General features: G+C 40.7%; 3 protein-coding genes across 4 annotated transcripts in view; 1 reads left to right on the plus strand and 2 right to left on the minus strand.

Annotated features, from left to right (window-relative positions):
- Positions 1-7559: 7559 nt before the first annotated feature.
- Mcm5 (Minichromosome maintenance 5) lies at positions 7560-88323 on the minus strand. Its single transcript, XM_053772716.2, has 13 exons — positions 88087-88323; positions 82143-82269; positions 81799-81927; positions 71991-72163; positions 71705-71860; positions 54676-54757; positions 45374-45811; positions 44930-45247; positions 44666-44781; positions 44029-44157; positions 28546-28688; positions 11648-11775; positions 7560-7845 (listed from the first exon to the last, which is right to left on the minus strand). The coding sequence occupies exons 1-13, from the start codon at positions 88239-88241 to the stop codon at positions 7744-7746; spliced, it is 2196 nt and encodes a 731-aa protein (XP_053628691.2). The 5' UTR covers positions 88242-88323; the 3' UTR covers positions 7560-7743.
- On the plus strand, positions 46307-47101 carry LOC128686069 (ribosome biogenesis protein BOP1 homolog). The gene is made up of 2 exons (XM_053772717.2): positions 46307-46376; positions 46642-47101. Exons 1-2 carry the CDS (start codon positions 46371-46373, stop codon positions 46951-46953), a joined length of 318 nt encoding a protein of 105 aa, XP_053628692.1. The 5' UTR covers positions 46307-46370; the 3' UTR covers positions 46954-47101.
- A 43243-nt stretch (positions 88324-131566) lies between the features above and the next one.
- Positions 131567-144179, minus strand: part of Nsun5 (Nop2/Sun-like domain containing protein 5) — a 140156-nt gene continuing 127543 nt past the window's right edge. For both annotated transcript variants that reach the window (XM_070083406.1, XM_070083405.1), the window contains one exon: positions 131567-138945. In XM_070083406.1, the coding sequence (XP_069939507.1) occupies positions 138446-138945 (500 nt within the window). In that variant the 3' untranslated portion in view covers positions 131567-138445. The remainder of the gene's footprint in view (positions 138946-144179) is intronic.

Consider the following 144179-nt stretch of genomic DNA (forward strand, 5'->3'; position numbering starts at 1 on the left):
TAATAGACCACATATGGACCAATATACTAGCCCCCCTTAAATCAGGGATAATCACAGATAGCACTACAGACCACTACCCTACCTTCCTCCTGACAAACATTAGTAAACCACCACTTGAATACAACAAAGTCTCATTTAGACTCCATGACAAGGCCTCAGTAAGGAAGTTCACAGCTGACCTAGAGACTGTTGATTGGCCTACAGAATTCTCCAAGGCCAATGGTATTGATGACTGGACAGACATTTTTCTTAACAAATTACTTAGACTATACAACAAACATTGTCCTATAAAAACAAAACAGATCACAAACAAACGGCTTGGTTGCCCATGGCTAACCAGCACCATTCTGAAATCCATTGACAAGAAACACCAATATGAAAAGCAATATAGACAGGGCTTAATACACAAAGATACTCTTAAACACTATTCATCAGCTCTCACCAAAGTAATAAAGAAAGCCAAACAACTATACTACTCCAGTAGATTCACAGACACTAGAGGAGATATAAAAAAGACCTGGAAAACACTCTCTCAGATTCTAGGGACCCACAAACTGAGAAAAACCAAGAATATTGTCCTAACTAAACCTAATGAAACACCACTACATCCCACTGACACAGCTAACAAGATAAACGACTTCTTCTCAAACATAGGATCTAATCTCGCCAGTAAAATCCCACATACCAATGCCCATGCCGGGGACTACCTAGATGGGAATTTCCCTAATTCCTTCTATCATTGCACCAACTGAGCCCACGGAAGTCATTGAGATTATAAAGTCACTTAAAAATAACTCGGGGAATCTGTCTCATGTCCCACCATTACTGTACAAGCGAGCGGCCCATGTCCTTTCGCGTGCAATTTCATTACTTTTTAACAAGTCACTAGAGACTAGCACCTTCCCGAAACTACTCAAGATGGCAAGGGTTACACCAATACATAAAGGTGGTGACCCTACAGACTTAAACAACTATAGGCCAATATCTAACTTACCATTGCTATCCAAAATCTTTGAGAAACTCGTGCACAGGAGACTGTATTCATTTATAACAGCTCAAAACATACTCAACCCCTGCCAATTTGGATTCAGGAAAAATAAAAGCACTAATGATGCAATCATAAAAATGCTAGATCTGCTTTACACAGCATTGGAAAATAAGGAATATCCACTAGGTATTTTTATTGACCTAAGAAAAGCTTTTGACACAGTAGACCACGACATCCTACTCCACAAACTTGATCATTACGGTATAAGAGGCCATGCGCTTGCTTATTTCAAATCTTACATTACTAATAGGTATCAGTACGTCACCAGCATCAGCAACACGGCCACTTGATACTGGAGTTCCGCAGGGAAGAGTCCTTGGTCCCCTGCTCTTCCTCATATACATCAATGACCTTCCAAACGTATCCCAACACCTGAAACCCATTCTCTTTGCTGATGACACGACTTATGTCATCTCTCACCCTAATCTTGCCACCCTCAACAACATTGTGAATGAGGAGCTGATTAAAATATCGACTTGGATGACAGCCAATAAATTTACGCTTAACACTGACAAAACCTACTATATTATGTTTGGTAGCAGAGCAGGAGATGCACAAATTAACATTAAGATTGACAACACTCTAATTACCAGAAATAATGGGGGAAAATTTCTAGGCTTATACCTTGACAACAACCTGAATTTCAGCACCCATATCCAGCATATAACCAAAAAAGTATCCAAAACGGTTGGGATCCTCTCCAAGATACGATACTACGTGCCGCAAAATGCCCATCTCACACTATACCACTCACTTATTTATCCATACCTCACCTATGCAATTTGTGCTTGGGGATCAACTGCAGCAACACACCTAAAGCCAATAATAACCCAACAAAAAGCTGCAGTAAGAATAATCACTAAATCCCATCCCTGGCAACACATCCCCCCACTCTTCATAGACCTAAACTTACTCCCAGTTCAGTACATCCACACTTACTACTGTGCAATCTACATCTACAGGGCCTTAAACTCTAATAACAACCTTGACCTAAAATGCTTTCTTGATAGTTGTGACAGAACTCACAGGCATAACACCAGACACAAACATCTCTACGACATTCCCCGTGTCCGACTAAACCTTTACAAAAATTCAATGTATGTCAAAGGCCCTAAAATCTGGAATACCCTACCTGATAACTCTAGAACTGCATACACATTCATCACCTTCAAAACTACCATTAGAAAACATCTTATCTCCCTGATAAACCCCATCAACTAACTACACGAATACCACCTGGTGGTTCACACTTACACTCACTCACTCATTCATTTGACCATAAACAGAAATATTAATCTCAATCTTAAAATAATGAATCCTGTGATACTCCAATACTGAAACTATGTACTTTGCCAAAACAAAAGCATTCACATTGCTAAACTCACAAACTAGTATTTAGTCACTTAGCCATAATACCAACTTACCTCATAATTTGTAATATTTTACAATTAAGAATAAAACTAAGTATGCCCGAAATGCCTAGCCATGCTAAGCGTTCTAGTGGTACACTCTGTAATCATAATTTTACTACATGTAACCCACACAATAACCAAATTTCTGTAAACTCAGCATTGTAATCCTTATAGAGAATAAACTTTGAATTTGAATTTGAATTTGAATCACTCGTTTCCTTCGTGTCGAGAATTCTCTAAACCATTGCAGTGCCTTTATGGCTGTTATTCCTGCCAGCTCCTCTAGCTTTTGCACTAATCTCTTGCCCAGAAATGTGTCGAAAGCCTTACAGTCCAATAAAATGCAGTCTACTTATCCCTCTCTCGTCTTACTTTGCCACCTTGTCGTTAAATTCCAGTAGGTTTGTGACATGATTTTCCTTCCCTGAAACCATGCTGGTTATCATGTATAATCTCATTCCTTTCTAGGTACTCCACCAATCTTCTCGTGTGTGTGTGTGTGTGTGTGTGTGTGTGTGTGTGTGTGTATTCACCTAATTGCACTCACCTAATTGTGGTTGCAGGGGTCGATTCATAGCTCTTGGCCCTGCCTCTTAACTGGTCACTACTAGGTCTCTATTTCCCCCTGCTCCATGAGTTTTATAATATGTCTTCTTAAAGTTATGTATGGCCCCCTGCCAAACTAGCGGTTAAATAGTTAACCTGCCGGCCGGCAGTACCACTGGGTACGTCATCAAACCCAATGTGGGGACTGCTGAGCCGGCCTTAGAGCATTATGTACCTGAACACCTCACGGTACGCATCTAAGCAGTATGTACCTGAACACCTAATGGTACACATCTACTGGCTTTAGAAGCATTAAGTACCTGAACACCTCACGGTACGCATCTAAGCAGTAGGTACCTGAACACCTAATGGTACACATCTACTGGCTTTAGAAGCAGTAAGTACCTGAACACCTCATGGTACGCATCTACGCAGTAGTTACCTGAACACCTAATGGTACACATCTACTGGCAGTAGAGTATTCTATTGGCTTCTACTGATTTTAGAAGAAGCGCTCACCGCAGCTCACTGAGTCTGTTGGCCTCAGTTATTTGACGGCCGCATTCAGTGAGCTTGCAACATAGTGTGTGCTGCATCGGAACCTTGCGGTGTGTCAACTAGTCTTGAAGGTGGTAGACAGTACTCGCCAGACCATCTTACGGTGTACTTCTACCGGCCTTGGAGAGTATTTACAGGACTACCGGTGATGTCTGCGGACTCGCCGCCTACGCTGGTCAACTGTGGGCCGGAGTCATCTGATGCTGTTTTAGTGGGACATTACATGAAGAAAAGGTTGGAGTGTTACACTGAACTGGGCTAGGACCGTAGTGTGACACTTAAGCAAGTATGGAATGGAACACTGAGATATGCTACAGGACCGTAGTGGAACACTGAGAAGAAAAGGGTGTCATGTGACACTGACGATGGTCAGGTTGTAGTGTACATTGAACAGTATCATGTGACTGGCCTCGAGAAAGACGCTGTGGGTGATAGTGTGCGACGCAGAGACAAGGGTGTCAAGAGTGACACAGTAGAGATATTGTGTATGAGGCAGAGAAAAGGGTGTCGTGTGACACAGAAAAGGGTGTCTAGTGGACACGGTTGAGCAGGAGCATCATTACACAGAAGAATGGGTGTCAAGTGACACAGTTGAGAGGGAGCGTCACAACACACCACGGATAAGTGTTGTGAGAGACACGGAGCGTCATAAGGAGTTGATTGTAATTTATTATCGTAAATGTTACTTAATTTATTATTTTAGCATAGCTATATATATATATATATATATATGACACAGTAGTGTCAAAGAAGTTGTACCCTGTGTAGGGTCACAAATAATTATTTATTTTAGTAAAATGCTAATTATAATTTATTATTGTAACATGTATATACATATATTTTAAATACCTATAGACCAAAGATTGATTTTTATATTATATTAAAGATTAATTGATTTTAATGTTGTATTATGTATCCCGAACTCTTTATTACAAAAGGAGTAAAACTACCATCTTTAAAAATAACTTTTTTTGTAATACACACACATGCTTCCTATACGGCCAGAGATGACTTGCGGCCATGTTCATCAGAATACTGGTAAATAACATTCAAGGACAGTATCCGCCATTCAGTATTCATTTTGAGGAAATATCACTCGCTAAGTCAACTATCATTGTGAAGCTACAAAAATGGTCCCTGGCAAGAAAGAGGCAACCAAAATCCAGCTTTACTTCCTGAAGAATATCCTTTCCATCTTCAAGGAGATTCCAACAACTACAAAGGAGAACATCCACAATACATGTTTATGACATGATGTGTCAGAGCCTGATAAAGGTGATGCCCAGATATTTGAAGTGTAATGCAATAGCTGTGAAACATGACTGAAACTTCTCTTCAGTATTTATTGTGAGCATCAACCTTTAACTTTCAGTCAGATATTTAGTCTTAGGGGATACAGTAACAGGAACTCATCTATCTGAACCCTGACAACCAGGTCTGGTGCACTTGCCATTTGTGCTTGTTTCAGATCCACACTGACACCTGCAATCCAAGTTATCACTGGCAAAAAGTGCTCAAAAATCTAAGGTATTAGAATTTTAAAGGCTACTTTAAATACAATAGCCTAACAGCCTCAATCAGGCATCTAGTTCAGAAGCTCCAGCCACAAATTGATTTCTTTTATATTTTTGAGTAGCAAGTTCTAAGAGACAGATGCTGCAGTCTCTAAGCTTAAAAAAGATCAAATGATAGAAGATTACTGGAATGCCACTTCCTCCTCCAAGTCTGTGACTGATACCTACAGGTACCTATCATGCCCAAGCATTGCCAAGACTGAATTCATCTCAACATAGATAAATGAAGAATAAAAAATCTGTACATCAATGCCCAGCCTGTCACTAAAGAGATATGCTCCTGGTGACCGCAATATTACTGAACTACGTCTTGTAAAAGATGCTCTTCAAATACTATATCCTGTCAACCCCCAGCCAGAGAGTACAGTATTGTCTGAACATGGGATATGAAGGCATTTGAACTGCCCATGTTACTTATTTAAAAAAAATACAAGAAAAAGAGCAAAGAGAAAAGAAAGAAGAGGAAGCTAAGTGAAAGCAAGAGAAATCAGAGAAAGCAAGGAAAGAAAAAAATAGATGGCAGTATTAAAAAACAGGTCTTTATCCAAAGCCAAGGAAGATCCGTTACAAGAAGAATAAGGACATTAGAGCACTCCAGGAAGATTTGAGTAGACTGATGCAGTGGTCGGAGAGGTGGCAGATGCAGTTTAATATAGACAAATGCAAAGTTCTAAATGTTGGACAGGACAATAACCATGCCACATATAAACTAAATAATGTAGATCTTAATATTACGGATTGCGAAAAAGATTTAGGAGTTCTGGTTAGCAGTAATCTGAAACCAAGACAACAGTGCATAAGTGTTCACAAAGCTAATAGAATCCTTGGCTTTATATCAAGAAGCATAAATAATAGGAGTCCTCAGGTTGTTCTTCAACTCTATACATCCTTGGTTAGGCCTCATTTAGATTATGCTGCACAGTTCTGGTCACCGTATTACAGGATGGATATAAATGCTCTGGAAAATGTACAAAGGAGGATGACAAAGTTGATCCCATGTATCAGAAACCTTCCCTATAAGGATAGACTAAGGGCCCTGAATCTGCACTCTCTAGAAAGACGTAGAATTAGGGGGGATATGATTGAGGTGTATAAATGGAAGACAGGAATAAAGGGGATGTAAATAGTGTGCTGAAAATATCTAGCCAAGACAGGACTCGCGGCAATGGTTTTAAGTTAGAAAAATTCAGATTCAGGAAGGATATAGGAAAGTACTGGTTTGGTAATAGAGTTGTGGATGAGTGGAACAAACTCCCAAGTACCTGACCTGACCTGACTAGGTTGGGTGCATTGGCTTAAGCCGGTAGGAGACTTGGACGTGCCTCGCATGGGCCAGTAGGCCTGCTGCAGTGTTCCTTCATTCTTATGTTCTTATGTTCTTAATGCAAGTGCCGAAAGTGTTCAGTTCTTTTCAGACAGTGCCGAAAGTGTCCAGCTCTTTTCAGACAGTGCCGAAAGTGACCAGTTCTTTTCAGACAGTGCCGAAAGTGTCCAGCTCTTTTCAGACAGTGCCGAAAGTGTCCAGTTCTTTTCAGACAGTGCCGAAAGTGTCCAGCTCTTTTCAGACAGTGCTGAAAGTGTCCAGTTCATTTCAGACAGTGCCGAAAGTGTCCAGTTCTTTTCAGACAGTGCCGAAAGTGTCCAGCTCTTTTCAGACAGTGCTGAAAGAGTCCAGTTCTTTTCAGACAGTGCTGAAAGTGTCCAGTTCTTTTCAGACAGTGCCGAAAGTGTCCAGTTCTTTTCAGAGTGCCGAAAGTGTCCAGCTCTTTTCAGACAGTGCTGAAAGTGTCCAGTTCTTTTCAGACAGTGCTGAAAGTGTCCAGTTCTTTTCAGACAGTGCTGAAAGTGTCCAGCTCTTTTCAGACAGTGCTGAAAGTGTCCAGCTCTTTTCAGACAGTGCTGAAAGTGTCCAGCTCTTTTCAGACAGTGCTGAAACTGTCCAGTTCTTTTCAGACAGTGCTGAAAGTGTCCAGCTCTTTTCAGACAGTGCTGAAAGTGTCCAGTTCTTTTCAGACAGTGCTGTTTAGGAATATTTAACAGTCAATACATTTTACATCATTACTAAGCAAAGCTTACCTGACGTGTATGAATTACATTCAAGTAGCAGCAGCAGTGATACACTCACATCTTGAACATTAATATTAATTACAAGTTTTAGGTTTAAACTGGCAACCTTACTCTTTATGAAGGTTGGTAGCAGCTTTCATTGTCTTGTGTAGCAGTAATTACATTTTTACCAAACTGTAGATTTCTTATATTTAAATTTTTTCATCAATTTTTATTCTTATGTATCACAATAACTTTGCAATCTAAAATTCACATTTTGGTTTTGTTTATACATGTGCATTTGTGCTGCATGAACTATAAATATCAATACAATTTACAGTAAAAAAAAAAATCATCAACCAGAAAAAAGCAAGATACTGGTACAGCATATATTTTTTATATCAAGTATCACAAACTATATCAACTGAAACATCAGCAGCTTCCAATTTTGCACTAAACTTTACACAAGTCTGATATCTCAAACATAATATTTAACATAAAAATAGTTAATTTTTCATTTAAAAATTACAGAATAAAGAAATTTCATCACAACATTAATTTACTTTATCCGGTACAACATCTTGCGCTGTAGGCGGTGCTGCAGCTCTCCTCGACGAATCATGAAGTGCAACACTTTGTATACAGCACGCTCGGGGTATTTCTGTAGAAGAACGTAACTTTTTTAGTGGTTACAGTACATACAGTGGACCCCCGCATAGCGAACGCCTTGCATAGCGAACAATCCGCATAGCGAACGCTTTGTTCGCTAAAATTTTGCCCCGCATAGTGGACAAAAACCCGCTCAGCGACCTTCGTCCGAGACGCGTCCAATGTGCGGCCTCAGCCAGCCTCACATGTGCCGCCCGTCCCATTGTTTACCAGCCAGCCTCCGCGGTAACATTCAAGCATACACTCGGAATATTTCGTATTATTACAGTGTTTTCGGTGCTGTTTCTGGAAAATAAGTGACCATGGGCCCCAAGAAAGCTTCTAGTGCCAACCCTGTGGTAAAAAGGGTGAGAATTAGTATGGAAATTAAGAAAGATTTTGAAGGGTTTGGGGCTAACCCTGAGAAGCCTATGCCAGTTGTGGAATCCATTGTGCCTACTTCAAAAATTAAGGAAATGTGTGCACAGTGGGTTGAACTGCAAACCTTTATGGATGAAAATCACCCTGACACAGCTGTTGCAAGCCGTGCTGGTGACTATTTCAATGACAATGTTATGGCCCATTTTAGACAAATCGTAAAGGAACGGGAGGTACAGAGCTCTATGGACAGATTTGTTGTGCGACAGAGGTCCAGTGACTCTGAAGCTGGTCCTAGTGGCATTAAAAGAAGAAGGGAAGTAACCCCGGAAAAGGACTTGCTACCTCAAGTCCTAATGGAAGGGGATTCCCCTTCTAAACACTAACACTCTCTCTCCCCTCCTCCCATCCCATCAATCATCACCAGATCTTCAATAAAAGTAAGTGTCATGTAATTGTGCATGCCTTTTTCAGTTTGTGTGTACTAAAATTAACATTTTTTTGTGGTAAAAAAAATTTTTTTTCATACTTTTGGGTGTCTTGCACGGATTAATTTTATTTCCATTATTTCTTATGGGGAAAATTAATTCGCATAGCGAACATTTCGCATAACGACCAGCCCTCTTGCACGGATTAAGTTCGCTATGCGGGGGTCCACTGTATTTATAACCTTAGAATTGCTTTCTTTTATTTACAGATACAGTAAATACTGACTTTTGTCTAGATTAAATATTAATATACTTCAGAAAAATATTTATCAAGGTAATATAATTAAAGATATACAAAATAGCTGTCATAATAAACACTGGAGAAATGGAAAAAAGTTATATAAGAACATAAGAACATAAGAAAGGAGGAACACTGCAGCAGGCCTGTTGACTCATACTAGGCAGGTCCATTACAATTCATGCCCAACTCAATTTTCAATGCTACCCAAGAAATAAGCTCTGGTGTGCAAGTCTCACTCAAATCCAACCCCTCTCGCTCGTGTATTTATCCAACCTAAATTTGAAACTACCCAAAGTCCTAGCCTCAATAACCCAACTAGGTAGACTGTTCCACTCATCAACTACCCTATTTCCAAACCAATACTAAGGGTTTTTATTTATGCCTAAATATTTCATTACGTGTAAACTACATTACCTATACAGTGGACCCCCGCATACCGTTGGCATCACATAACATTAAATCCGCATACCGCTACATTTTATCGCCACATGTTCCGCCGGTGGCATTGTTTACCAGCCAGCCTCCGCGGTAACATCCAAGCATACAATCGGAACATTTCGTATTATTACAGTGTTTCTGGTGATTTTATCTGCAAAATAAGTGACCATGGGCCCCATGAAAGCTTCTAGTGCCAACCCTACAGCAATAAGGGTGAGAATTACTATAGAGATGAAGAAAGAGATCATTGATAAGTATGAAAGTGGAGTGCGTGTCTCCGAGCTGGCCAGGTTGTATAGTAAACCCCAATCAACCATTATTACTATTGTGGGCAACAAAAAGGCAATCAAGGAAGCTGTTCTTGCCAAAGGTTTAACTGTGTTTTCGAAACAGAGATCGCAAGTGATGGAAGATGTTGAGAGACTCTTATTGGTGTGGATAAATGAGAAACAGATAGCAGGAGACAGCATCTCTCAAGTGATCATAAGTGAAAAGGCTAGGAAGTTGCATCAGGATTTAATTAAAAAAATGCCTGCAACTAGTGATGATGTGAGTGAATTTAAGGCCAGCAAAGGTTGGTTTGAGAGGTTTAAGAGGCGTAGTGGCATACATAGTGTGATAAGGCATGGTGAGGCTGCCAGTTCGGACCACAAAGCAGCTGAAAAATATGTGCAGGAATTCAAGGAGTACATAGAAACTGAAGGACTGAAACCTGAACAAGTATTTAATTGTGATGAAACAGGCCTGTTTTGGAAGAAAATGCCAAGCAGGACCTACATTACTCTGGAGGAAAAGGCACTCCCAGGACATAAGCCTAAGAAAGACAGGCTTACTCTGTTGATGTGTTCCAATGCTACTGGTGATTGCAAAGTGAAGCCTTTATTAGTGTATCACTCTGAAACTCCCAGACCATTCAGGCAAAAGAATGTCCTCAAGGAAAATTTGTGTGTGCTGTGGAGGGCAAACAGTAAGGCATGGGTCACTAGGGACTTTTTCTATGACTGGTTACACCATACATTTGCCCCCAATGTGAAAGATTACCAAGCTGAAAAGAAATTAGAACTTAAGTGCCTCCTGGTGTTAGACAATGCCCCTGGTCATCCTACAGACGTGGCAGAGCGACTTTATGGGGACATGAAATTCATTAAGGTTAAGTTTTTGCCTCCTAATACCACTCCTCTCCTGCAGCCCATGGACCAGCAGGTTATTGCAAACTTCAAAACACTGTACACAAAAGCTCTGTTTGAAAGGTGCTTTGTAGTGACTTCAGAAACTCAACTGACTCTAAGAGACTTTTGGAGAGATCACTTTAATATCCTCAATTGTATAAACCTTATAGGTAAGGCTTGGGAGGGAGTGACTAAGAGGACCTTGAACTCTGCTTGGAAGAAACTGTGGCCAGAATGTGTAGACCAAAGAGATTTTGAAGGGTTTCAGGCTAACCCTGAGAATCCTATGCCAGTTGAGGAATCCATTATGGCATTGGGAAAGTCCTTGGGGTTGGAGGTTAGTGGGGATGATGTGGAAGAGTTGGTGGAGGAGGACAATGAAGAACTAACCACTGATGAGCTGATAGATCAACTTCAACAGCAAGAGGCCAGACCTGAGGAAACTGGTTCGAAGGAGGGGAGAGAGAAATTGAAGAAATTGCCTACTACAAAGATTAAGGAAATCTGTGCAAAGTGGCTTGAAGTGCAAACCTTCATGGATGAAAATCACCCTCACACAGCTATTGCAAGCCGTGCTGGTGACTATTACACTGACAATGTTGTGAAACACTTTAGGGAAGTCATAAAGGAACAAGAGGTACAGGCCACTATGGACAGATATGTTGTGCGACAGAACTCCAGTGACTCTGAAGCTGGTCCTAGTGGCATTAAAAGAAGAAGGGAAGAAACCCCAGAAAAGAACTTGACACCTCAAGTCTTAATGGAAGGGGATTCCCCTTCTAAACACTAACACTCTCTCCTCCTCCCATCCCATCAATCATCACCAGATCTTCAATAAAAGTAAGTGTCATGTAATTGTGCATGCCTTTTTCAGGTTGTGTGTATTAAAATTAATATTTCATGTGGTAAAAAAAGTTTTTTTTCATACTTTGGGGTGTCTTGCACGGATTAATTTGATTTCCATTATTTCTTATGGGGAAAATTCATTCGCATAACGATAATTTCGCATAACAATGAGCTCTCTTGCACGGATTAATATCGCTATGAGGGGGTCCACTGTTTATCACAACAAGAAATTTGTACTTATAAAATATACTTTACCTGCTTCAAGAAATCTTGGACAATTGCATGTTCTGATACTTGGGATCCAATTGCAAATCTCCTCTTTAGCTGCTTTTCAATACGAGATAGCATCTCCTGGTCCTCCTCAGTTGTGAAGCCTTCAGCGCCTATATAAAAAAAAAAAAGATTAAATTCAAGACAAACCTGACTGTGTAGTAGTTTATTTCTATTAGATAATTCACTCACACACCACATTACCATAAACCAAACTTTTAATATGTATCAAGATTCAAAGGTTATTCAAGATCATGTTTCATGAGAAAGTAACAGCACGATAGTGCCATATCAAAAAAGATGGCTCGACCATAAACTCTTCTATTTAGGGATTCCTACTGCCTGGGAAAAGCTGGCTGCTGACTCAGCCACGAGAAAGAATCTGGCTCAATACAGCACAAGATTTGATGGTCCTAAAATCCTCCCCGTCCCCCCCCCCCACACACACATACACTATTTCATAACAATAATGTTAGTTATAGCTGATACTGCCAGTCACATGCTTGTACAGGTATTTTACAGCGCCACATCAACTATCTCTAACCTAAGAACAGAAGGCCTACTGGCCCAACTAATCACTCATATATATGTCCAACTCATTTTAATCCTTTCACTGTCAGTCACAGATCTGCATTACTGACGTCAGGGTCCGTCACACAGACCTACATCATGAGCTCACCTCACTCAGGTAAGCTTTGAGTGGTAAATTCTGGCCTAGATATGAGAGAATGGATCTATGTGGTAGGTGTACACAGTGAGGAAAAAAAAAAAAATTTAGCCTTACATTGAGCAAGATGGGATAAGCAAAACTCTGACCTTGTGTTTGGTTTAGCCCTTCAATTGTCCAAACATAGATCTACGTTTGCATTGCTAGCACTCCGAACGTAGATCTACGTTTTATTTTACATGCTTTCAAATGCAAAAAAAAAAAAAAAAAGTAGCTCTACATTCGGAGTGCAAGCGGTGCAAACGTAGATCTACGTTATACAGTTTAAGAGTTAGAATAGCAAATAAGGTTTTCTAGAATAGTTTTTAAAGTTTTGTTAGTTGTTCCTTGGTATCATTTGATAGAATGAGAGCCATACTTATGAAATAAAGATGATTTTGGTTGGTTCCAGGATCAGAAGTAACTTGAAATTGGCCTCGAATTAGTGGAAATACAGTGGTACCTTGAGTTACGAACTTAATTTGTTCCAGAAGGCTGTTCGAGTGCTGATACCGAATGAATTTGTTCCCATAAGGAATAATGTAAATTAGATTAGTCCGTTTCAGACCCCCAAAATACACTTACATAACTGTTCGAGCTGGGAGCTGTTTGAAACTCAAGGTACCACTGTATTTGCTTTTTGCCAATTTTCCTGAAGACAGGTAAGGCTTCCCTACAACTCGAGTATGGAACACATTCCTACAGCATAATGATGTCAACGAGATAAAGTCAGTTGATCAAATGAAAATGCTGGCCCACAGATGGCTCCAACTTCATCCTGTTCCCTACTTGTATGTCTCATAACAATAAAAATGCTTTCAAATGAGCTGATGTAGGTAACAGCTCTTAGCTTGCCAATAAAGTCAGGAATCCTTAACCTGTAAATAGCTGTCAATAAAGCTAGGGATCCTTAACCTTGTCAAACCCTGTGTAAAAAAAAAAAAAAAAAAAAAAAAAAAAAGAAAAAAAAAAAAACCTGCCCATTCCCCCATCCCAGTCGATTTTATGAACTTTTACTAGATCTAATTCAATTACTGAGGTGCTGTAAACCAGACCAATCACTCCTGGTTATATTTTATTATCCAAGAAATAGGGTACATCAATATTTGTGTAATTATGAATTCAAAATGGTAGGTAAGGTAAAATGAGAGAGGTCTGGGGATGTGATTAATTAACAGAGGAATTGTTTCAGTGCCTGCAATGTCTACGGTGTTTATTTTGGACTATTTTTAAATTGATATATTTTTAATCTTGTGTAAAATTTTCCACATTACCGACTACTGTGCACTTTATAGTCAAATGGGCAATGTCTTGTGTGTAATTGATAGACTGGAAAACATACTAGTGAAACAGCTACAAATGTGGTTGACTGGAGCAATGGAATTGGCTTAACCCTATCATTGTCCATACTGTAGTACTATGGGTTTGACGTCTCTGTCCATGCCGTAGTATTATGGCATGAGCTCAGCTCACTCAGACAAGCTGTAAGTGGTAAATTTTGGCCTAGATATGTGAGTGGGTCTATACAGTCAGCATGCACTATATAAAAAAAATCCTGCCCCATGAAATGCATGATCTGAAAAACAAAACTGTGACCATGTATATGGTTTAACTCTTTCAGAGTTGAGATCCCTGATCTCAAACTTGCTCTCAGGGTAAACAAAAAAAAAGAAAAAAAAACTAGGAGCCAAAAAAAAAATCATGAAATGACAATCTTTTTCTGAAGGTAATGAAACAAAGAATATGAAATTTGATGGAAAACTTTAGGAATTATGCTCTTGCAAAGTTAGCGGTCTCAGCGATATTTACTCATTAGTGATTTTGCCCACTTTGTGCTCTATTTTTGGCCAATTCCAGTGTTCCAGTCAACCAAACTTTACTAGTGTGCCTTCTAGTCTATTGATTAAGTACAAGAAACCAACCATTTACCAATTTCAACTACCCAATAAAGTGATCAAAAATCAGTAATCTTGCCAATTTCACACAAAATACAAAAACTGCCAGTTTAAAAATGAGGTCCACAATAAACAATGTAGACATTCCTGGCACTGAAAAACATTTCCTCCGTTCCTTAGTTATGTCTCCAGGCCCCTCTTACATTACACTTACTTACCATTTTGAATTTTTATTCATGCAAAAATAATAAATTTACTATTATGCAGGCTACTGCATTGTTGTAATAATTGTATAAATAATGTCAGTGCATATTAGACTGGCCAGTTGGACATGTATTGGGCAAGTGAAATCATTTGTGCACTCTAGAACATCGGCAAAAATTTAACATTTCCACTACTTTGAGCTCAATTTCAACCTACTGTCAGTCTTGCAACCAATATAATCAATCACTGTTTCTGTAATACAGTGGTCCCTCGTTGTTCGTAATTAATCCGTTCCTGGAGCCGTTACTATAAAATAAATTTATGATTTACGAATCAATTTTCCCCGTAAGAAATAATGTAAATACAATTAATCCGTTCCTGACACCCAGAAGTATTAAAACAAAAAAATTTTTAACATGAAATATACATGTCATACATAAACAATATAATGGGAAATGATGAATGAAACATTAACAGCATAACACTTACCTTTATTGGAGATTCTTCTTAGTGTATGGGAGACTGGAGGAGGAGAGTGGATTGTTTATAGTTTGGAAGGTGAATCCCCTTCCATCAACACCTCAGGTACCATTTGCTTTTCTGGGGTTGCTTCTCTTTTCTGTTTCTTAATGCCACTAGGACCACCTTGAGAGTCACTGGAGTCCTGTCTCACAAAATAACTGTGGAGAGAGCTCTGTTTCTGGCATCTCTTTAACACTTCCCTACAATGGCCCAAGACTTTGTCACTGTACATGTTGCCAACCTGGCTTGCAACAACCTTGTTAGGGTGATGTTTCTCAAATAAAGCTTTCCATCTTACCCCACATAGTAAAAATCTCTTTAATTTCTGAAGAAGGCACCTTCTTCCATCTCTCTTCCTCCTCCTCTGCAGCAAGATTCTGAGCTGCGATGTGTTGCTCTTCACAAATAAACGAAGTCATAAGAGTATCTCCTGCTAATTGTTTCATTTATCCACACCAATAATAACTTCTCAACCTTTTCCAGTACTGGTGATCTCATTTTTGTCACAATAGTTACTCCCTTTGCAACAACAGCATCCTTTATTTAATTTTTCTTGGCCACTATGGAACATAAGGTTGTGCAGGGTTTCTTATACATCCTGGACAGTTCGGCCACACTTGTACCACTTTCATATTGTTCAATGATGGTTTTCTTAAATTCAATCGTATTTCTCACCTTCTTTACCACAGGCTTGGCACTAGGAGCTTTCTTTGGAGCCATGGTAGGTTATTTAGTACTTGCAAGCACTAAAATAAATGGAATATTATGAAAAATTTCGCTGGAGCATGCGAGGGGACCTTCGCTCACTGGTAAACAATGCCAGACTGGCTGCCGCCCTGGCCCACGCCGTGCGTACACGTCCCGGACGAACTACGACTCGCGAGTCAACCTATGAAAAGCGAGTCCATGTTTATACGAAAATACCCCTATGATTTTACGATTACCAGGAACTACGAAAAGCGGGGGACCACAGTATATGTTCCATTCTATCAAACGAGATTATTGCGACCCCTGAATGGGTCACAATGTATATAATGTATATTACCTGTTCATATTTTTTATATTGCTTATATTTTCAATAATAGCTAAATCGTAAATATATTGCTTTATATTATTATTTGACTTAGTTATATTATTAGGTAGAATGTAACATTTATATATTATTAAGTGCTCATAGTTCGAGTGTTAAGTAGCTGATAACATTGTCTAACTACTGTGTTTTCTCTCCGCTCGTTACGCTGCCGGCAGCAGCAGCCCACGGATAGTCACGTGATCGGGGGGGGTTATCACACCTCGCCGGGAGAGAGTCTAGCTGGCCTGCACTTATTATTGTCGGTTGGACGTGCTTCTAGCAAGAGGTCCCTCTACTACTCTCCCTCGTGGGCCCTTGTTGGAAGGTAGTCTCTGTCGCTTTCTTGTTGTTGGTTCTGTGTAACTGTTCACAGAACATAGCCTAGACTTAGTGATTTTCGACATTGTACTGAGGTTGTGTCGCATAGACACTCTGAGAAACTGAGGTCCTGAGCTGTAGCTTCTGACCTAATTTGTACTGGTATCTGTGCACTGTCACAGTCGAGGATTTTATAATGCTGAACTTAGATTCAGTATTAACCCGTAAACGGTCCAAACGTATATATACGTTTTTACCGCTAGTGCCCCAAACGTATATATACGTTTTATGTGTCCTACATTTAACATTGCCACAATAAGCCTGAGTCACCTAGACATGCGAGAATGGGTGTGAGTACTCACTGTGCACCATATTAAAATAATTGGGGATACCTGGGTACCATATGCTCCTTTTTCCTATTAAAAAAAAACAATGTTTTTTTTTTCTCAAAAAAGTTGGGGCAGTACGGTAGTGAACGTATATATACGTTTGGACCATTTACGGGTTAACCCTTTGACCGTTTTTGACGTATAAATACGTCTTACGAGCCAATGTTTCTGACGTATATATACTCAATAATTCTAGCGGCTTCAAATCAAGCGGGAGAAAGCTGGTAGGCCCACATGTGAGAGAATGGGTCTGTGTGGTCAGTGTGCACCACATAAAAAAAATCCTGCAGCACACATTGCGTAATGAGAAAAAAAAAACTGATCGTTTTTTTGGAATAAAACGCAGACTTTGAGGTGTATTTTCGTATAGTATTTATCGTTGTATTCGCGTTTTCATGGTCTTAGGTGATAAAATGGAAAACATATTACAGAAATAGAGATGATTTTCATTACTTTGACGATGAAAACGACCTTGAAACTGAGCTCAAAGTAGCGGAAATATTCGATTTTTACCAATGTTCAGGAGTAAATAAATCACACCACACGTCGAATACACGTCAACTGGGGAGTCTAATATTCTTTCACTAGTGCACTGATATTATTTATACCATTTTTACAATAATGCAGTAGTCTGCATAACAGTAAATTTTGTATTTTTTTGTATGAATAAAAAATCAAAATAGAAAGCAATAATAATATAAGAGGAGCCTAGAGATGTGACTAATGAACAGAGCATATGTTATTTTAGTGCCACGAATGTCTACCTTGTTTATTCTGGACCCTATTTTGAAATTGGCATCTTTTTTAGTTTGCGTGAAATTGGCCAAATTGCCAATTTCTGACCACCATATTGGGTAGTCCAAATTAGTAAATGGGAGGTTTCTTGTACTCAGCTGATAGATAAAATGGAGTTCTAAAGAAATAGCTATGAGTTTGGACAACTGGAACAATGGAATTGACTGAAAATAGGGCTCAAAGTCGGCGAAATAGCCGATACACTTATGTAAACGAGACCGCTGAATTCGCGGGAGAATAATTCCATGAGTTTTCGATCAAATTTCGAACTTTTGGTGTCATTACCATCGGGAAAAGATTCTCTATCATTTCATAAGAAAAAACAATTTTTTTTTTTCAAAAATTGAGCGACATAGAATGACAGTTTCAGAGAGGGGCCTGAAACAGTCAAAGGGTTAAGGGAGTTTTGTGACTTTTGTGGAGGATCTGCAGATGGTCCCTACTTAGTGTCGTTATATTATCTCCTTGTTCCTGATACTGTGTCGCTGTTGCTTGTTATATTGCTGTTCGTCTTATCAGTCGTTTTATTGTTCAAGCAAGCTGTTCTGATTGCCAGGTTGGTCAAGAAGTTAAGTTTATGTGAGGACTTTTAGTCAGTCACTGATTAAGTCTAGTCGAGTCTTGAGACAGCGAACTGCTTAGAGCACTTGCACACAAACACAAACTTACTTGTATATATTTGTATTATGTTATTAAATGCTATCAATGTACCAGACAGTACTTACCATAACGATGTGATATGTGCCTTCAGCACAATACTACTGTACATGAGGGAAGTGATTATTTTGATTATATTGATTAATTTATTTTGATATACACCTAGACAACTTAATTGTTAATAAACTTATTAAATTTTAATTTCTTTAGTTAGTAGCCTACCAGTTGTAATCCTGAAGCACTATTGAATCTTACTAAATTCTAATGGATAATTGGACCAGGATACTGACTACTTGTTACGAAAACCCAGTAACAGGCTGGATGCTAGAAGGGCAGTCTTTTCTAATATTCACTGGAGATCTCTATGCTTATTAAAAGTCGCGTTTTTTGTAACAGATAAAAAAATGAGAATACAGTGGACCCCCGCTTAACGATCACCTCCAAATGCGACCAATTATGTAAGTGTATTTATGTAAGTGCGTTTGTACGTGTATGTTTGGGGGTCTGAAATGGACTAATCTACTTCACAATATTCCTTATGGGAAAAAATTCGGTCAGTACTGGCACCTGAACATACTACTGGAATGAAAAAAGTTCGTTAACCGGGGGTCCACTGTACAACCATAAAAACCATATGATAATACACCGCAAAATCGCCGTTTTAAACCAAAAACACGGTCACAGTTTTTTCATTATGTACTGTGTGCTGCAGGTTTTTTTTTTATATTGTGCTCAAGCTGAGCTCATGGCATAGTACAACAGGAATGACCCTAGCTGCAAAGATTAGTACAACAGGACTGACACTGAAAGGGTTGAAATATTAGCCAGTTTGCAGTGTATTTTTTGGATGCTTTTTATACTTTTATTCTCAGTTTCTTGGTATCATTTGGTAGAATAGAGGATATATTACAGAAATAGATATGATTGGTTTCCAGACTAGAAATAGCTTGAATTGAGCTCAAAGTAGCAAAGATATTCTATTTTTGTGAACATTCCACAGGACACTAATCCCATCACTCATCTAATACATGTCCAACTGGACCATCTAATACATGTTCACGAATGTGCTGAAATTATTAATATAATTACAATAATTCAATAGCCTGAATAATGGTAAATCTTCTACATATTGTGTGAATAAAAATTTAAAATGGAAAGCAAGCATAATACAGGAGAGGCCTGGGGACATAACTAATGAACAGAAGAAATGTTTTAGTGCCAGGAATGCCTACATTGTTTTTTCTGAGCCCTATTTTTAAATTGGAATTTTTTAAATTTTTTGTGAAATTGTCCAAATTACCAATTTCTGTTCACATTACTGGGTAGTTCAAATAGTTAAATGGGCAGTTTCTCATGCTCAATCAATAGAATGGAAGGCACAATAGCAAAATATTTAAGTCTGGTCAACTGGAATAATGAAATTGGCCAAAAATAGGACTCAAAGTGAGTGAAATTACTGGTTTGTATATATTTCCAAGACTGCTAACTTTGTGAAAGCATAATTCCTTAAGTTTTCCATTAACCCTTTCAGGGTTTCGGCCGTACTAGTATGGCTTATGCGCCAGGGTTTTTGATGTACGCCTAAATTCTAGCACCCTCAAATCTAGCACGAGAAAGCTGGTAGGCCTACATATGAAAGAATGGGTCTATGTGGTCAGTGTGCGCAGTATAAAAAAAATCCTGCAGCACACAGTGCGTAATGAGAAAAAAAAAAAACTGACCGTGTTTTTGGTTTAAAACAGCGACTTTGCACTGTACATATTTTCGTATGGTATTTATGGTTGTATTCTAGTTTTCCTGGTCTCATTGCATAGAATGGAAATTATATTACAGAAATTGAGATGATTCTGACTGGTTTTACAATGAAAAGTACATTGAAATTGAGCTCAAAGTAGCAGAAATGTTCAATTTTTACCAAAGTTCAGAAGTAAACAAATCATGCCAAGCATCCAATACATGTTAACTGGCGAGTCTAATATTCTTTCACTGGTGCGCCGATATTATTTATACCATTTATATAATAATGCAGTAGTCTGCATAACAGTAAATCTTATTATTTTTGTGAGAATAAAAAATCAAAGTGGAAAGCAAAATAAATGTAAGAGGGGCCTGGGGATGTGACTAATGAACAGAGGAAATGTTATTTTAGTGCCAGGAATGTCTTTCTTGTTTATTCTGAACCCTATTTGGAAATTGGCATCTTTTGAAATTTGTGTGAAATTGGCAAAATTGCTAAATTCTGACCACTTTATTGGATAGTTGAAACCGGTAAATGGGTGGTTTCTTGTACTCATTCGATAGAAAAAACGGAGTTCTGGCGAAACAGTTATGATTTTTGTCAACTAGTACACTGGAATTGGCCGAAAATAGGGCTCAAAGTGGGCAAAACCTCCGATGCGTAAACATCGTTGAAACCGCTAACTTCGCGAGAGCATAATTCCTTAAGTTTTCCAGAAAATTTCACACTTTTGGTGTCATTATCATCGGGAAAAGATTCTCTATCTTTTCAAAAGAAAAATTTTTTTTTTTTTTTTGAAATTTTGGCGACCGAGAACAAGTCTCTGAGATGGCCTGGTAACCCTCAAAGGGTTAAATTTCATACTTATGGTGTCATTACCTTCAGAAGAGATTCTACAATTTCATATAAAAAAAATTTAATTTTTGGACCCCGAAAGCAAGTTTCAGGCTGGGGGTCTGGAACCTGAAAGGGTTAAAACAAGACTCAAAGTCGGCAAAATGGCTTATGCATAATTTATGCTGAGAACGCTAACTTTGCACCTACATAATCCCTTAAGTTTTCCATCAAATTTCATACTTTTGGTGTTGCTAGTTCAGAAAAAGATTGCCTACCATTTCAAAAGAATTTTTTTTTTTTTTTTAATATGTGGACACTAAGAGGAATACTAATTTCAGGAATCTGGACAGTGAAAGGATTAATGTAATGTATGGAAAAATTATTCTTGAAAAAACAGAAAAAGTAAAAGAAACTGGAGGTATCAAGAACATAACCTTTAATTTTCCCATGAGATTTCCAGTCTACGCACAAATTTACATGTAAAGCCAATTTTCAAGAACATAATTGAGCATGTTAGATAAACATGAGTGGGGACATATGGTTTTTGCTATCTGACGTACTTTTGGAGTGTGTGCAAGGTAATATTTTGTGAAGAGATTAAGGGAAACTAGTTAGCCAGACTTGAGTCCAGGAGGTGGGAAGTACAATGCCTGCACTCTAAAGGAGGGGTGTTAATGTTGCAGTTTTATAACTGTAGTGTAAGCACACCTCTGGCAAGACAATGATGGAGTAAATAATAGTGAGAAGTTTTCTTTTTCAGGCCACCCTACCTTGGTGGGAAACAGCCTGTGTATTAATAAAAAAAAATTAGTGGTATATGGAAGACTAAAATTGTAATGTTCATAAAAAGCACTGAAATAGAATACAGGTACTCCTCACTTAACCCTTAAACGGTCCGAACGTATATATACGTTTTTACAAGATTTGAAAGTATATAAAAAAATGTACATCTTTTTTTTTTTTTTTTTACATTTGAAAATGTGTAAAAAAACTTTTACCTACATTGTTTTTTTGTTCTATTTGAAAATATGTAAAAAAAAAACAGATCTACTTTTGGAGCACTTCGGATTTGAATGTCGATCTATTTGGACCGTTTAAGGGTTAATGACTGAGCTAGGTTCCCATGGGTAGGCTGGTAAACTAATTGGTCATTAACCCTTAAACAGTCCAAACATATATATACATTAACTCGCGTAGCGCCCCAAACGTATATATACATTTCCTTTGTCATTCATTCAACATTGGCATAATAGGCCTGAGTCGCCTAGACATGAGAGAATGTGTGTGCACACTCAGTGTGTGCCATATGAAAAAAATTGGGGATGCCTGGGTACCACATGCTCTTTTTTCCTATAAATTTTTTTTTTTCTCAAAATATTCAGGGCGCTACGTGAGAGAGCGTATACATACATTTGGACCATTTAAGGGTTAAACGAGGAGCAGCCCCTCACTGATATAACATGCATACTGTACTAGTAGTGGGTTTGTGTCACCAATCTTTAGAAATTGTTTTAATGTCACCATTGCACCACCATTTGCTGTGGTCTGATGCTGTTCCAGATGAAGCTCTTGCAGCTCTTCAGTGGTTAGCTCATCCCTGTGGTCCTGCACCAACTCTTCCACATCCTCACCACTCACCTCCAACCCAATGGATTTGCCCAATGCCACAATACCTTCCACAACAGGAAGAGGGTCGGCAGGGTCAGGGTCAGCCTCAAACCCTTCAAAATCCTTCTGCTGGACAGTCTGGCCACAATGGTCTCCAAGCAGAGTTCAGTCCTGGAAGTCACTCCCTCCCAAGCCTTACCTATAAGGCTCATGCAGTTGTAGATACTGAAGTGATTCCTCCAGAACTCTCTTAGGGTTAACTGAGTGTCTGAGGTCACTTCAAAGCACTTTCCAAACACTGCTTTTGTGAATTTTTTTTTTTAAGTTAGAAATGACCTGCTGGTCCATGGGCTGGAGGAGAGGAGTGGTGTTAGGAGGCAAGAACAACACTGTGATGAAATTTAAGTCCCTAGACAGTAGGTCTACCAAGTTTGGAGGATGTGCAGGAGCACTGTCCAATATCAGGAGGCACTTGAGTGGCAATTTTTTTTCTAGGAGGCATTTTTTCACACTGGGGCAAAACTCTTCATGGACCCACTCTTAGAAAATCTGCCTTTTGACCCATGCCCTATTATTAGCTTTCCACAACACACACAATCTATTCTTGACGACATTGTTTTTCTTGAATACTATGGGATTTTCCGAGTGATACACCAGTAAAGGCTTCACTTCAAAATTCCCACTAGCGTTAGCACAAAACAAGAGTGTTAGCCTGTTTTTCATATTCCTGTGTCCTGGCAGTGCCTTTTCCTTCTGCATTATGTAGGTCTTCTTTTAGCATTTTCTTCCAAAAAAGGCCTGTTTCGTCACAATTGAACACTTGTTTGGATTCAAATTTTTCAGTCTTTACGTACTCCTGAAATTCAGTTATAAATTTTTCAGCTCCACGTTTGTCTGAACTGGCAGCCTCCTCATGCTTTACCACACTGTGTATGCCACTATGAGTCTTAAAACCATCAAACCAGCCTCTGCTGGCCTTAAAGTCACTAAGAGCAGCACTCATTGCAGACCTTTTCTTTATGAGATCATCATGCAATTGCCTTGCCTTTTCACAAATCATCGTCTCCAAAACACCATCACCCGCAATCTCTTTATCCTTGATCCACACAATCAACTTCTCAACCTCTTCAGCTATATGTGGTCTATTTTTGGTTAGGATATCAACACCTTTCGCAACAGAAATATAAACACATATGCAGTATAATGTGATCCTTTATTGACAACGTTTCACCCACACAGTGTGCTTTTTCAAGTCACAAACAGATCAACCTGGGGTGGAAGGTACGCAAGTATTTATAGTCAGGTTCAGAATGCTGAGGTCAGGTGGAGAAAGCTGCATCTGATGATGTACAGAGTGGGGTTATAGAGTCTAAAATCTTGGGTAGCTTGGAAGGGAGATTGGATAAGTTTGTGAGCAGACCTTCTGCAGTGTTTTTCCATTCCTATGCTCTTATGTGGGATAGCGATGAAGAAGTTTCTTCGCAAGTGGTTCAGCTATGTTATAACATAGCTGTCTATAACATAGCTGAACCACTTGCAAAGAAACTTCATTGCTATCCCACATAAGAGCATAGGAATGGAAGAACACTGCAGAAGGTCTGCTCACAAACTTATCCAATCTCCCTTCCAAGCTACCCAAGATTTTAGACTCTATAACCCCACTCGGTACATCATCAGATGCAGCATTCTCCACCTGACCTCAGCATTCTGAACCTGACTATAAATACTCGCGTACCTTCCACCCCAGGTAGATCTGTTCGTGACTTAAGAAAGCCCACTGTGTGGGCGAAACATTGTCAATAAAGGATCACATTATACTGCATGTGTGTTCATATTTCCATTATGTCGGTATTTTATACCATTTATTTCCACCTTTCGCAACATCAGCTTCCTTGATTTCTTTTCTTTTTGCCAGGATAGAAGCAATTGTTGATTTGGTTTTGCCATATATCCTGGCAAGCTCCACAAGTTGGACACCACTCTCATATTTTTGTACTATTTCCTTCTTCACCTCTATGGTGTTTCTCAGTTTCTTTACCACAGGGATGTCACTAGCAAGTTTCTTTGGTAAAAGGACACAAGTGCAACTAATGTGACATTTTATTGTGGCAACGTTTTGCTCTCCAGGAGCTTTATCAAGCGTAATGGCTTGATAAAGCTCCTGGAGAGCGAAACGTTGCCACAATAAAATGTCACATTAGTTGCACTTGTGTCCTTTTACTTTACATATTGTCGGTAATTCTACCAACTTTATTACAAGTTTCTTTGGGCCCGTGGTAGTTTATTTCATAGTCGCACAAGCATCAAACACAATGAATTAATAGTGAAATGTTTGAATGAGCACGCAGGTTAGTTAGTGTTCACTCGAGCATAAACAAAGCTAGACGCCTGTGTGGGGGACGCAGGCAGGCAGACAGGTCTGGTACGCTGTTTGAAACACATGGCGCGTTCAATACTCGGGACAAAATTGGTGCTAAAAAAGCGGTTGAAACTTAAAGCGTTTGATAATCGATGCATTCAAAACTTGGGGTTCCACTGTAATCACTCTGGAGCACTTTAAATGTCATCTACCAAATCTATATGAAATATGTATATGACATTCAAAGTGCTCCAGAGCTATTATTATTAACCCCTTCAGGGTCTAAGGCCCAAATCTGAAGTGGTGCCCCCGTGTCCAAGATTTTTCCAAAAAAAAATTTGTTATTTTTTCTTATGAAATGGTAGAGAATCTTTTTGCGAAGGTAATAAAACAAAAAGTACGAAATTTGATGGAAAATTGACAAAATTATGCTCTCGCGAATTTTGATGTGTCAGCGATACAGTGGACCCCCGCTTAACGATCCCCTCCAAATGCAACTAATTATGTAAGTGTATTTATGTAAGTGCTTTTGTACATGTATGTTTGGGGGTCTGAAATGGACTAATCTACTTCACAATATTCCTTATGGGAAAAAATTCGGTCAGTACTGGCACCTGAACATACTACTGGAATGAAAAAAGTTCGTTAACCGGGGGTCCACTGTATTTACGAATTGGCGATTTTGCCGACTTTGACTTCCATTTTAGGCCAATTACATCATTCCAGTCGACCAAATTCTTAGCTATTTTACTAGTATTACTTCTATTCTATCGATTGAGCACAAGAAATCGCCAAGTCAACTGTTTCAACTACAAAATAAAGTGATCGGAAATTGGTAATTTGGCCAATTTAACACAAAGTTCAAAATATTCCAATTTCAAAATAGCATCCAGAATAAACAATGTAGGCATTCCTGGCACTAAACTAACATTTCCTTGGTTCATTAGTTAAGTTTTGAGGCTTTACAAATAAATCCCATTTTTATTTTTTATTTACATAATGAATTTTTATTCACACCAAAAAATAGAAGATTTACTGTTATGCAATATTGTAATAATTGTATAAATATCATCACCACATTTGTGAATGTGTATTAGATCCACCAGCTGGCGTGTATTAGACGTGTGAGGTCGTTTGTTTACTCTTGAACATCGACAAAAATTTAACATTTCCGCTACTTTGAGCTCAGTTTCAAGCCATTTCCGGTGCTAAAACCAATCAAAATCATATCTATTTCTGTAATGTCTTCCATTCTATCAAATGAGACCAAGAAATTGCAAATACAACTATAAAAAACATACGAAAAAACACTGCAAAGTTGCTGTTTTAATCGAAAATCTTTGTTTCAGTTTTTTTTCTCTCATTATACACAGTGTGCTGCAGGATTTGTTTTATGTGGTGCACACATACCACATAGATGTATTCTCTCATATCTAGGCCCAAGTGTACCACTCACAGTTTATCAGAGTGAGCTGAGCTCATGACGTAGATCTACGGTTTGGACACTGAACGCAAAGCCATAGATCTACGGGACGGACCCTGAAAGGGTTAATTACAGGTCTCCCTCAACATTCACGTTTTCAACTTTCACGGGCTTCACACATTCGCGAATTCCCAACCGCCAAATTCCCAGCCACCAAATTCCCAGCCGCCAAATCATATTTAAGTTTCCCGCCACCTGCGAGTCCCTACTACCCTCCCTCCGACCCCCGCAACTGGCAGCCAGCCCTCCCACCACTCAGTGTGGTGAGTGTTTTGTTTGTTCATTATTTTCCATTAAACTACAGTATAAATAATGTAAACCCATTCATGACTGCATATTGGAATGGCTATTCGGACAGGTATTGGACGGTGACATCATGTGTTTACTCTTGAACACTGCAAAGAATTAAACATTTCTGCTACAGCTAATAATAACAATAGTAGTAATAATAATAATAATAATAATAATAATAATAATAATAATAATAATAATAATAATAATAATAATAATAATAATAATAATAATAATAATAAATATGATATAATTGAAGAAGGAAATTGTACAAAAATACGAGGGAGTGGTTTACACATCGTCATTGTGACTTTGTTTATGCTGGAGTGAACATTAGTCTCCCTGCTCTTCCAAACATTTCACAATAATTCATTGTGTTTGGTGCTTGTAGATTGAGTGTGACTGGAGTGGTAGAGGCAGTGATTGAGGCAATGGTATTTAATAACATACATGTTAATAATAATGCATGTTATTAATAATATGTACTATTATTATTTATAACATATATGTTATTAAACACATACGTTAATAATAATACATGTTATTAATAATAACATGTACTATTATTATTTATAACATATATGTTATTAAATACCACTGCCTCAACTGTTGAATTATTGTGAAATGTTTGGAAGAGCACGGAGACTAATGTTCACTCCAGCATAAACAAAGTCACACTGACGATGTGTCAACCACTCCCTCGTATTTTCGTACAATTTCCTTCTTCAATTATATCGTATTTATTATTATTATTATTATTATTATTATTATTATTATTATTATTATTATTATTATTATTATTACTATTGTTATTATTAGCAATAGCAGATAAGTTTGATTCTTTGCTGTGTTCAAGAGTAATAAACACATGATGTCACCATCTAATACCTTTCCTAATAGCCATTCCAATATGCAGTCATGAATGGGTTTACATTATTTATTCTGTAGTTTAATAGCAAATAATGAACAAACAAAACACTCACCACACTGAGTGGTGGGAAGGCTGGCTGCCAGTTGCGGGGGTCGGAGGGAGGGTAGTAGGGACTCGCAGTGGTGGAGGCAGTGGTAGAGTCTGTGGTATTTAATAACATACATGTTATTAAATAACATACATTATTAAAGTATAACATGTATATATTTAGTACAATTTACGACGTTTTCATGTATTTTATGATTATTCATGGTTCAACAAGTTAAGGAAGCAGTATTGTAATATATTTCCCTACAATATATTGGGGCACCAAACATTCACGGTTTTTTCAACATTCACGAGGCTCTTGATCCCCTAACCCTCGCGAATGTTGAGGGAGACCTGTATTATTATTATTACCATCGACATAACTTGTTCATTGAGTTTAATCATTTGTAACACCTACCTTTAGATGCCGTGAGATACGCCGAGAATATAAACACACAGACGAACACATCAACTAACCCCTTTACAGTGAACTTCTTTTGTACTTCTACCATTTTCCTCTTCCAAAGGCTGCTGCACTTCTATCTTGTACCATGGGGTGAACAAATGTGTACTAATATGTAGTCTTGGAGACTGAGAAAGCAAGTGTACTGAGTGGCTGTGGGAATGAGCCTGAGATGCTTGACACTGAGATGCCGCACTGCCCATTTCCATGACTCAAGTTCTCATAAGGCATACAATTCTGAATAGTTGGCGAGTCAGTCGTAACACCAAGTGGAGTGTAAACAAGTATGTCGCTCAGTGAGGGGTACCTGTATACCTCCATTACAAAGATTAAACTGATCTTGAAAGACTGAATGATTGTTAAGCATTGTATCATGGGAAACAACCTATAAAAATTTACCTCCTTAAAAAACATCTTAAATCGTCCAGATTTACACACACGCTTAAGTGACGAGTTTTTTTTTTTTAACCACACTGGCAGTCTCCTACCAAGGCAGGGTGACTCAAAGAAGGAAACTCACCTACCATCATTCATTCAACAGCAACCTTGCTAGAACAAAGTTCCAATATTATCATCAAATCAATTTACCAGTAAGAGATCCTGACATAGCAGCATCAAGAGTGGAGACTTGGAAAAGTCTTAGAGCTTCATCAACATCCCGCTCGGTGGCAAATGGCTCTAAACGCATCTTGGCCATGGACTCTGCTATGCGGACAATGGCTTCCAGTTGCCTGGCAAGAAAAAAGATAATTTAGCTGCTATAATTCACTTTTTTCACAAAACTTCTGACAGCAAGATATATTCAGCATGACTGTTCTTTACAGAAATGGAATAAATGAAAAATTACATTAATATGGCCAAGGTGGAAAAGCAGGAACAAACTAGGTTGAAAGAAAAGGATTAATGTGTCACTTGAGGTAACTCAGGTGGAGTACCTGTACACTGAGGTACAGTGGACCCTCCATTTTCATCCACCTTCGTTATCGCCAATTTCGGTTTTGGCCGACTTTTTTCGTCAATTTTTTGGTTCCGTTTTCATCGATTACCTCCGTTTTCGTTGATCGTATGGAACCTGTCCAGTGCCCAGCGTACAGACAAAGGTGCCTCCCACACAAATTCTCAGCCAGTATAGCGTTGTTTCTCAGTGAATGAACATATCCTGCCAGGTCATATGAAACATTTCATGATAATCCATTGTTTTTCTCACTTGTTCATTGTGTGTGACTGCTAAATAGGCAACCATGGCTCCAAAGAAATCTCCTAGTGTCAGTGTTTTAGTAAAGAAAGTGAGGAACACCGTAGAACTGAAAAAAGAAATCCTAAGAAAATATGATAGTGGCATACGCATTGCTGAACTCAGCAGGATGTACAGGAAGTCGCCATCAACAATCAGCTGCATTGTGGCAAAGAGAAAAGAAATGAAAGCTGATGTTCCAAAAGGGGTGAATGTGATAACTAAACAGATCCCAAACAACTGAAGAAGTGCAGTCTATAATTTGTGAAAAGGCAAGGTGGTTGCATGACAATCTCAAACTGCCTGAAACAAGTGCTTATGTAGGTGAATTTAAGGCCAGCAAAGGCTGGTTCGAAAAATTCAAGAAGCAAAGTGGCATACACAGTGTTATAAGGCACGGTGAGGGTGCCAGTTCAGACAAATAAGCGGCTAAAAAATCTGTGCGAGAATTCAAATGTTATGTAGAGGCTGAAAAATTCCAACCTCAACAAGTGTTCAATTGTGACAAAACAGGCCTGTTTTGGAAGAAAATGCTAAAGAGGACCTACATTACGCAGTAGGAAAAGGAACTCCCAGGACACAAGCCTATGTAAGACAGGCTAACACTCTTGTTGTGTGGTAATGCTAGTGAGGATTTCAAAGTGAAGCCTTCACTGGTGTATCTGAAAATCCCAGTGTATTCAAGAAAAACAGTGTTGTCAAGAGTAAACTGTGTGTGATGTGGAAGGTTAACAGTAGGGCATAGGTCACCAAGGAAATTTTCATGGAATGGTTCATTGAAGTGTTTGGCCCATGTGTGAAGTAATACCTCTTGGATAATAAACTGCCACTCCAGTGCCTCCTGTTAATGGACAATGCTCCTGCTCATCCTCCAGGCTTGGAAAACCAATTGTCTAAGAAATTCTGTTTTGTAACAGTGGAGCTCTTGTCTCCTAACACCACCACTCTTATCCAGCTCATGGACCAGCAGATCACTGCAAACTTCAAAAAACTGTACATCAAAGCAATGTTTCAAAGGTGCTTTGACATAACCTCAGACTCTGAATTGACTAAGAGAGATCTGGAAGAATCACTTCAATATCTTCCACTGCACAAGCCTTATAGATAATGGCTTGGCAGGGAGTGACTTCCAGGACTATGAACTCTGCTTAGGGAAAACTGTGACCAGATTGTGTCCAAAAGGAGGATTTTGAAGGGTCTGAGACTGACCCTGTCAGCCCTACACCTGTTGTGCAATCAATTGTGGCACTGGGGAATTACATGGGGTTGGATGTGAGTGGCGACGATATGGAAGAGTTGGTGGAGGAACACAATGAAGAGCTAACCACAGATTAGATGCAAGAGCTTCATCTGCAACAGCAACAGACCACAACTGAGGAATTTGCTTCAGAGGAGGAGGAAAAGAGATGGAAGAAGGTGCCTTCTTCAAAGATTATGGAGATTTGTGTAATGTGGACTAAAGTGCATTCATTTGTGGAGGAACATTACCCTGAGAAACATGTTGCAATCCGTGCTGGATACTTTTACAAGGACAATGCCATATCCCATTTTAGGCAAATTTTAACGACATGCCAGAAGCAGAGCACTCTGGACAAATATTTTGAGTGACAGGGACCCAGTGACTCAAGCTGGTCCTAGTGGCATTAAAAAACAAAAGAGGGAAGTAACTCCAGATAAGGACTTGGTACCTAGAGTTCTTATGGAGGGGGATTACCCTTCCAAAGAATAAACTCTCCCGTCCTCCATGTCTTCTTCCAGCAGCAACAACCCTCAATAAAGGTGAGTGTCATGTGTAATTTTCATTCTTTTGTGCATGTAAATCTATCTTTAACCCTTTCAGGGTCCGTCCCGTAGATCTACGGCTTTATGGTGAGTGTCCAAACCGTAGATCTACGCCATGAGCTCAGCTCACTCTGATAAACTGTGAGTGGTACATTTGGGCCTAGATATGAGAGAATACATCTATGTGGTATGTGTGCACCACATAAAACAGATCCTGCAGCACACTGTGTATAATGAGAGAAAAAAAATGAAATCATGATTTTTCGATTAAAACAGCAACTTTGCAGTGTTTTTTCGTATGTTTTTTATAGTTGTATTTGCGATTTCTTGGTCTCATTTGATAGAATGGAAGACATATTACAGAAATAGAGATGATTTTGATTGGTTTTAGCACTGGAAATGGCTTGAAACTGAGCTCAAAGTAGCGGAAATGTTAAATTTTTGCCGATATTCAAGAGTAAACAAACGACCTCACACATCTAATACACGTCAGCTGGTGGGTCTAATATACATTCACAAATATGGTGATGATATTTATACAATTATTACAGTATTGAATAACAGTAAATCTTCTATTTTTTGGTGTGAATAAAAATTCATTATGTGAATAAAAAATCAAAATGGAATTTATTTGTAAAGCCTCAAAACATAAGTAATGAACAGAGGAAATGTTAGTTTAGTGCCAGGAATGCCTACATTGTTTATTCTGGACCCTATTTTGAAATTGGAATACTTTGAACTTTGTGTTAAATTGGCCAAATTAACAATTTCCGATCACTTTATTTTGTAGTTGAAACAGTTGACTTGGCGATTTCTTGTGCTCAATCGATAGAATAGAAGTAATACTAGTGAAATAGCTAAGAATTTGGTTGATTGGAATAAGGTAATTGGCCTAAAATGGGAGTCAAAGTCGGCAAAATCGCTGATTCGTAAATATCGCTGACACATCAAAATTCGCGAGAGCATAATTTCGTCAATTTTCCACCAAATTTCGTACTTTTTGTTTTATTACCTTCACAAAAAGATTCTCTACAATTTCATAAGAAAAAATAACAAATTTTTTTTTTGAAAATTCTTGGACACTGGTGCGTGACTCCAGATTTGGGCCTTGGACCCTGAAAGGGTTAAGGTAAAAAAAAAAATTTTTTGATACTTCTGGGTGTCTGGAATGGATTAAGTCCATTTATATTATTTCTTATGTGGAAATGGTTTCGGTTTTGGCCGATTTCAGTTTTGGCCGATGGCTCTGAAATGGATTGAACAAAAAAAACCGAGGGTCCATTGTAGATCGCACTACTGAAGTACAATGTGCTAGAATATGGCATGAACAACATGCTAGAATATGGCATGAACAATGTGCTAGAATATAGCATGAACAACGTGCTAGAACATGGCATGAATGTGCTAGAATACGGCATAACAATATGCTAGAATATGGCATGAACAATATGCTAGAATATACTTTTGATGTACCTCTGAAAGTAATCTGCAAACGATCATACAAAACTGGGGCAAATTTTTATCTATATTCCCCATGAGGGTAAACAGTAAAGGTGCCAGGACTGTGCCTTGACATGCTGAATGTTTTACTTTGCTAATGCTGGATTTTACTCTGTTAAATATTACTCCGTTCTGTTTGTCGAAAATGAATAATATGCTGGAATAGATTATGAACAAAGTGCTAGAATAGGGTATGAACAATATGCTAGGTGTTTCTTCTTCAGGTCAACCTGCCTCGGTGGGAAACAGCCGATGTGTTAATAAAAAACAAAAATATGCTAGAATAAGGTATGAACAGTATGCTAGAATATGGAATGAACAATATGATAGACCCTGGTATAGTATAAACTATGGTATGGTGCAACTAGTTTTTAGTAATGCTACAATGTATGTTTAACTATGAAACAACATTTGCAAAGTTTCTAATCCATTTTATTGCTTTTTTTTATTCCCAGGCAAGTGGGCTGGCATGCACCGATGTTAATTAGGGATGTGTCAAAGTATTGAAGAGTACCGGCTAATCATAATGAATTGGTTGGTATCAACATCTACAGGATGGTCCCACTTAAATGATAGGTTAGGTTCCAGGCTATGGTCATAAAGTGAAAATCAATGAATAGAATCACCCTTTACTTTGCTTATAAATGCATATAAATGCCTGATAATATACAAAAGTGTAAACATGTTAGGTTAGCAATAAAAAATTTTTTTTTATTATCACACTGGCAGATTCCCACCAAGGCAGGGTGGCCCGAAAAAGAAAAACTTTCACCATCATTTACTCCATCACTGTCTTGCCGGAAGGGTGCTTTACACCACAGTTTTTAAACTGCAACATTAACACCCCTCCTTCAGAGTGCAGGCACTGTACTTCCCATCTCCAGGACTCATGTCCGGCCTGCCGGTTTCCCTGAACCCCTTCATAAATGTTACTTTGCTCACACTCCAACAGCACGTCAAGTATTAAAAACAATTTGTCTCCATTCACTCCTATCAAACACACTCACGCATGCCTGCTGGAAGTCCAAGCCCCTCGCACACAAAACCTCTTTTACCTCCTCCCTCCAACCTTTCCTAGGCCAACCCCTACCCCACCTTCCTTCCACTACAGACTGATACACTCTTGAAGTCACTCTGTTTCGCTCCATTCTCTCTACATGTCTGAACCACCTCAACAACCCTTCCTCAGCCCTCTGGACAACAGTTTTGGTAATGCCGCACCTCCTCCTAACTTCCAAACTACGAATTCTCTGCATTATATTCACACCACACATTGCCCTCAGACATGACATCTCCACTGCCTCCAGCCTTCTCCTCGCTGCAACATTCATCACCCATGCTTCACACCCATATAAGAGCGTTGGTAAAACTATACTCTCATACATTCCCCTCTTTGCTTCCAAGGACAAAGTTCTTTGTCTCCACAGACTCCTAAGTGCACCACTCACCCTTTTCCCCTCATCAATTCTGATTCACCTCAACTTTCATAGACCCATCCGCTGACACGTCCACTCCCAAATATCTGAATACATTCACCTCCTCCATACTCTCTCCCTCCAATCTGATATCCAGTCTTTCATCACCTAATCTTTTTGTTATCCTCACAACCTCACTCTTTCCTGTACTCACTTTTAATTTTCTTCTTTTGCACACCCTACCAAATTCATCCACCAATCTCTGCAACTTCTCTTCAGAATCTCCCAAGAGCAGTGTCATCAGCAAAGAGCAACTGTGACAACTCCCACTTTATGTGTGATTCTTTAACTTTTAACTCCACGCCTCTTGCCAAGACCCCTCGCATTTACTTCTCTTACAACCCCATCTATAAATATATTAAACAACCATGGTGACATCACACATCCTTGTCTAAGGCCTACTTTTACTGGGAAATAATTTCCCTCTTTCCTACATACTCTAACTTGAGCCTCGCTATCCTCGTAAAAACTCTTCACTGCTTTCAGTAACCTATCCCCTACACCATACACCTGCAACATCTGCCACATTGCCCCCCTCCCAACCCTGTCATACACCTTTTCCAAATCCATAAATGCCACAAAGATCTCTTTAGCCTTATCTAAATACTGTTCACTTATATGTTTCACTGTAAACACCTGGTCCACACACCCCCTACCTTTCCTAAAGCCTCCTTGTTCATCTGCTATCCTATTCTCCGTCTTACTCTTAATTCTTTCAATAATAACTCTACCATACACTTTACCACATATACTCAACAGACTTATTCCCCTATAATTTTTGCACTCTCTTTTATCCCCTTTGCCTTTATACAAAGGAACTATGCACGCTCTCTGCCAATCCCTAGGTACCTTACCCTCTTCCATACATTTACAGTATTAAATAATTGCACCAACCACTCCAAAACTATATCCCCACCTGCTTTTAACATTTCTATCTTTATTCCATCAATCCCGGCTGCCTTACCCCCTTTCATTCTACCTACTGCCTCACAAACTTCCCCCACATTCACAACTGGCTCTTCCTCACTCCTACAGGATGTTATTCCTCCTTGCCCTATACACGAAATCACAGCTCCCCTATCTTCATCAACATTTAACAATTCCTCAAAATATTCCCTCCATTTTCCCAATACCTCTAACTCTCCATTTAACCCTTTGAGGGTCCGTCCCGTAGATCTACGGCTTTACGTTCAGGGTCCAAACCGTAGATCTACGTCATGAGCTCAGCTCACTCTGATAAACTGTGAGTGGTATATTTGGGCCTAGATATGAGAGAATACGTCTATGTGGTATGTGTGCACAACATAAAACATCCTGCAGCACGCTGTGTATAATGAGAGAAAAAAACTGAAATCATGATTTTTCGATTAAAACAGCAACTTTGCAGTGTTTTTTCGTATGATTTTTATAGTTCTATTTGCGATTTATTGGTCTCATTTGATAGAATGGAAGACATATTACAGAAATAGAGATGATTTTGATTGGTTGTAGCATTGGAAATGGCTTGAAACTGAGCTCAAAGTAGCAGAAATGTTAAATTTTTGCCGATATTCAAGAGTAAACAAACGTCCTCACACGTCTAATACACGCCAGCTGGTGGGTCTAATATGCATTCACAAATATGGTGATGATAGTTATACAATTATTACAGTATTGCATAACAGTAAATCTTCTATTTTTTGGTGTGAATAAAAATTCATTATGTGAATAAAAAATCAAAATGGAATTTATTTGTAAAGCCTAAAAACGTAACTAATGAACAGAGGAAATGTTAGTTTAGCTCCAGGAATACCTACATTGTTTATTCTGGACCCTATTTTGACATTGGAATATTTTGAACTTTGTGTTAAATTGGCTAAATTAACAATTTCCGATCACTTTAATTTGTAGTTGAAACAGTTGACTTGGTGATTTCTTGTGCTCAATCGATAGAATAGAAGTAATACTAGTGAAATAGCTAAGAATTTGGTTGACTGGAATAATATAATTGGCCTAAAATGGGAGTCAAATTCGGCAAAATCGCCGATTCGTAAATATCGCTGACACATCAAAATTCGCGAGAGCATAATTTCGTCAATTTTCCATCAAATTTCGTACTTTTTGTTTTTTTACCTTCACAAAAAGATTCTCTACCATTTCATAAGAAAAAATAAATTTTTTTTTTGAAAATTCTTGGACACTGGGGCACCACTTCAGATTTGGGCCTTGGACCCTGAAGGGGTTAATAACTCTCCTCTCCTATTTTTAACTGAAATCCATTTGCCTAGGAAAGGTTGGAGGGAGGGGGTAAAGGAGGTTTTGTGTGCGAGGGGCTTGGACTTCCAGCAGGCATGCGTGAGCGTGTTTGATAGGAGTGAATGGAGACAAATGGTTTTTAATACTTGACGTGCTGTTGGAGTGTGAGCAAAGTAACATTTATGAAGGGGTTCAGGGAAACCGGCAGGCCAGACTTGAGTCCTGGAGATGGGAAGTACAGTGCCTGCACTCTGAAGGAGGGGTGTTAATGTTGCAGTTTAAAAACTGTAGTGTAAAGCAACCTTCTGGCAAGACAGTGATGGAGTGAATGATGGTGAAAGTTTTTCTTTTTTGGGCCACCCTGCCTTGGTGGGAATCGGCCAGTGTGATAATATAATATATATAATATAAATCCATTTGTTCTCTAGGCTTCCTTAACTTGTTAATCTCACTCCAAAACTTTTTCTTATTTTCAACAAAATTTGTTGATAACATCTCACCCACTCTCTCATTTGCTCTCTTTTTACATTGCTTCACCACTCTCTTAACCTCTCTTTTTCTCCATATACTCTTCCCTCCTTGCATCACTTCTACTTTGTAAAAACTTCACATATGCTAACTTTTTCTCCCTTACTACTATCTCTACATCATCATTCCACCAATCGCTCCTCTTCCCTCCCGCACCCACTTTCCTGTAACCACAAACTTCTGCTGAACACTAACACTACATTTTTAAACCTACCCCATACCTCTTTGACCCCATTGCCTATGCTCTCATTAGCCCATCTATCCTCCAATAGCTGTTTATATCTTACCCTAACTGCCTCCTCTTTTAGTTTATAAACCTTCACCTCTCTCTTCCCTGATGCTTCTATTCTCCTTTTATCCCATCTACCTTTTACTCTCAGTGTAGCTACAACTAGAAAGTGATCTGATATATCTGTGGCCCCTCTATAAACATGTACATCCTGAAGTCTACTCAACAGTCTTTTATCTACCAATACATAATCCAACAAACTACTGTCATTTTGCCCCATATCATACCTTGTATACTTATTTATCCTCTTTTTCTTAAAATATGTATTACCTATAACTAAACCCCTTTCTATACAAAGTTCAAATCAAAGAGCTCCCATTATCATTTACACCTGGCACCCCAAACTTACCTACCACACCCTCTCTAAAAGTTTCTCCTACTTTAGCATTCAGATCCCCTACCACAATTACTCTCACTTGGTTCAAAGGCTCCTATACATTCACTTAACATCTCCCAAAATCTCTCTCTCTCTCCTCTACATTCCTCTCTTCTCCAGGTGCATACATGCTTATTATGACCCACCTTTACTTTAATCCACACAATTCTTGAATTTACACATTCATATTCTCTTTTCTCCTTCCATAACTGATCCTTCAACATTACTGCTACCCCTTCCTTTGCTCTAACTCTCTCAGATACTCCAGATTTAATCCCATTTATTTCCCCCCACCGAAACTCCCCTACCCCCTTCAGCTTTGTTTCGCTTAGGGCCAGGACATCCAACTTCTTTTCATTCATAACATCAGCAATCATCTGTTTCTTGTCATCCGCACTACATCCACGCACATTCAAGCATCCCAGTTTTATAAAGTCTTTCTTCTTCTCTTTTTTAGTAAATGTCTACAGGAGAAGGGGTTACTAGCCCATTGCTCCTGGCATTTTAGTCGCCTCATACTACACGCATGGCTTACAAAGGAAAGATTCTTTTCCACTCCCCCATGGACAATAGAAGAAATAAAGAAGAACAAGAGCTATTTTGAAAAAGGAGAAAACCCTAATTTTTTTTTTTTCAACAAGTCGCCAATCTCCCACCAAGGCAGGGTGACCCAAAAAAGAAAGAAAATCCCCAAAAAGAAAATACTTTCATCATCATTCAACACTTTCACCACACTCACACATTATCACTGTTTTTGCAGAGGTGCTCAGAATACAACAGTTTAGAAGCATACACATATAAAGATACACAACATATCCCTCCAAACTGCCAATATCCCAAACCCCTCCTTTAAAGTGCAGGCATTGTACTTCCCATTTCCAGGACTCAAGTCAGACTTTATGAAAATAACCAGTTTCCCTGAATCCCTTCACTAAATATTACCCTGCTCACACTCCAACAGATCGTCAGGTCCCAAGTATCATTCGTCTCCATTCACTCCTATCTAACACGCTCACGCATGCTTGCTGGAAGTCCAAGCCCCTTGCCCACAAAACCTCCTTTACCCCCTCTCTCCAACCCTTTCAAGGACGACCCCTACCCCTCCTTCCTTCCCCTATAGATTTACATGCTTTCCATGTCATTCTACTTTGATCCATTCTCTCTAAATGACCAAACCACCTCAACAACCCCTCTTCTGCCCTCTGACTAATACTTTTATTACTCCACACCTTTTCCTAATTTCCACACTCCGAATTTTCTGCATAATATTTACACCACACATTGCCCTTAAACACAACATCTCCACTGCCTCCAACCGTCTCCTCGCTGCTGCATTTACCACCCAAGCTTCACACCCATACAAGAGTGTTGGTACTACTATACTTTACATTCCCTTCTTTGCCTCCATAGATAACGTGCTTTGACTCCACATATACCTCAACGCACCACTCACCTTTTTTCCCTCATCAATTCTATGATTAACCTCATCCTTCATAAATCCATCCGCCGACACGTCAACTCTCAAGTATCTGAAAACATTCACTTCTTCCATACTCCTCCTCCCCAATTTGATATCCAATTTTTCTTTATCTAAATCATTTGACACCCTCATTACCTTACTCTTTTCTATGTTCACTTTCAACTTTCTACCTTTACACACATTCCCAAACTCATCCACTAACCTTCGCAATTTTTCTTTAGAATCTCCCATAAGCACAGTATCAGCGAAAAGTAACTGTGTCAATTCCCATTTTGAATTTGATTCCCCCAAATTTAATCCCACCCCTCTCCCGAACACCCTAGCATTTACTTCCTTTACAACCCCATCTATAAATATATTAAACAACCATGGTGACATTACACATCCCTGTCTAAGACCTACTTTTACCGGGAAGTATTCTCCCTCTCTTCTACACACCCTAACCTGAGCCTATCCTCATAAAAACTCTTTACAGCATTTAATAACTTACCACCTATTCCACATACTTGCAACATTTGCCACATTGCTCCTCTACCCACTCTATCATATGCCTTTTCTAAATCCATAAATGCAATAAAAACTTCATACCTTTCTCTAAATACTGTTCACATATATGCTTCAATGTAAACACATGATCTACACATCCCCTACCCACTCTGAAACCACCTTGCTCATCCGCAATCCTACATTGTCTTACCTCTAATTCTTTCAATTATAACCCTACCGTACACTTTTCCTGGTATACTCAGTAAACTTATTCCTCTATAATTTTTACAGTCTCTTTTGTCCCCTTTCCCTTTATATAAAGGGACTATACATGCTCTCCGCCAATCCCTAGGTACCTTCCCCTCTTTCATACATTTATTTAACAAAAGTACCAACCACTCCAACACTATATCCCCCCCTGCTTTTAACATTTCGGTCATGATCCCATCAGTTCCAGCTGCTTTACCCCCTTTCATTCTACGTAATACCTCACGTACCTCCCCCACAGTTACATTCTGCTCTTCTTCACTCCTAAAAGATGGTATACCTCCCTGACCAGTGCATGAAATTACTGCCTCTCTTTCTTCCTTAACATTTAAAAGTTCCTCAAAATATTCTCGCCATCTACCTAATACCTCCATCTCCCCATCTACTAACTCCCCTACTCTGTTTTTAACTGACAAATCCATACTTTCCCTAGGCTTTCTTAACTTGTTTAACTCACTCCAAAATTTTTTCTTATTTTCATTAAAATTTCTTGACAGTGCCTCTCCCACTCTTTCATCTGATCTCCTTTTGCACTCTCTCACCACTCTCTTTACCTTTCTTTTACTCTCCATATACTCTGCTCTTCTTATAACACTTCTGCTTTGTAAAAACCTCTCACAAGCTACCTTTTTCTCTTTTATCACACCCTTTACTTCATCATTCCACCAATCACTCCTCTTTCCTCCTGCCCCCACCCTCCTATAACCACAAACTTCTGCCCCACATTCTAATACTGCATTTTTAAAACTATTCCAACCCTCAACCCCTCCACTACTCATCTTTGCACTAGCCCACCTTTCTGCCAATAGTCACTTATATCTCACCCGAACTTCCTCCTCCCTTAGTTTATACACTTTCACCTCCCTCTTACTTGTTGTTGCCACCTTCCTCTTTTCCCATCTACCTCTTACTCTAACTGTAGCTACAACTAAATAATGATCCAATATATCAGTTGCCCCTCTATAAACATGTACATCCTGGAGCCTACCCATCAACCTTTTATCCACCAATACATAATCTAATAAACTACTTTCATTACGTGCTACATCATACCTTGTATATTTATTTATCCTCTTTTTCATAAAATATGTATTACTTATTACCATATCTCTTTCTACACATAGCTCAATTAAAGGCTCCCCATTTACATTTACCCCTGGCACCCCAAATTTACCTAGATGTATGTATACATATATGCATGTGCGTGTCTGTGAAGTGTGACCAAAGTGTAAGTAGGAGTAGCAAGATATCCCTGTTATCTAGCGTGTTTATGAGACAGAAAAAGAAACCAGCAATCCTACTATCATGCAAAACAGTTACAGGTTTCTGTTTCACAGTCATCTGGCAGGACGGTAGTAGACATAAAAAAAAAAATAAAGAAGTAAAATGAACATACAGTACACTTATTAATCATTTTAAAATACTTGTGCTCTTAATGTAGGGTGAGAGGCAAGTAGTATTTATTGTACTAGGTCAAATGTGGTAGCCCGCCTGGCTGCCACACCTCATGATTGCTTGGTAGATTTTAGATATAGCAATTAATAAGTACGTAAACAAACACAGCAAGCAACTGGTACAGGTTTGTCCAACACACGTATGAACCGAACTGAAGGCTGGGAGGGTGGTGGGGGTGGCTGATGCTGGTTGGGGATGGCTTTAGCCCATCCTGCCCGGTGGGCGACCGTGTGCTCAAAATTTTTTCCCCTCTCGCAACCGTGTTAAACTAATTTTATGAAGTGTTAAACAAAAATATGCCGCAATTCTTCAATCGTGCTATAACCAAAACATACAAGACAAAACCGTGTTAAACAACTGTCTACTGTACTTACTGCCATCGACATACCTTTCTCAGAGTTTAAAGACACATTAATGAAAATGTCTATCATAATTTACAACATTTAAAGCCTCCCAGAGCAATTATCATCATTATTATTATTGCCATGGACATACCTTGTTCACAGAGTTTATTATTTTTTCTTATGAAAAGATAGAGAATCTTTTCCCGATCATAATGACACCAAAAGTATGAAATTTTATGGAAAACTTACGGAATTATGCTCTCATGAAGTTAGCGGTCTCAACGATGTTTACGCATCGGCAATTTTGCCCACTTTGAGCCCTATTTTCGGCCAATTCCAGTGTACTAGTAGACAAAAATCATAACTATTTCGCTAGAACTCCGTTTTTTCTATCGAATGAGTACAAGAAACCACCCATTTACCAATTGCAACTATCCAATGAAGTGATCAGAATTTAGCAATTTTACCAATTTCACACAAATTTCAAAAGATGCCAATTTCCAAATAGAGTCCAGAATAAACAAGAAAGACATTCCTCGAACTAAAATAACAAGCTCTCTGCTCGTTAGTCACATCCCCAGGCCCCTCTTATATTTCTTTGGCTTTCCACTTTGAATTTTTATTCTTACAAAAAAAAATAAGATTTACTGTTATGCAGACTACTGCATTAGTGTAGAAATGGTATAAATAATATCAGAGCACTTTTTTTTTTTTTTTTCAACAAGTTGGCCGTCTCCCACCGAGGCAGGGTGACCCAAAAAAGAAAGAAAATCCCCAAAAAGAAAATGCTTTCATCATCATTCAACACTTTCACCACACTCACACATAATCACTGTTTTTGCAGAGGTGCTCAGAATACAACAGTTTAGAAGCATATACGTATAAAGATACACAACATATCCCACATAACTCACCAGTTGATGTGTACTGGACGCTTGGCATGATTTGTTTACTTTTGAACTTTGGTAAAAATCGAACATTTCTGCTACTTTGAGCTCAATTTCAAGGTACTTTTCACTGTAAAACCAGTCAAAATCATCTCAATTTCTGTAATATGTCTTCCATTCTATAAAATGAGACCAAGAAAACTAGAATACAGCAATAAATACCATACAAAAATACAGTGCAAAATCGCTGTTTTAATCCAAAAACACGGTCTAAGTTTTTTTTTTCTCATTACGCAATGTGTGCTGCAGGATTTTTTTTATACTGCGCACACTGGCCCCACAGACCCATTCTTTCATATGTAGGCCTACCAGCTTTCACTAGATTTGAGGGCACTAGAATTTAGGCGTACTATTATGTCAAAAACCCTGGGTCGTAAGCCGTACTAGTATGTCCGAAACCCCCAAAGGGTTAAAGTAAGAGACTTACAACTCCTTGTTTTATCACTATAACATAGTGAACGGGTGGTGGGAAGTCAGACGAATGCAGTTCATACGTGTGCGGTTCGCATAATGTATGCGTTTGTATTGTGGGCAAAACCTCCACAAACACTTTACATTATATACAAGTTGTCTTCAGGCTGGTGCAGTAAGATAAATAACACTTCCATTCTCATGTAACACACCAATTTCAGAGGGAATGCTACTATGAATGAAGGCATACGAAAGGAAACTTTTTCTACAGTTACCTCCCACAGCTTCTCTGGTGTTGGACTAGAGAAAACTAAATTCTTGCTGTCAGTCCTACAAGCCGCCCGGCTACCACATCTCATATTTGTGTCAATTTGTTCTACTATGGTTGTATGTATTACGTTTTTATGATATGTAGCATGTTTCTTATGTAAATTTGCAAAAAATATAGATGGATTATTACAAATGTTAATAATAACATATGATATTTAAAGTTCCCCAAAGTAATTATTATTGCATCTTCAACACTGGTGACAGTGATTTTAATGTGTACGTGCATGCCAGCACAGTGTGCAAGTTCATTCAGGTACAGGTACATGTAAGTACAATTATCAGAGTATACATAAAATATGCAATAAATTTAAAACACTTGAAATTCTGGAAAGTTTTCAGACATAATCAACAGACATTGAGCTCACGGAGGATGTAAAGAGTGGTGCTCGGACGCCATAATAGTGAATCAGGGTGCTGTATACACAATTTTTTTTGTTGTAATTTTATATGTCCATTGTAGCGAATCACCATAAAGCAAAACACCATAAAGCGAGGCCCTCCTGTACCTCTAATTTAATATTGGCATCAGCAAAAATGTTATCCTGCTACTACTGGCAATTAAATTTCCTAAGTTTTCTTAAAAATTAATTTAAAACATGCCAGTGATAATATTGGTATACTAAAACTGCCTAAAATCAAGTTCAGAAAACACCGCACGACGTAGAAATGAAACCTAAAGGTTACTGATCACGGATAATAATCAGTGTCCAGTGTTGATGCTGTTAATTCATAACCAATATTTTGTGTTCACATTATTGGTTAACAAAACAATTTAATACTGGATCACTAAATTAAACATTAACACAGAAAAATTTAGATATTTGGGACACTCTGTTAATTCAGAACATCATACCAGGCACATTTCAGTCAAATCATCATTCTTCACATAAAGCAACTATGTACTACTGTTAAACACCAATTTGCTCTCTTACCTAACAGTAATAGGAATGGCTAGTCTTTTATCTGACTGGTTCTCAGCCTCGCGGGTTCCACTTCGCATCAGAATATAGCGATTCTTCAACTTCTCACCAGCCTGTTCAGAAAGTCTAGGACCACACCGACTTGAAAAAATAAAAATCCCCAAAATTAGCTGGAGCGTTTTTTTTTTTTTTCTTTTGCCTTATTAAGACATTCTACCTTGAGCATTCAGATCAAGGAAAAAACTGCATTATATTTTAATTCATGATCAAATGAGATATTTTAAGAAAAACAATTTGTATTTATTTCCCATTTGGAATTTTTGTCCACTAACAATTCTCACCATCAAAATGTACTTCAAACCATTTCAAAGTCTCTACATTGCACTGCAGTCTATAATTCAATCCAATACAGATTAGAAGGAACTGTTCCGGATAGCTAAATGGTAGTGCCTTAAATTCACAATCGATGGAACCAGGTTCAATCCTACAGCAGATAATGATATTTCTCCATGAACATTATTCCTATTCACCTACCAGTAAACAGACTATCAGCTGCTAGCCTTTAAATTCAATGGTATAAAACAAAAATCACACTACAGTAATGAAGTAATTATTGCAATCTGATCAACCACACACATTATGTCCTCACCTTCTACAGTAGCTGATATATTTTTTCAAGAACTTGAGAGAGAGTTCACCTTCTGGAGTTTCTTCAGCTGTCTTCAGAGCATTCAGGTGAACATTCATGACATGCTTGGCCAAAGTCTACAATGAGAGAGCAGACTGTTTAAAAACTTTATACTATTTAAAAGAATTTTTTTTTTATACACATCCAGTACAACACACAAAAATAACATTACAATAAATCATTCACAAAAATACTGACTACATTCTGACAGGTAAACATACGTACTGTATCTCTGGTTTCATCATGCTCATCTTTAACTATGTATATCATGTCAAATCGAGAGAGGATTGTGGGCATAAAATCTATATTTTCCTCTCCCTTAGTGTCATCCCATCGCCCAAATACAGAGTTTGCAGCAGCCATTACTGAACACCGTGAGTTTAAGGTAGTGGTAATTCCAGCCTTGGCAATGGAGATTGTCTGCTGTTCCATCGCTTCATGAATTGCCACACGATCATCTTCACGCATCTTGTCAAACTCGTCAATGCACACAACACCACCATCAGCAAGCACCATGGCACCACCCTCCATCACAAAGTTACGCTGTTGGAATATTAAAAATTAGGACACTTGAGTTTCACCCTTCAATTAAAAATACCATGAATAAATTTAAGAAAGTAATCACCCCCATGCTAAATACATACTTGGAGTTTTCAGTTATGAACTTACCGACACTGGATCCCTTGTAACTGAGGCTGTTAAACCAGCAGCAGAGGATCCTTTTCCCGATGTATAAACTGCAATAGGGGCCACTCGTTCCACAAACTTTAACAACTGAGATTTAGCCGTACCAGGATCACCGAGCAGCAAAACGTTAATGTCTCCTCTTCGTGTCAAACCATCAGGAAGACGCTTCCGAGAACCACCAAACAGCAGGCATGCTACTGATTTCTTTATGTCTTCAGATCCATAGATACTGGGGGCGATGCTTCGAGAAATCCTTTCATAGACATTGTTTGACTGTGAAAGCAGGCGGAATTCTTCCTCCTCTGCAGAAGATATAGTGATACCAGATGTGTATCCTCGTCCTTCCTGGTCAGCCTGAATACCCACTACCCTCAAGTATGGGGCACGGATACCTACTGCAACCTTGTCACGCGTCCCTTTCTGCTTGAAGAACAATTATATTACTACAAATCAAGTATATATATATATAGGTAGTAGGTTGGTAGACAGCAACCACCCAGGGAGGTACTACTGTCCTGCCAAGGGGGTGTAAAACGAGAGCCTGTAATTGTTTTACACGATGGTAGGATTGCTGATGTCTTGTCCATCTCATAAATATGCAAGATTACAGGTACATCTTGCTACTTCTACTTACACTTAGGTCACACTACACATACATGTACATGTCTATTTATACACACTCATCTGAGTTTTCTTTGATTTTATCTTAACCCTTTGTCGAGCGAGGCCGAAAAAATTCGGTATTAATTACGTGTTTTTGGCTCGTGTCATACTTCGCGCCCCGCGCGGCCAGCTTCCCGTTCTTTAGTTCCAACCAATCACAAGCCTTCCCTGAGTCTCTTCAGCTAAGTACAGTTCGCTTCTGCCGCCTTCCCATTGGTTGAGAGATCAAAATATAAACACTGGTGGCTTGGCTTCGCCCACACACGCATTTCTCCCTCCACCCTTACTAATCTACTCTTGGATTATACATTCTACAATGTCGGTAAGTACTGATTGTTGTGTTTAGTGCTTACATGAATAGTTTAGGCATATTTTGATATATACCTAAAGTCCGTGTGAAGCATAATATGAGTGTAGCATGCAGTTGAAAAAAGTGCAAGCATTTTAGTCCGAATTCTTTCGGTATTGCGCGAGTTTCCGGGAATGTCCAATTATAGTCAAATAAATATTTATAAAAAAATTTCAATTGCATATATGAACTCTGTAGTGGTCTGGATTTATACAGGAGGTTTCTATTGTCCTTCCAGTTCCATGAGAGGCTGTTTTATGGGGAGCAGTCGACCAGCAGGTCGAGGTATGTCTGCGTTTCTGAAGACAGTGACTCGGAACCAGAGGTAGACGAACCAGAATTGCTGGATAGTGGTGATGAATACTTGCCACCGGATGCACAGGATGCAGAGATGTCAAGTGATGATGAGGAGGAAGAAAGGAAAGAAAGGCCAGCCAAAAAGCAGAAAGTAATGAGGAAAAAGAAAACTTTTAGGATTGAGGAATACTCGGATGAGGAAGAGATCCATGAGAATATTGCTCTTCAAAGTAAATCTGTGCATAAAGACTGATAGAAATTGTTTCTCAGACTTCCATCTTTCCATTTAGCAATATAGAATCATTGGTCTTCCAAATGAATCTCAGGAATATAGGGATTGAAACTTGCATCACTTTGCAATTTGGCATTGTTGATATTTGCTTCCTTTTTATATTTTTGTAACAATTAAAAAATGTTTTGATACAAGTTCCATTTATGTTTTTTATATTGTCTGTTTGTATATTAAATATAAAAAATTGTTTTGGTGTGTTTTATTAACAATTGCAAGTTTGCAACATAAATTTTTTTAATCCCTTTGTCGGGCGCAGCCAAATATTTTCGGTATTCGGAGATTAGCAATTGCTCGAAAACTAACCATCAGAAATCAATTTATATGGGATCAGTGACCTTGTATTGAGTTACTCTATCCACCATAGGGAGTTCAGTTCGAATTTCAAATTTTCGGACCCCTTGCGCGATGAAGGGTTATTAGTTCTTGTTCTTATTACTTTTCCTTTTATATCCATGGGGGAGTGAAATAAGAATCTTTCCTCCATGAGCCATGCGTGTTGTAAAAGTCAACTAAAATGCCGGGAACAATGGGCTAGTATCCCCTTTTCAGAAAAAAAAAAGAAAAAAGAAAAAAAAAGAAAAAAGAAAAAAAAAGAAAAAAAAAAAGAAGAAAAAAAAAAGAAAAAAGAAAAAAAAAGAAAAAAAAAAGAAAAAGAAGAAAAAAAAAAGAAAAAAAAAGAAGAAAAAAAAAAAAAAAAAGAAAAAAAGAAGAAAAAAAAAGAAGAAAAAAAAAAGAAGAAAAAAAAAAGAAGAAAAAAAAAAAGAAAAAAAAAGAAGAAAAAAAAATAAAAAAAAAGAAAAAAAAAAAGAAAAAAAAAAAGAAAAAAAAAGAAAAAAAAAAGAAAAAAAGAAGAAAAAAAAAGAAAAAAAAAGAAGAAGAAGAAGAAAATGATAAGAAAGAGATGATTGTGGATGTTATGAATGAGAAGCTGGATGTCCTGGCTTTCAGTGAAACAAAGCTGAAGGGGGTGGGAGAGTTTCAGAGAGAAGTAAATAGGATTAGGTCAGGGGTTTCAAATAGAGTTAGAGCTAAAGAAGGAGTAGCAATAATGTTGAAGGATAAGTTATGGCAGGAAAAAAGAGGGAGCATAAATGTATTAATTCAAGGATTACGTGGAGTGAAGTAAAAGTTGGATGTGAAAAGTAGATTATAGTAAGCGTATATGCACCTGGAGAAGAGTGTGTAGAGGAGAGAGAGTTTACTTGGAGACAGTTCTGGGGGTCAGCGCACTCGCGGCCCAGTTTTGGGAATTGTTGAGTGTGTGTGGGGGGATTTTTGAACCAAGTGTGAGAGTACTTGTGGTTGGGGATTTCAATGCCAAAGTGGGTAAAAATGTTGTGGAGGGAGTAGTAGGTAAATTTGGGGTGCCAGGGGTAAATGAAAATGGGGAGCCTTTAGTTGAGCTGTGTAGAAAGAGGTTCGGTAATAAGTAATACATATTTTATGAAAAAGATGATAAATAAATATACAAGGTATGATATAACACGTAATGAAAGTGGTTTGTTAGATTATATATTGGTGGATAAAAGGTTGATGGGTAGGCTTCAACATGTATATGTTTACAGAGGGGCAACTGATATACCGAATCATTATTTAGTTGTAGCTACAGTTAGAGTAAGAGGTAGATGGGACGAAAGGAAAATGGCAACAAGTAAGAGAGAGGTGAAAGTGTATAAACTAAAAGAGGAAAAAGTGCAGGTGAGATATAAGCAACTATTGGCAGAAAGGTAGGCTGGTGCAAGTATGAGAAGTGGGGGGGGTTGAAGAGGGTTGGAATAGTTTCAGAAATGCAGTATTAGAATGTGGGGCAGAGGTATGTGGCTATAGGAGGGTGGGGGCAGGAGGAAAAAGGAGTGATTGGTGCAATAATGAAGTAAAGGGTATGATAAAGGAGAAAAAAGGTAGCTTATGAGAGATTTTTAAAAAGCAGAAGTGTTATAAGAAGAGCAGAGTATATGGAGAGGAAAAGAAAGGTGAAGAAAGTGGTGAGTGTAAAAGGAGAGCAGATGATAGAGTGGGAGAGGCACTGTCAAGAAATTTTGATGAAAATAAGAAAAAATTTTGGTGAGAAACGAGCTAAGAAAGCCTAGAGAACGAATGGATTTGTCAGTTAAAAATAAAGTAGGGGAGTTAGTAGATGGGGAGATAGAGGTATTGGGTAGATGGCAGGAATATTTTGAGGAACTTTTAAATGTCGACGAAGAAAGGAAGGCGGTAATTTCATGCACTGGCCAGGAAGGTATAACATCTTTTAGGAATGAAGAGCAGCAGTATGTGAGTGTGGGGGAGGTGCGTGAGGCATTACGTAGAATGAAATGGGGTAAAGCAGCTGGAACTGACGGGATCATGACAGAAATGTTGAAAGCAGGGGGGGATATAGTGTTGGAGTGGTTGGTGTTTTTGTTGAATAAATGTATGAAAGAGGGGATGGTACCTTAGGATTGGCAGAGAGCATGTATAAAAGGAAAGGGGACAAAAGAGATTGTAAAAATTATAGAGGAATAAGTTTACTGAGTATATCAGGAAAAAATGTATGGTAGGGTTATTACTGAAAGAATTAGAGGCAAGACAGAATGAAGGATTGCAGATGAGCAAGGAGGTTTTAGAGTGGGTAGGTGGATGTGTAGATCAAGTGTTTACATTGAAGCATATATGTGAACAGTATTTAGATAAAGGTAGGGAATTTTCATTGCATTTATGGAGTTAGAAAAGGCATATGATAGAGTGGATAGGGGAGCAATGTGGCAGATGTTGCAAGTATATGGAATAGGTAGTAAGTTACTAAATGCTGTAGAGTTTTTTTGAGGATAGTGAGGCTCAGGTTAGGGTGTGTAGAAGAGAGGGAGACTACTTCCCGGTAAAGATGAGTCTTAGACAGGGATGTGTGATGCCACCATGGTTGTTTAATATATTTATAGATGGGGTTGTAAAAGAAGTAAATGCTAGTGTTGGGGAGAGGGGTGGGATTAAATTATGGGGAATCAAGTACAGAATGGGAATTGACACAGTTACTTTTTGTTGATGATGACTGTGCTTAAGGGAGATTCTAAAGAAAAGTTGCAAAGGTTAGTGGATGAGTTCGGGAGTGTGTGTAAATGTAGAAAGTTGAAAGTGAACATAGAAGAGGGTAAGGTGATGAGGGTATCAAATGATTTAGATAAAGAAAAATTGGATATGAAATTGGAGAGGAGTATGGAAGAAGTGAATGTTTTCAGATATTTGGGAGTTGACGTGTCAGTGGATGAATGTACGAAAGATGAGGTTAACCACACAATTGATGAAGGACAAAAGGCGAGTGGTGCACTGAGGTATATGTGGAGACAAAAAACATTATCTATGGAGGCAAAGAAAGGAATGAATGAAAGTATAGTGGTACCAACACTCTAATATGGGTGTGAAGCTTGGGTTGTAAATGTTGCAGCGAGGAGGCGGTGGAGATGTCCTGTCTAAGGGCAATGTGTGGTGTAAATATTATGCAGAGAATTTGAAGTGTGGAAATTAGGAGAAGGTGTGGAGTTAATAAAAGTATTAGTCAGAGGGATGAAGAGGGGTTGTTGAGGTGGTTTGGTCACTTAGAGACAACGGATCAAAGTAGAATGACATGGAGAGCGTATAAATCTGTAGGGGAAGGAAGATGAGGTAGGGGTTGTCCTTGAAAAGGTTGGAGGGAGGGGGTAAAGGTGGTTTTGTGGGCAAGGGGCTTTGACTTCCAGCAAGCATGCATGAGCATGTTAGATAGGAGTGAATGGAGACAAATGGTATTTGGGACCTGACGAGCTGTTGGAATGTGAGCAGGATAATATTTAGTGAAGGGATTCAGGGAAACCAGTTTTTTTTGTATAGCCAGACTTGAATAATGGAAATGGGAAGTACAATGCCTGCACTTTAAAGGAGGGGGTTCGGGATACTGGCAGTTTGGAAGGATATGCTGTGTACTTTTATACGTACATGCTTCTATTGGCAGTTTACAGGGATATGTTGTGTATCTTTATACGTATATGCTTCTAAGCTGCTGTGTTCTGAGCACCTCTGCAAAAACAGTGATTATGTGTGAGTGAGGTGAAAGAGTTGAATGATGATGAAAGTATTTTCTTTTTGGGGATTTTCTTTCTTTTCAGGTCACCCTGCCTCGGTGTGAGACGGCCAACTTGTTAAAAAGAAAAACAAAAATAATAATATATATATATATTTTGTAGGTAGTACGTTGGTAGACAGCAATCGCCCAGGGAGGTACTACCATCCTGCCAAGTGAGTGTAAAACGAAAGCCTGTACCCTCTGGACCCTATTTGGAAATTGGCACCTTTTGAAATTTGTGTGAAATTGGCAAAATTGCTAAATTCTGACCACTGTATTGGATAGTTCAAATTGGTAAATGGGTGGTTTATTGTACTCATTCAATAGAAAAAATGGAGTTCTAGCGAAATAGTTATGATTTTTGTCAACTAGTACACTGGAATTAGCCGAAAATAGGTCTCAAAGTGGGCAAAATCGCCTATGCGTAAACATCATCGAGACCACTAACTTCGCAAGAGCATAATTCCATAAGTTTTCCATCAAATTTCATACTTTTGGTGTCATTTTTTTTTTTTTTTAATTAAATTTAGGCGACCCTGAGAACAAGTCTGGGAGAAGGCCTGGGGACCCTGAAAGGGTTAACAGGAAAACAAATTTTAGACTCTTTAAAAGATGGAAATCTCTGTGCAATAAATTAGCACTGGCTTGCACTTTAAATCTGCTGCAACTACACAGAGAAGCAAAGTGAAGTGATCCTTAGCTGCCTTGAAACTGGCTGTACTTTTTCTTGCTTGCTGATTTATGTTCTTGATAGCATACACTACCAAGATAACCCAGTTAAGTCAGAATTAAACACTTGAAGAGAACGGCATCCATTCCCAGAAATAATTTTCATGAAGTCAGCATGGAAATTTCCCAAACCCAGTGTGGCACAGGGGTACCATGAGTACAATACAAGAACACTATTGACATTCGAGAGCCACAACTATTTAACAGATACAAGAAATACTGCTGGAACAGGTTTAAAAGTCTTCAAGAGGAACCTATCCCTATCTCCTACTGCCAGATTAATGTGGCTGTCATGAATGTGGGCCAGGAGGTCACCAACAGGAGCAGCATGGCTGACCAGACAGAGCAAAAACGCCTGGGCCTGGCTGCAAAAGTAGAAAGACGAGAAATCAATCTCGTGTGCCACAAGTATAGCAACATGATCAGCTGATGCACTCGCCACTAGACCTTATGCTATGATGCTAATTGCACTTTTAAACCACTGAGCATTAACGCTGTTGTGAAGGCTCTTTGTACGATGAGTTTTGTGCCTTATCAACATTAAGTAGATCACCCTTTATTTTCCTACCAATTCACACAGTAACATTTGCCTTATTTAGTTGCACTGAGCACATTAACATTCTTTTCATTACATCACAATATGCACACGCACTTATTTTCGTGTCACTGTCTCTAACTGTAAGGATGGTGGATTCTCTCCAACCAAAAATGTGGGGAGTCTGTACAACACACATGCCACTTCACACCATATCTTCCATTTCTACTTTCTTGGGTATCAAGGCTTCATGCCTTTTTTTTTTTTTTAACATTCAGCATCCCAGTTTTATTATTAGTTGTCATGGTTAATATCCAAAGATGAGTTGGGCTGATTAAATACATACCTTAGACCCAACTTGGGTGAGTGGTAGCAAAATCCTTAGCACAGACAACCAAGGTTTTGTAAACAACAAAAAAGACAATACTGTGACTGGTTTTGTAACGGTTTCCAGGTTTGCTGAGCATATTATCAAGGCTTTCTCGTTTTGTAAGAGGGATTACTGTGCTAAATACTAAAATTTACGTAATTATCATTTTGCTACAGCAAAATACCCCTCTACATAACTTTTCAACAGATGTGCAAAGTACAGTAGACTGTTGGATAATATGTGATCTGTTAACTTGTTTTAACTCCAACATGGTTACAAGATTGCATCACATTTTCAGTGAATGCAGCAAAAAATCAGTTTACACAATGAAGTACATATAGATGAAAATGTGGCACTGCTATGTTTTTCCTTGTCTTACAGTGAGCCTCAAAGCCAGTGCATTGTTTTATTGGCTAGTGGGTGGGAGCATGTGAGATAGTAAGGACAGGGTACTGGATGAAGAAGTTACAGTGAGTGAAGATCTGAGCCAAAGGGTGAGAGTAGCCTGCTGGTGCATGATGCCACTCCCATCCCATGTTCCTATCACCCGATGTATGTCCCATCGTATGTCCCATGTAGCACTACAGCATTTCATCTGATAGGCACTGGTGTAAGGATGGGTACTAGCAGGTGGGTGAGGATATATGGGCAAGGATATGAAGGTGAGGCCAAGTGTTTGGGATGGGGGTTGGAGGTGGGTGCTAGCATAGGGAAGGGAGTATGGGTGAAGGTCAACTGTGAAAGATGGGCGATGGGGAGGGGGGGCGGCTGATGATGGACAAATGTTTTGGTCCACAGCTGTCCCACCCTCCAACTATGGGGGAAGAGGATGAAGGCATGCAGGTGAAGGATGAGTGAAGATGGATGAGGGCTAGAATGTATGGGAAGAGGGAAGTAAAAAAAAATAAGCAGGGGTGTAAAAAAAATATGGGCAAAGGGGTGTAAATAAAATGTGCCCACATACCCTTACTGCACGCTCAGCAACCTCACCCATTCTGCCAACAACCCTGACCCATACCACCTACCCCTACAATTCTCCCACAACCACTTTCACACACACCATTAAAACCTACAACCTACCCCACACCACTCCCCACAGCCCCACTCGGAACACATACTAACATGTCATCTACACACCTAATCACAACCACCCACCACCCTCATTACTGCCCACACCACCAACCGTACACTCACCCCACCCCCACATAGGGCCACCAACAGTGCCACCCATACAGTAACCATGTAACCATCACACTGTCTAGTTGCTTCCAGCCTCCAGCTCCTGCCCCTCCTTCCCCATTCAGTCTCCACCTCCAGCAATAGCAGTTCCCCAATCCCCATTCATCAGTCCCCACTCCAACTGCTCTAACCCCTCCAGTGTATACCAAAACCACTAACCCCTTCTTTATAACCCCCATACAGTTGATGAATGAGACTTGTGCAACATTTGGATTGCACTAGTGTACCATTCATCATTTTACTGGTTTTCTAAACCACTTATAACCCCTAAATAGCTGCAATGAGTAGCACATCCAAACAAAAAGGTACCTCTGGCTGCAGGATTGTTGACTGATACACATCACTACATCAACCTACAATTAATTACATTATCATTTTTTATGCAATTTACAGACGAATAAAAATTAGGCTAACTGTTTTGTTTTGCAGGGGTCTAATGAATGTAACCCTATTTTCCCGCATGTTCTACAGTTATGTTTACTCTTTTTTTCATACACGCCATTTTTGGCAATGTAACTACCGTGTTATCCAATGGTCAACTGTATCTCTTACAAGAGCCAATTCTGGCGGAACTCTTCAGTGAATGATTTGAGACCTAATTCAAAAACGACTTAAAACATGTGAAGGCTACTAGAGTAGGTTTAATACACATCCAATATTTTAGGAATGCTTATTTGCAAAAGGAATGAAAGTTAGTTACAAGACAGACAGAATGTAACATTTATTCCAACTTACACTTTGTTTGCCAACTTTCTTGATAGAATAAATACCAAGGACAGTCACACGATTACCAGGCACCACACGTTCACAAAGTGATCTGAAAATAAAATTTACATTAAAAAAAAAATCACCATTTTCTAAGTACATTTTGTCGAAGAAAAAGATCATCTACAAATCAAATACAGTATATTAGTGTAATCAAAAACTAGTGAAATACTGTACACTTACAATATTTATAACACTACAGGAGCACTGCAATAGGCCTACTGGCCCATACTAGGTAGATTATTTCATTCGTCCAAAAATACTACTTTCCTATTTTATTAACACATTGGAAGTTTCCCACCAAGGCAGTGCAGCCCGAAAAAGAAAAACTTTCATCATCACTCACTCCATCACTGTCTTGCCAGAGGCATGCCTACACCAGTTATAAAACTACAACGTAATTACCCCTCCTTCAGAGTGCAGACACTGCACTTCATCTCCAGGAATCAAGTCTGGCCTGCCGGTTTACCTGAATCCCTTCATAAATGTTAGCTTGCTTACATTCCAACAGCACATCAAGCCCAAAAAAACATTTGTCTCCATTTGCTCCTGTCTAACACGCTCATGCAAGCTTGCTGGAAGTCCAAACCACTCGCACACGAAACATCCTTTACCCCCTCCCTCCAACCTTTCCTAGGCAGACCCTTACCCTGCCTTCCCTCCACTACAGATCTGTATACTCTCCAAGTCATTCTATTTTGTTCCATCCTCTATACAGGTCCAAACCATCTCAATAACCCTTACTCAGCCCTCTGGATTATAGCACCGAATATCATTCAGTAACACCTGCCTAACTCTAAGGCCTCATTCAATGTTTGAATCCGCATTCATTACGAAGTCACAAGCATCTTCTACTTTCGCAATTAATGTTGATTAGTTCATCCAATTCAAAGATAGTAGGTTGGTAGACAGCAACCGCCCAGGGAGGTACTGCCGTCCTGCCAAGTGAGTGTAAGACAAAAGCCTGTAATTGTTTTACACGATGGTAGGATTGCTGGCGTCTCTTCTTGTCTCAAACGTGCAAGATTTCAGGTACGTCTTGCTACTTCTATTTACACTTAGGCACACTACACATGCATGTACAAGCGTATATATTACATATCCCTCTGGGTTTCCTTCTATTATCTTACTAGTTCTTTTTCTTGCTTATTTCCTATTATCTCCGAAGGGAAGTGGAACAGAATTCTTCCTCCTCCGTAAGCTGTGTATGTCGTAAGAGGCGACTAATATGCCAGGAGCAAGGAGCTAGTCACCCCTTCTCTATATATTACTTAAGTTAAAAAGAGAAACCATATTGGTAGACAGCAACCACCCAGGGAAGTACTACCGTCCTGCCAGATGACTGTGAAACAGAAACCTTTAACTGTTTTACATGATGGTAGGATTGCTGGTGTCTTTTTCTGTCTCATAAACACGCTAGATAACAGGGATATCTTGCTACTCCTACTTACACTTTGGTCACACTTCAGACATGAACATGTATATATATATATATATATATATATATAGATGTATGTGTAAATGCAGTGTAAATGTATGTGTAAATGTATGGTAAATGCAGCAGCGAGGAGACGGTTGGAGGCAGTGGAGATGTCCTGTCTAAGGGCAATGTGTGGTGTAAATATTATGCAGAAAATTCGGAGTGTGGAAATTAGGAGAAGGTGTGGAGTTAATAAAAGCATTAGTCAGAGGGCAGAAGAGGGGTTGTTGAGGTGGTTTGGTCATTTAGAGAGAATGGATCAAAGTAGAATGACATGGAAAGCATATAAATCTATAGTGGAAGGAAAGAGGGGTAGGGGTCGTCCTCGAAAGGGTTGGAAAGAGGGGGTAAAGGAGGTTTTGTGGGCGAGGGGCTTGGACTTCCAGCAAGCGTGCATGAGCGTGTTAGATAGGAGTGAATGGAGACGAATGATACTTGGGACCTGACGATCTGTTGGAGCGTGAGCAGGGAAATATTTAGTGAAGGGATTCAGGGAAACCGGTTATTTTCTTATAGTCGGACTTGAGTCCTGGAAATGGGAAGTACAATGCCTGCACTTTAAAGGAGGGGTTTGGGATATTGGCAGTTTGGAGGGATATGTTGTGTATCTTTATACGTATATGCTTCTAAACTGTTGTATTCTGAGCACCTCTGCAAAAGCAGTGATAATGTGTGAGTGTGGTGAAAGTGTTGAATGATGATGAAAGTATTTTCTTTTTGGGGATTTTTTCTTTTTTGGGTCACCCTGCCTCGGTGGGAGACGACCAACTTGTTGAAAAAAAAAAAAAAAATATATATATATATATACAGTGGACCCCCGCATAACGATGGCATCACATAGCGATTATTTCGCATACCGCTTACTTTAATTGCAAAAATTTTGCCTCACATACCGCTTAAAAACCCGCTTACCGATTTTCGTCCGAGACGCGTCCAATGTGCGGCCTGAGCCACGCTCACATGTTCCGCCGGTGGCATTGTTTACCAGCCAGCCTCCGCAGTAACATCCAAGCATACAATCGGAATATTTCGTATTATTACAGTGTTTTCGGTGCTTTTTCTGGAAAATAAGTGACCATGGGCCCCAAGAAAGCTTCTAGTGCCAACCCTACAGCAATAAGGGTGAGAATTACAATAGAGATGAAGAAAAAGATCATTGATAAGTATGAAAGTGGAGTGCATGTCTCCGAGCTGGCCAGGTTGTATAATAAACCCCAATCAACCATCGCTACTATTGGTGGTACAGCTGCTGCTGCTGCTGCACTGTCAGCTGCTGCTGCTGCTGCTGCACTGTCAGCTGCTGCTGCTGCTGTAGCACCGTTGTTGGTGTGGCTTATTGAGAATACCAAGAAACAATTAACCCCAGAGGACTTGCCACCCAGGATAACCCAAAAAAGTCAGTGTCATCGAAGACTGTCTAACTTATTTCCATTGGGGTCCTTAATCTTGTCTCCCAGGATGCAACCCACACCAGTCGACTAACACCCAGGTGAACAGGGAAAAATGCCTGGAACTAGTGCTCATATTGGTGAATTTAAAGCCAGCAAAGGTTGGTTTGAGAGATTTAAGAATCGTAGTGGCATACACAGTGTGATAAGGCCTGTTCTGGAAGAAAATGCCAAACAGGACCTACAGTACTCAGGAGGAAAAGGCACTCCCAGGACACAGTGTCTCATCAGTCATTGCTGCATCTTCAATAAAGGTAAGTGTCATTTATTCTTCATTTAGTAGACTAGTACATGCACAATATATACTGTGCATGTACTAATCTACTATTGTGCATGTATCCTTCTCTTTGTGTGTGGGAAAATGTATATTTCATGTGGTAAAATTTTTTTTTTCATACTTTTGGGTGTCTTGCACGGATTAATTTTATTTCCATTATTTCTTATGGGGAAAATTCATTCACATAACGATTATTTCGCATAACAATTACCCCTCTTGCACGGATTAAAATCGTTAACCGGGGGTCCACTGTATATATATATATATATATATATTTATGTATATTATATATTATATTTTTTTTTTTTTTTTTTTTTTCAACAAGTCGGCCGTCTCCCACCGAGGCAGGGTGACCCAAAAAAGAAAGAAAATCCCCAAAAAGAAAATACTTTCATCATCATTCAACACTTTCACCACACTTGCACATTATCACTGTTTTTGCAGAGGTGCTCAGAATACAACAGTCTAGAAGCATACACATATAAAGATACACAACATATCCCTCCAAACTGCCAATATCCCAAACCCCTCCTTTAAAGTGCAGGCATTGTACTTCCCATTTCCAGGACTCAAGTCCGACTATATGAAAATAACCGGTTTCCCTGAATCCCTTCACTAAATATTACCCTGCTCACACTCCAACAGATCGTCAGGTCCCAAGTACCATTCGTCTCCATTCACTCCTATCTAACACGCTCACGCACGCTTGCTGGAAGTCCAAGCCCCTTACCCACAAAACCTCCTTTACCCCCTCTCTCCAACCCTTTCGAGGACGACCCCTACCCCGCCTTCCTTCCCCTATAGATTTATATGCTTTCCATGTCATTCTACTTTGATCCATTCTCTCTAAATGACCAAACCACCTCAACAACCCTTCTTCTGCCCTCTGACTAATACTTTTATTAACTCCACACCTTCTCCTAATTTCCACACTCCGAATTTTCTGCATAATATTTACACCACACATTGCCCTTAAACAGGACATCTCCACTGCCTCCAACCGTCTCCTCGCTGCTGCATTTACCACCCAAGCTTCACACCCATATAAGAGTGTTGGTACTACTATACTTTCATACATTCCCTTCTTTGCCTCCATAGATAACGTTTTTTGACTCCACATATACCTCAACGCACCACTCACCTTTTTTCCCTCATCAATTCTATGATTAACCTCATCCTTCATAAATCCATCCGCCGACACGTCAACTCCCAAGTATCTGAAAACATTCACTTCTTCCATACCCCTCCTCCCCAATTTGATATCCAATTTTTCTTTATCTAAATCATTTGACACCCTCATCACCTTACTCTTTTCTATGTTCACTTTCAACTTTCTACCTTTACACACATTCCCAAACTCATCCACTAACCTTTGCAATTTTTCTTTAGAATCTCCCATAAGCACAGTATCATCAGCAAAAAGTAACTGTGTCAATTCCCATTTTGAATTTGATTCCCCATAATTTAATCCCACCCCTCTCCCAAACACCCTAGCATTTACTTCCTTAACAACCCCATCTATAAATATATTAAACAACCATGGTGACATTACACATCCCTGTCTAAGACCTACTTTCACCGGGAAATAGTCTCCCTCTCTTCTACACACCCTAACCTGAGCCTCACTATCTTCATAAAAACTCTTTACAGCATTTAATAACTTACCACCTATTCCATATACTTGCAACATCTGCCACATTGCTCCTCTATCCACTATCATATGCCTTTTCTAAATCCATAAATGCAATAAAAACTTCCCTACCTTTATCTAAATACTGTTCACATATATGCTTCAATGTAAACACTTGATCTACACATCCCCTACCCACTCTGAAACCTCCTTGCTCATCCGCAATCCTACATTCTGTCTTACCTCTAATTCTTTCAATTATAACCCTACCGTACACTTTTCCTGGTATACTCAGTAAGCTTATTCCTCTATAATTTTTACAGTCTCTTTTGTCCCCTTTCCCTTTATATAAAGGGACTATACATGCTCTCTGCCAATCCCTAGGTACCTTCCCCTCTTTCATACATTTATTGAACAAAAGTACCAACCACTCCAACACTATATCCCCCCCTGCTTTTAACATTTCTGTCATGATCCCATCAGTACCAGCTGCTTTACCCCCTTTCATTTTACGTAATGCCTCACGTACCTCCCCCACACTTACATTCTGCTCTTCTTCACTCCTAAAAGATGGTATACCTCCCTGACCAGTGCATGAAATTACTGCCTCTGTTTCTTCCTTAACATTTAAAAGTTCCTCAAAATATTCTCGCCATCTACCTAATACCTCCATCTCCCCATCTACTAACTCCCCTACTCTGTTTTTAACTGACAAATCCATATTTTCCCTTGGCTTTCTTAACTTGTTTAACTCACTCCAAAATTTTTTCTTATTTTCATTAAAATTTCTTGACAGTGCCTCTCCCACTCTATCATCTGCTCTCCTTTTGCACTCTCTCACCACTCTCTTTACCTTTCTTTTACTCTCCATATATTCTGCTCTTCTTATAACACTTCTGCTTTGTAAAAACCTCTCATAAGCTACCTTTTTCTCTTTTATCACACCCTTTACTTCATCATTCCACCAATCACTCCTCTTTCCTCCTGCACCCACCCTCCTATAACCACAAACTTCTGCCCCACATTCTAATACTGCATTTTTAAAACTATTCCAACCCTCTTCAACCCCCCCATTACTCATCTTTGCACTATCCCACCTTTCTGCCAATAGTCGCTTATATCTCGCCCGAACTTCCTCCTCCCTTAGTTTATACACTTTCACCTCCCTCTTACTTGTTGTTGCCACCTTCCTCTTTTCCCATCTACCTCTTACTCTAACTGTAGCTACAACTAAATAATGATCCGATATATCAGTTGCCCCTCTATAAACATGTACATCCTGGAGCCTACCCATCAACCTTTTATCCACCAATACATAATCTAATAAACTACTTTCATTACGTGCTACATCATACCTTGTATATTTATTTATCCTCTTTTTCATAAAATATGTATTACTTATTACCAAATTTCTTTCTACACAGCTCAATTAAAGGCTCCCCATTTACATTTACCCCTGGCACCCCAAATTTACCTACTACTCCCTCCATAACATTTTTACCCACTTTAGCATTGAAATCTCCAACCACCATTACTCTCACACTTGATTCAAAACTCCCCACGCATTCACTCAACATTTCCCAAAATCTCTCTCTCTCCTCTACACTTCTCTCTTCTCCAGGTGCATACACGCTTATTATAACCCACTTTTCACATCCAATCTTTATTTTACTCCACATAATCCTTGAATTAATACATTTATAGTCCCTCTTTTCCTGCCATAGCTTATCCTTCAACATTATTGCTACTCCTTCTTTAGCTCTAACTCTATTTGAAACCCCTGACCTAATCCCATTTATTCCTCTCCACTGAAACTCTCCCACCCCCTTCAGCTTTGTTTCACTTAAAGCCAGGACATCCAGCTTCTTCTCATTCATAACATCCACAATCATCTCTTTCTTATCATCTGCACAACATCCACGCACATTCAGACTTCCCACTTTGACAATTTTCTTCTTCTTATTCTTTTTAGTAATCTTTACAGGAAAAGGGGTTACTAGCCCATTGTTCCCGGCATTTTAGTTGACTTTTACAACACGCATGGCTTACGGAGGAAAGATTCTTATTCCACTTCCCCATGGATATAAAAGGAAAATTAATAAGACCAAGAACTATTAAGATAAAATCAAAGAAAACTCAGATGAGTGTGTATGAATAAATGTGTATATGTATGTGTAGTGTGACCTAAGTGTAAGTAGAAGTAGCAAGACGTACCTGTAATCTTGCATATTTATGAGACAGACAAAAGACATCAGCAATCCTACCATCATGTAAAACAATTACAGGCTTTCGTTTTACACTCACTTGGCAGGACGGTAGTACCTCCCTGGGTGGTTGCTGTCTACCAACCTACTATATATATATATATATATATATTTTTATTTATTATCACACCGGCCGATTCCCACCAAGGCAGGGTGGCCCGAAAAAGAAAAACTTTCACCATCATTCACTCCATCACTGTCTTGCCAGAAGGGTGCTTTACACTACAGTTTTTAAACTGCAACATTAACACCCCTCCTTCAGAGTGCAGGCACTGTACTTCCCATCTCCAGGACTCAAGTCCGGCCTGCCGGTTTCCCTGAATCCCTTCATAAATGTTACTTTGCTCACACTCCAACAGCACGTCAAGTATTAAAAACCATTTGTCTCCATTCACTCCTATCAAACACGCTCACGCATGCCTGCTGGAAGTCCAAGCCCCTCGCACACAAAACCTCCTTTACCCCCTCCCTCCAACCCTTCCTAGGCCGACCCCTACCCCGCCTTCCTTCCACTACAGACTGATACACTCTTGAAGTCATTCTGTTTCGCTCCATTCTCTCTACATGTCCGAACCACCTCAACAACCCTTCCTCAGCCCTCTGGACAACAGTTTTGGTAATCCCACACCTCCTCCTAACTTCCAAACTACGAATTCTCTGCATTATATTCACACCACACATTGCCCTCAGACATGACATCTCCACTGCCTCCAGCCTTCTCCTCGCTGCAACATTCATCACCCATGCTTCACACCCATATAAGAGCGTTGGTAAAACTATACTCTCATACATTCCCCTCTTTGCCTCCAAGGACAAAGTTCTTTGTCTCCACAGACTCCTAAGTGCACCACTCACTCTTTTTCCCTCATCAATTCTATGATTCACCTCATCTTTCATAGACCCATCCGCTGACACGTCCACTCCCAAATATCTGAATACGTTCACCTCCTCCATACTCTCTCCCTCCAATCTGATATTCAATCTTTCATCACCTAATCTTTTTGTTATCCTCATAACCTTACTCTTTCCTGTATTCACCTTTAATTTTCTTCTTTTGCACACCCTACCAAATTCATCCACCAATCTCTGCAACTTCTCTTCAGAATCTCCCAAGAGCACAGTGTCATCAGCAAAGAGCAGCTGTGACAACTCCCACTTTGTGTGTGATTCTTTATCTTTTAACTCCACGCCTCTTGCCAAGACCCTCGCATTTACTTCTCTTACAACCCCATCTATAAATATATTAAACAACCACGGTGACATCACACATCCTTGTCTAAGGCCTACTTTTACTGGGAAAAAATTTCCTTCTTTCCTACATACTCTAACTTGAGCCTCACTATCCTCGTAAAAACTCTTCACTGCTTTCAGTAACCTACCTCCTACACCATACACTTGCAACATCTGCCACATTGCCCCCCTATCCACCCTGTCATACGCCTTTTCCAAATCCATAAATGCCACAAAGACCTCTTTAGCCTTATCTAAATACTGTTCACTTATATGTTTCACTGTAAACACCTGGTCCACACACCCCCTACCTTTCCTAAAGCCTCCTTGTTCATCTGCTATCCTATTCTCCGTCTTACTCTTAATTCTTTCAATTATAACTCTACCATACACTTTACCAGGTACACTCAACAGACTTATCCCCCTATAATTTTTGCACTCTCTTTTATCCCCTTTGCCTTTATACAAAGGAACTATGCATGCTCTCTGCCAATCCCTAGGTACCTTACCCTCTTCCATACATTTATTAAATAATTGCACCAACCACTCCAAAACTATATCCCCACCTGCTTTTAACATTTCTATCTTTATCCCATCAATCCCGGCTGCCTTACCCCCTTTCATTTTACCTACTGCCTCACGAACTTCCCCCACACTCACAACTGGCTCTTCCTCACTCATACAAGATGTTATTCCTCCTTGCCCTATACACGAAATCACAGCTTCCCTATCTTCATCAACATTTAACAATTCCTCAAAATATTCCTTCCATCTTCCCAATACCTCTAACTCTCCATTTAATAACTCTCCTCTCCTATTTTTAACTGACAAATCCATTTGTTCTCTAGGCTTTCTTAACTTGTTAATCTCACTCCAAAACTTTTTCTTATTTTCAACGAAATTTGTTGATAACATCTCACCCACTCTCTCATTTGCTCTCTTTTTACATTGCTTCACCACTCTCTTAACTTCTCTCTTTTTCTCCATATACTCTTCCCTCCTTGCATCACTTCTACTTTGTAAAAACTTCTCATATGCTAACTTTTTCTCCCTTACTACTCTCTTTACATCATCATTCCACCAATCGCTCCTCTTCCCTCCTGCACCCACTTTCCTGTAACCACAAACTTCTGCTGAACACTCTAACACTACATTTTTAAACCTACCCCATACCTCTTCGACCCCATTGCCTATGCTCTCATTAGCCCATCTATCCTCCAATAGCTGTTTATATCTTACCCTAACTGCCTCCTCTTTTAGTTTATAAACCTTCACCTCTCTCTTCCCTGATGCTTCTATTCTCCTTGTATCCCATCTACCTTTTACTCTCAGTGTAGCTACAACTAGAAAGTGATCTGATATATCTGTGGCCCCTCTATAAACATGTACATCCTGAAGTCTACTCAACAGTCTTTTATCTATCAATACATAATCCAACAAACTACAGTCATTTCGCCCTACATCATATCGTGTATACTTATTTATCCTCTTTTTCTTAAAATATGTATTACCTATAACTAAACCCCTTTCTATACAAAGTTCAATCAAAGGGCTCCCATTATCATTTACACCTGGCACCCCAAACTTACCTACCACACCCTCTCTAAAAGTTTCTCCTACTTTAGCATTCAAGTCCCCTACCACAATTACTCTCTCACTTGGTTCAAAGGCTCCTATACATTCACTTAACATCTCCCAAAATCTCTCTCTCTCCTCTGCATTCCTCTCTTCTCCAGGTGCATACACGCTTATTATGACCCACTTCTCGCATCCAACCTTTACTTTAATCCACATAATTCTTGAATTTACACATTCATATTCTCTTTTCTCCTTCCATAACTGATCATTTAACATTACTGCTACCCCTTCCTTTGCTCTAACTCTCTCAGATACTCCAGATTTAATCCCATTTATTTCCCCCCACTGAAACTCTCCTACCCCCTTCAGCTTTGTTTCGCTTAGGGCCAGGACATCCAACTTCTTTTCATTCATAACATCAGCAATCATCTGTTTCTTGTCATCCGCACTACATCCACGCACATTTAAGCAACCCAGTTTTATAAAGTTTTTCTTCTTCTCTTTTTTAGTAATTGTATACAGGAGAAGGGGTTACTAGCCCATTGCTCCCGGCATTTTAGTCGCCTCATACGACACGCATGGCTTACGGAGGAAAGATTCTTTTCCACTTCCCCATGGACAATAGAAGAAATAAAAAAGAACAAGAGCTATTTAGAAAAAGGAGAAAAACCTAGATGTATGTATATATATATATGCATGTGCGTGTCTGTGAAGTGTGACCAAAGTGTAAGTAGGAGTAGCAAGATATCCCTGTTATCTTAGCGTGTTTATGAGACAGAAAAAGAAACCAGCAATCCTACCATCATGCAAAACAGTTACAGGTTTTTGTTTCACAGTCATCTGGCAGGACGGTAGTACTTCCCTGGGTGGTTGCTGTCTACCAACCTACTACCTATATATCTATATACCTATATATCTATATATATATATATATATATATATACATACATATATACATATATATATACATAATATATATATATATATATATATATATAGTAATACATATTTTATGAAAAAGAGGATAAATAAATATACAAGGTATGACGTAGCACGTAATGAAAGTAGTTTGTTAGATTATGTATTGGTGGACAAAAGGTTGATGGGTAGGCTCCAGGATGTACATGTTTATAGAGGGGCAACTGATAAATCGGATCATTATTTAGTTGTAGCTACAGTTAGAGTAAGAGGTAGATGGGAAAAGAGGAAGGTGGCAACAACAAGTAAGAGGGAGGTGAAAGTGTATAAACTAAGGGAGGAGGAAGTTCGGGCGAGATATAAGCGACTATTGGCAGAAAGGTGGGCTAGTGCAAAGATGAGTAGTGGGGGGGTTGAAGAGGGTTGGAATAGTTTTAAAAATGCAGTATTAGAATGTGGGGCAGAAGTTTGTGGTTATAGGAGGGTGGGGGCAGGAGGAAAGAGGAGTGATTGGTGGAATGATGAAGTAAAGGGTGTGATAAAAGAAAAAAAGGAAGCTTACGAGAGGTTTTTACAAAGCAGAAGTGTTATAAGAAGAGCAGAGTATATGGAGAGTAAAAGAAAGGTGAAGAGAGTGGTGAGAGAGTGCAAAAGGAGAGCAGATGAAAGAGTGGGAGAGGCACTGTCAAGAAATTTTAATGAAAATAAGAAAAAATTTTGGAGTGAGTTAAACAAGTTAAGAAAGCCTAGGGAAAGTATGGATTTGTCAGTTAAAAACAGAGTAGGGGAGTTAGTAGATGGGGAGAGGGAGGTATTAGGTAGATGGCGAGAATATTTTGAGGAACTTTTAAATGTTGAGGAAGAAAGGGAGGCGGTAATTTCATGCACTGGCCAGGGAGGTATACCATCTTTTAGGAGTGAAGAAGAGCAGAATGTAAGTGTGGTGGAGGTACGTGAGGCATTACGTAGAATGAAAGGGGGTAAAGCAGCTGGAACTGATGGGATCATGACAAATGTTAAAAGCAGGGGGGGATATAGTGTTGGAGTGGTTGGTACTTTTGTTTAATAAATGTATGAAAGAGGAGAAGGTACCTAGGGATTGGCGGAGAGCATGTATAGTCCCTTTATATAAAGGGAAAGGGGACAAAAGAGATTGTAAAAATTATAGAGGAATAAGTTTACAGAGTAAACCAGGAAAAGTATACGGTAGGGTTATAATTGAAAGAATTAGAGGTAAGACAGAATGTAGAATTGCGGATGAGCAAGGAGGCTTCAGAGTGGGTAGGGGATGTGTAGATCAAGTGTTTACATTGAAGCATATATGTGAACAGTATTTACATAAAGGTAGGGAAGTTTTTATTGCATTTATGGATTTAGAAAAGGCATATGATAGAGTGGATAGAGGAGCAATGTGGCAGATGTTGCAAGTACAGTGGACCCCCGGTTAACGAAATTTTTTCACTCCAGAAGTATGTTCAGGTGCCAGTACTGACCGAATTTGTTCCCATAAGAAATATTGTGAAGTAGATTAGTCCATTTCAGACCCCCAAACATACACGAACAAACGCACTTACATAAATACACTTACATAATTGGTCGCATTCAGAGGTAATCGTTATGCGGGGGTCCACTGTATATGGAATAGGTGGTAAGTTACTAAATGCTGTAAAGAGCTTTTATGAGGATAGCGAGGCTAAGGTTAGGGTGTGTAGAAGAGAGGGAGAATACTTCCCAGTAAAAGTAGGTCTTAGACAGGGATGTGTAATGTCACCATGGTTGTTTAATATATTTATAGATGGGGTTGTAAAAGAAGTAAATGCTAGGGTGCTCGGGAGAGGGGTGGGATTAAATTATGGGGAATCAAATTCAAAATGGGAATTGACATAGTTACTTTTTGCTGATGATACTGTGCTTATGGGAGATTCTAAAGAAAAATTGCAAAGGTTAGTGGATGAGTTTCAGAATGTGTGTAAAGGTAGAAAGTTGAAAGTGAACACAGAAAAGAGTAAGGTGATGAGGGTGTCAAATGATTTAGATAAAGAAAAATTGGATATCAAATTGGGGAGGAGGAGTATGGAAGAAGTGAATGTTTTCAGATACTTGGGAGTTGACGTGTCGGAGGATGGATTTATGAAGGATGAGGTTAATCATAGAATTGACGAGGGAAAAAAGGTGAGTGGTGCGTTGAAGTATATGTGGAGTCAAAAAACGTTATCTATGGAGGCAAAGAAGGGAATGTATGAAAGTATAGTAGTACCAACACTCTTATATGGATGTGAAGCTTGGGTGGTAAATGCAGCAGTGAGGAGATGGTTGGAGGCAGTGGAGATGTCCTGTCTAAGGGCAATGTGTGGTGTAAATATTATGCAGAAAATTCGAAGTGTGGAAATTAGGAGAAGGTGTGGAGTTAATAAAAGTATTAGTCAAGAGGGCAGAAGAGGGGATGTTAAGGTGGTTTGGTCATTTAGAGAGAATGGATCAAAGTAGAATGACATGGAAAGCATATAAATCTATAGGGGAAGGAAGGAGGGGTAGGGGTCGTCCTCGAAAAGGTTGGAAAGAGGGGGTAAAGGCGGTTTTGTGGGCGAGGGGCTTGGACTTCCAGCAAGCATGCATGAGCGTGTTAGATAGGAGTGAATGGAGACGAATGATACTTGGGACCTGACGATCTGTTGGAGCGTGAGCAGGGTAATATTTAGTGAAGGGATTCAGGGAAACCGGTTATTTTCATATAATCGGACTTGAGTCCTGGAAATGGGAAGTACAATGCCTGCACTTTAACCCTTCATCGCGCAAGGGGTCCGAAAATTTGAAATTCGAACTGAACTCCCTATGGTGGATAGAGTAACTCAATACAAGGTCACTGATCCCATATAAATTGATTTCTGATGGTTAGTTTTCGAGCAATTGCCAATCTCCGAAGACCGAAAATATTAGGCCGCCCCCGACAAAGTGATTAAAAAATTCTATGTTGCAAACTTGCAATTGTTAATAAAACACACCAAAACAATTTTTTAAATTTAATATACAAACAGACAATATAAAAAACATAAATGGAACTTTTATCAAAACATTTTTTAATTGTTACAAAAATATGAAAAGGAAGCAAATATCAACAATGCCAAATGGCAAAGTGATGCAAGTTTCAATCCCTATATTCCTGAGATTCATTTGGAAGACCAATGATTCTATATTGCTAATTGGCAAGATGGAAGTCTGTGAAACAATTTCTATCAGTCTTTATGCACAGATTTACTTTGCATACACTACAGACGAATGACGATGTTACCGTTTTTTTCGAGGTGCTGCAATACTTGCAAGTAAACGGCCTTTGCCCTGCCATTGGGAAGTGCATTAGACTAAGGTCTTTCCTAACACTGTCATCAGGCATTTCTGTACGTGTTCCCCTCCCAGGTTTCACTATGCCAACACCATTGGAAGTACATGGTGAATTAGTTGGTGAAGGTCTTGGAGTTGTTCTTAGGCTGCTCCCTCTAAGGTTTTGTCCTTTAGACCTTGCAATTTCAGAGATAGAATTCCTGAAATACTTCAGTTGCATACACTTTTGCTTTATTGCTCGAGAATCACGGCAATAAAGCACCCATGCATTCACAACAGCAAGATCAATAATATAGGCAAATAGCCGCATGTACCAACGTTTTGATTTCATTGGTGTTTTGTAGAGATGCACCAACATGTTGCTTTTGTCAATACCTCCCATGTTTGCATTATAGTTCTTGATGACTGCAGGGCACGATATTTTCTCTTTCCTCTTTGTACCCTTGTTATATCTCTCAACAAGACTCATGGGCTCGACCCCAATATCAGTTGTCACTAAAGTCACAACTTTGGTGTCCTTCCATCGTACAACAAGGACACCATCATTGTTGTTGAAGCAAAAATTGCCCCTGACCACACTGTTTTCTTCCATTTGTTTGATAGGCACCAGATGTGGCTTACCACATCTATTGTCACGTACTGTTCCAGTGTATCTGCAGTTATACTTATCTCTTAGTAGCTTGACCAAAGGCATACTTGAAAAGAAATTGTCAGCATAGATTGCTGATGTGTTTGTCTTGTTCATAGTTTGTGCAAGTACCAGAACAATCTTTGTACTTATTGGAAGTTTAGATTCTTCCTGTGGCAGCTGTATGGGATGTGTGTCAAAAGTTGTTGTGCCTTGATACATGAGTATATCATGTATGAGTCCATCTTGACTTGCACGACAAAAAAGTTTGAAACCCCACTTATCTGGTTTTGTTTTGATGTACTGCCTTAGGTTTCCAGCAGTTTTACCCTTGAAACCAACCATGACTTCATCAATAGATTGCTTGGGTGTAGCTGGAATTTTCAAGCAAGCATTAGTTAGTTCAGTGTAAAGAGGCCTTACTTTGTAGAATCTGTCATTATCCTTTTTTGTGTTGTCATTGAAATGAATATGACTTCTAAGGTACCTAAACCTCTTAGACGCCATGCTATCTGCAACCTGTTGGCTCCTAAAACCAGCTTTCCAATAATCTTCGAGGGATGGTAGTGAATTAATACCCATGAACAACAAAATACCTATGAACCTCATGATCTCTTCAGAATCTGTTGAAAAAGTACTATTTACGTCTTGTTGCCTTGTATACAAATTTGTTTGATATGCTATGTTATCTATCATGGCTGGAGTAACGAACATACGAAAATACTCATATGGAGACCTAATTGCAAGAGGCTTTTCATGTTCATATGCCGGCAAAGGATCATTTTCAATGTCATCTACGATCCACTCAGATGAAACTTGAAGAGCAATATTCTCATGGATCTCTTCCTCATCCGGGTATTCCTCAATCCTAAAAGTTTTCTTTTTCCTCATTACTTTCTGCTTTTTGGCTGGCCTTTCTTCCCTTTCTTCCTCATCATCAGTTGACATCTCTGCATCCTGTGCATCCGGTGGCAAGTATTCATCACCACTATCCAGCAATTCTGGTTCGTCTACCTCTGGTTCTGAGTCACTGTCTTCAGAAACGCAGATATACCTCGACCTGCTGGTCGACTGCTCCCCATAAAACAGCCTCTCATGGAACTGGAAGGACAATAGAAACCTCCTGTATAAATCCAGACCACTACAGAGTTCATATATGCAATTGAAAATTTTTTATAAATATTTATTTGACTAAAATTGGACATTCCCGGAAACTCGCGCAATACCGAAATAATTCGGACTAAAATGCTTGCACTTTTTTCAACTGCATGCTACACTCATATTATGCTTCACACGGACTTTAGGTATATATCAAAATATGCCTAAACTATTCATGTAAGCACTAAACACAACAATCAGTACTTACCGACATTGTAGAATATATAATCCAAGAGTAGATTAGCAAGGGTGGAGGGAAAAATGCGCGTGTGTTCGAAGCCAAGCCGCTAGTGTTTATATTTTGATCTCTCAACCAATGGGAAGGCGGCAGAAGCGAACTGTACTTAGCTGAAGAGACTCAGGGAAGGCTTGTGATTGGTTGGAACTAAAGAACGGGAAGCTGGCCGCGCGGGGCGCGAAGTATGACACGCGCCAAAAACACGTAATCAATACCGAATTTTTTCAGCCAAGATCGACAAAGGGTTAAAGGAGGGGTTTGGGATATTGGCAGTTTGGAGGGATATGTTGTGTATCTATACGTATATGCTTCTAAACTGTTGTATTCTGAGCACCTCTGCAAAAGCAGTGATAGTGTGTGAGTGTGGTGAAAGTGTTGAATGATGATTAAAGTATTTTCTTTTTTGGGGACTTTCTTTCTTTTTTGGGTCACCCTGCCTCGGTGGGAGGCGGCCGACTTGTTGAGAGAGAGAGAGAGAGAGAGAGAGAGAGAGAGAGATATCTAAAGAGCGGTTTCTCCAAAACCCTTATGGTTTTTATGGTTTTAGAGTGCTATGTTTTGGCAAGCTTTCATTCTGATTACATTTCATACCTTAGACCAGCAGTTATGTCACAGAGCATTTATATACTTTAACCTTAACTATTCTACCACATTCTAAAATATGCATTATCTGAAGTCTGCTCAAAATGCATTGCAGAATTAGACTTTTACATACATGACAAGCATCAATATTCTACTGTATAATTTTTATCATCTTGGGAACTAAACATGCATTTATTTGTTGTCTGTTTATAGCATTACCGTTACAAACCTGTCAACGTAAAGCTGGAGGTGACGGGGCATTTCTCCTTGTGGCAGATTCTCAGGAACTTCCTGAAGCTTCAGCACTTGGTAGTCAACACACACACACTTGTCAGGCACAATGAAGAAGGGATCAAGAGGACATTTTGGTCGTCCAGCCTGTTCCCTGGTAGTAGAATACTTTTATGTGCTTTTGTACTATACAGTTTACTCATAATAAGCCCACCAAAAGCTTCATTGACAATTTTGTGAGATGAGAAATATGTATATAGAGCATGTTCAGTGTCATTACTTACGTATTGCATTTTCTAGGGAGCTGATAGCCTTCAAGACCAGGCTTAACAGGAATGTTAGTTAAGGTAGTTTGACAGGACCGGCACTGTACTGTTAGAACTAAGGCTTTAGCCTTCACCCCTGAGGCAGCCACCACAATACCTGCTACTTTGACAAGTCGACTAACTTCATCAGACTGGAAAAGAAGAAAAATCAGTTACTGCATGTAATGAGCCAAAACAAAAGTTGGAGTTGCATTCACAGGGTTATATCTTTTATATGTTAAAACATTTGTGGAAAAACTTATCCTACTTACACTTTGGTCACACTTCACAGACACGCACATGCATATATATATATATACATACATCTAGGTTTTTCTCCTTTTTCTAAATAGCTCTTGTTCTTTTTTATTTCTTCTATTGTCCATGGGGAAGTGGAAAAAGAATCTTTCCTCCGTAAGCCATGCGTGTCGTATGAGGCGACTAAAATGCCGGGAGCAATGGGCTAGTAACCCCTTCTCCTGTATACATTTACTAAAAAAGAGAAGAAGAAAAACTTTATAAAACTGGGTTGCTTAAATGTGCGTGGATGTAGTGCGGATGACAAGAAACAGATGATTGCTGATGTTATGAATGAAAAGAAGTTGGATGTCCTGGCCCTAAGCGAAACAAAGCTGAAGGGGGTAGGAGAGTTTCAGTGGGGGGAAATAAATGGGATTAAATCTGGAGTATCTGAGAGAGTTAGAGCAAAGGAAGGGGTAGCAGTAATGTTAAATGATCAGTTATGGAAGGAGAAAAGAGAATATGAATGTGTAAATTCAAGAATTATGTGGATTAAAGTAAAGGTTGGATGCGAGAAGTGGGTTATAATAAGCGTGTATGCACCTGGAGAAGAGAGGAATGCAGAGGAGAGAGAGAGATTTTGGGAGATGTTAAGTGAATGTATAGGAGCCTTTGAACCAAGTGAGAGAGTAATTGTGGTAGGGGACCTGAATGCTAAAGTAGGAGAAACTTTTAGAGAGGGTGTGGTAGGTAAGTTTGGGGTGCCAGGTGTAAATGATAATGGGAGCCCTTTGATTGAACTTTGTATAGAAAGGGGTTTAGTTATAGGTAATACATATTTTAAGAAAAAGAGGATAAATAAGTATACACGATATGATGTAGGGCGAAATGACAGTAGTTTGTTGGATTATGTATTGGTAGATAAAAGACTGTTGAGTAGACTTCAGGATGTACATGTTTATAGAGGGGCCACAGATATATCAGATCACTTTCTAGTTGTAGCTACACTGAGAGTAAAAGGTAGATGGGATACAAGGAGAATAGAAGCATCAGGGAAGAGAGAGGTGAAGGTTTATAAACTAAAAGAGGAGGCAGTTAGGGTAAGATATAAACAGCTATTGGAGGATAGATGGGCTAATGAGAGCATAGGCAATGGGGTCGAAGAGGTATGGGGTAGGTTTAAAAATGTAGTGTTAGAGTGTTCAGCAGAAGTTTGTGGTTACAGGAAAGTGGGTGCAGGAGGGAAGAGGAGCGATTGGTGGAATGATGATGTAAAGAGAGTAGTAAGGGAGAAAAAGTTAGCATATGAGAAGTTTTTACAAAGTAGAAGTGATGCAAGGAGGGAAGAGTATATGGAGAAAAAGAGAGAGGTTAAGAGAGTGGTGAAGCAATGTAAAAAGAGAGCAAATGAGAGAGTGGGTGAGATGTTATCAACAAATTTTGTTGAAAATAAGAAAAAGTTTTGGAGTGAGATTAACAAGTTAAGAAAGCCTAGAGAACAAATGGATTTGTCAGTTAAAAATAGGAGAGGAGAGTTATTAAATGGAGAGTTAGAGGTATTGGGAAGATGGAGGGAATATTTTGAGGAATTGTTAAATGTTGATGAAGATAGGGAAGCTGTGATTTCGTGTATAGGGCAAGGAGGAATAACATCTTGTAGGAGTGAGGAAGAGCCAGTTGTGAGTGTGGGGGAAGTTCGTGAGGCAGTAGGTAAAATGAAAGGGGGTAAGGCAGCCGGGATTGATGGGATAAAGATAGAAATGTTAAAAGCAGGTGGGGATATAGTTTTGGAGTGGTTGGTGCAATTATTTAATAAATGTATGGAAGAGGGTAAGGTACCTAGGGATTGGCAGAGAGCATGCATAGTTCCTTTGTATAAAGGCAAAGGGGATAAAAGAGAGTGCAAAAATTATAGGGGGATAAGTCTGTTGAGTCAGCCGCCCAGGGAGGTACTACCGTCCTGCCAAGTGAGTGTAAAACGAAAGCCTGTAATTGTTTTACATGATGGTAGGATTGCTGGTGTCCTTTTTTCTGTCTCATGAACATGCAAGATTTCAGGTACGTCTTGCTACTTCTACTTACATTTAGGTCACACTACACATACATGTACAAGCACATATATACGCACCCCTCTGGGTTTTCTTCTATTTTCTTTCTAGTTCTTATTCTTGTTTATTTCCTCTTATCTCCATGGGGAAGTGGAACAGAATTCTTCCTCCGTAAGCCATGCGTGTTGTAAGAGGCGACTAAAATGCCGGGAGCAAGGGGCTAGTAACCTCTTCTCCTGTATATATTACTAAATGTAAAAGGAGAAACTTTTGTTTTTCCTTTTGGGCCACCCCACCTCGGTGGGATACGGCCGGTGTGTTGAAAGAAAGAAGAAGAAGTCTGTTGAGTGTACCTGGTAAAGTGTATGGTAGAGTTATAATTGAAAGAATTAAGAGTAAGACGGAGAATAGGATAGCAGATGAACAAGGAGGCTTTAGGAAAGGTAGGGGGTGTGTGGACCAGGTGTTTACAGTGAAACATATAAGTGAACAGTATTTAGGTAAGGCTAAAGAGGTCTTTGTGGCATTTATGGATTTGGAAAAGGCGTATGACAGGGTGGATAGGGGGGCAATGTGGCAGATGTTGCAAGTGTATGGTGTAGGAGGTAGGTTACTGAAAGCAGTGAAGAGTTTTTACGAGGATAGTGAGGCTCAAGTTAGAGTATGTAGGAAAGAGGGAAATTTTTTCCCAGTAAAAGTAGGCCTTAGACAAGGATGTGTGATGTCACCGTGGTTGTTTATTATATTTATAGATGGGGTTGTAAGAGAAGTAAATGCGAGGGTCTTGGCAAGAGGCGTGGAGTTAAAAGATAAAGAATCACACACAAAGTGGGAGTTGTCACAGCTGCTCTTTGCTGATGACACTGTGCTCTTGGGAGATTCTGAAGAGAAGTTGCAGAGATTGGTGGATGAATTTGGTAGGGTGTGCAAAAGAAGAAAATTAAAGGTGAATACAGGAAAGAGTAAGGTTATGAGGATAACAAAAAGATTAGGTGATGAAAGATTGAATATCAGATTGGAGGGAGAGAGTATGGAGGAGGTGAACGTATTCAGATATTTGGGAGTGGACGTGTCAGCGGATGGGTCTATGAAAGATGAGGTGAATCATAGAATTGATGAGGGAAAAAGAGTGAGTGGTGCACTTAGGAGTCTGTGGAGACAAAGAACTTTGTCCTTGGAGGCAAAGAGGGGAATGTATGAGAGTATAGTTTTACCAACGCTCTTATATGGGTGTGAAGCGTGGGTGATGAATGTTGCAGCGAGGAGAAGGCTGGAGGCAGTGGAGATGTCATGTCTGAGGGCAATGTGTGGTGTGAATATAATGCAGAGAATTCGTAGTTTGGAAGTTAGGAGGAGGTGCGGGATTACCAAAACTGTTGTCCAGAGGGCTGAGGAAGGGTTGTTGAGGTGGTTCGGACATGTAGAGAGAATGGAGCGAAACAGAATGACTTCAAGAGTGTATCAGTCTGTAGTGGAAGGAAGGCGGGGTAGGGGTCGGCCTAGGAAGGGTTGGAGGGAGGGGGTAAGGGAGGTTTTGTGTGCGAGGGGCTTGGACTTCCAGCAGGCATGCGTGAGCGTGTTTGATAGGAGTGAATGGAGACAAATGGTTTTTAATACTTGACGTGCTGTTGGAGTGTGAGCAAAGTAACATTTATGAAGGGATTCAGGGAAACCGGCAGGCCGGACTTGAGTCCTGGAGATGGGAAGTACAGTGCCTGCACTCTGAAGGAGGGGTGTTAATGTTGCAGTTTAAAAACTGTAGTGTAAAGCACCCTTCTGGCAAGACAGTGATGGAGTGAATGATGGTGAAAGTTTTTCTTTTTCGGGCCACCCTGCCTTGGTGGGAATCGGCCAGTGTGATAATAAAAAAAAAAAAAAAAAAAGAGTAGGTCCCCAACTTACAATGTCATGTTCCAGAATATTCATCTTAAGATGACTGTTTAATACTTGCAACCTATTCTCCCTTAAAAAAGGGATGAAAAATTAATTAATAAAATTCTGAGCAGGAGGGTTGGCATGGGGAAGGGTCACGTGGGTGGGTGAGGCAGAGTTGAGTTACTGCATAGTGTTTATTCATAGTTCAAATGCTTACTGAACATTTCCACAACATCACAAGAAGTGCTGATCAGGGGGGATAGGGGAGGGGGCCTTCCCACCAGGCCCACAGTCAACCCACCCACATTTCTGCCACACCACCCTCTACCAGTCCTTCTCCACTGCTAACCACCAATGTAGTAACATAAATATTGAATCTTTAGTTCTTGATCAATCTTTTTCAAACAAATAAGAGTTCTCCACCTATGTATAAAGTGAACAGAGTTTGACTGTATTTAGTAAAAGACTCACCAAGAAAAAGATATATAAAAATCAAGCATGAGAAAACAATAATAGCCATCCCAGTGTCAGAAGAGAGAGACACCGACTGTAAATAATTAATTGTTCCAAAATGCCAATGTTGTCAGTGCAAAACCTCGTAATTCGGAACCTCCTAAGTCAGGACCACATTGTAACTCAAAGGGTCTGAATTGATATTAAATGAAGCCCAGTAATACGAAAAGAGCCAACTACCATGATGTAAATATAAGCATGGGCTCCACACAGGCAGTGAATATCAGCAGATATAAACATCCTTGAATAAAACCAAGTGCCTTAAGTTTCTGGGAAAATGAGCAGAGCAAGAGGGTGTAAGGAAGACAGGAAAGAGGAGAGAGAGAAAAAGCAAAACTGAGAACAGAGGGAGAAGCACTGTCATTATCAAAAAAGTCCCAAACTCTTATGGGTCATACAGTGTTGGTAAGGAAATAGCATAAAAATGGAGACAGAGGGAATAGCAAAAAAAAAAATAAAAAAAATGTTGAAGGTAAAGCAAAACTTGGGAAGGTGGAAAAACCTGAAGCAAAAAAGGGTACTGTATTATTATAATTAACCCCTTGACTGTCGCAACCCCCAATCCTGAGGTGTCTCCTAGTGTCGCAAAATTTAAAAAAAAAAAAAAATTTCTTATGAAATGATAGAGAATCTTCCCGATTGTAATGACAACAAAAACTTGAAACTTGATGAAAAACTGACGGAATTACACTCTCGCAAAGTTAGCGACCTCGGCGATATTTACAAATCGGCAATTTCTCCCACTTTGAGCCCTATTTTCGGCTAGTTCCATTGTTCCAGTCGACCAAATTCATAGCTATTTCTTTAGAACTCCATTTTTTCTATCGATTGAGTACAAGAAACTGCCCATTTACCAATTTCAACTACCCAATAACGTGGTCAGAAATCTGCAATTTGGCCAATGTCACGAAAATTAAAAAATATGACAATTTCAAAATAAGGTCCAGAATGAACAATGCAGACATTCCTGGCTCTAAAGTAACATTTTCTTTGTTCATCAGTCACGTCTCCAGGCCCCTCTGATATTACTCTTGCTTTCTATTTTGAATTTTTATTCAAACAAAAAATAGAAGATTAACCATTATGCAGACTACTGCAATATTGTAATAATTGCACAAATAATGTCAACCCATTCATGACTGCATATCAGAATGGCTAGTTGGACATTTATTGGACAATGACATCATTTGTTTACTTTTGAACATCGGCAAAAATCAAACATTTCCCCTACTTTGAGCTCCATTTCCAGGTTCTTTTTATAGTAAAACCAATCAACACTGCAACATCATGGAAAATGATTCTGAGGACATGTACACAACCTTCACGGCTACAACAACTACTACTACAACTAACCCATCTCTTTAGGAAGGACCTACTTCCACTGGGGAATCCCGCCTACCAGTGACTATGCCCTCATCTGCTACACCTGACATTACTACAGTGGACCCCCGCATACCGTACGCATTGCATGACGTTCAATCCGCATACCGCTTGCTTTTATCGCAAAAATTTTGCCTCGCATACCGCTCAAAAACCCGCTCACCGCTCTTCGTCCGAGACGCGTCCAATGTGCGCCCTTAGCCAGCCTCACATGTGCCGGCGGTGGCATTGTTTACCAGCCAGCCTCCACGGTAACATCCAAACATACAATCGGAACATTTCGTATTATTACAGTGTTTTTGGTGATTTTATCTGGAAAATAAGTGACCATGGGCCCCAAGAAAGCTTCTAGTGCCAACCCTACAGCAATAAGGGTGAGAATTACTATAGAGATGAAGAAAAAGATCATTGATAAGTATGAAAGTGGAGTGTGTGTCTCCGAGCTGGCCAGGTTGTATAATAAACCCCAATCAACCATCGCTACTATTGGTGGTACAGCTGCTGCTGCTGTTGTACCACCGTCAGCTGCTGCTGCTGTTGTACCACCGTCAGCTGCTGCTGCTGTTGTACCACCGTCAGCTGCTGCTGCTGCTGTAGTACTGTCTGCTGCTGCTGTAGCATCGTCTGCTGCTGCTGTAGCATCGTCTGCTGCTGCTGTAGCATCGTCTGCTGCTGCTGTAGCATCGTCTGCTGCTGCTGTAGCATCGTCTGCTGCTGCTGTAGCATCGTCTGCTGCTGCTGTAGCATCGTCTGCTGCTGCTGTAGCATCGTCTGCTGCTGCTGTAGCATCGTCTGCTGCTGCTGTAGCATCGTCTGCTGCTGCTGTAGCATCGTCTGCTGCTGCTGTAGCATCGTCTGCTGCTGCTGTAGCATCGTCTGCTGCTGCTGTAGCATCGTCTGCTGCTGCTGTAGCATCGTCTGCTGCTGCTGTAGCATCGTCTGCTGCTGCTGTAGCATCGTCTGCTGCTGCTGTAGCATCGTCTGCTGCTGCTGTAGCATCGTCTGCTGCTGCTGTAGCATCGTCTGCTGCTGCTGTAGCATCGTCTGCTGCTGCTGTAGCATCGTCTGCTGCTGCTGTAGCATCGTCTGCTGCTGCTGTAGCATCGTCTGCTGCTGCTGTAGCATCGTCTGCTGCTGCTGTAGCATCGTCTGCTGCTGCTGTAGCATCGTCTGCTGCTGCTGTAGCATCGTCTGCTGCTGCTGTAGCATCGTCTGCTGCTGCTGTAGCATCGTCTGCTGCTGCTGTAGCATCGTCTGCTGCTGCTGTAGCATCGTCTGCTGCTGCTGTAGCATCGTCTGCTGCTGCTGTAGCATCGTCTGCTGCTGCTGTAGCATCGTCTGCTGCTGCTGTAGCATCGTCTGCTGCTGCTGTAGCATCGTCTGCTGCTGCTGTAGCATCGTCTGCTGCTGCTGTAGCATCGTCTGCTGCTGCTGTAGCATCGTCTGCTGCTGCTGTAGCATCGTCTGCTGCTGCTGTAGCATCGTCTGCTGCTGCTGTAGCATCGTCTGCTGCTGCTGTAGCATCGTCTGCTGCTGCTGTAGCATCGTCTGCTGCTGCTGTAGCATCGTCTGCTGCTGCTGTAGCATCGTCTGCTGCTGCTGTAGCACTGTCAGCTGCTGCTGCTGCTGCTGTAGCACCGTTGTTGGTGTGGCTTATTGAGAATACCAAGAAACAATTAACCCCAGAGGATTTGCCACCCAGGATAACCCAAAAAAGTCAGTGTCATCGAAGACTGTCTAACTTACTTCCATTGGGGTCCTTAATCTTGTCTCCCAGGATGCAACCCACACCAGTCGACTAACACCCAGGTGAACAGGGAAAAATGCCTGGAACTAGTGCTCATATTGGTGAATTTAAAGCCAGCAAAGGTTGGTTTGAGAGATTTAAGAATCGTAGTGGCATACACAGTGTGATAAGGCCTGTTCTGGAAGAAAATGCCAAACAGGACCTACAGTACTCAGGAGAAAAAGGCACTCCCAGGACACAGTGTCTCATCAGTCATTGCTGCATCTTCAATAAAGGTGTCATTTATTGTTCATTTAGTACAGTAGTACATGCACAATATATATTGTGCATGTACTACTCTACTATTGTGCATGTATCCTTCTCTTTGTGTGTAGGAAAATGTATATTTCATGTGGTAAAAAAAAATTTTTCATACTTTTGGGTGTCTTGCACGGATTAATTTGATTTCCATTATTTCTTATGGGGAAAATTCATTCGCATACCGATCATTTCGCATAACAATCAGCCCTCTTGCACGGATTAAAGTCGCTATGCGGGGGTCCACTGTATATAAGCGCCAGGCTCCTTTCTTCTGCTTCAAAATCTTCACGACTATGGTGCTCTTCGCACCTACTCCTAGGTTGAGGGACTGATTACCTCATCTTCTGTACATGGTTCTACTGTCTTCAAGTTATGTCCTAGAATTTGTATTGATAAAGCCACTGTATGGCGAAACGTCTACAATAAAGATACCCAGATGTTGCACATGTGTCTTAATTTCAACTTCATCACCTCTATTTCTATAATATGTTTTCCATTCTATCAAATGAGACCAGGAAAACGAGAATACAACCATAAATACTACACGAAAATAGATCACAAATCGGCATTTTAATTAAAAAAAACGGTCAGTTTTTTTTTTCTCATTATGCACTGCGTGCTCCAGGATTTTTTTTATATGGTGCACACTGACTACACAGACCCATTCTCTCACATGTGGGCCTACCAGCTTTCTCTTGATTTGAAGCCGCTAGAATTTGAGGATATATACGTCAAACACGGTACCTCGTAAGACGTATATATACGGCCGTGACAGTCAAAGGGTTAAATTTGCGTATGTACTTTTTATGTGGCCATAATGTGTATGCCATCAAGATCTTAGTAAAACTAATTGTATATACGCCAGAAACCTGAATAAAAAATTTATTAAATAAACTTAAATAAAACTCTTGAGGGAAGTATTTTTTTTGACACATTTACAGTGTATTCCACAGAAAATTGAAAATTTACACTATTTCTCTGAAAAAAAAAAAAATTCAACAAACCGGCCACATCCCACCGAGGGAGAGTGACCTAAAAAAATTTTATTTTTAAATTTAGTATACAGGAGAAGGGGTTACTAGCCCCTTGCTCCCAGCATTTTAGTGGCCTCTTACGACACACATGGCTTATGGAGGAAGAATTCTATTCCACTTCCCCATTGAGATAAAATATAACCAGACCTATTAAAAAAACCATGAAACAGAATAGGGGGGGTATGGGGTCCTTACACATCTACAGAACTGGCAAAAAGAGAATATTTCCACAACACTGAGCCATATTTCAAGTTACTTCTGGTCCTGAAACCAACCAAAATCATCTCTATTTCAGCAGGTTTTCCATTCCATCAAGTGATACCAAGAAATGGCCAAAAAAAACATAAACCATTAAGAAAACAACTCAGATTTTACTTTCCCCATCATGAACTGCATGAGGCAAGATTTATTTATTCATACTTTGCACACTCACTGCAGACCCAATCTCTCATGGGTAGGCCACAATTTGTCACTCACAGCTTATCTGAGCTCATGACATATCTACATGAGGGACCCCTCACACCAATAATTTAGTTCTACATGATGTCCACTCAAAAGGTTAATAATAAAAAAATGGTATTTATAAACCTCTCAGTTTGAGCAAACATTATTCTCTCTCCATGATTATTTGCAAAAAAAAAGTCACAAACCTGCAAAGTTCGAACATCAATAGGATGGGCCCCGGAGCTGAGCATAATCTGAATGTCTTCCACCTTCTCTTCTCCTAGTGGTCGAGGGGATGTCACCTCATCTGCAACTTCTTTTGCAGCTTCCTCAAACTTCACACCAATATTGTAGCATGAAAGAAAAGTGGCATGATATGTAAATTATTTTGTTGACAGTACTGTATTAATTTAACAAGTTCATGATATCTGTAATTTCACTTAATTACACTGTGTAAGGGCAGGGAGACCCATGAGATGGGCACATTTAAATTTGATCCTTATTTAATAAAGAAGGGTGTGTAACATTTAATACAGAAATAAGGACTCACAAGCGGGATGTGCTCTGTGGGCAATTTCTTAAGTTTATCAGCAAGGGTTTCATCAAAGCTTGCCACATCTTCAAGGCTGACTTCAAGGCAATATTTCCGCAAGTTGTACTGCCGTTTCAGAGAATCCCTAAAGGTAATAATTTAATTAATATACAGCAAAAATAATGTGACAAAACTGACAGGCCTCATGAAGAAAAATAAAAATATGCCAAAAATAATCAAATTCACTAATGAAACAAGAATTGTAAAATAAGAAAAATTGCCCCTCGTTACTCTGACTGTATTTGCAGCCACATTTTTCTTTTTGGCAGGTCAAGAGTAGCAACTTATAGCCATGATAGTTACCTAAACTGCATTGAAAATATGCACAAAAATAAGAAAAATACATGCTGTAGATGCAGCAAATTAAACAGAGGTAAAGTTAACTTCAGTACCTATTTTACACAAATAACCCACACACAGACACTTGTGATGACGTTTCAGTCTATCTTGGACCATTAAAAAAACAAAAACTGCTACTGCACTCTTTGCTATTTATGTGAATGCTGCAATCCCTTCATTTGGCAAAATATTCAGGACCTATATCTTTTTAATTACAGATAAGGCAAAGTATTGGTACTAGTGGGCACTGGCCAATTTTGAAAGTATTTGATAATTTTGATGGTATCAGTTTAACCCGTAAACGGTCCAAACGTATATATACGTTTTTTCAACATTTGAAATTATGTAAAAAAAAGTAGATTTTTGTTTTTTTACATTTGAAAATGAGTAAAAAACTTTGATCTACTTTTTTTTTTTGTTATATTTGAAAAATATGTAAAAAAAAGTAGATCTACTTTTGTAGCACTACATGTGAACGTAGATCTGCTTGGACCGTTTACGGGTTAAGTAAAAATCATCCTATCACTACTGTTAACAATTATACAATATAGAACAATTTAAATAGAGCTTTATAAAGAAAATAACACTAATACTATTTGAAAAAAAAATAAAGTAGGCACACAACACTGACAGCATTGGTAGTTTAATAACTCGATTAAGTGCCCATCAAGCATCCCATCGGTGGCAGTGAAAAGACAACATTAGCAAGTGATGGATCAGGTAAGATTTTTTCTTCAGATTTTTAATCCCAGAGAGTTAGCCACCCAGAATAATGCAAGAAAGGCAGTGCATCATCTCAGGACTATCTTATTGCCATTGGGGTCCTTAATCTTGTCCCCCAGGATGCAACCCACACCAGTCGACTAACACCCAGGTACCCACTTACTTGCCTGGAGTTTACCTGGAGAGAGTTTCGGGGGTCAACGCCCCCGCGGCCCGGTCTGTGACCAGGCCTCCTGGTGGATCAGCCCATGATCAACCAGGCTGTTGCTGCTGGCTGCACGCAAACCAACGTACGAGCCACAGCCCGGCTGATCAGGAACTGACTTTAGGTGCTTGTCCAGTGCCAGCTTGAAGACTGCCAGGGGTCTGTTGGTAATCCCCCTTATGTGTGCTGGGAGGCAGTTGAAAAGTCTCGGGCCCCTGACACTTATTGTATGGTCTCTTAACGTGCTAGTGACACCCCTGCTTTTCATTGGGGGGATGGTGCATCGTCTGCCAAGTCTTTTGCTTTCGTAGTGAGTGATTTTCATGTGCAAGTTCGGTACTAGTCCCTCTAGGATTTTCCAGGTGTATATAATCATGTATCTCTCCCTCCTGCGTTCCAGGGAATACAGGTTTAGAAACCTCAAGCGCTCCCAGTAATTGAGGTGTTTTATCTCCGTTATGCGCTCCGTGAAAGTTCTCTGTACATTTTCTAGGTCGGCAATTTCACCTGCCTTGAAAGGTGCTGTTAGAGTGCAGCAATATTCCAGCTTAGATAGTACAAGTGACCTGAAGAGTGTCATCATGGGCTTGGCCTCCCTAGTTTTGAAGGTTCTCATTATCCATCCTGTCATTTTTCTAGCAGATGCGATTGATACAATGTTATGGTCCTTGAAGGTGAGATCCTCCGACATAATCACCCCCAGGTCTTTGACGTTGGTGTTTCGCTCTATTTTGTGGCCAGAATTTGTTTTGTACTCTGATGAAGATTTAATTTCCTCATGTTTACCATATCTGAGTAATTGAAATTTCTCATCGTTGAACTTCATATTGTTTTCCGCAGCCCACTGAAAGATTTGGTTGATGTCCGCCTGGAGCCTTGCAGTGTCTGCAATGGAAGACACTGTCATGCAGATTCGGGTGTCACCTGCAAAGGAAGACACGGTGCTGTGGCTGACATCCTTGTCTATGTCGGATATGAGGATGAGGAACAAGATGGGAGCTAGTACTGTGCCTTGTGGAACAGAGCTTTTCACCGTAGCTGCCTCGGACTTTACTCTGTTGACGACTACTCTCTGTGTTCTGTTAGTGAGGAAATTATAGATCCATCGACCGACTTTTCCTGTTATTCCTTTAGCACGCATTTTGTGCGCTATTACGCCATGGTCACATCTGCATTCTTTTTGTCTTCTAGTGCATTTAGGACCTTGTCGTAGTGATCCAATAGTTGAGACAGACAGGAGCAACCTGTTCTAAACCCATGTTGCCCTGGGTTGTGTAACTGATGGGTTTCTAGATGGGTGGTGATCTTGCTTCTTAGGACCCTTTCAAAGATTTTTATGATATGGGATGTTAGTGCTATTGGTCTGTAGTTCTTTGCTATTGCTTTACTGCCCCCTTTGTGGAGTGGGGCTATGTCTGTTGTTTTTAGTAACTGAGGGACGACCCCCGTGTCCATGCTCCCTCTCCATAGGATGGAAAAGGCTCGTGATAGGGGCTTCTTGCAGTTCTTGATGAACACAGAGTTCCATGAGTCTGGCCCTGGGGCAGAGTGCATGGGCATGTCATTTATCGCCTGTTCGAAGTCATTTGGCGTCAGGATAACATCGGATAGGCTTGTGTTAATCAAATTTTGTGGCTCTCTCATAAAAAATTCATTTTGATCTTCGACTCTCAGTCTGGTTAGCGGCTTGCTAAAAACTGAGTCATATTGGGACTTGAGTAGCTCACTTATTTCCTTGCTGTCATCTGTGTAGGACCCATCTTGTTTAAGTAGGGGCCCAATACTGGACGTTGTTCTCGATTTTGATTTGGCATAGGAGAAGAAATACTTTGGGTTTCTTTCGATTTCATTTATGGCTTTTAGTTCTTCCCACGATTCCTGACTCCTAAAGGATTCTTTTAGCTTAAGTTCGATGCTTGCTATTTCTCTGACCAGTGTCTCCCTACACATTTCAGATATATTGACCTCTTTTAGCCGCTCTGTTATTCTTTTCCGTCGCCTGTAAAGGGAGCGCTTGTCTCTTTCTATTTTACATCTACTCCTCCTTTTTCTTAGAGGAATAAGCCTTGTGCATACATCGAGTGCCACCGAGTTAATCTGTTCTAGGCATAAGTTGGGGTCTGTGTTGCTTAGTGTATCTTCCCAGCTTATATCGGTTAGGACTTGCTTTACTTGGTCCCACTTTATGTTTTTGTTATTGAAGTTGAATTTGGTGAATGCTCCCTCGTGACTAGTCTCATTTTGTCGGTCTGGGGCTCCACGCATGCATGTCTGAACCTCAATTATGTTGTGATCTGAGTATATTGTTTTTGATATGGTGACATTTCTTATCAGATCATCATTGTTAGTGAAGATGAGGTCTAGTGTATTCTCCAGTCTAGTAGGCTCTATTATTTGCTGGTTTAAATTGAATTTTGTGCAGAGATTTAAAAGCTCGTGTGAGTGTGAGTTTTCATCAGAGCTGCCTCCGATGAAAACTCACACTCACACGAGCTTTTAAATCTCTGCACAAAATTCAATTTAAACCAGCAAATAATAGAGCCTACTAGACTGGAGAATACACTAGACCTCATCTTCACTAACAATGATGCTAGGTGAACAGGACAACAGATATAAGGAAACATGCCCAATGTTTCCACCCTTGCTGGGAATCAAACCATGGACAGTGTGTGAAGTAACAGCATTGCCTACCAGGCCACGAGACAAGATTCAGGCTTCAGTGAAAAACTTTCTTCATTTTTGGGGCAAATGCAGAGAGGTTATGTCAGGAAAGTTATACTGTGATCTCAGTAGTGGATTTGATAATAAAAACAATACCACTGCAGTACACGTTCTGGGCACAGATAAACAGGTATTACATGTTTAACCTATTTTAAAGGCTTCTCAAATTATTCACTGGCACTCCTTGAGAGTGTGTTTCACTCATCTTCAAGTTGTATTTGTAAATTTATCCTTTTTTAACACACTGGCCATCTCCCACCAAGGAAGGGTTTGTAGTTTTAGTAAATTAAGTTTATCAAGACACGAGTGGAGAATGTGTATTGTACCATGGAAGACACCTTATTACTGTCATTATAACCAATACTATAGAATCAAAACATTATTCCTAATGGAAATAAGTCACTGACTTTTTTTTGTGGGGTTATCCTAGGTTATTTACAATATGTATGACAACCGTACTGATGTGTACCTGAGCCTATATAAACTTACACTCCCAGGATGTATTCAATTCAATTCAAGTTTCTTCTCTATAAGGGTTACAATGTGGGGTTTACAGGTTTTGGGTATTGTGTGGTTTATATGTTATAAAATACTAATTACAGAGGGGGCCACTAGGACACCTAGCATGGCTAGGCATTTCGAGCAGACTTAGATTAATTCTTAACATTAAATCCTTACAGATTATGGTATTAAGGCTAAGTGACTACATCATAATTTGTGAATTTAGCAATGTGAATGTTTTTGTTTTGGCACAATACAAAGTGTCTATATTGGAGTATCATAGGCAAACTTATGACTAGTTAGGATTTATTATTTTAAGATTAAGATTAGTATTTCTGTGTTTATAGTCAGTGGGTGAGTGAGTGTAATTTTGAACCACCAGGTGGTTATCATGTAGTTAGTTGTCGGGGTGTATCAGGGAGATAAGATGTTTTCTAACTGTAGTTTTGAAAGTGATGAATGTGTCTGCAGTTCTAGAGCTTTCAGGTAGGGTGTTCCAGATTTTAGGTCCTTTGAAATACATTGAATTTTTGTAAAGGTTTAGTCGGACACGGGGAATGTCATAGAGATGTTTGTGTCCGGTGTTATGCCTGTGGATCCTGTCACAACTATCAAGAAAGCGTTTTAGGTCAAGGTTAATATTGGAATTTAAGGTCCTGTAGATAAAGATTGCACAGTAGTAAGTGTGGATGTTCTGAACAGGGAGTAAGTTTAGATCTATGAAGAGTGGGGGGGGGGGGTTGCCAGGGATGGGATTTAGTGATTATTCTTACTGCGGCTTTTTGTTGGGTTATTATTGGCTTTAAGTGTGTTGCTGCAGTTGAACCCCAAGCACAGATAGCATACGTGAGGTATGGATATATAAGTGAATGGTATAGTGTGAGAAGGGCAGTTTGCAGTACGTAGTATCATATCTTAGAGAGGATCCCCACCGTTTTGGATACTTTTTTTATGTGTTGGATAAGGGTGTTGAAATTTAGGTTGTTGTCGAGGTTGTCCATATATATTTCGTCCTCGTAAATGAATGTGAAAATTTGTGTAATTCTCATATATAATATAAATCTAAGCTTCAGCAATGCTTTCATATATTATAAAAATATAACTAGGATAGCACAATATGAATGTAAGTCACTTTTGACTTTTTCTGGGGTTATCCTTGGTAATTTACACACATGCTAAACTATGTACAATTATACTTATTTGTATTTATACATAAATAACCCTACTTACAATACGACATTTTCAATGGGGCTTCAGTCAAATCCATTGGTGTTGAGTAACCTTGTGATCAGCTTATAACTTTCATTCCACTCAACAGCTATCATTGCTACACAATATTAATTTCGAGGTCCTACTGCATGTTAAGTTCATGAAGATGAACAATCATCGGTGTTATTCTGGTACAAGTCTTACCTATACTTGTAGTTGAAGTTGCCTTCGTGAAACTCCCGCAGGAACTCTCTAAACTTCTTCTTCACAGCTTGAAGATTAACTTGATTCTGATCGTTCTGCTCTTCCGTGGAGAAGTTATCAGAGAAGAAGATACCAGGGTCATCAAAGCCTTCCATGGTGGGTCAAACAGAGGAGGACTCACAGTAACACCTGACACACACACACCACAACAACAACAATATACTTGGCGGGAAATGTTTTCCCGCGAAAAATATTGAGCATGCGCAGTAGCGCTGCAGACGACGCTGGTGTAGGGTTTTTGATCCCAGGTAGTGATGCTCACCCACCTTCCTGCAGACGACGTTGGTGTCGGGTTCTTGATCACAGGAAATTGAGTTAACTCACCTTCCTGCAGATGATACTGGCGTAGGGTTCTTGATCCCAGTAAGTAAGTAAGTTTATTCAGGTATACACAAATAGTTACATAGAATTATCATACATAGCAGCATATGTGTAGAGAACCTAGGATAACCCAAAAAAGTCAGACAGAGTGACTTATTTCCATTGGGGTCCTTTTACCTTATTATTATAATATAAAGGTTATAATATTTTCTTATTATTCTACAATTAAGATAACATCTTATTATCATACTAAAAAGACTACTACACGAGGGTCATTAAGACTATCTACAATACGAGGGTCATTACTAGGAATAAGGTAAAATTTACACGTATGTTAGCTAAAAAATAGAAAATCATTCCCCTCCCTTTCTTTAGCTACATTCATCAGACACCTTTTGGCACTCTTCTTGAACTGGTTCATGCTATGACTGGCTTTGACATGTGCGGGTAGTCTGTTCCATTCCTTTATTGCTGTACAATAAAAGGTGTTTGAAGCCTGGCCACTGACTGTGGGTACTACAAAGTTGTGCTCTCTACCCCTAGTACTATGATTGCTTTGGTTCCCAACCTTGACAAAATTGACAGCAAGATATTCTGGACACTGTTTGTGAGCAATTTTATAAACATGATTTAGCTTCAGTTGTTTTACTCTGTCTTCAACATTCAGCATATCCAACTGCTGTAATTCATCCTGGCCTACATGCTCTCTTGGTCCCACAGTAAGGCCTGAGTGGTTGAGGGGAGAGGACGTGTGTGTTGAGTGAGGTCCTAGGCCTTCTATATCAGAACTGCTTATCTCACCCGACTGATAACTCATCATGCAACAAATATCGTTGGAGCGCAGCTGAATTGCTGCTGGAACTCTTATGTGTGAACTGTGACCAGTGATATACCTAGTGAAACACAAACGTTGATTTGAAGTGACTGTAGGAGGCCTACCCTCACTCCCCCTCGCCTACCTCCCCTCCTTCCTCGCTAACAGAACACAGAGAGTAGTCGTCAACAGAGTAAAGTCCGAGGCAGCTACGGTGAAAAGCTCTGTTCCACAAGGCACAGTACTCGCTCCCATCTTGTTCCTCATCCTTATATCCGACATAGACAAGGATGTCAGCCACAGCACCGTGTCTTCCTTTGCAGATGACACCCGAATCTGCATGACAGTGTCTTCCATTGCAGACACTGCAAGGCTCCAGGCGGACATCAACCAAATCTTTCAGTGGGCTGCAGAAAACAATATGAAGTTCAACGATGAGAAATTTCAATTACTCAGATATGGTAAACATGAGGAAATTAAATCGTCATCAGAGTACAAAACAAATTCTGGCCACAAAATAGAGCGAAACACAAACGTCAAAGACCTGGGAGTGATAAGATAAGATAAGATTTCGTTCGGATTTTTAACCCCGGAGGGTTAGCCACCCAGGATAACCCAAGAAAGTCAGTGCGTCATCGAGGACTGTCTAACTTATTTCCATTGGGGTCCTTAATCTTGTCCCCCAGGATGCGACCCACACCAGTCGACTAACACCCAGGTACCTATTTGCTGCTAGGTGAACAGGACAACAGTTGTAAGGAAACGTGTCGAAATGTTTCCACCCGCCGGGAATCGAACCCGGGCCCTCCGTGTGTGAAGCGGGAGCTTTAGCCACCAGGCCACCGGGCCACCACCAGGCCACCGGGCCACCATGGGCGGAGGATCTCACCTTCAAGGACCATAACATTGTATCAATCGCATCTGCTAGAAAAATGACAGGATGGATAATGAGAACCTTCAAAACTAGGGAGGCCAAGCCCATGATGACACTCTTCAGGTCACTTGTTCTATCTAGGCTGGAATATTGCTGCACACTAACAGCACCTTTCAAGGCAGGTGAAATTGCCTACCTAGAAAATGTACAGAGAACTTTCACGGCGCGCATAACGGAGATAAATCACCTCAATTATTGGGAGCGCTTGAGGTTCCTAAACCTGTATTCCCTGGAACGCAGGAGGGAGAGATACATGATTATATACACCTGGAAAATCCTAGAGGGACTAGTACCGAACTTGCACACGAAAATCACTCACTACGAAAGCAAAAGACTTGGCAGACGATGCACCATCCCCCCAATGAAAAGCAGGGGTGTCACTAGCACGTTAAGAGACCATACAATAAGTGTCAGGGGCCCGAGACTGTTCAACTGCCTCCCAGCACACATAAGGGGGATTATCAACAGACCCCTGGCAGTCTTCAAGCTGACACTGGACAAGCACCTAAAGTCAGTTCCGGATCAGCCGGGCTGTGGCTCGTACGTTGGTTTGCGTGCAGCCAGCAGCAACAGCCTGGTTGATCAGGCTCTGATCCACCAGGAGGCCTGGTCACAGACCGGGCCGCGGGGGCGTTGACCCCCGGAACTCTCTCCAGGTAAACTCCAGGTAATTTGGAACTCAGCCATTCGCCTCTACTTATGGTCTAGAGGCGGTTTTTGCCAGACCACATAAATGCTTGAGTGCCCGTGTCAGTTCTCTGTGCCGCACTCCACTCATCTTACGAATATGTCTCCTGTGTGCCTACCTGCCTGCTACAATCAAATATCCAAGTGGTTGACACGGGCTTAGCAAGCACATTCAAGCAAGCTTGAAAGCAGCACTCCAAGCTAGCCAGGACAAGCTAAGGCAGCCTGCAGTTACAGCTGTCCTGACCCCCAGCATGTCTACGTATACGTTCTACAGTGCTGCTGGCATACCAGTGTCTCCTGTAGTGGCTTAGTTAAGAACAATTTAACGAGCATTGCAGTACTAACTTTTTAAGTGGGACATGCCAGAGGTTCACCTATAAACATAGTAGGTTTGTGCTGAAGTGCATTCATCACAGAGTGAACATTCGTCTGTCATACGTGTGCTAGAAGTGTTAAGTGCTGCAGGTTTGTTGTAACTATTTGCACGAGTGGATTTCACTGACTTAGGACATTGTGCTACCATCAGTACCTACGTAGGCTTAAACCAGTGCTTCCATTCCTGAGCAGCCGTTGATAAGCTGGGGTCACAGTCTAGCCTCTCAGGTTTCAGTAAACGCTCCATGTTGTGATGTAGTCTAGCGCAGGATCACCACCAGGTAGCCCAGGATTCTATGTTCAATAAATTGTTGTGATAGAAACACAGGCCTTATCTCTAGGCTTTATTGAACATAGAATCTTCATAGTACTTCTGCAACAAAATATAATGACTAGTACATCTAATAATGGCTTCTACAGGGATGGTGATGTTTTGCATATGTCAAGAGAAAAGTTATAACTACAGGCCACATATTTAAACTCACCATGTAATCTGCATCACTAATATATAGATAGAGGAGAAGAGAATCACACACCATGTGTTGGCGCCCATGACACACACCAAACTATTGTTGTTGTTAAGGGCCCCAAGAGGTGGTGCAGTATTATCCTGCTGCTGCTCCCCACAGGACCAATATCACTACAGATTCATCCTGGGGCTGGGACCAAGATTAGATTTTGCCACCGAAGTGGCTAGTTTATTGTGCACCCCATATCCATCCTGTGGACGGTAGCGCAAGAGCATATGGATACACAAAAGGCCCAGGAACTAGGCCCCAAAGGGTTAACAGGAATACATATGGATTTATATCTACATATCTATAGTTCACTTATCTGTTACAAGCAAATTTAGGAAATTTGCTTAGTATATCTGGTATCTTATTTTCATTAATAAGATATCTTGACATGTCACATAGGTTATTATACTGTCTGTCACTGTATTCTTCAATAAGTGGACAATTAAGCACATAGTGTTCAAGAGAGTGACCATATGCCTGATCACATAATTTACATTTAGTTTGATCATCATCTGTGTGTCTCCCAAACTGCCAGAAGTACTTGTAACCAAGCCTAAGCCTGGCCACTACAACATCAGTCAGTCTGTTCACATTGCAAGTTGCTCCATAAACATACTTATCTACGTTCATGTTATCATAGTGGGTTACAGATCTACTCAGGCTTCTAACTGCATTCCTATAACAATCATTTTCATTATTTACTTCTCTCCTAATATTATTCCTAATGCTAGACACAGTTATACCAAAGTTATATTCTACATTCTCCTTCTGGGTACTCTTCTTGGCTAACATATCAACTTTATCATGAAGGAGTAATCCAATGTGTGATGGGATCCATAGCAATTGTACATTAATTCCTTTGTCCCTAATTTTTGAGTATCTATACCTGGCTTCTCCAATGAGCATGTTGTTGGAGTCATTATATGAGTCAAGAGCCTTCAATGATGACATAGAATCAGTAATGATGATAGAGTCAAGCTCAGTGTCATAGGTTAGCTTTAGCGCCATTAGGATTGCAAACAATTCAGTTTGCAGTGTAGACGCCCAGTTGTTAATTCTTATGCCTAACTCAACAAATTTATTATCGTTTTTAACAAGGGAGGTGGCAACAAGAGCAGATGCAGCCCTGCCAGAAGACTCCTGTTTAGATCCATCAGTGTATATAACTTGTGATAACTTACTACTACCAGCTAGGTGAGAAATTTCTTCTTGAGCAGTTGCTCTAACAAGAGATTTAAGGAAGGGATTACTAGCAATGAGCTTCTTGGGAGGGACTTGTAGGTATGTGATATTAAACGAACACATCTTCCACGGAGGGGTGAAATGCTCTTGTTGCCTACAGTGATACAGTTCATGCAGGTTATAAAACTTGATGTAATTGCACGTTTTCACAATCCATTTAGATCTGTGTGTATTTACCTCTAGAGTCTAGACACTTGGTAAGGTTCATTGTGACAGTGTCTGGTTCGTTTCTCAACATTCTAATACCGAGTACAGTGTTAATCTCAATAATCCTATCACTGATACTAGAAATACCAAGCGCCTTCCTCATGTTAAGAACTTTTGTAGATCTGGGACAGCCAAGAATAATCCTGAGAGCTTCATTTTGCATTAACTCCAAGGGTCGGAGAGAACTTTCTCTAGCTAATATCAACATGGGAGCAGCATAATCAATTAAGGATCTAACATAGGCTATGTACATCATTCTTACGATTCTCACATTAGCACCATAGTTGGCGTTGTAGCCAGCAACAGCTTTGAGAGCATTTAGCCTAGCTTTGCATTTCTTGTTTAGTTGTGGTATAGTGGATTTGTTAAAGGGTACATCTACACCAAGATATCTGTAAGTTTTAACGTAGCTAATGATTTCACCCTGCAAATAGATGGGTGGGGGATGTCGTTTGCTTGTTAATATCTTTGTTTTAGAGGAAGATATTATGAGGCCTAGTCGATTACAAATTGCTTGAACTTCATTAAGAATGGTATTCATCTTCTTATGCCCTGTTGTATGGATCATGATATCATCAGCATAGCTTATAGCTATATGTTTAGGTGAGGCAGGTAGAGCATTTAGGAGAGCATTAATCAGAATATTAAATAGCATGGGACTAAGAACTCCTCCCTGCGGTGTACCTAAAGACATTTCTTTAGAATCACTTCTGAAGCCTTGGTAAAGGACAGAGGATACTCTATTTGACAGGTATCCTATTATCCAGCAGAATAAGCTACCACCAATATTCATTTTGGCTAGTTCATGTAGTATAACGGTTCTGTTCGCAATATCAAATGCAGATTTTAGATCAAGGAAAGTGGTAAAACTAGTAGAGGTGTGTGCAGTGAGAAAGGTGGAAATAGAGTTCTGCACACTTTTACCTTTCATGAACCCATAGAGGTAGGGGGAAAGTTGATGTCTGATTCTGTAGTACAGTCTGTTAAGCATCATTCTTTCAAAAGTTTTACAAAGACAACTAGTTAAGGAGATCGGCCTAAATGTATCAGGCTGTTGGGGCTTAGGGATAGGCACAATGAGACTATTGGTCCAGGAAGTAGGAAGAACGCTCTCAATGTAACTGAGATTATACAGTGCCAACAAAGGGTTATCAGGCACGTGCCTTAGAGTTCTGAGAATATCATAGGTTATACCATCCTCTCCAGGAGCAGTTGATCGACCTTTAGTTAATGCATTATCTAATTCATACTCGGTAAAGAGGCAATCACTCTCATCAATATTTTGGCTCATAAAATTAATCTGTTTCAATATTTCTTCAGAAGTACTCTCTAAATTTTTTCTAATATGAGATGGAAGGTTTTCATGCCTGGATGTTTTGGACCAGTTATTTATGAGGTCATTTGCTTTTTCAAGAGGAAAGGGATGAGCAACATTGCCAGTCTTTTTCCTGGTTATTTTATTTATACCATTCCAAGCCAAACTTAAAGGGGTGGACCTATTTAATCCACTAACAAACTGTTCCCATTCCTGTTGCCTAAGTTCTTGCTTTCTATTCCTTGCATTTGTTAGTGCAGCTTGGAACGTTCTGAGCAGGTCTGGGGTTCTACATTCACGGTATGCTTTACCAATCCTCCTAGCTGCATGTGTTAGATTGCATAGCTGTGGATCATTTACATTGGTTTTTATTGTTATTTATAGTGGAGGGTCTTTGTTTCCTATTCCTGCCCACTTGATCTGTGAGAACTCTCTCAATAGTGGTAATTAAATCATCATTAAATTTTTGTGTGCCAATGGGCTCGTAATTCTTATACCATTGATCCAAGTGGTTAATAAAGTTGTCTCTGTGTTCTGGTTTGAGAATACGTTTCCTCCTTCTGTATTTAGCTCCTTGATTGCTGGAGATGTGATCAAGATTGACAGTTGTTAGTCTTGGGGAGTGATCAGATAGAAGATCATCAACTATGAGGTCATTTGCTTTTTCAAGAGGAAAGGGATCGTGTATGACGTATTAAATCCAAGACACAGATCTAGTATGCCACCATATATGTGAGTAGGCTCAGTAGTACCCACAATTCGAACATTATCATGCTCATATAGCAATTTCACTAGTTTAGTTCCATTGGTGTTGGATTGTGAAAACGTGCAATTGCATTAAGTTTTATAACCTGCATGAACTGTATCACTGTAGGCAACAAGAGCATTTCACCCCTCCATGGAAGATGTGTTCATTTAATATCACATACCTACAAGTCCCTCCCAAGAAGCTCATTGCTAGTAATCCCTTCCTTAAATCTCTTGTTAGAGCAACTGCTCAAGAAGAAATTTCTCACCTAGCTGGTAGTAACAAGTTATCACAAGTTATATACACTGATGGATCTAAACAGGAGTCTTCTGGCAGGGCTGCATCTGCTCTTGTTGCCACCTCCCTAGTTAAGAACGATAATAAATTTGTTGAGTTAGGCATAAGAATTAACAACTGGGCGTCTACACTGCAAACTGAATTGTTTGCAATCCTAATGGCGCTAAAGCTAACCTATGACACTGAGCTTGACTCTATCATCATTACTGATTCTATGTCATCATTGAAGGCTCTTGGCTCATATAATGACTCCAACAACATGCTCATTGGGGAAGCCAGGTATAGATACTCAAAAATTAGGGACAAGGGAATTAATGTACAATTGCTATGGATCCCATCACACATTGGATTACTCCTTCATGATAAAGTTTATATGTTAGCCAAGAAGAGTATCGAGAAGGAGAATGTAGAATATAACTTTGGTATAACTGTGTCTAGCATTAGGAATAACATTAGGAGAGAAGTAAATAATGAAAATGATTGTTATAGGAATGCAGTTAGAAGCCTGAGTTGATCTATAACCCACTATGATAACATGAACGTAGATAAGTATGTTTATGGAGCAACTTGCAATGTGAACAGACTGACTGATGTTGTAGTGGCCAGGCTTAGGCTTGGTTACAAGTACTTCTGGCAGTTTGGGAGACACACAGATGATGATCAAACTAAATGTAAATTATGTGATCAGGCATATGGTCACTCTCTTGAACACTATTTATTTATTTATTTATTTATTTATTTATTTATTTAAAAATTTGTGCACACATACAGAGGTACAAAAAATACAGAAAAGAGCAGTATGCCAAAGCCACTTATACTATGCATAGCATTACGGGCTGGCTTAAAATTAACTTAAGATGAACTAAGCAATGATGACATCGGTGATAAAACTTTAATGTAAACAGATTACTATAAAGCACAAGTGAGTATTACAAAGACAGGTCATATGGTTGTATGCATTGTTGTACATTCAGTAGAATGGAGTATTCTGTTAGGTAGTGTATTTAAAAAATAATAAAGTTAGATTGGGTTTTAGGTTTAACATTTATGTGATATAATTGTGAGAAACATTTAAGATATACAATTTATAAGGTTCAGTTATTCAGTATTTATTTGGTTTTGGGTGAGTAAGTGATCTTTGAGAAGAGACTTGAATTTATAAACAGGTAGTGTTTCTTTTATATTTACAGGTAATGAGTTCCAGATTTTAGGGCCTTTTATGTGCATTGAGTTTTTGCAAAGTGTGAGATGGACACGAGGAACATCAAAGAGTGATCTGTGCCTTGTGTTATGGTCATGCGTTCTGTTGAGGTTGGCAAGGAGATGTTTGAGGGGAGGGTTAATATCAGAGTTAAGTGTTCTATGTATGTAATAGGTGCAGTAATAAGTATGAATGTTTTGTATGGTGAATAGGTTTAGTGTATTGAATATTGGTGGAGTGTGCTGCCTATAGTGAGAATTTGTTATCATTCTAACTGCAGCCTTTTGTTGGGTAATTAGTGGTCTGAGATGGTTACTTGTTGTTGAGCCCCATGCACAAATTCCATAGGTGAGATAGGGGTAAATAAGAGAGTGATATAGGGCCAGGAGGGCTGACTGTGGAGCATAGTACCGTATCTTCGATAGTATGCCTACAGTCTTGGAAATTTTCTTAGAAATTTGTTGTATATGTGTATGAAATTTGAGTCTATTATCAAGGTGGATTCCTAAGAATTTTCCCTCTGTTAGCTTTGTGATAGGTGATCCGTTTATCATTATGTTAAGAGGGACATCTGTAGCTCTGTTACCAAACTGAATGAAGTAGGTTTTGTCAATGTTTAGTGTAAGTTTGTTAGTCCTCATCCAGGTAGATATTTTCTGTAATTCTGTATTTACAGTATTGGCTAGCGTGACTGGGCTCGGGTGGGAGAAGACGTATGTAGTGTCATCTGCAAATAGTGTGGGTTTGAGTAATTGCGAAGCATTTGGTAGGTCATTTATGTATAGGAGAAAGAGAAGAGGGCCAAGGACACTTCCCTGTGGGACACCAACTGTAATTGGTTGTGCAGAAGAGTTTGCCCCATTTGCATACACATATTGGCTTCTGTTGCTGAGGTATGACTTGAGGTAGTTGAGGGAGTGCCCTCTTATACCATAGTGTGACAATTTTACGTGGAGCAAGTCATGGTTAACTGTATCAAAAGCTTTACGTAAGTCAATGAAGATCCCCAGTGGGACTTCTTTTTTCTCTATTGCAGTGTATATATGTTCTAGCATGTGTATAATAGCATCATTAGTATTTTTATTTGGCCTGAATCCAAATTGGCAGGGGTTGAGTATGTTTTGGGAGATAAGGTAGGAGTAGATTCGTTTATGAATTAATTTTTCGAAGATTTTTGAGAGAGGGTGTAAGTTGGATATTGGCCTATAGTTATTCAACTCTGTTTGGTCTCCTCCTTTGTGGATCGGGGTGACCCTTGCTATTTTGAGTACTGTGGGGAAGGTGGAGGATTCAATGGATTTGTTAAAGAGTGTTGCAATGATTGGTGATAGCACTTGTGACACTTTTTTGTATATAAAGGGTGGTAAGGTATTTAAATCTCCTGCCTTGTTTTTTAGCGTGTTGATAATAAGGGAGACTTCGTATGGGTTAGTCGGAGCTAGGAACAGTGTGTTCGGGTAGTTGCCAGTGAGGTAGTCATTTGGTGGGGTATCTGAGCTTGGGATTTTATTGGCAAGGTTTTGTCCTATAGTGGAGAAGAAGTCATTGAGTCTGTTTGCTGTTTCTGTTGGTGGGAGTTGGGGTTCATCTGATTTTGCTAATTTTATTTCGCTATTTCGTGATATCTTTTTTGTTCCTAGAATTTCTGATAGGGTTTTCCAGGTCTTTTTTATATCACCTCGTAAGTTGGATAATCTGTTCTCATAATACAATTTTTTTGCCCTTCTTATCAGGCTGGTTAGGATTGACGAGTAACGTTTTGTTTGGTCTCTGGTTATGTGACCCATTCTGTACTGTTTTTCATATTGGTGTTTTGTATTTATGGATTTGAGAATGCTGGGTGTTAACCAGGGACTGTTCAGTCTCTTAGCTGTCATCTGTTTAGTTTTTTTAGGGCAGTGCTTGTTATAGAGGTATTGGGTCTTTTTTAGAAAATTATTAATACATTCGTCAATATCTGTATAGATTTCTAGCTCAGTGTGCCAGTCAATGTTTGCTACTGCTGTTGTGAAGTTATTAATGGCTGCCTCATTGTGAAGTCTGAAGGTGACTTTAGTAGTGTCTTGGGGTAATTTACCAAGAGTTGTTATGAGAAAAGTAGGGTAGTGGTCTGTGGTATTATCTGTAATTATGCCTGATTTTAAAGGGGATATGGTGTTGGTCCAGATGTGGTCAAGTAGGGAAACACTAGTCTCTGTAACTCTTGTAGGTTTTGTTACTGTTGGTAGCAACATACAGTTACTCATTGTGTTTGTGAATTCAGTAACGTGTGGGTCCTGGTCTTGCAGGAGATTTATATTGAAGTCACCTGAGAGTAGTAAGTGATCTTTGTTCATGCGTGCATCAGTTATCATACTTCCTAGGTTTTGACTAAATTGGCTAATGTTTGACTGTGGAACTCTGTAAATGTTTATCAATGTGAGAGGTTTTTGTAGGTATTTGGATTTGAATTTGGCTATTATATATTCCCCATGTTCATCCCTTGTGCAAGTATTAGTGATACATTCTAGTTGGTCTGAGTAGTATATGGCTGTGCCACCCCCTTGTTGGTCTGGCCTACAGTTGTGTATGGCTGTGTAACCAGGAATGGCATAGACATCTGTACTATCAGGCTTTAGCCAGGTTTCAGTTAGTGTAATGATGGTCATATTGGCATGTAAGGAATTTAGTAATGCTATGAGGTCATCGTAATGCTTGCTTAAAGATCTGATATTGTAGTTAAAGATAGTTATGTTGTTGTTGGCACTGAGAAGTGCCTTTGATTGTTCTGCAGTGTAGTAATTACAGTAACTGTTTGAATCATTTAAGTCGTTAAATAAGAGGTTGGTATCAGGATCAATGCTTGTAATCATAAGATTTGTAGTGAATCTATAGTTAGAATTAAGTATAAAACAAAGTAAATAGTCTTAAGCTAAAAAATAGCACCTGAATTATTTAACAAATGTAAAATAATGAGCTAAGGTAGTTTTGGAATATAATGGCAAAGCTGTGAACTTATTCTGTGCTTAATTGTCCACTTATTGAGGAATACAGAGACAGACAGTATAATAACCTATGTGACATGTCAAGATATCTTATTAATGAAAATAAGATACCAGATATACTAAGCAAATTTCCTAAATTTGCTTATAACAGATAAGTGAACTATAGATATGTAGATATAAATCCATATGTATTCCTGTTAACCCTTTGGGGCCTAGTTCCTAGGCCTTTTGTGTATCCATATGCTCTCGCGCTACCGTCCACAGGATGGATATGGGGTGCACAATAAACTAGCCACTTCGGTGGCAAAATCTAAAAAAATCTAAATCTTGGTGTTTGTTATTGACCCACCAATATTCTTATGTCTGGCATTAAAATCTCCAAGAATGATGGTAGGTTCACTACTGATGCGATCTGGTAATGCATCAGGTCGAAGCTGGTTCGCTGGGGCATAGAGATTAAAAATGTTTATGGAAAAATCGCCTGCATATACTTTGACACCATGATACTTCATGTTAACTCGACTATGCAAGGAAAGGAGTGAATGTGGCAGGTTCTTTCTGACATACATCACACAACAGTTGGTTGACCTTAGGTTATAAGCTGCATAACCTAGGTAGTCGGGAATTATACGCAGGAAGGAATACATATAAATGACCCCACAGGGGACAGGAGCCATAGTAGGGAAACAAGTGTAGTCAAAGATAAGATAAAACCAATATTGCAAACTAGAAATACCGCAGGAAATAGCAAACAAGAGGACTCCACTAGCAATAGTGAGGATATATTACCAAAAACAAATGGTGGGAGCTCCATTGTTGGTGCTAGGGAGGATAGAAGTAAGACAGGGAAACATGCACCAACAGGGAATACAGTCACAGAAACCCAAGGCAAACGGAAACCAAGCCTGTGCACATACTATGCACTCGGTATCTGCTGGCATGGGAAATCTGGAAAAACAGATGGGACGTGCAACTATGACCACCCTAGGAAATGCCATGCCCATATGACAACAGGAAAATGCAAACTCCCTTCCTGTAAGCTTTTTCACCCTGAACTGTGTACCTCTTCAGTACAGGAAAGACTGTGCTATAACTTAAATTGCCAGGCATACCATCTAAAGGGGACAAAAAGATACAAAACATCCAGGCCATGGGAAAACCTGGGTAGCCACAGCCACTCAAGAGGGAGAGGTTTTTTAGTGCCAGGAAGGAAAAAAAACTGGCAGGAAATGGCAGAAATCGTACACCAAATCCAGTCTTTCCTGGAGTGGAACCACAGTCGATGGCCTCCACTCCAAACCAACAGATACAGATACTAATGCCGGAAAAAAAATCCCCCCCCAGTACCAACAATACCACCAGTCCGATAACATTCTTCTTTGCAAATATACAGGGTCTAAAGCCAGCAACAAACAACAAAATACCTTTCATCCGTGGACTGCTTGCAGAGGCAAAGGCAATGTTCGCGGCTTTCACTGAGACCCACATAAAGGATCACTTGGACAACGAAATATGGATCCCAGGTTACAACCTATACAGATGTGACAGAGTGAACAGGCAAAAGGGGGGGGGGGTTGGCCTGTACATTGCAGAGTCACTTGTTTGCACAGAACTGCTAAATGCCTCAAATGATGTAGTGGAAGTTTTAGCAGTAAAGGTCGAGAACCAAAACCTAGTCATTGTGATAGTCTACAAGCCTCCGGATGCAACATCCCAGCAATTCCAGGAACAGCTGTTAAAAATTGACCACTGTCTGGAAAACCTTCCAGCTCCTGCACCCAACATCTTGCTCCTGGGGGATTTCAACTTAAGGCACCTAAAATGGAGGAATATAGCAAATAATATTGTTGCAGTAATAACACCAGGAGGCAGCTCTGATGAAAACTCACACTCACGCGAGCTTTTAAATCTCTGCACAAAATTCAATTTAAACCAGCAAATAATAGAGCCTACTAGACTGGAGAATACACTAGACCTCATCTTCACTAACAATGATGATCTGATAAGAAATATCACTATATCAAAAACAATATACTCAGATCACAACATAATTGAGGTCCAGTCATGTATGCGCGGAGCCCCAGACCGACATAATGAGATTAGTCACGAGGGAGCATTCACCAAATTCAACTTCAATAACAAAAACATAAAGTGGGACCAAGTAAACCAAGTCCTAACCGATATAAGCTGGGAAGATATACTAAGCAACACAGACCCCAACTTATGCCTAGAACAGATTAACTCGGCGGCACTCGATGTATGCACAAGGCTTATTCCTCTAAGAAAAAGGAGGAGTAGATGTAAAACAGAAAGAGACAGGCGCTCCCTTTACAGGCGACGGAAAAGAATAACAGAGCGGCTAAAAGAGGTCAATATATCTGAAATGCGTAGGGAGACACTGGTCAGAGAAATAGCAAGCATCGAACTTAAGCTAAAAGAATCCTTTAGGAGTCAGGAATCGCGGGAAGAACTAAAAGCCATAAATGAAATCGAAAGAAACCCAAAGTATTTCTTCTCCTATGCCAAATCAAAATCGAGAACAACGTCCAGTATTGGGCTCCTACTTAAACAAGATGGGTCCTACACAGATGACAGCAAGGAAATGAGTGAGCTACTCAAGTCCCAATATGACTCAGTTTTTAGCAAGCCGCTAACCAGACTGAGAGTCGAAGATCAAAATGAATTTTTTATGAGAGAGCCACAAAATTTGAGTAACACAAGCCTATCCGATGTTATCCTGACGCCAAATGACTTCGAACAGGCGATAAATGACATGCCCATGCACTCTGCCCTAGGGCCAGACTCATGGAACTCTGTGTTCATCAAGAACTGCAAGAAGCCCCTATCACGAGCCTTTTCCATCCTATGGAGAGGGAGCATGGACACGGGGGTCGTCCCACAGTTACTAAAAACAACAGACATAGCCCCACTCCACAAAGGGGGCAGTAAAGCAACAGCAAAGAACTACAGACCAATAGCACTAACATCCCATATCATAAAAATCTTTGAAAGGGTCCTAAGAAGCAAGATCACCACGCATCTAGAAACCCATCAGTTACACAACCCAGGGCAACATGGGTTTAGAACAGGTCGCTCCTGTCTGTCTCAACTATTGGACCACTACGACAAGGTCCTAAATGCACTAGAAGACAAAAAGAATGCAGATGTAATATATACAGACTTTGCAAAAGCCTTCGACAAGTGTGACCATGGCGTAATAGCGCACAAAATGCGTGCTAAAGGAATAACAGGAAAAGTCGGTCGATGGATCTATAACAGAACACAGAGAGTAGTCGTCAACAGAGTAAAGTCCGAGGCAGCTACGGTGAAAAGCTCTGTTCCACAAGGCACAGTACTCGCTCCCATCTTGTTCCTCATCCTTATATCCGACATAGACAAGGATGTCAGCCACAGCACCGTGTCTTCCTTTGCAGATGACACCCGAATCTGCATGACAGTGTCTTCCATTGCAGACACTGCAAAGCTCCAGGCAGACATCAACCAAATCTTTCAGTGGGCTGCAGAAAACAATATGAAGTTCAACGATGAGAAATTTCAATTACTCAGATATGGTAAACATGAGGAAATTAAATCTTCATCAGAGTACAAAATAAATTCTGGCCACAAAATAGAGCGAAACACCAACGTCAAAGACCTGGGAGTGATCATGTCGGAGGATCTCACCTTCAAGGACCATAACATTGTATCAATCGCATCTGCTAGAAAAATGACAGGATGGATAATGAGAACCTTCAAAACTAGGGAGGCCAAGCCCATGATGACACTCTTCAGGTCACTTGTTCTATCTAGGCTGGAATATTGCTGCACACTAACAGCACCTTTCAAGGCAGGTGAAATTGCCGACCTAGAAAATGTACAGAGAACTTTCACGGCGCGCATAACGGAGATAAAACACCTCAATTATTGGGAGTGCTTGAGGTTCCTAAACCTGTATTCCCTGGAACGCAGGAGGGAGAGATACATGATTATATACACCTGGAAAATCCTAGAGGGACTAGTACCGAGCTTGCACACGAAAATCACTCACTACGAAAGCAAAAGACTTGGCAGACGATGCACCATCCCCCCAATGAAAAGCAGGGGTGTCACTAGCACGTTAAGAGACCATACAATAAGTGTCAGGGGCCCGAGACTGTTCAACTGCCTCCCAGCACACATAAGGGGGATTACCAACAGACCCCTGGCAGTCTTCAAGCTGGCACTGGACAAGCACCTAAAGTCAGTTCCGGATCAGCCGGGCTGTGGCTCGTATGTTGGTTTGCGTGCAGCCAGCAGCAACAGCCTGGTTGATCAGGCTGTGATCCACCAGGAGGCCTGGTCTCAGACCGGGCCGCGGGGGCGTTGACCCCCGGAACTCTCTCCAGGTAAACTCCAGGCATATCCAGGCAAGTTTGGTGGAGGTGCTCCATCTTTCAATCTACATTCCTGCAAACAGATGACATCAATATTCTTGGTTGCACTAATATGATGTAAGTCAGGCAACCGCTTCCTGATGGAAGCAATGTTCCATGAAAAGATTTGTAATGTATCCATTGTAGTGAGTTACTACAATCTCTTGCTCATAAGATGGTAAAACTATTATGCTTTGACTAGTGTGCAGGCACTTAAGAGCAAATAGCATAGTTTGTACGTCTTTATCTTCAGGACCCTTTTTTTTTTTTAAATTTTTCGGCATTTTGACGGCCAGTTAAAAGGCAAGTCTTGAAGGTAAGAGTCATGGGCTTCTTTCTTACAAATTGCTGGAAGCTGAACGGAAATTGCTGCACTTTTGACATCATCACCATCCTCAAGAGCATAATCCTGATTACATATATTTATTAAACTTGTCAGGATCTGTTCAAGATGCTCAATTTTTTTCTGGAAATTTGTTATAATATGAGGAAGGTCAGGCGAATCCAATGCCTCTCCGGAGGATGGTACTTCTGAGTTAGTGCTTTCTTTAACACCTATCACCTTAACGGGTACCATGGTTACATTAGTGTTCTCTAAGGGATACCGGTGAATAGGAAAGTCGAGGAAGGGACATTCACCTCACTAGACACACGCAGTATGGCTGTAAGTGGCATGCGGGTCTTACAGTACCATTTTCAAGGTCACCCAGCAGGCCATACATTCCTCACTCATTTTAAGACTTTCGAAAACTTCTTGGGAGCCCTTCCTAAAGAAGATCTAGATAAACTAAGTCTGCTCATCAATTTTGTGTCACCTAAGATATATGAGGCTATTTCTGAGTGTAATACCTACGAAGATGCTATCAAAACCCTCAAGTCTCAGTATATTAAACCTACAAATGAAATCTTTGCACGATATCGCCTTGCAACTCGCCGCCAGCAGATTGATGAATCCTTAGAGGAATACTTTCAAGCACTGAAAATTTTAGGTAAGGACTGTCACTTCCAAGCAGTGACAGCTGCTCGGTATTGTGAAGAGTCCATCAGGGATGCTTTTATCAGTGGCCTGCAATCACCAATAATAAGGCAGCGTTTATTGGAGAATAAAACTCTCGACTTAGCCGCTGCCTTTGACCAGGCAAGAGCTCTAGATTCAGCCCAGAAGAATTCTGAAGTATACAGTACCACTCAGCCTTCTCGAGTGGTAAGTGCTGCAATTCCTGACCAAGACTCTTGCAATGAAGTTACTGTGGAACCTGCCTCAGTGACAGCAGCAGCAGGTACGGTGTGTTTCTTTTGTGGTTTTTCAAGGCATCCACGTCCAAAGTGTCCTGCTCGTGAAGCAATGTGCCACAAGAAAATTCACTTTGCTAAAGTATGTCGTGCTAATGCATCAACAAGAGCTAGTGCCTCCACACATTCCAGTGATCATGCGACTCTAGCAACAGTGACTTCTGCGGCTACTCCAAATTCACTGTCAAAGGCAGTTGTGAAAGTATTCATCAAAGGAACAGAAGTAGATGGTCTTATTGATAGTGGCAGCTCAGAGAGTTTCATCAACCTTGACTTAGTTAAACGCCACTCCTTGACTGTACATCACTCATCAGGTACCGTTTCCATGGCATCAACATCTCTCTCTATTCAGACCTTAGGGTTAATGGAAAGGATTATCAAGATGTACATTTAGCTATTCTGCCACAATTGTGCTCTGATGTTATCCTTGGTCAGGACTTTCAGAAGCTGCATGGTAGTGTCACCTTAACATATGGAGGTGAACTGCCTCCTCTTGTTGTCTGTGGACTTAGCACTTTAAGGGTAGACCCACCAAAGCTGTTTGCAAATCTTACCGCGGATTGCCATCCTATATCAGCTAAGTCACGCCGCTATTCTTATGAGGATCGGATGTTCATTGAGAAAGAAACTCAGAGGCTGCTGAAGGAGGGTATTATAGAACCGAGTGATTCCCCTTGGCGTGCACAGGTTGTTGTTGTTAAAGATGGTTATAGGAAACGGAGACTGGCTATCAATTACTCTGAGACAATCAACAAATTTACACTTCTTGATGGGTACCCTCTACCTCGAATTGATGATACAGTGAACAAAATTGCTCAGTACTGTGTTTAGCACAACTGATCTACAGAGTGCCTATCATCAAGTCCCTATAAGGAATGAAGATAAACCATACACAGCGTTTCAGGCTAGTGATGGCCTGTATCAGTTTACCAGAGTCCCTTTTAGAGTCACCAATGGGGTAGCCTGCTTCCAACGAATTATGGATTCACTCATTCAGGAAGAGCAACTCATGGGAACTTACGCGTATTTAGATAATGTTACCATTTGTGGCAAGACCCAGGAGGAACATGATGCAAACCTTGATAAGTTTTTGGAAGCCGCCAAGAAGAAAAATATCAGTTACAATGAGGAAAAGTGCACTTTTTCAACTAAAAGGCTTAGCATCCTTGGTTATGTAGTGGAAGGAGGGTCAATATTCCCAGACCCTGAACGACTACGACCTCTACGGGAACTTCCAATGCCTCAAGACAAAAAGTCACTCAGAAGAACTCTTGGTCTCTTTGCTTATTACTCACAATGGATCTACAACTATTCAAGTAAAGTCCGCCCATTGAGTGCTACCACATTTCCTGTGACAAAGGAAGCAGAAGCCGCTTTCCATACTCTCAAACAGGACATTGAAAACTCAGTAGTTCAAGCCATTGATGAGTCCCTACCATTCGAAGTGAAAACAGATGCATCTGACATTGCCATTGCTGCAGTCTTATCTCAGGCAGGACGACCAGTAGCCTTCTTTTCGAGAACTTTTCAAGGATCAGAGAAATGTTACGCTGCTGTAGAAAAGGAAGCCCAGGCCATCATAGAAGCAGTTTGCCACTGGAGGCATTATTTAACTGGTAGACATTTCACCATAAGGACTGACCAACGGTCCGTGATGTATATGTTCGACAAGAAGCACAAAAGTAGGATAAAGAATGACAAGATATTACGCTGGAGGATGGAACTATCGTGTTATGACTTTGATATTCTGTACCGACCGGGTCAAGAGAACATCTCACCTGATGCATTCTCTAGGTCCCACTGTGGAGCAGCATGTCATGATTTGCAATCACTCTCAGCGCTCCACAAGGCTTTGTGTCACCCAGGAGTTACATGCCTGTACCATTTTGTCAAATCAAAGAACATGCCCTACTCAGTGGAAGATGTGCGACAAGTGATCAGAGCATGCAGAGTATGTGCAGAGTGCAAGCCAAACTTTCATCAGCCAGAGAAGACATCTCATAAAATCCACCCAGCCTTTCGAAAGATTGAATATAGATTTCAAAGGACCTCTATCAAGCACAAATCAGAATAGGTATTTCCTTAACATAGTAGATGAATATTCAAGGTTTCCCTTTGTATTCCCCTGTGCAAATATGGCTGCTTCAACTGTTATTAGTTGTCTTTCGCAGTTGTTCTCTATTTTTGGTATGCCAGCTTATATCCATTCAGACAGGGGATCCTCGTTCATGAGTAACCAACTTCAGGAGTTTTTGGCTAGCAAAGGTATTGCCTGCAGCAGAACAACAAGCTACAACCCTCAAGGCAATGGTCAAGTGGAGTGGTTCAATGGTACTATATGGAAGGCAGTTACAATGACATTGAAGTCGCGCAATCTACCTGTTCAACACTGGCAAACTGTCCTACCTGATGCTCTTCACTCTATTAGATCATTGCTGTGCACAGCTACTAATGCAACCCCTCATGAAAGACTCCTCAACTATTCATGTCGTTCCTCTACGGGAGCCTCCGTGCCCACTTGGTTATGTCATCCTGGACCTGTTCTCCTGAAGAGTCACCGTAGGATGAACAAGACGGATCCTTTAGTGGAAGAGGTAGAGCTCCTGCAAGCTAATCCACATTATGCCCACATTCGCTACCAAAATGGTGAATAGACTACAGTATCTACAAGACATTTAGCCCCAGTTGAAATCCCCATTAGTGTGGAATCTCAAGATACACCAATAGATGTGAAAGATGCTTCGTTTTCTCCTGGAAAGCCCCTTGAGACTACCCCTACGGAAATAGAGGATTCTGCTCCAGCAGTTAATCAAACCCCGCTGGAAAATATTGAACCTGGTGAAGAGGCTCAAGGGCTACGAAGGTCGGGACGTGTACGTCGCCCACCTAACAATTTGGGAGATTACTGTCTGATATTTTAGAAGGGGGAGATTGTAGTGATACTGGTCCTGTGGGGAGCAGCAGCAGGATAATACTGCACCACCTCTTGGGGCCCTTAACAACAACAGTTTGGTGTGTGTCATGGGCGCCAACACATGGTGTGTGATTCTCTTCTCCTCTATCTATATATTAGTGATGCAGATTACATGGTGAGTTTAAATATGTGGCCTGTAGTTATAACTTTTCTCTTGACATATGCAAAACATCACCATCCCCGTAGAAGCCATTATTAGATGTACTAGTCATTATATTTTGTTGTTGCAGAAGTGCTATGAAGATTCTATGTTCAATAAAGCCTAGAGATAAGGCCTGTGTTTCTATCACAACAGAATCTTACGATTTTGTTCTGGGTGATTTGCAGTCTATCTTTCAGTTTTTTTTTGTCAAGGCAGAGTACCATGAAGAGCAAGCGTAATCCATATGGCATTGTATAAGGGACAGACATAGGGTCCTGCGAGCCTCAGTAGGTAGACACTGTGCTTGTCTATACAGGAACTTCAGTCTGGCATTCGCTTTCTTTACTACACTGTTCCCTATCAATTCTCCTGACATGCATGGGTCAAAGGGGATTCCCAGATATTTTACTGATGAAACCAAAGTGATGGGCTCCCCATTATACTGAACATTAAAATTATTTACCCTTCTCTGTTTATGTTTCGCCCCAAAGAGAATGGCTTCAGTTTTCCCGAGGTGTAATGATAGTTTGTTGTCTACTAACCATTTGCTGCAGGACTCCAGTTCTAGTGTTAAAACATTAGCTATATCTTGTAGGTCTTTACCTGACACTAACAGGGCACTGTCATCTGCATACAGTAGGAGTTTGCACTTGACACTGATAGGCATGTCATTGACATAACATAATAAAGGACCCAGAATACTACCTTGGGGAATTCCACATGTTATAGGCAGGGGTTCTGATTCCGTTTTGTTGATTTTGACTATTTGTCTCCTGTTGCTAAGGTAGGACTTAAACCAGTCTACAGAACCTATACCGATAGCTTGAAGTTTCTTACATAATATATTGTGGTTGACAGTATCGAAGGCCTTTTGCAGGTCTAAGGTTACCATACCTATGAGGTTCCCTTTTGACATTTCAGTTCTCAGGTAATCCATCAGATTAATTAGGGAGGTGTCGGTTGAGTAGGATCTTCTAAAGCCCTATTGATAGCTATGGAGAATGTTGTTGTCATTAAGGTACTTAACTACTTGAGAGTATACCGCCCTCTCTAGAATTTTAGATATTATACTGAGTATACTAACAGGCCTATAGTTGCTTAAGTGATGGTAACGCATCCTTTCTACAGACAATGCTAGTGTAGCTTGTTACCATAAAAAACTATTAACTGCAGCAAACCGAGACGGTTGCAACATGGTAACAGAAACTTAGATTTTAATTGTTAAAACTAAACACCTTGATAATAGTTATGAGTGACTTTATGACTTCATCAAGAATTTACAAAGTCTTTATCAAGGATTATATCAAGACTTTATCAAGACTATATCAAGACTGAATCCCACCCGTAGCAAGACGTTTTACCTGCTCCAGCAGGAGTGCTAAGAAAGCTCTCGTCTCGTCTGCTACACTACAAGCACAATAACATACATTATATAGAAAGCCTCTGGTTATGCTGAGAATTTCGGGCAAATTAGATCAGTTTTGTCCCAGGATGCGACCCACACCGGTCGACTAACACCCAGGTACCTATTTTACTGATGGATGAACACGGACAGCAGGTATCTTAAGGAAACATCCTAATGTTTCCACCCGTACCGGGGATCGATCCCTGGGCCACAGTGTGTGAGCCAACCTAGGATAGTGAAAAAGGAATATTCTTCAGATGTATGATCTGTCTTTGATTATCATGGGTGAGAAGCACTAGGATGGCTAGATTGTTAAACCGCTTATATGAATTATTAGGTAAAAATGCAGTGCTGGGAGCTAAATGGCCACATACCTCACAATACTACTGCTCATTGCCAACTGGCAGTAAAACCATTCTCCTGCGCAAACTAGGGAAGTAGTCCAGAATTTTGTGAAAAATCAGTGAAATTTAATATTCTTATTAAAAGTGCCATTTACGTATTTCAGAGCATTGTGTAAGAAGACCATGAAACATTTCTTCACGAAGAAGGAAAGTGGAGCTGAAGGCCATTAGAGACGAAAGTTGGAGGCAGAGGAAACCAAGAAGTCGAGCAAGTTCTTTATGTCCTTCTTTGAAATGCCAAAAACAAGTTGGGCGACACATTCCATGGAGACGCCTGCACCTGCTACGTATTTGTTAGAATCCGAAGGTGGATCAAGTAAAAATGCGTCAGAAGCCGAAGAGGAAGTCAGATAAATCCGATTATGACGAGATTAAATGTGAGGTTGCCAGAGAGAACGTGGACATGACAAGAGGGGGAAAACGATGGCGGTGGTGATGTTGAGTTTATTGACGAAAATTTACCTGACGAGATTGAACCTGACGACAGTGAACCTAGTGAACTAGATGGTGTTGAAGAGCCTCGAACTGTCATACAATTATTATTATTATAATCAAAAAGAAGCGCTAAGCCACAAGGGCTATACAGCGCTGCGACTGTCATACAAGAAATGACTGAACAGCATGGATAATGGGAAAGAAATTCTGCCTGACGCATTGAGAACAGAAATAATTAAGCTAGATCTGAAGTATTTGCAGAACAGTGATGGGCCTTTCTTACCAACAAACAACTGCTCAATGAACAAAACTTGGTTAAAGAGGAAATTGGGAAATGGTCGTTGTGAGGAAGTGACACACTCATGGCTGGTCTATTCCTTTTCTAAAAAAAAGTCTGCATTATATATCTGTTGTCTTCTCTATTCTCGGTCAGACCATCAATCCTCATTGTTTCATTAGAGTGCATTCAGCCAGTGGAAAGCACCTGAAAGGATTAGTGTTCATGAAAATGCTAAGAATCATCGGGAGTGCTTCACACAATGGAAAGAAATCGAAAGAAATTTAGTTGAAAATAGTTATTGACGTGGAACTTCAGTCCCAGATTGAGAAAGAAGAGCATTAGTGGCGTGATATTTTGACGAGAATCCTTCACTGCATAAAATTTCTTTCGACTCAAAATCTGGCTTTGCGAGGACTCGGAGTCACTTCAGCTGGACGACAACTCCAATGTGGGAAATATCCTTGGCCTGCTGAAACTACTGGCCATCTTTGACCCTGTCATGAAAAAACACCTCACTCGTGTGGAAGCTGAAAGTAATACAAGTTAAAACTAATACTTTCGTATCTGAGAGCCTCCATGGGTCAAGGCAGACTATAATCTAGCTCTGCTTAGCGTAATATGAGAAGAAACTAAACAAATGAATTAAAGCACATCATAAACCAATATGCATCAGTGAAAGTAAATTATTATTATTATAATCAAAAAGAAGCGCTAAGCCACAAGGACTATACAGCGCTGCAGGGCAGGAAGGAAGCGAGGGCATCAGGTGGCAAAAGGGAGATGAATGAGTAATAGGTTACGGATAACAGCGGGGCAGTGGATGGTGAAAGGGTAAAGGGCAGCAAGAGACTGAACTAGAAAGGGCTGAGGGGAGTGCGAAAAGTATCATCAGAGTTTGTGGAGTAAATCAGTCGTTGTCAAGAAGTCAATGAGAGAGTCAGGATTAAAGGAGGGTCCATCAGCAAGAAGGGAAGGTAAAGAGAGAGTAGTAGAACGAAGACGACGTTGGAGGTAAATTCTGCGTGCTCGTTGATAGAGAGGGCAGTCTAACAGAATGTGGCTAATCGATACTGGAACTTGACACTGCTCACAGAGAGGAGCAGGGTGCCTTTCCATGAGATACCCATGAGTAAGACGAGTGTGGCCAATGCGAAGGCGGGAGAGAGTGGTCTCCCAACCTCGGCACTGATGACAAGAAGACGGCCAGTAACCTATGCTCGGTTTAATAGAATGAAGTTTGTTACCGAGCAGAGTTGACCAACGTTGTTGCCAACGGGTGCGAAGGTGGGTAGCTATTGTAGCAAAATAGTCAAGAAATGGGACACCTCGATAGGAAATTGGTAGGTCATGTACTGCTGACCGCGCAGCAGTGTCTGCCTGTTCATTGCCCTGTATGTCGACATGACCAGGGACCCAACAAAAAACAATATCTTTATGTTTGGTAGAGATACGGCGTAGCCAAAGTTGGATACGGAGAACTAGGGGATGAGATGTATCAAATTTTCGTATAGCCTGTAGAGCACTAAGGGAGTCTGAGACTACTACAAATGATGACATAGGCATAGATGCGATACGAATAAGTGCTGCAAGAATGGCATACAGCTCAGCAGTAAAAATGCTAGCTGAAGATAGTAAATGTCCCCGCACGACGCTGTCCGGAAACACTGCTGCGAATCCGACGCCGTCTGAAGACTTAGAGCCATCTGTGTACACAGCAGTGGCATGAGAATGGGAATGGAAGTGATCAAGAAAAAGAGAGCGGGAAGCCACCGTAGGCAGTTGAGCTTTCGAGCAAGGGAGTGAGAAAGAACAGACCCGAACAGCTGGAACTTCCCAGGGGGGTAGGGAAAAGTGAGATGCTACATGAACATATAAAGGTGGTAACTGAAGGGAAGACAAGAGTGAATGTAGGCGAAGAGAAAAGGGACGGAGCAAACAGGGGCGGCGAACGAATAAAGAATGTCTACTAATATCGGTGACGATTCTATAAATGGAAGGATTGTGTAGATCGTGAGAGCGTACATAGTAGCGAAGGCAATGGGCATCACGGCGATCAGACAAGGATGGAACATTCGCTTCTGCATAGAGGCTCTCAACAGGGGAAGAGCGAAAAGCACCAAGGCACAAACGTAAACCTTGGTGATGGATAGAGTTAAGGCTAGAGAGAGTAGCAGGAGAGGCCGCGGAATAAATCTGGTCACCATAATCGAGTTTCGATAAAACGAGGGCTGAATGTAGGCGAAGCAGAGTTCGACGATCAGCTCCCCAGGAAAGATGAGCAAGGGTTTTAAGAAGGTTTAGCCGGCTGTGACAAATTGCCTTCAGAGAGGTTATGTGAGGTTTCCAGGATAACCGACGGTCAAAGAGAAGGCCTAGAAACCTGACTGTATCACGTTCGGGGATACGGGAGCCATAGAGGTACAAAGGATGATCGGAGATAACAGAGCGTCTAGTGAAAGTAATTTGGTGAGTTTTGGTACTTGAAAATTTAAACCCATGCGTGGTGGCCCAAGTGGAAACACGGTCGACCGCATGCTGGAGAGAAACTGCAATAAGATGACAGTCAGCGCCTGCACAAGCAATAGCGAAGTCATCAACATAGAGTGATGACCAAACATTGGGTGGAAGAACAGAGGCCAAATCATTTATAGCAAGGAGAAAAAGTGTTGTGCTTAGAACACATCCCTGAGGGACACCTTCAGCTTGGACGAAGTCCGGGGAAAGAACATTATTGACTCGAACACGGAAATGTCTGTCAGTTAAAAAGTTCTTAAGGAAGGATGGTAGATTGCCTCGGAGGCCTAAGGAATGGGCCTGGGCCAAAATATTATACCTCCAAGTTGTGTCATATGCCTTCTCAAGGTCAAAAAATATGGCAATAACTGAGTGATTATTCGCAAAGGCATTACGAACATACGTATCCAAGCGAAGTAAGGGGTCTATGGTAGAACGACCCTTACGAAAGCCATATTGACTAGCGGAGAGACTGTTGTGTGTCTCTAAATACCACATTAAACGTCGATTTACGAGACGTTCCATCACTTTGCAAACTGCACTAGTAAGAGCGATGGGGCGATAGTGGGAGGCATCATGTCCAGTAGTACCCGGTTTGCGGAAAGGAAGAACAATGGCAGATTTCCACAGCTGGGGAAGAACTCCTTGTGCCCAAATAAGATTGAAGAGGTGTAAGAGGACTACAAGGGCTGACCGATGTAAATGTTGTAACATACGAATATGAATGTCGTCAGGCCCAGCTGCCGATGATCGGCAAGCTGAGAGCGTTGCCTCCAGTTCTTGAAGTGTAAAAGGCACATTATACTGTTCTTCTCTGAGAGAAGAAAAGTCCAAGGGCACTAACTCTCTGGCAGACTTTGAGGAAAGAAACGAGGGGCATAGATGGAGCCCTCGGGAAATACGGACCAGATGTGTGCCAAGTTCAATGGCAACGTCGAGAGGGTTTGCTACATCAACACCAGCGACCCGTAGAACAGGAGCTGGGTCAGGAGAGTATTTACCACTCAATTTCCTCACTTTTTTCCAGACTGCACTCATAGAAGAAGCAGAGGTGATGGTGGAAACATAGTCTCGCCAACAAGTGCGTTTAGCTTCACGGATGACACGGCGAGCGATCGCACGCTTCTGCTTAAAATCAAGAAGTCTCTCAGCGGTTCTATTGTACCGGTACCTGCCCCATGCAGCACGCTTCAAACGTACTGCACGAGCACAAGCGGGAGACCACCAAGGCACGCACTTCTGAGAATGCCTGCCTGAGGTTTGGGGTATAGAATGAGAAGCTGCGGTATAAACTGACGTCGAGAAGATGTGTAGGAGCTCATCAATGGAGGATGAAGAAGGAACCTCACTAAAAGCAGTGAGGTGTGAGTAAAGATCCCAATTTGCCCGATCAAACTGCCAGCGAGGGCTACGGAAAGGTGGTGAATAGGAAGGAGAAGTAAGAATGATCGGAAAATGATCGCTGTCATGTAAGTCTGGTAGAACAGACCAGGTGAAGTCTAGTGCAGTGGAGGAAGAGCAGACTGATAGATCGATGCAAGAGAGAGTATGAGTACGAGGATCAAAATGGGTGGGAGTACCCGTATTTAAAACATGGAGGGGGTGAGAGGCAAAAAAAGCCTCCAACTGAATGCCACGTGAGTCACAATGAGACCCCCCCCAGAGGAAATGGTGGGCATTAAAATCACCAAGTAACAGAAGTGGTGGTGGTAAGGATGAAACAAGAAAGGCAAAGTCTGGGATAGAAAATGCTCGAGAAGGAGAGAGATATAAAGAACATATTGTAAACCACTTATTCAAGTGGATACGGGCTGCAGTGTAATGCAGCGATGTATGGACAAATAGTTGACAGTACGGAATATCATTGCGTAGAAGAAGGGCACTTTCATTAAAGGTCCCATCTGAGAAAGGATCCGAAGAATACAATAAATTATAGCCTGAGATAGGTTGGAAAACAGCCGAGTTTAATTTTGGTTCTTGTAAGCAAGCACCAACAGGGGAAAACCTGGAAAGCAACATCTGAAGCTCACCCCGATTACCCCTGAGGCCGCGGATATTCCACTGTAAATAGGCCATGATTGGCGATGAAGAAAATATCAGGAATCTGTAGGTAAAGGCACCTACGGACTAGAGGGGTTAGAAAAGTCAACGTGTGGTGGCATTGGAAGATGTTCAAGTAGCGAAGGAACGGAGCGTTGCGAAGAATGGGGTTGTGAAGATGGAGGAGAGGGAAGAGAAGGAACAGGAAGTGAATCAGTGTCCATTGAAGGTTTAGTCTCTGCAATATATTCTGAAATGGCTTCAAGTGTTTCTGAATTCAAAGATGTATGGGAGACCATATTGGAGATAGGAGGAGGAGGGTGAGTAAAGATTGGGACAGTAATGGACTGTACCAAAGTAGAGGGGGAGGGAAAAGTGTAAGGGACTGGAGATGAAGTGTGGGGGGGGACAGAAGAGGCAGAAACCTGGGAGGTGACAGAAGAGGGAGAAACTTGGGAGGGGACGGGGGTGGAAGGCATAGTACGAGGAGGAGGGTGAATCTCCACACTTGTAATAGAGCCAGAGAGAGGGGAAGAACTAGGTACAGAGACTGGAAAGGTGAAGTGTGGAGGCGGAAGAAGGGAAGGAAGGGGCAAAGAAGATTTGAGCAATGTGGATTTTTTGGACTTCTGAGTAGAGGGGCGATTGGTATTAGGTGTCGTACGAGGTCTTGTCGATACTGGGGCTTGTGAGGAAGGACGCGAAGATGTGAGAACAGACTGAGTTGTAGTCGGGACGTCAGAGCCAAGGACAGCAAAAGGATTAGATGCCGTAGTGGCTATGGGAGGGGTAACAACAGAGGAGGCTGCAGAAGATGGGACCCCAGAAGTGGGGGGACGTTTGGAAACACGAGAATAAGAAACACGGGGTAGTCTCCCTTGGAGGCGGAGATGAGTAACTGCCATAGCATAAGGGAGACCTTCTGCCTCTTTGAGGCACCGGATTTCACGTTCATTTAAGTAGACCTGGCAACGGCGGGAGTACGAAGGGTGAGCTTCATTACAATTAAGGCAAGATGGAGGATGACTGCAAGATGTATTAGAATGGTTGTCGGCACCACAGACTGGGCATTCGGCCATAGATCTGCAATATTTCGCTGGATGACCAAAACGCCAGCAATTTCTACATTGTTGCGGTGTAGGTATCACCTTTCGAACTTGTAACCGATGTCCCGCGACATATACAGAGGACGGGAGTTCTCGGCTGTCAAAAGTTAAACGAGCCACATTGCAAGGGTAACGTCTCCGCCCCCGGGCAGGAAGGACATAAGTGTCTACTTTGAGGATTGGGAGATCCTGGAGTTCCAGCTGTTCAAAAATGTCATTGCCACATGACTGGAAATTCTGTTGGACTATGGTATGGGGCAGAATGACAGTACCACTACAAGAATTGAGAGAAAGATGTTTTTCAATAGTGATAGGAGTAGTATCGATATTCGAAAGGAGGGAAAGATCATGAGCTTGGGTAGCATTCTGGACAGTGACGATGCGCGTACCGCTCTTGAGAGCGTGAAATGAAATATCTCTGCCAACATGACGCAGGAGCGCTTTGGCAATACTATGGTCAGAAAGGTAGGCAGAAGAAGAAGTTGGTCTTAAAGTAAAGAATTTAGTCCATTGTGTGGTCCGAAACTGAGCGTGGAGAGGGAGTGCTTGACGTGTCGGTCGTTTCCGAGTAGAATGGGAAGGTAACGACGGAGCATCATCAGGAGATTGACGTTGGCGTTTAGGAGTAGGACCGGAGTTGGTCCGGCATGAAATGGGTGGGCGATTCGAAAATTGCCGTACCGTAGAGGGAGAAGCCGGAAGCATAGTCAAAGGAGAGCGGAGTTCAGACAAATCGAAGGAGTCAGTCGAAGCCCCGGTACCTGAAGCGGGTGAGGAAACAGCACCAGCAAGAGGTACAGGGGCATCAGGAGTGTCCGAAGAGTGGTCTAAACACAAGGCAGGGTCAGAATGGGGTGCGGTATCAAGAAGGGGCCCGGGGGTAGTGGTTTCATGGACTAGGGCTGCCATGGTTAGGTTACTCCTTTGCTTTTTGTTTTTAAGAAAAAAAAAGAAAGAAGAAAAGAAAATAAAAACAAAAAAAAGAATAAAAAAAGGGGGGAGCGGGGAGGAATAGTTCCCAGGAGGAATGAAAGGGCCGGAAATCTCCCTCCGCGCCCAAGAGGACTCGACACCGCTAGTAGCGCAGATGCAGCATGGAACCCGTGCCATACCCTACCCTTCATGCCAGTAAACCAGCAAGTGAAAGTAAAGAAGACGCAGCTGTAATTTTCATGTAGTGCCATAATTTATTAATTGAAAGAACAACGAATCTGACTTGTATTTTTGAGTTGATTTTTTATCTAGAAGATGGGTGTCGGATGTTTGGACGGGGGCGCAATTTCAGTGCTTGCCATAGGCGCTGTTTTCTGTAGACATGCCCCTGAGAGGAAGTGAAGTGAGAAAAGCCTCAAACTGATCCCATCAACAGTCACAGTGAAACATTCCCCTGTGTACTACGAGTGAAGGTCCACTGTGTACAAGTGAAGGTCCACTGTGTACAAGTGAAGGTCCACTGTGTACAAGTGAAGGTGCACTGTGTACTGCAAGTAAAATGCTCTTATTTTTTATAGGAGACACTTCAAATAAACGTTTGCAACCACTGTCAGCCTGAGTTAGCAGACCCTGCCACGCGGAGGCCAGTGATTCGTCTTTAAGGCCCCCCCACCCACTTACTGTGTTTTTGATTCTTTCCCCAGGTTCATGTGTCCAGGAGTTCATCTGTGTCCCCTCAGATATTCTCCTTTCACCACTTCCCCAAGGTCAACGTCAACAACCAGTATCCTCGCCTTTCCCAGGTTCATGAGTCCAGGTGTCCATCCATGGGCCCCCGGATGTTTCCCTTTCCTCGCTTTCCCAGGCTTTGGAGAGGGGGGACATGATAACGACATATAAAATACTGAGAGAAATTGACAAGGTGGATAGGAGCAAAATATTCCAGAGATGGGACACAACAAGGGATCACAACTTGAAGTTGAAAACTCAGACGAGTCACAAGGATGTTACGAAGCATTTTAGTCATAGAGTTGTCAGGAAGTGAGAGGCAGGATCCATACATAGCTTTAAGAAGAGGTTTGATAACACTCATGGAGAAAGGAGAGTAGACCTAGTAGTGACCAGTGAAGAGGCGGGGCCAGGGACTATGAATTGACCCCTACAACCACAACGGAGTGCAACTGGGTGAGTACATGTGCACACACAGACAGGTGACAGGTCCCATGCAGAGACATGACCATGCCACCAAGAGTTACAGGAAAAAAATAAGGGAGACAATGGTCATGTACAAACAGGACCCCCCAGAGAGACACAGGGAAAGGCAATGGGAGGAGGAGAGGGAAAAGTCAGTGTTTATTCATGGGCTTCAGGAGAGCAAGGGGAGGACACACAATGAAAGACGGCAGAAAGAAAAAGTCATCAAAAAATAGGCGAGGAGGACATGACTGAGATAGTAAACTTTCAGAGAATGGGTAGGTACTTGAAGGGGAGAAATTGGATGGTCAAACTGATTTTCAAGACAGAAGCAGTGCAGAACAGGATCCTGCAAGAGAAAAAATGGCTAAAGGAATCATCAGCATACAAGAGGGTGTTCCAAGACCACGGCCAAACAAGAACAGAATGACAGCAGCTGAGGGAGAGGACACAGAAATGAAAGAGGCTAGGAAGAGAGACAAGGACAGAGGACAATCAGAGCAGCGCAGAGCAACAAGCACAAGCACACACACACACAACCACCCCCAGATCCCTACACCCAAACACTATCCCAACACAGACCACAATCCACAAAGCCCCCACCCCACGCTATGCTGTAGAATCCCACAGCACACTGCCAGGTCCCCCACCCCCAAAGAACCCACCCCCAGAACAATGTTGGAGAGGAAACTGAAGGTATGGTAAACTAATACTTATGGAATAACGAATAAGTGGGAGGAGTGGCACAAGAGAGTCAAAGAGGCATCACTGGACATCACAGCTATCACAGAAACCAAGCTCACAGGGATGATAACGGATGCCATCTTTTGAACGGGATATCAGATCCTGAGAAAAAACAGAGGAGTGGCACTTCTCATCAAAAACCAATGGGATTGTGATGAGCTGGAGACAGATGAGAAACAAGAGACTACATAAAAGGAATACTCCAGTCTGGAGGTCCCAAGGTGGTAATTGGAGTGATGTATAACCCACCACAGAACAGCAGGAGGCCAAGGAAAGAGCATGATAAGAGTAATAAAGTGATGGCTGACACACTGGCCGAAGTGGCCAGAAGGGCACGTGTGAGCAGGGCAAAGCTGCTGACTGTGGGTGACTTCAATCACAAGGAAATCAAATGGGAGAACCTGGAGCCACATGGGGAATCCAGAAATGTGGAGGGCTACGATGATGGAGGTGGTACTGGAAAACCTCATGTACCAACACATAAGGGACACTACCAGAGAGAAAGGAGAGGATGAACCAGCAAGACTGGACCTAGTATTCACCTTGAGTAATGTAGATATTGAGGATATCACATATGAAAGACCCCTAGGGGCCAGTGACCACGTAGTTCTGAGCTTTGAATACATAGAGTTACAAGTGGAGGGGGAAGCAGGAAGGGCAGGATGAATGAAGCCACACTACAAGAGAGAGGACTACACAGACATGAAGAATTTCTTTCACAGGGTTCAGCGGGACAGAGAACTGGCAGGGAAGTCAGTAAACGAGATGATGGAATATATGACAACACTATGCAAGGAAACTGAGGAAAAGTTTGTACTCAAGAATGCCAGGATGAGCTCCTCCTTCACCCAAAGGTGTACAGAGGCCAAAACCAAGTGTGCTAGAGAATGGAAGATGTAAAGAAGGTAAGGACCCAGGAGAATAGGAGAGCAGTTGTAGATCCAGAAATGAATATGCACAGGTAAGAAGGGAGGCCCAATGGCAATACAAAAATGACATAGCAGCAAAAGCCAAATCTGACCTGAAGCTGTTGTACAGCCACACCAAGAGGAAAACAACAGTCAAGGACCAGGTAATCAGGTTGAGGAAGGAAGGAGGGAAGTTCACAAGAAATGACTGTGAAGTATGTGAGGAGCTCAATATGAGATTCAAAGAAGTGTTAACAGAGGGGCAGGAGGGATTCCAGAAAGATGGAGAGGTGGGGTACATCAAGTGTTGAACACAATACATACAACCGAGGAAGAAGTGAAGAGGCTGTTAAGCGAGTTAGAAACCTCAAAGGCGATGGGGACGGATAACATATCTCCATGGGTCCTGAGAGATGGAGCAGAGGTTGTGTGTGTACCACTAACAACAATCTTCAACACATCTATCGAAACAGTGCGACTACCTGAGGTATGGAAGACAGCAGATGTAGTCCCAATTTTTAAAAAAGGAAACAGACATGAAACATTAAACTACAGCGCAGTGTCACTGACGTACGTATATGGCATGCAAAGTCATGGAGAAGATTATAAGGAGAAGAGTGGTGGAGCAACTAGAAAGGAATGAGCTTATCAACAACCACCAGCACGGTTTCAGAGTTGGGAAATCCTGTGTCAGAAACCTACTGGAGTTCTATGACAGAGTGACAGCAGTAATACAAAAGAGAGAGGGGCGAGTAATTTGCATTTTCTTGGACTGTAAGGAGTTTGACACAGTTCCACACAAGAGATTAGTGCAAAAGCTGGAGGACCAGACAGGGATAACAGGGAAGGCACTGCAATGGATCAGCGAATACCTGACGGGAAGACAACAGCAAGTCACTGTACGTGGCAAGGTGTTAGAGTGGGCGCCTGTGACGAGTCGGGTTCCACAGGGGTCAGTCCTAGGACCAGTGCTGTGTCTGGAATTTGTGAACAACATGATGGAAGGAATTGATTCAGAAGTGTTTCTGTTTACAGATAATGTGAAGTTGATGAGAAAAATTCAGTCAGACAAGGACCAGGCAGAACTACAAAGGGATCTGGACAGGCTGTAGGCCTGGTCCAACAACTGCCTCTGGAGCTCAACCCCACCAAGAGCAAAGTCATGAAGATGAGGGAAGGGTAAAGAAAACTGCAGATGGGGGCCAGAGACAACGAGCCTGACTCATGGAAAAGGATCTTGTAGTGAGTATAACACCAGGCACATCTCCTGAGGCACACATTAACCAAATACCTGCTGTAGCATATGGGTGCCTAGCACACCTAAGAACAGCATTCTGACATATCAATAAGGATTCGTTCAGAGCCCTGTACACCATGTACATTAGGCCTATATTGGAGTATGCAGCACCGGTTAGGAACCCACACCTAGCCAAGCACATAAGTTAATTAGAGAAAGTGCAAAGGTCTGCAACAAGACTAGGCCCAGAGCTAAGGGGCATGTCCTACGAGGAGAGGTTATGGGAAATCGACCTGACGACACTGGAGGACAGGAGACATGTGGGGATATGATAACGACATATAAAATACTGAGAGGAATTGACAAAGTGGACAGAGACAGGATGTTCCTGAGAGGGGACACAGCAACAAGGGGTCACAGTTGGAAGTTGAAGACTCAGATGAATCAAAGGGATGTTAGCAAGTATTTCTTCAGTCACAGAGTTGTCAGAAAGTGGAATAGTCTGGGAAGTGATGTAGTAGAGGCAGGATCCATACATAGCTTTAAGAAGATGATACAGTTCATGGAGCATGAAGAGCGACGCAGGAGCGACCAGTGAAGAGGTGAAGCCAGGAGCTGTGACTCGACCCATGCAACCACAACTAGGCGAGTACACACACAGCCCAAAGGGGAAGTCAAAGACTCGGGTGATAAGAGGAAGATGGGTCTGGAAGGGAAGAATGGATAGAAGAGCAATGTAAAAGGATGGAACATGAGTAGGAAGGTAAACTAGGTGAGCTTTCTGCAAAAATGGAGAAGAGGATGAAGGCAGAGAAGAAGAAATGGGAGTTGCAAGCTGAAGCTGCAAAGCCAGGATATGGGCCCTAGAAGATGAGGTAACTATGCTGAAGTGAGTTACAGGGCTAGTGCCCAGAGGAGACAGCACATTAGAAGTAGGTACACTCCTATCAAATGTGGGGGCCCAGCAGAAAGGAAGGAGGCAAGACTTATGTTATGGCCCTGTCAGTCTACCAAGCAAGGTTGAGGAATGAGGGGATGAGCTGTTAGGCGCAGGGATAGCAGTGAGGGGGAAGCAGATAGAGAAGATGACAGTTCCCATGCAGAGGCACGACCAAGCCACCAAGAGTTACAGGAAAAAATAAGGGAGACAATGGCTATGCACTAATGGGACCAAGACACACACACAATGAAAGGCAATGGGAGAAGGAAAGGGCAAGGTCAGTCTTTGTTCACGGGCTTCAGGAGAGTGAAGGGAGGACACACAATGAAAGATGTCAGAAAGAAAAACAAGAGATTGACAAGAGGGTGTTCATAGATCATGACAGAATGAGAACAGAATGACAGCAACTGAGGGAGAGGACACATAAATGCAAGGGGCTAGAAGGAGAGACAAGGATAGAGACAGCAGAGGACAACCAGAGCCGGGAACAGCAACAAGCGCAAACACACACATTACCACTCAGAATCCTGAAGCCAAACACACTAAGCCAATACAAACCACAATCCACACTCACAGTCCCACCCCACACTATGCTGTAGAATCCCACAACATCCTGCCAGGTCCCCCACTCCCCACAACCTCCACGAACTCCCCAGAACACAGTGTTGGAGAGGAAACTGAAGGTATGGTACATTAATGCTGATGGAATAACGAACAAGTAGGAGGAGTGCCATGAAAGAATCAAAGACGCATCACCGGACATCACAGCTCTCACAGAAATAATAACAGAGGGAGCAGAGGGGGTGGAGGAGTGGCACTGCTCATCAAAACCAATGGGATTTTGAGGAGCTGGAGAGAGGAGACAGAGAACCAAGAGACTACATAATAGGAATGCTTCAGTTTGGAGGTCTCAAGGTGGTAATTTCAGTGACGTATAACCCACCACAGTACAGCAGGAGGCTAAGATATTATTGCTATAACAGAGACCTGGTTCAACCTGATAGAGAAATACCCTCTGACTGCAACATACAGGGTTATAAACTATTCCACACTGATAGGGTCAACAGGAAGGGTGGTGGAGTGGTGATGTATGTCAGGGATAATTTAAATTGTACTAGACAACAACATATATAAGATTAGAAACATTGGACACAAAATCTGTTTGGCTGCAATTTCTCAAGGGTCGTGACAAATAAATTTTGGGTGTGATTTACAGGCCCCCCAAACCTTGATAAGGAGTGTGGTAAGCTGTTATGGGACGAAATTCATGAGGCGTCTAGACATGAAAATATTGTGTTAATGGGAGATTTTAACTTTAGACAAATTGATTGGAACAATGTGACAGGAAATCTTTAATCTAGTGACTTTCTTGATACGGTTCAGGATTGCTTTTTAAAACAGTTTGTGACAGAACCAACTAGAGGAAACTATCTGCTTGACTTGGTTCTTGCCAACAAAGAATCGCTAATTAATAATCTTGAGGTTAATGATAAACTTGGGGAAGGCGATCACAAATAACTTAGCTTCAATATACAGTGGACCCCCGGTTAACGAACTTTTTTCATTCCAGTAGTATGTTCAGGTGCCAGTACTGACCGAATTTTTTCCCATAAGGAATATTGTGAAGTAGATTAGTCCATTTCAGACCCCCAAACATACACGTACAAACGCACTTACATAAATACACTTACATAATTGGTCGCATTTGGAGGTGATCGTTAAGCGGGGGTCCACTGTATCATGGAATTACCCAGATAACTGCAATCAAATCTCTGTCCCAGACTTTCACTTGGCTGATTTCATGGGACTGAAAAATTACCTGGGTGGGCTAAATTGGAATGACCTGACTATGGGTCAGGTATGTGGTGTTGGTTCCCAATATGATGTTTTTCTGAGCATACTAGTTCTAGCTGACCAGACAACTTTTGTTCTAAGTAGGGAAATTAGATTTAACAAAAATGATCCCAAATGGATGAACAATAGATTAAAACATCTCACTGGTAAAAAGGGAGGCATATATAGGCATATCAAAAGAGGGGATGGGCAGTTAAGAAATCAATATATTTAGTTAAAGAGAGAAATAAAAAAAAGAATAAGAAAAGAAAAATGGGATTATGAGGTTAAAGTCGCAAGGGATTCAAAAACTAGCCCAAAAGGGTTCTTTCAATTATACAGAAGTAAGATTAGGGACAAGATAGGCCCACTTAAGAGTAACTCAGGTCAGATCACTGCCAGTGTTAAGGATGTGTGAAATTTTCAATACTTCCTCTCAGTTTTTACCCAGGAAGATACTAGAAATATTCCAGAAATAATAAATTATGTAGAACAGGATGATAATAAACTATGCACGATTGGGGTAACTAGTGACATGGTCCACACACAAATAGAGAAATTAAAATCTAACAAATCCCCAGGCCCTGATGAATTGTTTGCAAGAGTTTTAAAGGAATGTAAAGAGGAACATAGCAAACTTTTGGCTAATCTTTTCGAAATATCACTACAAACTGGAAGTGCCTGATAAGTGGAAAATGGCAAATGTAATACCTATTTACAAGGCAGGTGATAGGTCCTTAGCTTCGAACTATAGACCAATAAGCCTTACCTCCATAGTGGGAAAATTTATGGAATCAATAATTGCTGAAACAACTCGTAGCCAACTTATAAGGCATAAACTGATAAATGAATCTCAACATGGTTTTACGAAGGGGCATTCCTGTCTTACGAATTTACTAACTTTTTCACTAAGGTGTTTGAGGATTTAGAACATGGTAATGAATATGGCTTTCAATAGAGTTCCACATCATAGGCCATTGAGGAAACTTAAGGCATACGGAATAGGAGGAGATATTTTTTCCCGAGTTGAGGCACGGTTGACAAATAGGCAGCAGTTTGCATAAATGGGGAGAAATCAGAATTGGGACACATCACAAGCGGTGTTCCTCAGGGGTCAGTGTTGTGCCCCTTGTTGTTCACAATTTACATAAACGACACAGACGAGGGAATAAATAGCGACATAAGCAAATTTGCTAAGACACCAAAATAGGCCATCCAATTCATTCTAATGAAAACATTAGAGCACTCCAGGATGATTTGAATAGACTGATGCAATGGTCTGAGAAGTGGCAGATGCAGCTTAATATAGACAAATGCAAAGTTCTAAATGTTGGAAAGGAAAATAACCATGGCACATATAAACTAAATAATGTAGATCTTAATATTACTGATTGCAAAAAGGATTTAGGAGTTCTGGTTAGCAGTAAGCTAAACCAAGACAACAGTGCATTAGTGTTTGCAATAAAGCTAACAGAATCCTTGGCTTCATATCAAGAAGTATAAATAACAGAAGTCCTCAAGTTGTTCTTCAACTCTATATATCCTTGGTTAAGCCTCATTTAGATTATGCAGTAGAAAACGTACAGAGGAGGATGACAAAGTTGATTCCATGTATCAGAAATCTTCCCTATGAAGGTAGACTGAGGGCCCTGAATCTGCACTCTCTAGAAAGGCGTAGAATTAGGAGGGATATGATTGAAGAGTTTATATGGGAAACAGGAATAAATAAAGGGGATGTAAATAGCATCCTGAAAATTTCCAGCCAAGACAGGACTCACAGCAATGGTTTTAAGTTGGAAAAATTCAGATTCAGGAAGGATATAGGAAAGCACTGCTTTGGTAATAGAGTTGTGGATGAGTGGAACAAACTTACGAGTACTGTCATAGTAGCGAAAACGATGTGTGGATTTAAAAATAGGTTAGATAAATACATGAGTGGGTGTGGGTGGTTTTGAGTTGGACCTGACTTGCTTGTGCTACTAGGTTTGATGCCGAGCACTTTCCTTAAGTGGAGGTGACCTAACTAGGTGGGTCATGGGTCTAAACTGGGGGTGGGGTGACATGGACCTGCTTCGCATAGATCAGTAGGCTTGCTGCAGTGTTCCTTCTTTCTTATGTTCTTAAGGTAAGAATATGATGAGAGTAACAGAGTGATGGTTGACACACTGGCTGAAGTGGCCAGAAGGGCTCATGCAAGCAGGGCAAAGTTACTGATTGTGGGTGACTTCAATCACAAAGAAATTGACTGAGAAAACCTGGAGCCACATGTGGGCCCAGAAACATAGAGGGCTAAGATGATGGAGGTGGTACTGGAAAACTTCATATTCCAACACGTAAGGGACACTACCAGCGAGAGGAGAGGATGAACCAGCAAGACTGGACCGAGTATTCACCTTGAGTAGTGCAGATTTTGAGGACATTGCATATGAAAGATCCCTAGGGGGGACCAGTGATCATGTGGTTCTGAGCTTTGAATGCAAAGTAGAGTTACAAGTGGAGAGGGAAGTAGGAAGAGCAGGATAAATGAAGCCAAACTACAAGAGAGGGGACTACACAGGCACAAGGAATTTCCTGCACAAGATTCAGTGGAACAGAGAACTGGCAGGGAGATCAGTAAATGAGATGATGGAATATGTGACAACAATATACAAGGAAGCAGAGAAGAGGTTTGTACCAAAGGGTAACAGAAATAACGAGAAGGCCAGGACAAGCCCTTGGTTCACCCAAAGGTGTAGACGGGCCAAAACCAAGTGTACTAGAGAATGGAAGATGTATAGAAGGTAAAGGACCCAGGAAAATAAGGAAAGCAGTCATAGAGCCAGAAACGAATATGCTCAGGTAAGGAGGGAGGCCCAACTACAATACAAAAATGACATAGCAGCAAAAGTCAGATCTGTCCTAAAGCTCTTGTATAGCCACATTAGGAAGAAAACAACATTGAAAGACCAAGTAATCAAGCTGAGGAAGGAAAGAGGGGAACTTACAAGAAATAAACTTGACGTTTCTGAGGAGCTCACCATGAGATTCAAGGAAGTATTCATAGTGGAGACAGAAAGGACTCCAGAGAGATGGAGAGGTGGGATACACCAACAAGTGCTGGACATGATACATACAACTGAGGAGGAGGTGAAGAGGCTACTAATCGAACTAGATATCTCAAAGGCAATAGGGCTGGATAACATCTCTCCATGGGTCCTGAGAGAGGGAGCAGAGATGCTCCATGTACCACTACCAACAATCTTCAACACATCTGTTGAAACAGGGTGATTACCTGAGGTATGGGGACAGTATCATGGAGATTATCAGGAGATGAGTGGTGGTTCACCTAATAAGGAATGAGTATATTATCGACACTCAGCACGGATTCAAAGATGGGAAATCCTCTATCACAAACCAACTAGAGTTCTATGAGAAGGTGACAGCAGTAAGAGAGAGAGAGAGAGAGAGAGAGAGAGAGAGAGAGAGAGAGAGAGAGAGAGAGAGAGAGAGAGAGAGAGAGAGAGAGAGAGAGAGAGAGAGAGAGACAGAGAGAGAGACAGAGAGAGAGACAGAGAGAGAGACAGAGAGAGAGACAGAGAGAGAGACAGAGAGAGAGACAGAGAGAGAGACAGAGAGAGAGAGAGAGACAGAGAGAGAGACAGAGAGAGAGACAGAGAGAGAGACAGAGAGAGAGACAGAGAGACAGAGAGAGAGACAGAGAGAGACAGAGAGAGAGACAGAGACAGAGAGAGACAGAGACAGAGAGAGACAGAGAGAGACAGAGAGAGACAGAGAGAGAGAGAGAGAGAGAGAGAGAGAGAGAGAGAGAGACAGAGAGAGAGAGAGAGAGAGAGAGAGAGAGAGAGAGAGAGAGAGAGAGAGAGAGAGAGAGAGAGAGAGAGAGAGAGAGAGAGAGAGAGAGAGAGAGAGAGAGAGAGAGAGATGGGTAGTGTGTGTTTCCTTGGACTGTAAGAAGGCTTTTGACACAGTTCCACAGAAGAGATTAGTGCAAAAGCTGGAGGAAGGTACTGCAATGAATCGAAGAATACCTGACAGGAAGGCATCAGCGAGTCATGGTACATGATAAGGTATCAGAGTGGGCACCTGTGACAAGCAGGGGTTCCACAGGGGTCAGTCCTAGGATCGGTGCTGTTCCTGGTATATGTGAATGACATGATGGAAGAAACAGACTCAAATGTGTCCCTGTTTGCAGAAGATGTGAAGTTAATGTGGAGAATTCAGTCAAAGGATGATAAGGCAGGACTACAGAAAGATCTGGACAGCCTGCAGGCTTGGTCCAGCAACTGGCTCCTGGAGTTCAACCCCACCAAATGCCAAGTCATGAAGATCGGGGAAGAGCAAAGAAGACTGCAGAGTACAGTCTAGGGGGTCAAAGACTACAAAGCTCACTCAAGGAAAAGGATCTTGGAGTGTGTACAATACCGAGCACATCTCCTGAGGTGCACATCAACCAAATAACTGCCACACCATATGGGCAACTAGTGAACCTAAGAATAGCATTCCGACATCTCAGTAACAAGTCATTCCAGGTGAATGTCAGGCCCATATTGGAGTATGCAACTCCAGTTTGGAACACCCACCTGGCCAAGCACATCAGGAAACTTGAGACAGTGCAAAGGTTTGCAACGAGACTAGTCCTGGAGCTAAGGGGTATGTCTTACAAGGACAGGTTAAGAGAAGTCAACCTGACGACACTGGAGGACAGGAGGAACAGGGGGGTGCATGATAATGATGTGTAAAATACTGAGAGGAATTGACAAGGTGGACAGAGACAGGATGTTCCAGCAACAAGGGGTTTCAACTGGAAGCTGAAGACTCAGATAAGTCACAGGGATGTTAGGAAGTATTTCTTCAGCCATAGAGTTGTCAGGAAGTGGAATAGTCTGGAAAGTGAGGTAGTGGAGGCAGGTACCATACACAGCTTTAACAAAAGGTATGATAAAGCTCATGGAGCAGGGAGCGAATGGACCTAGTAGCAACCAGTGAAAAGGCAGGGCCAGGAATTATGACTCAACCCCTGCAACCACAATTAGGTGAGTACACACAAGGGGTCACAACCGAGGGCTGAAAACTCGTCTGAGTCACAGGGATGTTAGGAAGCGCTTTGTTTTTTCTGCTACTGTCAATCACAATTTTAACACTGCATCTGTTAACCAATGAAAAGATGCCATGAAAATCCTGAGATTATCATTATGTTGTAACTTCAGTACAATCCTTCAGTAAGTATGACAGTTTCAAAAGTTTCCTTTCAACAGTATCAGAGGTTACTTTCCTAAAGTGCTCAAGTCACTTTAGCTACAGTAGCTATGATAATATTAGAGTCACTTTAGTTACAGTAGCTATGATAATGTTGGAGTCACTTTAGTTACAGTAGCTATGATAATGTTGGAGTCACTTTAGTTACAGTAGCTATGATAATGTTGGAGTCACTTTAGTTACAGTAGCTATGATAATGTTGGAGTCACTTTAGTTACAGTAGCTATGATAATGTTGGAGTCACTTTAGTTACAGTAGCTATGATAATGTTGGAGTCACTTTAGTTACAGTAGTTATGATAATGTTGGAGTCACTTTAGTTACAATAGCTATGATAATGTTGGAGTCACTTTAGTTACAGTAGCTATGATAATGTTGGAGTCACTTTAGTTACAGTAGCTATGATAATGTTGGAGTCACTTTAGTTACAGTAGCTATGATAATGTTAGAGTCATTTGAACCATCACATACCAAAAGTCTTTTGATTTTTTTGGCTAGACAATAAAGTTTACCAACTCCTGTACTGCACCATCATCAGGGAACCTAACATAGCCCATCTAACCAATTGACACAAATGTCCCCAAATCTGCATTTTATGTTTATATTACATCTTCCTCATCCTTGTGTCATCACTTTCACTCTGCTCTCATCTCTCTCACCCTGCTGTCATCTCTCTCGCCTTGTTAAACTATTGAATAATCCTGTCATCTTCCTCATCCTCCTCTTATCTCTCTGACTCAGGTTTTTCAATCTTCACTATCGTGTGTGTGCATTCCCTCTCAAATTACTGTTATCGGCATCACTGATTTCTGGCTGTCATGAGTTTACTTCCACTATTAAAATTTTTACTAGCTGCCATAAAAGTTTGCAACCACTATCAACCTCAGAGTTATTTCTGAGTTACCAGACCCTACCACGTGGAGGCCAGTGGTTCATCTTTAGGGTCCCCCCTCACTCTCTACCATCTTGAAGTTTCCTTCAAGTCCATGTGTCCAGGAGTCCACCTGTGTCCCCTCAGGTATTCTCCCTTTCCCACTTTTCCAAGGTATGCCCCTCTTTCTCTTGCCTTCTCTCTGGTTACCTTCTTCTGGATCATGTTCCTAGGTCTCCATCCTGGTTTGGAAGGGTTGACATCCCAGATGTCAACCCTTAAACACTCCCCACTTCCAGTTGCTTTTTTTTTTTTTTTTTTGGTGCTTCCCCTCATTCCGTATTTCTAGAAGTTCATCTGTGTCCCCTCAGATGAACTCCCTTTCTCACTTCCCAGGTTTCACATTTTTTATTTTACTATTATTTTGGTGCCTTCCCCAGGCCAGTGGTTACCCACTTCTCCAAAGTCAGCAGTTTTTGGCCCTTCCCCAGTGACCTTGTTGGTCTTATCTAGCTGGTCTACTGTTGAGACTGTCCAGGTGAGTGGAATTACAGGAGAGGACACACAGAAAACTGCATCCTGTAATTATATAATTACACCCACCAAGACAGCTGCGACAGTAGGCCAGCTAGACAAGATCAAGCTCCCACCCAACACGGCCACCAAGTGGAGGTTACTCAGTGAAAATCTCAGACTTCTATTTATGATTTAGACTGACAAGTATATAATTATATTCACCTTAATAGTGTTGTCCTGTAGCAATATAAATAATGACCTGATTATACTGTAGTTCTGGACAGATCATAACCTGATTAAATTTTAACTCCAATATAAATGTTAAGAATTTTTCCAGCTATGACAAAATGACTTTTATTCATCTACAAAACCAGTTACAGGCATTTTTCACTGTATTTTAGGATTTTTTCCTTCTTCATATATACAGTTCCTGCAAAAATAATCAGTACCTCCCCCATATTATTATGAAAATTGTTAAAAAATAATAACATAAACCTTATTAAACAAGAACTGTAAAACTTGGTGCTTACATTAATATGTTGTTGTGTGCCCCTTATCCTTGATGACCATTTCAAATTGTTTGGGCATGCTTTCACTCAGATTCCTGAAGTAATCAATGAATAACTGGTTGACTCAAATGTCCTTGATCAACTGCTGCAGGCATAACATGGATGAAATGTGGCAGGATTCCATCTTCATCATATTCCAGGCATTCTCAATAGGATTCAGGTCTGGACTATTCCCTGGCCACTGTAAAACTTCAATATTTTTTCTCAGCAAACCACAGGGTTACTTTCTTTGGCCTTGTGGCTGGGGACAGTATCATGACATGAATTTCAAAAATATTCAGCAGGTGGTCCTTGAGAACGGTGATGTAGCAGGTGGCATTCATTGTAACATTTTAGAGAAGCAGGTACAAACCCCCATGACCAAGTAAATGATAAAAGCAATCCCAAACCATGACAAATTGTGGGTACTTTATGGTGTTCACTGCGTATGCAGGGTCGTACCTGCTGATGAAGGAGAGGCACCTCACCCTGCATTGACCTCAAATGAACTGAAATGTGGATTCATTTGACACGAGTTTTTTTTTGGTCAACACTCCAGTTTACCTGGAGTTTACCTGGAGAGAGTTCCGGGGGTCAACGCCCCCGCGGCCCGGTCTGTGACCGGGCCTCCTGGTCACAGTGCACATAATTCTTGACAAACTGCAAACATTCCTTCTTCATATAAGGCATGAGTTGGGTTTTCCTGGCAGCAAGGATTCAGGATGCATTTCTTTGAGCTATGAAGCAGTAATATGTAGACTTCTATGTAGTTCTCTGTTTAGAATGTTATCTGTGTTTAGATATCCTCCTTGGTCATCCAGTATGAGGTTTTGTAGCAGAAATGACATCATGGGTGGCAGCAAGTAACGCCATTATGCTGGACTTTGCTCATCCAGTACAGCGACAAATTTCCTTTATGGTGACTCTTTTCTTATCTCCAAGCCACTATACTGCATGGGCTTGTTCCTCACTAATCATCTTTGAACTACTCATATTTATCTACTTGGCACAAAAATTACATGGCACTAAATACAGCTCCAAATCCTGGGCTCTTGGAGTAGATGTATGCAGGCACACTGAGAGGTGATACATACCCAAGTCTCTTGTGTAACTCAGAGAGTTAACAGATACCTCCTGAAAACATTCAGATGATGTATGCAATATGAATTTGGACAGTTTTGTACTGTTTATAATGGAGGCAGGTTCAGCAAATCACAAGTCCTAAAAAAGTAACCCAGTGGTTTGTTGAGAAAAAATATTGAGGTTTTACAGTGGCCAGGGAATAGTACAGACCTGAACTGTGTTGAGAATGCCTGGAATATCATGAAAAAGAAGATGGAATCCTGCCACATTTCATCCATGTCTTGCCTGCAGCAGCAGATCAAGGACATTTGGGTCAACCATTTTTTTTTTTATTTATTAACACATTGACTGTTTCCCACCAAGGCAGGTTGACCCGAAAAAGAAAAACTTTCATCATCATTCACTCCATCACTGTCTTGCCAGAGGCGTGTTGACACTACAGTTATAAAACTACAACATTAACATCCCTCCTCCAGAGTGTAGGCACTGTACTTTCCATATCCAAGACTGAAGTCTGGTCTGCCAGTTTCCTTGAATCCCTTCATAAATGTTACCTTGCTCACATTCCAACAGCATGTCAAGTCCTTAAAACCATTTGTCTCCATTTGCTCACGCATGTTTGCTGAAAGTCCAAGCCCCTCGCACACAAAACCTCCTTTATCCCTTCCCTCCAACCTTTCCTAGGCCGACCCCTACCCAACCCTCCCTTCACTACAGATTTATACATTCTCGAAGTCATTCTATTTAGTTACATCCTCTCTACATGTCCAAACCACCTCAATAACCCTTCCTCAGCCCTCTGGATAATAATTTTGGTAATCCCACACCTCCTCCTAATCTCCAAACTACGGATTCTCTACATTATATTCACATCACACATTGCCCTCAGACATGACATCTCCACTGCCTCCAGCCTTCTCCTTGTTGCAACATCCACCACACATGCTTCACACCCATATAAGAATGTTGGCATAACTATACTCTCATATATTCCCCTCTCTTCTTCCACAGATCAAGTTCTTTGTCTCCACAGGCTTCTCAGTGCACCACTCACTTTTCTTCCCTCATCAATTCTATGATTCACCTCATCTTTCACAGACCCATCTGCTAACATGTCCACTCCTAATTATCTGAATACATTAACCTCCTCGTATGGTGTATGGTGTAGGAGGTAGGTTACTGAAAGCAGTGAAGAGTTTTTACGAGGATAGTGAGGCTCAAGTTAGTGTATGTAGGAAAGAGGGAGATTATTTCCCAGTAAAAGTAGGCCTTAGACAAGGATGTGTGATGTCACCGTGGTTGTTTATTTATAGATGGGGTTGTAAGAGAAGTAAATGTGAGGGTCTTGGCAAGAGGCGTGGGGTTAAAAGATAAAGAATCACACATAAAGTGGGAGTTGACACTGTGCTCTTGGGAGATTCTGAAGGGACGTTGCAGAGGTTGGTGGATGAATTTGGTAGGGTATGCAAAAGAAGAAAATTAAAAGTGAATACAGGAAAGAGAAGGTTATGAGGATAACAATAAGATTAGGTGATGAAAGATTGGATGTCAGATTGGAGGGAGAGAGTATGGAGGAGGTGAATGTATTCAGATATTTGGGAGTGGACGTGTCAGTGGATGGGTCTATGAAAGATGAGGTGAATCAAAGAATTGATGAGGCGAAAAGGGTGAGCAGTGCATCTAGGAGTCTGTGGAGACAAAGAACTTTGTCCTTGGAGGCAAAGAGGGGAATGTATGAGAGTATAGTTTTACCAATGCTCTTATATGGGTGTGAAGCATGGGTGATGAATGTGGCAGCGAGGAGAAGGCTGGAGGCAGTGGAGATGTCATGTCTGAGGGCAATGTGTGGTGTGAATATAATGCAGAGAATTCGTAGTTTGGAAGTTAGGAGGAGGTGCGGGATTACCAAAACAGTTGTCCAGAGGGCTGAGGAAGGGTTGTTGAGGTGGTTCGGACATGTAGAGAGAATGGAGCGAAACAGAATGACTTCAAGAGTGTATCAGTCTGTAGTGGAAGGAAGGCGGGGTAGGGGTCGGCCAAGGAAAGGTTGGAGGGAGAGGGTAAAGGAGGTTTTGTGTGCGAGGGGCTTGGACTTCCAGCAAGCATGCATGAGCGTGTTTGATAGGAGTGAATGGAGACAAATGGTTTTTAATACTTGACATGCTGTTGGAGTGTGAGCAAAGTAACATTTATGAAGGGATTCAGGGAAACCGGCAGGCCGGACTTGAGTCCTGGAGATGGGAAGTACAGTGCCTGCACTCTGAAGGAGGGGTGTTAATGTTGCAGTTTAAAAACTGTGGTGTAAAGCACCCTTCTGGCAAGACAGTGATGGAGTGAATGCTGGTGAAAGTTTTTCTTTTTCGAGCCACCCTGCCTTGGTGGGAATCGGCCAGTGTGTTAATAAAAAAAATATTAACCTCCTCCATACTCTCTCCCTCCAACCTGATATCCAATCTTTCATTACCTAATTTGTTTTATCCTCATCACCTTTCTCTTTCCTATATTCACTTTCAATTTTCTTCTTTTACATACCCTACCCAACTCATCCACCAACCTCTGCAACTTCTCTTCAGTCTCCCAAAAGCACAGTGTCATCAGCAAAAAGCAACTGTGACAACTCCCACTTTGTGTTAGATTCTTTATCTTTTAACCCCACACCTCTTGCCAACACCTGATCATTCACTTCTCTTACAACTCCATCTACAAATATATTGAATAACCATGGTGACATCACACATCCCTGTCTAAGCCCTACTTTTACTGGGAAATAATCTCCCTCTCTCCTCACTATCCTCATAAAAACTCTTCACTGCTTTCAATAACCTACCTCCTATTCCTTACATTTGCAACATCTGCCACAGTGCCCCCCCATCCACCCTATCATATGCCTTTTCCAAATCCATATATGCCACAAAAACCTCTTTACCCTTGTCTAAATACTGTTCACCTGTATGTTTCACTGTAAACACCTGGTCTACACACCCCTTACCCTTCCTAAAGCCTTTTGTTCAAATGCTATCCTGCTCTCCATCTTAATTCTTTCAATAATAACTCTACCAAACGCTTTACCAGGTATAATTAACAGACTTTTTTTTTTTCAACAAGTCGGCCGTCTCCCACCGAGAGAAAGAAAATCCCTAAAAAGAAAATACTTTCATCATCATTCAACACTTTCACCTCACTCACACATAATCCCTGTTTTTGCAGAGGTGCCCAGAATACAACAGCTTAGAAGTATATACGTATAAAAATACACAATATATCTCTCCAAACTGCCAATATCCCAAACCCGTCCTTTAGAGTGCAGGCATTGTACTTCCCATTTCCAGGACTCCAGTCCGGTTATATAAAATAACCGGTTTCCCTGAATCCCTTCACTAAATATTACCCTGCTCACACTCCAACAGATCGTCGGGTCCCAAATACCATTTGTCTCCATTCACTCCTATCTAACAAGCTCACGTACGCTTGCTGGAAGACTTATTCCCCTATAATTTTTACACTCTCTTTTGTCCCCTTTGCCTTCATACAAAAGAACTATGCATGTACTCTTCCAACGATTAGGTACCTTACCCTCTTCCATACATTTATTAAATAAAAACACTAACCACTCCAAAACTATATCCCCACCTGCTTTTAACATTTCTATCTCCATCCCATTAAAATCAGCTGGTTTACCCCCTTTCATTGTACCCACTGCCTCATGCACTTCCCCCACACTCATAACTGGTTCTTCCTCACTCCTACAAGATGTTATTCCTCCTTGCCCAATACACAAAATCACAGCTTCCCTATCTTCATCAACATTTATTCCTTTGAGGGTCCGTGCCACAGATCTACGGCTTTATGTTGAGGGTCCAAACTGTAGATCTACGTCATGAGCTCAGCTCACTCTGATAAGCTGTGAGCGGTAAATTTGGGCCTAGATATGAGAGAATACATCTATGTAGTATGTGTGCACCACATGAAACAAATCCTGCAGCACACAGTGCATAATGAGAGGAAAAAAACTGAGACTGTAATTTTCGATTAAAACAGCAACTTTGCAGTGTTTTTTCATATGTTTTATATAGTTGTATTTGCGATTTCTTGGTCTCATTTGATAGAATGGAAGATATATTACAGAAATAGAGATGATTTTGATTGGTTTTAGTACTGAAAATGACTTCAAACTGAGCTCTAAGTAGCAGAAATGTTAAATTTTTGCCAATGTTCAAGAGTAAACAAATGACCTCACACGTCTAATATATGCTAGCTGGTGGGTCTAATATACGTTCACAAATGAGCTGATATTATTTATACAATTATTACAATATTGCATGAGTGTAAATCTTCCATTTTTTGGTTTGAATAAAAATTCATTATGTGAATTAAAAATGAAAATGGAATTCATTTGTAAAGCCTGAAAAACATAACTAATGAACAGAGGCAATGTTAGTGTAGTACCAGGAATGCCTGCATTGTTTATTCTGGGCCCTATTTTGAAATTGGAATATTTTGAACTTTGCACTAAGCTGGTGATTTCTTGTGCTCAATCGATAGAACAGAAGTAATACTAGTGAAATAGCTAAGAATTTGGTAGACTGGAATAAAGTAATTGGCCTAAAATGGGAGTCAAAGTCGGCAAAATCGCCGGTGTAAATATCACTGACACGTCAAAATTCGCAAGAGCATAATTTCATCAATTTTCCATCAAATTTCATACTTTTTGTTTTATTACCTTCAGAAAAAGATTCTCTACCATTTCATAAGAAAAAATAACAAAATAATTTTTTGAAAATTCTTGGACACGGGTGTGCACTTTGAAATTTGGCCTTTGGACCCTAAAGGGGTTAACTGTTCCTCAAATTATTCCCTCCATCTTTCCAATACCTCTAACTCTCCATTTAGTAACTTCAGGAATCTGAGTGAAAGCATGCCCAAACAGCTTCAAATGGTCATCAAGAATAAGGGGGAAATGACAAAATACTTATGTAAATGTCAAGTATTACAGTTTTTGTTCTATAATGTTTAAATTGTTGTATTTTAAACATCTTCATAATGATAAAGGGGTGGTCCCCTAGGTAGTAGGTTGGTAGACAGCAACCGCCCAGGGAGGTACTACCGTCCTGCCAAGTGAGTGTAAAACGAAAGCCTGTAATTGTTTTACATGATGGTAGGATTGCTGGTGTCTTTTTTCTGTCTCATAAACATGCAAGATTTCAGGTACATCTTGCTACTACTTCTTACACTTAGGTCACACTACACATACATGTACAAGCATATATATACACACCCCTCTGGGTTTTCTTCTATTTTCTTTCTAGTTCTTGTTCTTGTTTATTTCCTCTTATCTCCATGGGGAAGTGAAACAGAATTCTTACTCCGTAAGCCATGCATGTTGTAATAGGCGACTAAAATGCCAGTAGCAAGGGGCTAGGAACCCCTTCTCCTGTATAGATTACTAAATTTAAAAAGAGAAACTTTTGTTTTTGTTTTTGGGCCACCCTGCCTCGGTGGGATACGGCCGGTTTGTTGGAAAAAAAAAGGGGGGGGGGGGTCTAGATTATTTTTGCAGGCACTGTAATATATACTTCATCCATTTTCTTATCTCTTAACTTTTTGTTTCTTCTTTGCACAAGTGACAACTTCACTCAACTTACTTTCTAAATTCTTACTATTCCCAGACACAATTTCTAAGTTTTTAAAGCTTTTTTGTTGCTTTCTTTTTTTATCTATCTTATTCACTGAAGTTAATCTATTGCAAATTTTACTGATTCTTACAAATTTAGCTACAAAGAATCCATGACATTTATCTACATCAGTTCTGGTCCTCAAACACCTCCTCCCAAACACAAAACTCTCATTTCCAAAGTGTTTCCAGCCAGAGAGTTTTTCACTAAGATCTTCTAATTCAAACTGATCTTGGAATTCCTTTAGGGCATTTTGAACAACCTCTTCATTCTCCTGTACATAAACTGAACAGGTGGAGTAAATGACCTCCTGCACTGATGGAAATGACAGAGCATGTCGCAAGAGGTGAGCCTGAAAACACGCAAGGCTTCTGATGCGCTCCTCAGGTACTTCATCGTTGTGCAGGTTCACACCTGAAAATATTTACGTGGATTTAAAAACATGACATACAGTCAATTCTCCTATAAAGCTCCTCTACACACTGCAGTTTTTCATAAAGGTGATTGAAAAGGTGCATCAGAAATTGAATATCAGTTACAGGCAGGCCCCACTTTACAGCACTTCACTTTATGACTTTTCGCTAATGCAGTGGTTTTAATTATACGCATTCTTCACTTATTCAGACTTCCTACAATATATATTCACCATTCACTATATGGTAAGGAAGAAAATATTTTAAGGTAAGTAATGAAGTGTAGAGGAGAGAGAGAGATTCTGGGAAATGTTGAGTGAATGCATGGGGAGTTTTGAATCAAGTGTGAGAGTAATGGTGGTTGGGGATTTCAATGCTAATGTTATGGAGGGAGTAGTAGGTAAATTTGGGGTGCCAGGGGTAAATGTAAATGGGGAGCCTTTAATTGAGCTATGTGCAGAAAGAAATTTGGTAATAAGTAATACATATTTTATGAAAAAGAGGATAAATAAATATACAAGGTATGATGTAGCACGTAATGAAAGTAGTTTGTTAGATTATGTATTGGTGGATAAAAGGTTGATGGGTAGGCTCCAGGATGTACATGTTTATAGAGGGGCAACTGATATATCGGATCATTATTTAGTTGTAGCTACAGTTAGAGTAAGAGGTAGATGGGAAAAGAGGAAGGTGGCAACAACAAGTAAGAGGGAGGTGAAAGTGTATAAACTAAGGGAGGAGGAAGTTCGGGTGAGATATAAGAGACTATTGGCAGAAAGGTGGGCTAGTGCAAAGATGAGTAGTGGGGGGGTTGAAGAGGGTTGGAATAGTTTTAAAAATGCAGTATTAGAATGTGGGGCAGAAGTTTGTGGTTATAGGAGGGTGGGGGCAGGAGGAAAGAGGACTGACTGGTGGAATGATGAAGTAAAGGGTGTGATAAAAGAGAAAAAGGTAGCTTATGAGAGGTTTTTACAAAGCAGAAGTGTTATAAGAAGAGCAGTGTATATGGAGAGTAAAAGAAAGGTGAAGAGAGTGGTGAGAGAGTGCAAAAGGAGAGCAGATGATAGAGTGGGAGAGGCACTGTCAAGAAATTTTAATGAAAATAAGAAAAAATTTTGGAGTGAGTTAAACAAGTTAAGAAAGCCTAGGGAAAGTATGGATTTGTCAGTTAAAAACAGAGTAGGGGAATTAGTAGATGGGGAAAGGGAGGTATTAGGTAGATGGCGAGAATATTTTGAGGAACTTTTAAATATTGAGGAAGAAAGGGAGGCAGTAATTTCATGCACTGGCCAGGGAGGTATACCATCTTTTAGGAGTGAAGAAGAGCAGAATGTAAGTGTGGTGGAGGTACGTGAGGCATTACGTAGAATGTAAGGGGGGTAAAGCAGCTGGAACTGATGGGATCATGACAGAAATGTTAAAAGCAGGGGGGGGATATAGTGTTGGAGTGGTTGGTACTTTTGTTTAATAAATGTATGAAAGAGGGGAAGGTACCTAGGGATTGGCAGAGAGCATGTATAGTCCCTTTATATAAAGGGAAAGGGGACAAAAGAGATTGTAAAAATTATAGAGGAATAAGTTTACTGAGTATACCAGGAAAAGTATACGGTAGGGTTATAATTGAAAGAATTAGAGGTAAGACAGAAAGTAGGATTGCGGATGAGCAGGGAGGCTTCAGAGTGGGTAGGGGATGTGTAGATCAAGTGTTTACATTGAAGCATATATGTGAACAGCATTTAGATAAAGGTAGGGAAGTTTTTATTGCATTTATGGATTTAGAAAAGGCATATGATAGAGTGGATAGAGGAGCAATGTGGCAGATGTTGCAAGTATATGGAACAGGTGGTAAGTTACTAAATGCTGTAAAGAGTTTTTATGAGGATAGTGAGGCTCAGGTTAGGGTGTGTAGAAGAGAGGGAAAATACTTTCCGGTAAAAGTAGGTCTTAGACAGGGATGTGTAATGTCACCATGGTTGTTTAATATATTTATAGAAGGGGTTGTAAAAGAAGTAAATGCTAGGGCGTTCGGGAGAGGGGTGGGGTTAAATTATGGGGAATCAAATTCAAAATGGGAATTGACACAGTTACTTTTTGCTGATGATACTGTGCTTATGGGAGATTCTAAAGAAAAATTGCAAAGGTTAGTGGATGAGTTTGAGAATGTGTGTAAAGGTAGAAAGTTGAAAGTGAACATAGAAAAGAGTAAGGTGATGAGGGTATCAAATGATTTAGATAAAGAAAAATTGGATATCAAATTGGGGAGGAGGAGTATGGAAGAAGTGAATGTTTTCAGATACTTGGGAGTTGACGTGTCGGCGGATGGATTTATGAAGGATGAGGTTAATCATAGAATTGATGAGGGAAAAAAGGCGAGTGGTGCGTTGAGGTATATGTGGAGTCAAAAAACTTTATCTATGGAGGCAAAGAAGGGAATGTATGAAAGTATAGTAGTACCAACACTCTTACATGGATGTGAAGCTTGGGTGGTAAATGCAGCAGCGAGGAGATGGTTGGAGGCAGTAGAGATGTCCTGTCTAAGGGCAATGTGTGGTGTAAATATTATGCAGAAAATTTAGAGTGTGGAAATTAGGAGGTGTGGAGTTAATAAAAGCATTAGTCAGAGGGCAGAAGAGGGGTTGTTGAGGTGGTTTGGTCATTTAGAGAGAATGGATCAAAGTAGAATGACATGGAAAGCATATAAATCTATAGGGGAAGGAAGGAGGGGTAGGGGTCGTCCTCGAAAGGGTTGGAAAGAGGGGATAAAGGAGGTTTTGTGGGCGAGGGGCTTGGACTTCCAGCAAGCGTGCATGAGCGTGTTAGATAGGAGTGAATGGAGGCGAATGGTACTTGGGACCTGACGATCTGTTGGAGTGTGAGCAGGGTAATATTTAGTGAAGGGATTGAGGGAAACCGGTTATTTTCATATAGTCGGACTTGAGTCCTGGAAATGGGAAGTACAATGCCTGCACTTTAAAGGAGGGGTTTGGGATATTGGCAGTTTGGAGGGATATGTTGTATATCTTTATACGTATATGCTTCTAAACTGTTGTATTCTGAGCACCTCTGCAAAAACAGTGATAATGTGTGAGTGTGGTGAAAGTGTTGAATGATGATGAAAGTATTTTCTTTTTGGGGATTTTCTTTCTTTTTTGGGTCACCCTGCCTCGGTGGGAGACGGCTGACTTGTTAAAAAAAAAAAAAAAGTAATGAGTGTACTGTATATGTATTTTTTAGGCCTAGGTCTATAGCTCACTTAATAATTTTTTTTTTTATCACACCGGCCGATTCCCACCAAGGCAGGGTGGCCCGAAAAAGAAAAACTTTCACCATCATTCACTCCATCACTGTCTTGCCAGAAGGGTGCTTTACACTACAGTTTTTAAACTGCAACATTAACACCCCTCCTTCAGAGTGCAGGCACTGTACTTCCCATCTCCAGGACTCAAGTCCGGCCTGCCGGTTTCCCTGAACCCCTTCATAAATGTTACTTTGCTCAAACTCCAACAGCACGTCAAGTATTAAAAACCATTTGTCTCCATTCACTCCTATCAAACACGCTCACGCATGCCTGCTGGAAGTCCAAGCCCCTCGCACACAAAACCTCCTTTACCCCCTCCCTCCAACCTTTCCTAGGCCGACCCCTACCCCGTTTTCCTTCCACTACAGACTGATACACTCTTGAAGTTATTCTGTTTCGCTCCATTCTCTCCACATGTCCGAACCACCTCAACAACCCTTCCTCAGCCCTCTGGACAACAGTTTTGGTAATCCCGCACCTCCTCCTAACTTCCAAACTACGAATTCTCTGCATTATATTCACACCACACATTGCTCTCAGACATGACATCTCCACTGCCTCCAGCCTTCTCCTCGCTGCAACATTCATCACCCATGCTTCACACCCATATAAGAGCATTGGTAAAACTATACTCTCATACATTCCTCTCTTTGCCTCCAAGGACAAAGTTCTTTGTCTCCACAGACTCCTAAGTGCACCACTCACCCTTTTCCCCTCATCAATTCTATGATTCACCTCATCTTTCATAGACCCATCCGCTGACACGTTCACTCCCAGATATCTGAATACATTTACCTCCTCCATACTCTCTCCCTCCAATCTGATATCCAATCTTTCATCACCTAATCTTTTTGTTATCCTCATAACCTCACTCTTTCCTGTATTCACTTTCAATTTTCTTCTTTTGCACACCCTACCAAATTCATCCACCAATCTCTGCAACTTCTCTTCAGAATCTCCCAAGAGCACAGTGTCATCAGCAAAGAGCAGCTATGACAACTCCCACTTTATGTGTGATTCTTTATCTTTTAACTCCACGCCTCTTGCCAAGACCCTCACATTTACTTCTCTTACAACCCCATCTATAAATATATTAAACAACCACGGTGACATCACACATCCTTGTCTAAGGCCTACTTTTACTGGGAAATAATTTCCCTCTTTCCTACATACTCTAACTTGAGCCTCACTATCCTCGTAAAAACTCTTCACTGCTTTCAGTAACCTACCTCCTACACCATACACCTGCAACATCTGCCACATTGCCCCCCTATCCACCCTGTCATACGCCTTTTCCAAATCCATAAATGCCACAAAGACCTCTTTAGGCTTATCTAAATACTGTTCACTTATATATTTCACTGTAAACACCTGGTCCACACACCCCCTACCTTTCCTAAAGCCTCCTTGTTCATCTGCTATCCTATTCTCCGTCTTACTCTTAATTCTTTCAATAATAACTCTACCATACACTTTACCAGGTATACTCAACAGACTTATCCCCCTATAATTTTTGCACTCTCTTTTATCCCCTTTGCCTTTATACAAAGGAACTATGCATGCTCTCTGCCAATCCCTAGGTACCTTACCCTCTTCCATACATTTATTAAATAATTGCACCAACCACTCCAAAACTACATCCCCACCTGCTTTTAACATTTCTATCTTTATCCCATCAATCCCGGCTGCCTTACCCCCTTTCATTTTACCTACTGCCTCACGAACTTCCCCCACACTCACAACTGGCTCTTCCTCACTCCTAAACATGTTATCAAGCTTTTATATGCATTTGAAAGTGAAAAAAAGGCTGTTTCATTTTACAACAGTAGCCCAGAACCTTACCTGCTCTATAATTGGGGCCCTCCTGTACTATGAACGACTTGCTATGAACTATTCAATTGCAAATATACTTTTTCAATCACATTTACAAAGAGGGA

This window comes from Cherax quadricarinatus, chromosome 9 (genome assembly GCF_038502225.1).
Source record: "Cherax quadricarinatus isolate ZL_2023a chromosome 9, ASM3850222v1, whole genome shotgun sequence".
Lineage (NCBI taxonomy): Eukaryota > Metazoa > Arthropoda > Malacostraca > Decapoda > Parastacidae > Cherax > Cherax quadricarinatus.

Bases quoted from the DNA above. Each gene is read 5' to 3' on its own strand.
- Mcm5 (XM_053772716.2), bottom strand. From the start codon at position 88,241: ATGGAAGGCTTTGATGACCCTGGTATCTTCTTCTCTGATAACTTCTCC. The intron at 54,758-71,704 runs GTTTGTAACGGT...TTTTATTTTCAG, and splicing joins CTCCAGCTTTACGTTGACAG to ATCACTTTGTGAACGTGTGG. The intron at 11,776-28,545 runs GTAAATTGATTT...TTTTTTATATAG, and splicing joins TATGTCAGGATCTCTTACTG to GCGCTGAAGGCTTCACAACT.